The sequence below is a fragment of the Natator depressus genome, chromosome 9, assembly GCF_965152275.1.
Source record: "Natator depressus isolate rNatDep1 chromosome 9, rNatDep2.hap1, whole genome shotgun sequence".
In the NCBI taxonomy this organism is placed as follows: Eukaryota; Metazoa; Chordata; order Testudines; family Cheloniidae; genus Natator; species Natator depressus.
Genome location: NC_134242.1, coordinates 93,266,039 through 93,410,217, shown reverse-complemented (window position 1 = coordinate 93,410,217; position 144,179 = coordinate 93,266,039).

The window sequence follows — 144,179 nt, the reverse complement described above, 5'->3', positions numbered from 1 at the left end:
AACAATTATTTAATTGGACGTTATGCACTGCACCAAGGTAAAACAGTCCAGCTTAGCAACACGGCCTACATTTCCACAGAAGCCAATAACTGTAGGCACATTTCTTTCTAATCAGTTAAGGTCACTTATCTCCCAAGTTGCACCCCACGCCAGGGATTTAGGACCCAGTGCTGCAAAGACTTATGCACATTCTTAACTGTACATGGTGACTAGTCCCATTGACTTCAAGTAGACTGTTCGGAGTGGGTTTGCAGTGTTATTGTAGCCATGTTGATCCCAGGGTATTGGAGACAAGGTGGGTGAGGTAACGTCTTTTATTGGACGAACTTCTGTTGGCCAAGGAGACAAGCTTACATACAAACTCTTCTTCAGCTCTGTGTATGCTCAAAAGCTTGTCTCTTTCACCGACAGACATGGGGTCCAATAAAACATACTATCTCACCCACCTTGTCTATTCAGAGTGTGTAGAGTTAATCACATGCATAAATCTTTGCAGCATTGGGGCTTTACGTATTGTGATCTATTGTGAGCACAAATCCTACAGGTACAAAGTTGTCCAGCTGTCTGTGAAAAGAAGGCTTTTTTCCTACTCCAAGACCTCAGTCAACTCTTTCTTAAGAGTCATTTCTCCACCTGGATATCAGTTCCCTAATGCCCATAGCTTGGTACGCAAGAGGGTCCAACTCAGTGCCTTCTACCTCTCTTTTTCATATTACTGGGTTTGGGAACAGTTCTAGCTAAGCTGTCAAGAAACATCTATTCAACTGTCTCAACAAGTTCTAGATTTTTTCCCAGCAGTGGTATAACAGCTCCTTAAAGCAATAGGCCATCAGGGAAACTGTTAAGGGATATTCTTAGGGCCCTACCAAATTCATGGTCCATTTTGGTAAATTTTATGCTCATAGGATTTAAAAAAAAAAACTTAAATTTCACAGTTTCAGATATTTAAATCTGAAATTTCACAGTGTTGTAACCATGGAGGTCTGACCCAAAGGAACTAGCAGCTGGAGCCCAGTGCATGGTAGGAGCTCCTGGCTGGGACGCCCGCAACCCTGCCCATCCCAGGTTAAAGGGGCTTTGGGCTGCCTGGGTGGGTGGGTGGTGGCCACAGCACCCCCCTGACCACGGCACCCTGCGTGGTTGCCCATGTGAGGCTGGCCCTGTCCCTTCCCCCCCCCCCCAAAAAGTGACAAATCCCTCATATCCTTCTACCCTCACTTCTGTGCTGCTGCTGGCAGCAGTGTTGTATTTAGAATTGGGTGCCCAGCCAGCAGTCCCCACTCTCCAGCCACCTAGCTCTGAAGGCAAAACAGAAGTAAGGGTGGCAATACTGTGACCCTCTCCTACAATTTCATGAGGGAGACCAGATTTCATGGTCCATGATGTGTTTTTCATGTCTGTGAATTTGATAGGACCGTACACATTCTCTAGGTCAACTTTTCTTTTGCAACCTAGTGAGGATTAAGCCAACATGCAGGATAATGGCCCTGAAGGCTCCGACAAATCCTCTGCTCAAATCTTCTTATTTGAAGCACGTAAACCTGAAGGTTTTGTTTCTAGTAGCCATCATTTAGGAACACAGAATATCAGAATGGGGAACACTAACTTGTAGGTCTCTGGGTCCTTGTATTATAGGGAAGAATTCAGTCTAAGTGCCTTAAAAATATGAGTTCTCATTATGCACCACAGCCTGCAAAAATTAATTGCATTAACATATTTAGCTTTCTGTCTTTTCCATGGAGTGTATGGGATAGGGGAAGGGATGGGACAATTTTATGGAGTAAATATGAATTCATTTTAATGTGTATTATCTGGAAAACAGGAAGAAAGAATTACCCAAAAAACCCGTATTGCAGGAGGTAGGTTTGTTGTGATGTAATGCAATACAGCTGCTTGAAAGTTCATTTACAAAATGAAGCTCTTGTTTGACGAATATCAAAGTCCTGCCAAGCCACCTGAAGTCTCTGTATCTTTAATCAAAGGAATGGCTAGACTGCTTATGCAGCTTTGATGCAGCTCATTTTCCACTGAAACTCGAAGCATACATGCCAAGGTTCACATGGAGCTCTAAATCCCAAGAAATGTGATTTGTGATTAAAATAGTGACCTCCCAGGTGCACTCATGACAACACAGCCAAACAGGCCTCTGTGAAAGCTTCTACATTACATCTCTCCTGTGTTTGATTGCAATGCGATCTTGACTCTGGACCTTAAATATGGTGGCAACAGAGTGCTCAACAGCAGGTACTATACTGAAGGCAACTGAAACTGTGGCACTCTTGCAGCTGGTACTTGGCAGGCATTAGATGACAGATGGTCACGATCACACTTAACTAAATGAAGCTATTTGCATGAGAGAGACATATGTCAGTTGACTGTGTTTTTGAACTTTGCTAAGTGCAAAAAGCTGTGTGTTTCAAACAGCCACACAGAAACATGTAGTTAAATCAAACTTTCACAGATATATGTAAATAGCAAAATAGCTCCAAAGGCCCAGCAAGTCAAAAATTTAATTCCATATCAAAGCAATGCAATAAGCTAAAAATGCCACCCAAGAATAGAGAAGGGAAGGATGACGTTAGATATTTCAGGCATTGTCTACATTACCAGGGCAATTCAACCTAAGTTAGGCAAATCCAGCTACATGAATACCATAGCTGGAGTTGACGTAGCTTAGATCGACTTACTGCGGTGTCTACCCTGTGCTGCATTGATGAGAGATGCTATCCCATTGATTTACCTTACTTTTCTCATTCTGGTGGAGTACTAGAGTAGACAGGAGAGCAATCTGCAGTCGATTTAGTGGGTCTTCAATTGACCCGCTAAATCAACCCCAGTGCATTGATCCCAGCAGGATCGATCCCTGGTAAGTGTAGACATAACCTTAGAGCAAGAGTCTTTCAAAGGCTAATGAGTAATATATGAAGGTAATATCCATGTGATAAAATTGCAGAGTCATATGATAGATGGTTATCATACACCCTTGGAGACTTCACCCATCCTCTATCTCCCTGGGATATGATTACTCCCAGAAAAGCTCAGACAAACTATGTATTTAAGTTTAACCTGTGAAAAGTTTCCTTCTGTCCCTTGAATATGAGAATTTCTGCTCACTTCAAGAAACAAGTAAGTAGCCCTTGACCACAAATGCAGGAGAGGCAAGTTTCAATGTGGATAGCTTTTCTACACACAGTGTCAACACTTTGATAGATGGTATCCTGTGCTTCTGCCAGGCCAGAAACGGGAGATTTGTCCCATTAAGGTGGAGAAGATTCTCCATTTTTCAGTGGAACCCAACATGTGCTGCCAGTTTTGCATAGGCCACACAAAAAGGAACTTGAAGAGGTGACTTTTTAAATGGACTCATGGCAACTAAGGTGGCTTTACTCGCAATGAATAGCTTTACAATACAAGAAAGTCCCTGTATTGCCAACATAAAGTGTTCAAAAATATGATTTTTGTGGACCTGACTTATGAATGTGTGTGTTGTAACTGTGGAGGTCTGACCCAAAAGGGGATCATGGGGGGCGGGGTGTCGCAAGGCTATTAGACGGGGGTCATGGTATTGCCACCCTTACTTCTGCGGTGCTGCTGGTGGCAGTGCTGCCTTCCTGTTGGTCCCAGGATAGTAGAGAGACAAAGTAGGTGACATCACCTTTTATTGGACCTACTTCTATTGGTGAAAAAAGTTTTCATGCTACACAGAGCTCTTCTTCAAAACCCACCTTTTCTCCTGAATTTTAACAATTTGAGGTCCCCCCCCCACCACCCTTGCCTTCAGAGTCCTTTTCACGCTCTCTTATGACCCTCAGGACCATGAATTTACTTTACTTTAAAAAAAAATGAAAGTTGACGTTTCCATATGTGAACATGACTTCAGAGCTCATGATCACAAGAGCTGGTGACACTGTTCCCAATACCCAGGGGAAAGGGGAGTAGAAATGCCCTATGAATGAAGGGGTGGATGGATAGGATGGGGAGTGAGGGGAGGTACTAAGATGTGGTGGGAGAGTAGCCTGCTCCAGGCTGGAAAAAGAGGGTCTTGGGGGTTCCTCACTGCCCCAGTCCAATGCCTTGTGATGACTGCTTCAGCCCCTCTGGGTCCCACTCTTTCCTCTCAGCTCCCCTAGGCATAGGCAAGTTTATTCAGGGTTGGAACCATCACAATATCTCCAGTGAAGTGTTCTAACCCTCCCTATCCCTTCTCAATTCCACCGCCCCTACCCAATATAAGCTATTTTAGCTGTTACTGTAACATGTGGCACATACAGAATGGAAATAGGTGTGGTAGAGTACTAGGTTTTAATTGACACTCATGTAGGATGACCTCTGCAATTCATTCATGGATTCTGACTAAAGACAAATTATCACTGGGATTAACATATTTACATACAGTAACTCTCTTCAGTATTTAAAACAGCAAATGTGCATGATGTTGCAATATAAAACGTTTGGCATGAACATAAGTCCCCGTTATTCATGCCAACAAGACCTTTATGCCACCACATCAGGCATATTCTTTGCATGTTAAATATACTAGAGAGTTGTTGTATAACTAATTGGGTTAATGCCGATGATAATCTCTGACTTTACATACAGAAAAGGGGTACACTTCCTAATGTTCATCAAAAGAGGTGGTGCCATTCTTCCGGAAAGACAGTAAAAGGGAGAAACAAAATTATTCATTAAAATGTGAAATTAGACCAATAATATATAATGCCTTGATCCAGCAAACAAACCAAAGTGAAGCTGCACTTCTCTGAATAGTCCCATAGAAATCACATGAGTAAAGTTACACACAGGGGTAAGCATTTGCAGGAGAGGGGCCGAAAGTTGTATTTGTTACATTGCTGAAATGGAGTCACATGAAAATACACAATATCTATAAAAGAAAATTTCAGTTGATTGGAGAGAGCGTGATCTGTTTAAATCCAACAAGTACTAAAATATAGCAACCAGGCCAGAGGAAAGGGTGAGGGACAGGAGGAGTAATTCCTATAGTGATTTGTTGGTAATTTACAAGCTTCCCCACCCCCAGGCAAACAAGACTAGACACAAATTGATGTCCCGTTTGTATATATCATGGCTATCTACAATCACTCTGCTTCAATATTTTTGTTTCACTTGATGGGCCTTAACTTTCTTAGCAAACCAACCACTTTGTATATTCAATATTGTCCATGCAATCTCTAGCCCGGCTTCTGGAGCTGAAAAGAAATGGCCATTACCATTTTGTCCGCATAAATGCTGTCTTACGCTGTTGCCTGCATGTGCTTTCTAGATTCTATAGCAGTTATGCTGAGCCTTAGAGATGCTGTTATGCAACATAGAGAGAGCGCAATTTCAAACACAAATCTCATAACAAAGAACTCTTGAGCGAATTGCCTGCACCTCCCTCTCTTGGCATCTCATCTCATTTTCTTCCACTGTCTTTTGCATTTGTCAATGCTATCTGATCCACAAACTGTTGTCTACCTCTTTCAGGTCTCTATCATGCTACCACCATTTGCAAGAAAATGCCTTCAGTTAGTCTTAGCCAGTCTGCTGTCTCATTGGACTAGATTGCAAAGTTATAAACTGTCCTATTTAGGGCAGCACTGTCCTGGAGCAGGCCAAATCATGACACTGTTACAGTTCTTCCCTGGCTCAAATAAAGAAAAGTTACTTTGCCCTATGCTGTGGGACCTGCTAACTCATCACAGTGCACCCACTCAGCAAGTGCTGCCTGGCAAATAAAGGAGAGAGGCTCAGTGCTCTTCTTACTCCTCTCCACTTCCTTTTTCGTAAAGGTGAGGAGGGAGGAGTATTGGCCAAGCATTCCCTGCTCCTCCCCTCCCCTCCTGACTGGTGTCACAATCAGAGCAGAAGTGTGACAGCAGTACCTTGCTCCCAAGGGTAGCCGTGACAGTCTAGCCAACTTTTAGAGTTCTGCAATCCATGGTCTCCTAGATGCAAGCCCACATCCTCCTGTTTGAACAAAGGAGGCGGCAGCTCATTTTGCAGACTATTAAAGTGCAAAGTTGTGCAGGCAGCTTTGTCCTCTTTAAATGGTTAGAGGACAGAAGGAGGCTTATGGAGTCTGCTACTCCGCAAGGCAAGGGACCTGCTCCTTTAGCTCATGCTTGCAGATCCAGAGGTCCCAAGTTAAGAACATAAGAGCGACCGTACTGGGTCAGACCAAAGGTCCATCTAGCCCAGTATCCTGTCGTCCAACAGTGGTCAATGCCAGGTGCCCCAGAGGGAATGAACAGAACAGGTAATCATCAAGTGATCCATCCCCTGTCGCCCACTCCCAGCTTCTGGCAAACAGAGGCTAGGGACACCATCTCTGCCCATCTTGGCTACTAGCCATTGGTGAACCAATCCTCCATGAACCTATCTAGTACTTTTTTTAACCCTGTTATAGTCATGGCCTTCACATCTACAAGGAGGCTCTGTGCCATCACACTAACCCACACTTACTGATCACACTAACATGGAGCAAGGTACATTTCAGCAGCCTCCCCTAGCTCCCACCTCCAGTGGAGCTTCCTTGACCAATCCCACCAGCATCAGACCCTGGAGCCCCTTTTAGGTGTTTTCTGCAGAATATCTGAGAGTATACAGAAGACTCACAGTCCTATGCTGAAACTCCCTTCTGATCCATACCAAGTGCTATGGTTTACAATGAGCGTCCGTGTCCAGCCTACCCTAAACCCAGTGCAGTCTGTGGGCCCAACGTCAGGAAGAAGGTGGTGTGGAGGTAGCTGACCCACCTTCCATGCAGCCAGGTGCATATCCACATGTAGAGGGAGACCTCTGCAAGCTACAGCTCTGGGAGGCACCATCTAGCCCACTGGTAGTATCTGAAGTGCAGAATCATTATTTCTGGACAGGACTGAACAGTACAGAAACTACATTTTGATCTAAAGTATTTTGTGTGTGGTGACTGGCAATCATTGTTCCTTTTGGTTACTTGGTGGGGCAACTTCACGGCAGCCGTTGCTGGAAATTGACACAATCAAGATCAAACTGAGGAAATCCAACATCAAATTTGGAAGGATTGTGGTTAGTTTTTCCATCAGCTTTGTGCTGAATTTGCTTTTACTTTGGGAGTTAATAGGTGAACAGAACAAAAGCTTTACAAACAAACTTCATCAGAATTGTAGTAGTAGAGAACTGTACAACCCAGATGGAACTACTATAAGCTGGCTGCATAACTGGTTGGAAAACTATTCTCAGAGTAATTATGAGTGGTTCACAGTCAAGCTGGAAGGGCATGTTAAGTGGGGTCCTGCAGGGATCAGTTCTGGGTCCATTTCTGTTCAATATCTTCATCAATGATTTAGAATAGATAATGGCCTAAGAGAATACACTTAAAGTTTGTGGTTGATACCAAGCTGGGAGGCGTTGCAAGTACTTTGGAGGATAGGATTAAAATTCAAAATGATCTGGACAAACTGGAGAAATGGTCTGAAGTAAATAGGATGAAATTCAATAAGGACAAATGCAAAGTACTCCACTTAGGAAGGAACAATCAGTTGCACACCTACAAAATGGAAAATGACTGCCTAGAAAGGAGTATTAGCAGGAGTGTTGTGAGCAAGACATGAGAAGTAATTCTTCCACTCTATTCTGTGCTCAGACAGCCTCTGCTGCTGTATTGTGTCCAGTTCTGGGCACCGTGTTTCAGGAAAGATGTGAACAAATTGGAGAAAGGCTGGAGAAAAGCAACAAAAATGATTAAAGTCTACAAAAAGTCCTTCAAAAAGTGGAAACTAGGTCAAATTACAAAGGATGAATATAAACAAACAACAAAAGTATGTAGGGACAAAATTAGAAAGGCCAAGGCACAAAATGAAATCAAACTAGCTAGGGACATAAAGGGTAACAAGAAAACATTCTACAAATTCATTAGAAGCAAGAGGAAGACCAAGGACAGGGTAGGCCCATTACTCAATGGGGAGGGGGGGAATAAATAACAGAAAATGTGGAAATGGCAGACTACTTTGTTTTGGTTTTCACCAAGAAGGTTGGTAGTGATTGGACATCTAACATAGTGAATGCCAGTGAAAATGAGGTAGGATCAGAAGAGGCTAAAATAGGGAACGAACAAGTTAAACTACTTGGACAAAGTAGATGTCTTCAAGTCACCAGGGCCTGATGAAATGCATCCTAGAATATATTCAAGGAGCTGACTGAGGAGATATCTGAGCCATTAGCAATCATCTTTGAGAAGTCATAGAAGACAAGAGAGATTCCAGAAGACTGAAAAGGGCAAATATAGTACCCATCTATAAAAAGGGAAATAAGGACAACCCATGGAATTACAGATCAGTCAGATTAACTTCTGTACCTGGAAAGATAATGGAGCAAATAATTAAGCAATCAATTTGTGAATATCTAGAAGATAAGGTGATATGTAACAGTCAGCATGGATTTGTCCAAAACAAAATTATATCAAACCAACCTGATAGCTTTCTTTGACAGGGTAACGAGCCTTATGGATGGGGGGGGAAAGCAGAAGACATGGTATATCCTGATTTTAGTAAAGCTTTTGATACTGTGCCTCATGACCTTCTCATAAATAAACTAGGGAAATGCAACCTAGATGGAGCTACTATAAGGTGGGTTCAAAACTGATTGGAAAACCGTTCCCAGAGGTTAGTTATCAGTGGTTCAGAGTCCCGCAGGGATCAGTTCTGGGTCTGGTTCTGTTCAATATCTTCATCAATGATTTAGATAATGGCATACAGAGTGCACTTATAAAGTTTGCAGATGATACCAAGCTGGTAGGGGCTCCAAGTGGTTTGGAGAATAAGATTAAAATTCAAAATGATCTGGACAAACTGGAGAAATGGTCTGAAGTAAATAGGATGAAATTCAATAAGGACAAATGCAAAGTACTCCATTTGGGAAGGAACAAATCAATCAGTTGCACACATACAAAATGGGAAATGACTGCCTAGGAAGGAGTATTGCGAAAAAGGGATCTGGGGGTCATAGTGGACTATAAGCTAAATGAGAGTCAAAAGTATAAGACTGTTGCAAAACAAACGAACATCATTCTGGGATGTATTAGCTGGAGTGTTGTAAGCAAGACACGAGAAATAATTCTTCCGTTCTACTCCGTGCCGATTAGGCCTCAACTGGAGTATTGTGTCCAGTTCTCGGTGCCAGTTCAGGAAAGATGTGGACAAATTGGAGAGAGTCCAGAGAAGAGCAACAAAAATAATTAAAGGTCTAGAAAACATGACTTGTGAGGGAAGACTGAAAAAAATTGGGTTTGTTTAGTCTGGAAAAGAGAAGACAGAGAGGACATAAGTTTTCAAGTATGTAAAAGGTTGTTACAAGGAGGAGGAAGAAAAATGTTTTTTCTTAAACTCCGAGGATAGGATAAGAAGCAGTGGTTTAAAACTGCAGCCTGGGAGATATAGGGTGGACTTTAGGAAAAACTTCCTAAGTGTCAGGGTGGTTAAGCACTGGAATAAATTGCCTAGGGAGGTTGTGGAATCTCCATCATTGGAGATTTTAAAAGAGCAGGTAGACAAACACCTGTCAGGAATGGTCTAGATAATACTTAGTCCTGCCACGAGTGCAGAGGACTGGATAAGATGACTTCCTGAGGTCCCTTCTAGTCCTAGAATTCTATATGAACAAGATTCAGTTAGAAAGGAAAATAAAAAAACAAGAAGCTGCTTCATGCAGTGAAAAGTTGCCCCAGCAACAGAACCAAGTGGCTGAAGGAAATTAAACACGTGGTGGAAAAAGTGAAATTGGCAAGCTGTTTGTTCAGTTTAGTGTTTTAATTGATACAGGCTGTTCGTCAACATGCTTTCATATGAATGTATCATTTACTGTATGTTCATTTATTAGTTTATCTCTTCGATATTAAAAGTTAATGAGTGTTCAGCTTATTCTAATTTGTTTTTTATTTAAATGCAAGGTCTTGTCTCATATCCCTTTGAAAAGTATGCAATGAAACAATGCCAGCAACTGAAAACTCAAAATGTCAGCATGAATAGCAATCGCAAAGGTGCTTAAAACAGAGACTCCACAGGTAGGATAGTGCATGTCAGTTAAACCTGCAAAACAATGATGGGATTTCAGAGTTTATGAATGCCAGGATGCTTTCTGAAGACTGGCATGAAGGCTATTTTTAGAATATAAAGGGGAAGTCATTCAACTGAGGAAAAGGGTAAACAGCTGAGAAATGAAGAGCCATATTGGATATTTTGAAGAAAATCTTACTGCTGGTCAGGCTTCCCAGAATTCTGCAGTTATTCTGCTATGAAAGAAGGTTCCTAAGTGATCAAGATGTTCAAAAATTATCCGTGCCTTCTGGCATTCTGCAATAAGCCACTGAAGGCCTTTGAAATTTAAATGAAAAGGTCGGGACTGCTCCTGTGAAAGGAATTTGGGAGAGAACCTGAGCTCCCTGATGAGTGTAGGCAACCAATCACCAGACAAAGTGAGCAGTTTAGAGAGAGGTTTAACGTCCAATATAGACGCATCACAGGCTCAACCTTCACGAGATTACAGCAAACTATTCATGTATTAATGTCAGCTCCAAATGGTTCATTATACCTGCTGCCCTTGGTCATTTCTCATTTGGTAGGATAAATATTCTCTTTTCCATAATCTCCCCTGCCCACCCAGGATAGTTTCCCTTTTAAAAAAAAGGGGGCTGGGGGGAGAAATCTTAATGCACACTGTCACTAATAAAACAACTAAGCAAGCACAGCTTGCTTACAGATGGAAATGGTGCTACTGAAATACCATGAGAGGGGCTATGCAAGTGGGTGCATAACCAAACCTTTTACTAACACACCCGCCAGTTCCACAGCAGACGAAAAAGCAAATTCGGTTGGTGTTGCTTACCATGTGGGATTTCTGGGACACTGAGGAACAAGACCTTCCCTCACTGGAGAAGTTTTAATGTTGACTGGTATTGGAAGCAACAATCTGCAACCTGACTTGTTTCTCTGCACCTTTCTGTTAACATCTATAGACATAAGCCACAGATCACCTACACAAAGGAGAGGCTCTGGGTACCAAATATCACAGTTAAAAGAAGATTTAGAAGAGGGATAAAGAGAATACAATGATCACTCTGGTTCTCTCTATTATTCTCTCCATTCTGCAGGAGAAGGTGTTCCAAACAGATAGATATGCCTGCAACTGAAGTAATTCTGAATTCATATTTCATTCTCTGCTCTAGACATCTGTGTCTCTTACTAAGAGAAATTAAGATAAATGAGACATTTGTGATTTGCTGGATGTGAGGAGGAGTGCCTGAGGACAGTCAACTGTGGAGGAAAGGCCTTGAAAGTTGGTAAAAAGGCACCTGATTTATAATCTTTTTCTTTTTGCTTGAAGACAGCTCTTGTTTTATCAGCATGGACCAGATGCAGAAAAAACCCTAAAACTTACAATATTGTAAGTTTAAATCCTATTTGAACAGGATTTTTGAAGGGTGAGATTATATAGTATTGCAGAGTCACTGAAGATTGTAAAGAGATCACAATTGATTGACCATCCTAAGGGACAATGGGCAAGTTCCTTTTCTTGGGTATTGCAGGAGGTCTTCCGAGTCCATCTGCCAATGGTGAAACTCCAATATTTTTATTTGTACATACTTTTGCTGAAAGGCTCCTCATCAGGATGATCTTTCCTCTGGTAAAGGGAAAATAGAAGAATCTCCTACCTTGTGTTAAACAGAAATAGTACTAAAGAACAATTCAACCAGTGGGGCAGAGCAAACTGCCACCCGTAGTACTCAACTGGTTTAGGACTGATTCTTCTTCTTCAGTCTTGGGACGAGAATTGAAATCTTTGCATGGCAGGAGGTCACGCCACCACTTTGATGCTGCCTTTGGTAGAGGGAGGGGGAAAGGAGCCATGAGCAAGTGGGCTCTCCCAGCTCTCAATAACTCTGGTAGTGAGAGAGACATCAGCAAGGAGCTTGCCCCAATTGCGATGTGGCTCGCTCACCTAAAAGGGCTCTCTCTCAGAGCTCATGTAGCTCTGTAAGGCAGATTGAGCCATCAGACAGAGGGGTCCTCTTTGGTCTCAGGACCCTCTGGCCAAAAAGAGGATTTTATTTAAAAAAAAGTCATACTGAATTATCCAAAAGTTTAGTGTTGGTATTTCTGCCATAGAAAAGTCAGTGTCCAGACGTCCTCCCAACCTGCCCTTCCTATCTGCATGGGATGGCTGGCCTAATATTAGCACAAAATGAGTTTAGTGCAGAAATCCTTGGTAGTACCACAAAACAAGTTACAAAACAAAGTCATTAGCAATTATTGTCTGTATAGGATCACTGCCAAGATGCCAATGTCCAGATCAAATGTCTTGTAAACTGCAGATACGCTCACAGAGGTAAGTTAAAATGGCAAACGTTTCAGGTTTTAACATGTAGCTGTTCCTGGGGATCATCTTTCCATTGTATATTTTACAAGGCAATGTAATATATCCCTGGAATTCCACAGAGTAGCTTGACATATACCCAAGATGACAGAGTGCAAAAGATCAATATTCCCTGTGTCCCACTGAGATTAGGGAAGTGATCGTGTATATACAGGTTGAATTTTATCTGAAGAATCAAGGTATGAATTAGTCTCCTGTCATTATCTTTATATTCTTACCTGTCTGACATGCATGTCAGATCCAGTTCCAACAGGGTTTACAAGGATATATAATCAACTAAATCCAAAAGCTTGTCTCTTTCAACCAACAGAAATTAGTCCAAAAAAGATACTACCTCGCCTACCTACCCTATCCAACTAAATCCAGTCACTCTCAGTTACATCCAAGACAGAGCTCTTGCCCTGGGCAAAGCTCACACAGATAGATCTTTGACAAGGACGGGACTCCACACAGGGGATTAAAATTTCAAGTGGGGCATAGGTATTAGGAACAGTGTGAACAGTTTCACTCATAGCAAGTGACAACATTCCAATACATTTATAAATCAGCCTGTTGGATAACTGTTGAAATGTAAGAGTTGTTTTAAAATATAAACCCAGATTTAACCCTGATATACACAAGTACAAGCCCACTGTAATCAGTGTGCCAAAGTTGTTATGAGAGTAACTCCACTAGCATCAGTAAAAGTTTACACCAGGTCTGAATTTGGCCTTTAGACTAACATTCCACCCCGTGCAGCTATCTCCTATCAGCAGTGGTAATCAGAGTAATATTTGTCAATTGGTCGGTGTTTAGAATAGCTTGTGAAAATAGTTCAGAGTTTCCCTTTTTCCATTTCTCACTGTACCAATTTCTTCCAAGACAAAGTTGCCAAGAACTCTCCACTCCAGCTCCCTCCTTCTCCCATTTTACAGATGCAGAAATGGCTCATTGGTTCTCCTCTAATCCAACGTATCCCCTGATCTACCTTGCACTAACTCATCCCCTTTTTTCTTCTCCACAGGCTCCCCCCCTTCCCCATCTGCCTTTCATTTCTAAGCTCATTGAGCATGTTTTCTACAACCTGGTCTGGACTTCAGTCCTCCAATTCAATCCTAGACCTCTCCAATCCAACTGCTGCCCCTTGCACTTCACAGAAACTGTTCTTACCACATCGCCTTTCCAGAGAAAGCTCAGAAGTGGCACTCCACCTGCCCACTTGCTACGTTTCCAAAGAAGCACCTTTGGGCCATCTCCCAGGCTGCCCCTCATATGGGTGAGGAGTTCCCAATAAACATCCACAAAACTGCGTCAATTGTCCTGCAAACCCCTCCTTAAACTGTCCTTTGCCACAATTCCTACAACAAAAATTAAAATTAAAATGTGCAGTGACCACTGAATAGCATGCTGACCAGTATAGTATTATTGCTTCATTGTTTTCCTTCCTCTGTCTGTATCCATCTGTCGTCTCTCGTCTTACTTAGATTGTAAGCTTCTCGGGCCATGGACTCTCTGTTCATTCTGTGTTTGCACAGGGCCTAACACAATGGGGTCCAGGCCCAGGGCTATGGCTCCTAGATGCTATGGCAATACAAACAAGTAGTGTACCAAGAACTTTATAGCCTAATTCATAACTGTCTAGTTTATTGCGGGGGTGTCCACTTACAGAAATGTAAACAAGGCAAGTTGTAGACATCTGCCACTATTAGAGCGCATCTATCTGCACCTTTCTGTCAGTGGTGTGTAGGATACATACACACAGTTCCCCTAGCATAGGTATATAGGGCATGTAGACGGTGAGGCATGACTTAGGTGCGTAGAAAAAAGACATACCTAAAAGGGGGTCAGGTCTACTCCCCCAAGCTGGGCCACCCAGTCTGCACTGCTATTTTTACCATTGTAGTGTCCAGCTGCTTGAGACTTTCCCCAACACAGGAAGAGACTCCAGCATTGGGGAAAGGCTGGGCCTTTGCTTTCTGCAGTGAAAGGCTCCAGCAGTGAGGAGCTGCTACATCCTTTCCCTGCAGCCTCCCCTCTGCCAGAGCCGTTCACTGTCATGGGCAGCTACACATCAGTGTGCACGTGGTGTGCTTTTCACTGTGGTGTGCAGCTACACGCACATGATATGCGGCAGTGCTCTGTAGTGGAGATGTAGCCACAGGATGAAAGAATGAGGATATAGGTAGCAAAACAGGAATAGGAAAGGTGATCTGTGATGCAAGAAGGCATTCAAAGAAGAACAGGGTCAAGTTGGCAGAAGAGGAAGGTCACAATTTACATACCATGGCTGCAGAGAGGTCAAGAGAAAAATGTTATAACCTCCTATTGTCGTCTTAACTTATAAGTTACAGATGACTAAGTACCAGGCAGGGGTTTTAGCAGGGGGCAGAGACAGAAAAGGTTTATTTTGATAGGTATTATACAAGAGCCTGGATGTATCCACTAATTTGCCACATATTAATATGCGCCTTTGAACAGTTTGTCTCTTAGGGAAAGATTGGAATTGATATAGCAGTCATTTAATAGGTAGGCATCTGTAGCCCAGAGACTAAATTGCTAGTCTAAGTGGAGGTAAGATGATAAAGTGAAAGAAAACTGTGACCAGCCAAACTGGGTCAGTAGACACCTTACTGTATCTAGCTGCCTTCCATTTTTAGCCAACAGTTATAGCTATTTTACAGGGGAAAGATAGCCCTAATGATTAAATGCATGGGAAGTGACAGGCTGATTTAAATTGGTCAATATAAAAGTTATGTCGCTGGTGGGGAAGCCTATTAAACACAGTAACTCTAAACTTTTGTCTGACTATATGCTACTCAAGCAGCTAATACTTGTAGTAGTGTTTTCCAGCTAAGGCATTACTATCACCTGGAAGGAAAAAAAAGTGCATGTTTTTGACAGCTGAATGTACATTGGGCCAACATGTGTCAGGCAGGAGGAAGTTGTGGAAGGAGCCTTCCATTCATCCTGTATGCACATAGCCCCCAGCAGAGGGACAAGTAATGCAGAGTGGAAGTATTGCTCCCAGCACTGCCGGGAGTGGGGGTGGAATTAGCTTCACAGAAAGGGATGAAAAGGGACTGGGTGAAGTTAGGGATATGGTAAGGCAGCTCTGGTCCTAACTCAAGCATAGACCCAGGAGGCATGCTACTTCACTGCACAGATACATTAAGATGGGCAGCCCATCTGTCCTCCAGGAACACTAAATTTATCAACAAAGATTACTGGGCACGATCACAAGCCCATTTTGTAACATTCAAAAAGTCAAGTCAAGTCACTACAAGGTAAGGCAAGGTGCTGTTCCTCAGCAAGGACTCTTTCCACATTATATTTCACCTTTCAGATCTCAGGAGTTTCAGCATTATGGCTATCCAAACAAAAAGACACACAACCCTCCCCTTCCCCTTCCCGTCAGCTCACATAACCACCTTAAAGCAAAGACACCATCTGGAAAGTTTCGGCCCGAAGATTCAGGGAGTTAAAATGAAAGCTTTAACTGGAGCAGGTTTAAACTAGCCTCCACTGCATTATACAGCTAGATGACATGCATTTTGTTTGTATCTTTTGTTATAATTGGATGTGACTGAGCTGTGTTTTATTCAATCCAACAGACAAATACCTGATAACATTATGTAGCATAGTTCTCATGTAATGCAACAGCTTAAGCTTGATGTTTGTGAACAGTAAATATTTCGTTGGCTTTTGCCTTTGCGGATTATTATTGCTCTGATCCCTGCATGCCAGAAAGTGCACAAAAAAGTGTTCTTGCTGATGCATGTGTTTGTAACTTTGTATTATTTGGGACATGCTGGTATTAGATGGCTCCTTTCTTTAGGGGGGAAGGGTCGGCTTTTGTTTAGTTGTGTATGTCACTACAATACACACAACAACTGAATCTTTTTGCTCTGTATGCTGGTAGAACAGCGATATTCAAACATACAAAAGGTGGATTCAGCAATGCCTAAGTGTTTGGTGATTTTGGGCTGGTTTTGCCAAATTGTGTTTAAAAAATGGAAAGTGTCAAAATGAAACATTCTTTTTAGTTCAAAATAACGCTCAAAATGTTCTGATTTTTATATTTTTTTTACATTTAAGAAGTGTTAAAATGAGCTGGAAATTCAAATGAAACATTATGTTTCAGTTTAAACAACTTTTTGTTTGACCTGAAATTAATTTGACAGGATACATTTTAAAAAATTTTGGATCAAACCAAAAACACTTCTTGATTTGTCAGTGAACCAAGATATATATTTGCACAGCTCTACTTCTTTTTATGTTTTATTAAGAAGTGACCACATCTTTATTCAACATCAGCTGATAATGTTACACCAATATTTCCAAAAAAGAATTAATGGATCAAGAAGATTTTAGTCATCCAATATGTTTCTCTAGCTGGATAAGTTACATTATGCCCTGAGCTTGCAATTCTCTTTCAGCCTTCTTTGCAACTCAACCACACATGAAATGGGCTGATTGTGTTGCTGGGCCCCAAATAGCTCCCATTCAGTTAAATCTACAACGTAAGTCAGTATCTCGGGATGGAAGGGGGGGGGGGGGGAAACCAGACCATAAAAACAGTTGTGAGATCTATGGATGAAATGTCCTATAGGAGCTAGTTATTATTGACTTAATAATAATAATAGTGAATGGACATGAGACAATTTAAATCATCCCATGGCTCAAACATTTATATGATTTTTGAACTTTTTCCAGTTATGGAGGTCAGGGAGGGGTGAACCCCACAAGCCACGCTGGGTAGCCTAGCTGAGGAATATACAATCATTTTATGTCCAGTTTATTTAAAATATACACATTTCATTGAATTACTCTGATGGCATTACATTTCCAGTGCCTGGGGATTAAACACATTGGAAGTGAAAGTGGGGAGAGTTTAACATATTGTGGTATATAATACACTGAAAGATTAATAATCATAGCCTAGATACTATACTTTGCATGTTCCAATCATTTTCAACTAAAAACAATTTTCCAAAGTTATTAGGCTTTATAAATTAGAGGCCTCTACTCCACAAGCCCTTACTCACCAGACTATGCATTTGTAGGGTCATTCTTTCAGAGATCTTTGGTGAAAAGGACCTTATATAGTTCCACATTAGATCCCAGCGCTTGGAACGGCTCTGTGCAAAGGAATCCCTGCACCCAAGTCACTTAAACCAGTGCTTCAGCAGCTTGCTCGATTGGACTCCTGAGTATTCAGTGGGTACCAAAGCATGGTATGGCCTTAATTACACATCCACAGCTGCATGGAGGAAGAGGGTCATATTTAATAGCTTTGCTTTATCAATTTTAGTAGTGTACTTTGGAGAGTAGTTGGGGAGGGGAAGAAAAAAAAATCAGTACTGTTTTTGGGACCACTGCTCCAAAGCATTAATAAAAAACAGTCTCTGTGCTGCTCCTGGTAGGGGTGCAGTAACGGGCCATTTTGTTCCATAGATTTTTCACACTCTCTCTTGTCTATCTTTATGTAGTTTCTTTGCTGGAAGTACAGTCCAAAAATTCCTCTTCAGTAGGATCAGGAGCAGCAGATTGGAGTGAAATAAGACTTTTTTTCCCCTTGAAGAAGTTTCCAGGCTGCTGAAGTTGCTCTGTTGCCTTTTATCTGGCACAAGGCTGACATAAACCAACATTGGTATGGATTTATTTGGAGAGTTTAATATCAGTGTTTAATTCTAATTACACCAGTGTGAATTTACTTTCCTAAGTTACAGCAAAGGTTCTTCAGGGCAGGCCAGGTAGGAATCGCCTGTGTTTACCTTAATTTGAGTCAGATATATGATGCTTATCACCTGCTGCTATAAACCTGGTATGTCAATTTCATCTCATTTTCAATTGCGAGCTACCATTAGGAAATCAACTCTGAGGATACTCTTCCTTTCCCCTCCTCCCCTTAAATTTGTTATACTTTCAAAGTTGCCCCTAGAAAATTTATTCTACCTTCTGTGGAAATAAGTATCCCCAACACAATTGAGGGTTTAAACATGTATCCAACTATTTAGCAAGAGCCGCAAGTAGAGATTATTTTCCCCACCCCATATTATGGAATTGAAGCAAGCCTAAAAACAGGAAACAATTTCCTGTATGTGTACACACATGCACAGATGCCCATGCTATGGAAAGATTAATTCAGACAGGTGGCCGTGCAGTTATTTCTTTAGCCAGGTGCATTAGCAGAGACAAGGATAACATGCTATCCTGTTTTCCTTCAGACAAACTCCCAGATTTTTCTGGGAAATATAAATGTACTGTAAGTTTACTGCAAAAGCATCCACTGTTTAAAAATGAGAAATAGGATTAGCAACCAAGGAATCAATCTGCGTTTCATGACCACCATTTACAGCTGTAAATAGCATAATATTTGCAGCACTTGGCAAAAGAGAGAGCTCGGCAATTCCATCCACATACCGTTTCCTTATACGACAACTATTCTCTCTCTGTAGCAATGAGTCTCCTATTGCCTGTCATAGATGTTCAGGACGAAAAGGCGTGCTCAGAGAGGTACTGGGCTGTGGGTGAAACTTTAATCAATGGTCTCTGAAAGGAAATAATTTAATTTTCTAATTCTGGGCAGCTAGTCATTGGGTAGGGCATGACTCTGCTGCACTCCAAGGTCCCAGTTCAGCATAGCACTTACGCGCACGCTTATTTTCTTTCAATGGGACAACTCACATGCTTAGAGTTAAGTATGTGCTTACGCACCGTGCTGATCAGGGCCTATATGAGTAAGTGCCACTGAAGTTAATAGGAGCTTGGGGTCCAATAAGACTGCAGAATCAATCTTCACATTTGTAAAGTAAAAGATGATCAAATTAGTTTGTGTTCAAAAAATGCAACATTTAAAAAAAGTGTCATTGACCTGGTGTGGAAAGACAAGTCTTGGTTGTGTAGTATTTGTTGTTTTCTTTTTCTCTCCTAAAATGTATCCTGAAAACACATTTTAAGTTCTGTTATTTCTACCTAAGCTGGAGTTGAAGTATCACCACATAAAAATGTCTCAGAACAGAGAGGGATTCTAGCATAACAGAGTTTTGGAGCAAATGAATAGCTATCCTGCATGCAAGAGGCCTCTTCATGAACTGCTTAAGCAGACTGCGTGAATTTTGGATTTAGCACAGGAATGCACATTGAGGGATTTAAAGACAAAGTTGAACACATCCCTGATAGTGACATTTTGTAATGTTTCCAAATTTACAGCCATTTCAGCAGATCCTAGAAGCTATAGGTCACAGTGGGGTGCCATTCCACATACCTGGAGCGGATTGAAAAAAATCAGCTAGATTGTTCATACCACTTTCAGACACCAAAGGCCAGATACATGGAGAAACAGAGAAACATATGTTGAAAGAATGGATGGATGTCACAAGATGCTTACAAGGTCTTGATATTTTCAAGCTAGTTACAGACCAGGAGCTACTTGTATCATCGACAAACTGTTGAGGCCTATACACGGTGAGTCTTGGATACCAGGGTTACTCACCCATTCAATGAGATTCAAGCCTGTTCCAAAGCAGAGCTGTACTCCACAGGACAGCAGTGTTGTAAGGGTGACAGTGTCCTGCTGCCCTGATTACTGCCAAGTCCCATCCAGAGCTGGCCAAAAAAACCCACCAAAGTGTCTGGCTCCTGGAAAATTTCAACGTTTCAGAGCTTGGGTTTGGTCCAATTTGAAACAAAACCAAAATGTCCGGTTACCCATGAACCTGAAGTTTCAAAATAAGGTTTAGAACCACAGTTGCCAACTTTCACATGGTAAATAAGCACCTGACTTTCACAATAAGCCAAAAATCAAGCTAATCCCTTTTCAAAACAAGGCCAGAACAAGCCATTCCCTAAGAACCCCAACACTCTATGGGACTAGATCCCCCCGGCGTGCAGTCTGGGACTGTGGTGGGCCTGCTGTGCACCCCTGACTCTGTCCCCTCCTTGCCCCTGCTTGCCAGGAGCCAATCCAAAAAAAGCAGCAACAAGCTATAAGCCAAAAAAGCAACAAGCCAAAAACTAGTCAGCAAGCAACTCACAAGCCAATTAAGCCAAAAACAAGCCCAGTTTCTGTGTTTTTTCCATGGCTTTGGCTTGTCTGTTTAGAACATCTACCGGAGTTTACCAAATGAAATATGCTTCTAGACCTCAGCAGCTGATGACTGCAGGCAAAATTGACATGATTCTTGTTATTCAGTAGCAGCAGTGAAACAGACCAGAATCATGCCAATTTCATTTGAGGTCATCAGCTGCCAGGATTCCAGGGTCCACTGCTTCAGGTCAGCCCCATCATGAGATTGCCCTGAGGCTGAGGAACCAAGAAGCTCTGCTATTCCCAGCAGCCTGCCAGCTAAGCTGACAGGTAGCTGGCTGGTTTCTGTCACAACCCTGCCTGTGATTCAATGAAAGTTTACACCCAGACCCTTTCTGCTAAACATTTTGGATCTGACGAACTGGCATTTTCCAACTAAATTATTTTGTTGGAAAATTTCCAATACTCTCCTTTGATAAGTGATGGGATTGCCATTAGAGAAGGGACTGTTCAGGCGACATGGACACAGCCGGCAAAAAGTCTGAGCTCAGACCTAAGGGACAGTCCCAGCTGGACTGCAGGTCCCTATGAGCCTGCACAATACGTAAGAACTGGCTACAACCTCTGAGGGAGGGACCTTAATCCAGGACTAAAAAAAACTGACACTAGAGGGGTTGTCAAGGCTGACTGATGGAGGCAGTTTCTTTTAGGCATCTGATTTATATTATACACCCACAGACTGTTATTTTCAGTGCCATTGGGTTTCTGCAAATACTAATGAAGGCAGTGAGATAAATCAGTGCATTGGAGCAATTCCTGGGCAAATTCCTGAATCCCTAAAGGTTACAGAGTTCGAAACAGCCTAGCACAGAGGGGTGTCCCTCCAAAGAGAACTGGCACAAGGAAGCCTCTAGTTGTGGCCGGTTACTTATTGTTGATCACTTGAAACGCCCAGCTGCTTGTGCTGATGCAGAAGTGGACGTAGGTGCCAGTTTTAGAGGCCCACCAGCCTCTCAGAAATCAGAACTGATTAAGAACAGTCACTCGTGCCGGTACAACCTTGGATGTCTGCAATTACAGAAGATGTGATTGGTCCTTGACTTTCCCTCTTTTGCTCCCCACACATCAAGCACTTTGATAAATCCAGTCATTCTTCCTCACCCTTTCCATCGCGAAACCTGACCTGCACCCCAGTAAACTTTTGCCTCGCCTCCTGTAGCCTTCCCCTCTCCAGCCTCAGGCCACTCAGCACTTCCTCCCAGCCCATTCCAAAACTGCACTGTGGTAACGCACACTCCCATCATCTCAACCACAATACCTCTCCTCTGGCTTATCTCATACCTCACCAAATTCAAGTCTAGCATCCTCTCCTTACAAAGGCCTACACAACCTCATGTCCATCTACTTCCCCTCCATTTCCCCCTATTCACCCGCTCCATCTCAATCCGTACACCTTATTCCTCCCATGGGCTCCTAAAACTCTGAACGTCAAAACATTGTTATACTGCCCCTATGCCAGATAATCTCCCCACTCATCTTCCAAATGCCACCCTTTTCAAAACCCTCTTAACTCCCCACCTAACTGTAGTCCTGGGTGTTGTCTTCTTATGACTGCAAGTTCTAGACCAGGTCTCTTATTTATGAGCCCAGTTCTACATGTTCCTTTGTAAAAAAAAAAAAAAAAAAAAAAAAGACCTCAGAAGCTGGGTGGGGACCCACTGAAGGTGTAAGGACTGGGGCTGACCCACAGCCATGAGAATTCTCATTATCTAAAAATGGGCTCTGAGTGAGGTCTGAAGTATTACAGAAACAGATTGTGTTATGTATATATTTTTAAAAAAGATACTTCACATTGAAAACTGCGGACATCTGCGGCATGACAAACTTTAAAGTATTCCATCCAGATAAACACTGGCATGTTGCTATGGGGTTTTCAGTTTCTAGGGACCATTTCCCCCTTGACAGCCTTTCCAGCATTAAAACACTTCTCCCAGAATGATGTTTGATGTTGTTCACATGGGCAACTTTCCACAGGCAACATGTTGATTTGGGGCAGAGGTGTTTTTGTTCTGTTCACTCTGTCCCTGTCCCTCTGCTGAAAAATGAAGGAAAAAACCCACCTATTTGCTATTCCCTCCATTCATCCCTGAATAGGAAGTTCATTTTCCAATGTGCAACATGTTTTGATTTGCTGCAACAATCGAGCATTTAGCTCTTTGGAAGGGCAGCCATTAAACAACAGTCTTTCAATTAACAAGAGACTGCCTGAGTATTAGCTAAATTAATTGTTTATTAATTACCCAGTATCTTCAGGGTTGCACATAGAAAGACATGTCAACTCACATTAGAATATGAGTTGTATAATTTAGTTCTTTTCCATGTGCTCATATAATTTGCTTAGTGCCTGTTTAAGCTCAGTTACGTACATCTTTCTTATGACATCTCCAGTTAGCAAAGGAGAAAGACAACATCAAATAGAGATCTAATGTTGATGTTGAGAGAAGGGGCAACTGTCAAGCAGGTTAGCTTCCCAGTGGAGAAGAAGTCAGGGACAATAAGTCTGGGTATATTCTAACTTGCTTTATTTACAGAAACCCCAGCCCTGGGAGAGAGGTGGTCAAACATGTAGGACAATCCCCTCTTTCAAGAAACTCAGTCCAATGCCAGTGTCTGGTTCCATGAAGCAATTCTACCTTAATCAAGAGACAACTCCAATCAGAGAGAAACTTGTCCTGTTGCTGAGGAAGGTCCCTCTGCAAGGACCACATTTTGTTTGTTTGCTTTTTTTAAGCATAGAACCTAGCATAAAAAGTTAACAGAATATCATCCCAAGACTGACCACTTGCTCACACCCAGGATCTTGTAAGAGTGGAATTGCAACCTGGTGCCTGCCGCAATACAAGTAAAAAAAAACAAAAACAAAATGAAAAAGCTTTGTACAAAACTTAACTCATTCATAAAACAGAGTAAGTGAGCTCTTGGAAAGGTGCTCCCAAGTCTATTCAATTCAGTATTTGACCTCATCTCCCAAGGATTCTTGGCTTGTGTGAAACTTTCCAGAAGAATCTACTCTGGCTTGAAATCATACATGTTGGATTTCAGGTGGTTCATTTTAGGGTTGAGGAGAAGTATGAAGATCTGGCTTACAATGGAAAACTATAAAGTGTTCCCTTAATATTTTCCCCACTTGCTTTAAACACCTAATATGCCCCTGCATAACTAATGGAAGTTTTAATTACTTGTTTCAATTTAATTTTAAGAGGATATTTTGAGGGTGGGGCTGCAATTTCAAGGCACATCCTGCTCCATTTACACAAATGTAATCTCATTGAAAATAATGAGCCAAATTCGGCTCTCATTTATACTAGTGTAACTCCAGAATAAGCTGATTTCCTCTGTCTGTGTGGCAGAAAAGTCAGCCCACTAGGACTATGCAAGCAGGATTTGGCTCAGTGCTTTCTTAAAGCAACTATTTTAGAATTTCCTTTAACAATAAAGTAGTTACTGTTATGCCAACAAAGTTTAGAAGATGCTAGACTATAACATGTAGATTGGGCACTCAGGAAAGAGAGTGTTTAAGATACAGTACAAGATTCCCATCCTTAGTGCATTTTTTTCTTCCTAGTTTCTTCCACTCCTCCTGAAGACTGAGGCATAGCATATAGAAGCTGCAAAAAGGCTACAAGAGTTTTTGGAGAATCAGTCCAAAAGATACTCCAAACGCATCTTGGTTCTAATTAACATGAAGTCTCTAACAAGAGTTTCAGACTCTTGAGGGATAGACTGAATGACATTGCTTTGGTCACTGGAGGCTGAATCTCAAAGCTCTAATTTAGTTTTGCCTAAGTATGGCCTGAGAAAGTTGTCAAGATTTAGCCCTATATTGTAGGAAACAGATCAAAACAGAGTCGGTGAGCGTGTTTATTAAGGTTTTTTGAGTATAGATTAATGAATATTTCTGAACATAGCCTGAAAGCCATCTGAAATTATTGATATGAGCACTACAAAAAGTAACTTTCCCTCTGTTGATATTCACTCCTTCCTGTCAACTGTTGAGAATAGGCCACTTGCACCTTGATTGAATTGGCCTCCTTAGCATTGACCCCCCCAATTGGTAAAGCAACTCCCATCTTTTAATGTGCTATAATACATGTACAGCTTACTGTATTTTCCATTCCATGCATCTGATGAAGTGGGTTTTAGCCCACAAAAGCTTATGCCCAAATAAATTTGTTAGTCTAAGGTGCCACAAGGACTCCTTGTTGTTTTTGTTGATATGACAGGGTTTACTAAAGGTTAGATTATCCTCTCCACAAACTGGTGTGGAAACGATAAAAAGAGAAGGAATCCCTAAAGATATTAAGGAGAGGCTACATTTTCACCCCACTTCCTCTATATCCACAGGTACCTGTAAGAGGATTATTCCCACTCTGACACTTTACTCTCCAACTACTGGATGGGCCAGTTCCAGTGCTTATTAAGGATTTAGTCCAGCAGCCAAATCCTGAATTCCACCTCCCCCCCAACACTGCCCCTTTCTGAGGGTAAGCCAGGAGTCCAGCTCAACACTGCCAGCTCACATCTTTTTTGTCTCTCCTTCAGGGCTCCCCAGTCACCCCTAAACCATAACTTTAGGTGCCAGCTCTCTTGACTCCCCAATTCCCTCTGAGGAGGGGCGCTGTCAGTCCCAGAGTGTCAGCCTGGTTTCCTTGGAACCCTTAGCTCTTCCAGCCTCTAGTGCGGGAGAACCTGGCTACAGCTGTAACCCACGAATTTGACATTTCTGCATGTAACCCCAGAATTTAACAGTACTGCAGTCAGCAATTCTGTATGTTCAGCCACGGCCAGCTGAAAACCAATCACCACACAGCTAGGAAAATCTTAGGCCCCGAGAGGCAAGGCCAAATACCCGTATGTTTGCAGTTTCGCTATCAGAATGGGAGGATGGGATAAGAAGTGAATGTACTGCAAGAACAGAAGGAATTTTTGGACGGTCGACCTTGGTCTTGAGCACCTCTGACACTTTCGACATGTAGGTTTTATTGTTATGACTAGAAATGTTTTGAGAAGAGATAATGAGTAGTTTTGGTGAAAGTAGAATTGGTGACCCATTAGGGGTTAGTATGGTGACCCACTAAGAGTCACTATAGGTTATGTGCTTTGTTTGAAATTAGCTATAAAAGATTAGGCAAAAGCATTTGCTTCGGAGCACTCTGAGGAAGCTTACTTTGGGAAAGAATCTGACAGCTAAGTTCCCCAGCAGCCAGATGGAAAGCAGGGCCCCCCCGATGCCTGACAGCTGAGCCCTCGAAACCATTTCTTAACTTTAGGTAAACAGAAATGTTTCGAAATGCTCTAAACCTACATCGACAGCGTATGTGTGTGCGCTTAAGAGCTAAGAAAGAAGTAGTTTTAGGTGAATGCACTCTGGTTTGTATCAATTGTATACCAGATGGATGAGCTGTACCCCCAATGACATATTCCTGCCACTGCCTGGAGAGAAACAATTAAGTTCCCACTGCTTTGGGTTCTGCCAGCCCTGGGTAACACAGCTCTCAACCCCTCCGACTGAGCAGGGCTCTGTGGTGGGAGGAACTGCCTCTGGGCTGTGTCATGTGCTGCTGGTCTCCTGACCCAGGCACCAGTCCAAGCCCACACATGTGATCTGGGCGGCTGATAAAACTCAGGTGGGGCTAAATCCACTTAATTGCCTTAAAAGGCCAGCCCACCCTTGGCCAATACTCTTGTCCAGACTAAAGGGAATGGGGGAGGAGACACTGTACAGCACCATCCCTCAGACATACCCACAGGGAAGTGTCCATGAGCGGTTACACAGACCCTGGTGGCATTAATTTCCACTGAATCTTGCTAACCCCTCAGGAGGGGTGGGAAGCAGTGGCAACATAGAACAGTGCTGCTATGGGGGAGTAAAAAAGAAGGGCTAGCCCTTTATGAATTCGTCAAGGGCAGGGCTTTTCTCTGCCTCTGTAGATCTTAGGACAACAATGTGCTGGGGCCAATATCCATGGGTCTTACAAGAGCACAGCCCACCCGATAGAATGACTACATGGAAATTGCAAAATTCCCAGGAAAGGGGATGATGTTGTAGTCCAATGCAAAGATCTGCAAGCAGCTCCTTCCCTCTTGGTCAGAGTCATGTTTTAAAATATACTTCACCCCTCCCTCAGCCACTCTCTCCCTTTGTTTTCATGAAAGGGAAGATATTGGTACAAACATGGCCGGATAAATGCAGTAAACTAAACCCACAAGAGCAAGTGACTTCTGAGTTAAAGCTGAGACAAATGTTAATCCACTCCATTGACAGTAGCTAATAGTGCCTAGCATGCCACTATATTTAAAGAAGGGGAGAGAATGGGAAAAATGACCTTTCTGATCTGTCAATCTCTGTTTACCTATTGGGGTTAAGGGCCAGATCCTCAGTTGGTGTACCTCACTATAGAATCATAGAATATCAGGGTTGGAAGGGACCTCAGGAGGTCATCTAGTCCAACTCCCTGCTCAAAGCAGGACCAATCCCCACCTAGATCATCCCAGCCAGGGCTTTGTCAAGCCTGACCTTAAAAACCTCTAAGGAAGGAGATTCCACCACCTCCCTAGGTAACACATTCCAGTGCTTCACAACCGTCCTAATGAAAAAGTTTTTTCCTAATATCCAACCTAAACCTCCCCCACTGAAACCTGAGACCATTACTCCTTGTTCTGTCATCTGGTACCACTGAGAACAGTCTACAGTTCCTCTGAAATCATGAACTGGCCCCTAGTATTTGCATTTGCCATTTGCCTTGCACTGACTATTCTGAATCAGTATGAACAGGAGTAGATCGTTCACATTATGAATTCACAGTCCAAGATGTGAATAAGGAGATTGAGAATGCTCACAGTGTACATTGTGACTGCTACTTCAGGAGTCCTCAGATTACATTAATTTCCCTGCCAAAGTGAGAAAGTGGGGGCAACCTATGGGTCGCACGGCTACAGTGCTGTACTCTTTCAAGTTGAATCCATAATACCCAGTGTTTAATAGAGATCCCTAGGAGAATAAATTACTGGCATGTGAGGCAGATGCTTTAAAATACTCTGTTTCAACCTTTGCAAAAAAGAGACCTCTACAGTTTGGCCTTCAGCAATGGCTTTTAACTGAAACATTTATCTAGGAAAACAAAGAACTATAAACAGGCAAATATCTGATTTAGGCATTTGGGCGGGGGATGAAAAAAGGGGAGAAATTTGGAGTTTTCAATTATTTGGTTTTTAAAAGAGGAATGTATTTCCTCGTGAGTGTAGAACCGGATTGCCACCATTTAACTCAGAACAGTTGTGGCTACATTACTGTATAAGTTAAGCATTTAGACTACATATTGTAAATATCGCCTATGGTGCAATGCAAAATTCTGATTTAGGCAACCTCATTTTTTTTTCAAACTCGGATTGAAAAAAAACCCAAAAACAAACCCTGACATTTTCTTGGCATGGGGACGTCCTATTTTGCAAGTGTTCTTGTTCATAACCCAGAATTTTAAACAGTTGTAGAGCTGCATTGCTAAGTAGAATCTCTTTGTAACCACTGTGAAAACTGAGACTTTACAATTGGAAGCACACTTCTGAAGAATGGAAAATTATTTCATTTATTACAAGAGAGATTTTTTGCTACAGATTCTACTCTGTTCCACTAAAAATGGCAAGTCCTGTCTATTTCCAGTGGGTGCCTAAAAAATCCACATTTCTGAGCTTTCAAACATTGGCACCTTCTCTGATCATGCAATTATTTTTCTTCTATGTATATATGCAATGTACATATTTCCATTTATACTGCTGGTTAGTATTTTATCTTGTAAGCATTCAAAGGGGCCAGTGCCCCTAATTTTCAGTGACAAAACTTGGACTTCAATGGGAGACGGATTGGGATATAAAGGGGAAGTTCAGTCTAATATTGACTCAGATAGTCTAATCATGACTCAATTGCAGGGTCTAATGATTGAATTACCCTCTCAATTCACCTCCCTCTCCGGGGAAGATCTTTGGGATCTAGTTGAATATTTGTTTATATTTGGACCTTGGCCAGAATTTTCAAAACTAAATTCATATTTAGTCACATAAAGAGTGGCTTTAATTTCAAAGACTGAGTACCCAGAACTTTCATCCAGCAGATTTAAAATGAGCTTTTAAAATAAGTTCAGTTCATACAGGGCTACGAATCATAAAACACAACGTGTTCAACACAGTGCCTCCCATGAGTACTGGAGGGCGGGGCCAGTGCCAGCTGATTCACAACTGTGTGGATCAGCGGTCCAAAACAGCTCTTTGGAAGTGCACAGGAGTTCTCAGCCCAGAGAGCAATTATGCTTCCTATTCTACAACTGATGGGAATTATGGAATCCCCTGACTCACAGGGACCTCAGAACTCCACTGTACGTCAGCCATTAGTAACCCCAACCATGCAAACTGTCGAGTGCCACTTGGGACAGATATGCTCAATGCACTCAGTGCCCACAGGACTCAGTTGGAGATCAGCATCTTCCAGGAGATGCTCAGCACCTTGAAGACACTCTGATAGCACTGTGATGAGCAAGGTATAAAAGCAAGAGACAGGGATTGCAGTAAGAGCTGGTTGAAGTTTTAGTTTAATTTGGGGGGGCAGAGGTTGACCCTCTGTAGAATGGGTCAGCATTTTTCAATGATGAAAAAATTCAAAATGCAGACTTTTGTGCGTGTGATTTTGCAAAACGAGTAACAAAGGGGCACATTTGGATAGATTTATTGGACTAGCTCTAACTGCAGAGAAGTTCTCCCCCATTTTGAGAAATACCAGTGGTCTCCCAAATACGGAAAATCTCTCTCAAACTGCTAACATTCTCAAGAGGAAAGAAACACTGAAGTGAGACTACTGTAGATAGATTAAATTGATACAATACAAATCACTTTAATATTAATAAGATTACACTTACCAGATCAGGAAAAGCCTCAGGCTGACCACAAGACTTGAGATTTGGTCCTGAGTAATGGCTGACTTCAAGTTCTAACAAATAATTCCTCCAGTCGCAAGGTTAACAGCAGCTATTACATATAAATGGAACTTCGCTACAGCTTCAACTCCATATTACTTTTACAAATTGCTGTCCACATTTAGTGCACACAGGTTCAATGCTACCAGATGGATTTTTGGAGACACTTATCCATAAAACTAATGTTCTTCATGAGTCAGTGGGGAGGAAAAAAATCTGTTTCAGTGGTAAACACTAAAGTTATTTCTTTCCAGCTCTCCTTGCTTTCTATATCAAGGGTCTGTAACAACATGGCAGAGTCTTCTGCTGATCCATCACGTTATTTGGTGGAACCGGACATGGGAATGCTGATTATTCATGTTGCATCTCTGTGACATGCAGGACTCATTAATTCAAATATGATTACAATAGAGATGTGAGTGGTTCTGAGGGTCAAAGGAAATAAGGTCTGGGACAGAGGTACTTCAGGGAAACCGTAAGAGCAGCCAGGCTTGTGCAGAGAGCTTTTAGGCTCATTTTATTGCTATTTAAACTGCCAATTACAGAAAAAGGAGAAGTTGGGGCCCTATCCTAGCGTACCTGCAACCTATGACAGATCAGACTAATGCTTCAGTCCATTCATAGAGTCGAAAATTTTAAGCTTCTGAATCATAACATGGAGAGCAACAAGACATAGACAAGGAACAATTAATTCCTCAGCATCATTAACTTATGGGGCATTCAAATATTTTTCAGCCACCATAAACAAGTTCTGCTTTGCTAATTAAGCTCATCTATTACTCCTCCAAATCTCTTATTTATGAACACTCACCTCTTTAGAGCCAGACAGATAAAAGATTAATACTTAGGATATTAGGATGATCCAAAGAATGGAAAACTTGTCTTATGAAAGGAGACTCAAGGAGCTTGGCTTGGTTAGCCTAACCAAAAGAAGCCTGAGGGGAGTTATGATTGCTCTCTATAAATATATCAGAGGGATAAATACTGGAGAGGGAGAGGAATTATTTAAGCTCAGTACCAATGTGGACACAAGAACAAATGGATATAAACTGGTCATCGGGAAGTTTAGACTTGAAATTAGACGAGGGTTTCTAACCACCGGAGGAGTGAAGTTTTGGAATAGCTTTCCAAGGAAAGCAGTGGGGGCAAAAGACCTATCTGGCTTTAAGATTAAACTTGATAAGTTTATGGAAGAGATGGTATGATGGGATAATATGATTTTGGCAATTAATTGATCTTTAACTATTCATGGTAAATAGGCCCAATGGCCTGTGAAGGGATGTTAGATGGGGTGGGTTCTTTCCCGGGTATCTGGCTGGTGAGTCTTGCCCATATGCTCAGGGTTCAGCTAATTGCCATATTTGGGGTTGGGAAGGAATTTTCCTCCAGGGCAGATTGGAAGAGGCCCTGAAGGTTTTTTGCCTTCCTCTGTAGCGTGGGGCATGGGTCACTTGCTGGAGGATTCTCTGCTCCTTGAACTCTTTAAACCACGATTTGAGGACTTCAATAGCTCAGACATAGGTGAGAGGTTTATTGCAGGAGTGGGTGGGTGAGATTCTGTGGCCTCCATTGTGCAGGAAGTCAAACTAGATGATCATAATGGTCCCTTCTGACCTTAATATCTATGAATCTATTTTAAGGAGCATAAACCAGAGACATATATTGAAATGGTGAATCTGCTACAGTTCAGTATTTGCCCCTTATTTCTTGCAGAGCATGTCATTAATAAAAACTCAAGAAGCTGCAGAACTGAGTGACTACAGTTGTGTGCTATTGAGAAACACCCAACCATCAGTTCCTGACTGGAATCATTTTAAAGTGGACGAGGAACATACTAGATTTCACAGCACCGAATGAGGAAGATTTGTTTGTAAATAAGTCACACATTATTGAAAGTGGCACAGAGCAGATATTCATTTAGTGGCATCCTTAAAAATAGAGGCCACTTACAAAATAAGATTGTTCTGTAGGCTTGACTAATGTCATGCTTATAATGGCGATAAAAATAATTTAAGGTACTTAATTGACCCCCATTCCCATAATATTCAAGTGCCTCATAATCTTTACGTATCTTCACAACACCCCTGTGAGGTAAAGTAGTACTATCACCCGCATTTTACATATGGGGAACAGAGGCAAAGACACTAAGTGAGACTTCCCTAAGGTTACATATTAAGTCTGGGGTAGAGCAGGGACTTAAACCCACTCTCTGAAGTCTTAAGCTCATATGCTAACCATGGGACCTTCCTTCTCCATTATGATATAGCTTTTTCATATGGACAATCATCCTTCAAGTCATCATAATGTCTTGAAAAATGGAAATTAGCATATTGATTGTGTGTACCTTATAAAAGAAAGGTGTCTTCCAAAATCAAGTGTACTATCCAGTAAGCCCAGACTTAATAGGGTTAATAATGGAAGAGACTGATAAAGGTCATGGTGTGGTTTTGCTAGGCTTTATTTTTTTACTTTCATAATTCAAAAGGGCTTCATCTGTTGATCTTTAAGCAAAGACTGAATATAGCTTTATCATTACAGTGAATGAGACAGATCAAAAGACCCTTTGCTGCTTTTGCATGAGTTGTCTAGCTGTCAGTTCACAAGTCATAAGAAGTTTCAAACTACCTGGTACCACCACTGTGGTGTCTCACGATGCCCTATTTCTGACTTAAATTAGAACCCCTTATGATTTACTCTCTTATTTCATCTAACAAAGTTCCAAATCATTAGTTTAGATCAATCGCACTCTAAGGGCCTAATCCATAATGTTCCATGAGTCAGGAGCTTTCCTGAGTAAGAACGTCAGCATCTTACCCTTGTAGTATTTGGGTGAAATCCTGATTGCACTGAAATCAGAGGCAAAACTCTCATTGGGTTTCAGTGGGGCCAAGTGGTCACCTCTTATTCCTTAGGTAAAAGCTTGAACTAGCTAATGGCTCTGCACTATCCACATACCATAGTGAATTTTGGAAGCAAACCACAAATATTTTCACAATGTGATCCCTGCTCAGAGATTTTTTTTCCTTACAGTACCCTTAATCCCATTAAGTAGTGCCTTACTCCAGTTGGACTATTATACAAGGAGTCAAATGAGGTGAGGTTACAGTTACTATTGGACAGTTCACGTACATATCACTGACAATGCATCAGAATCTGCTGTCCCCACTTCCAGTTGGTTTCCAGAGTGCATATCTTGGTTTTGTATTTGAAGTCATGTTTTCTAATTAGCTGCTCAAATACGTCAGTAAAAACCTAAGTTTTACTTTAAAAGGGAGAATGCTTCTCTCTAAATATTGAAAGCTTCCAGACTAAAGAATCAAGACAACTGGTCATTCTAATATAAAAAAAGACAAAAGGGACATACAGAGAACTGTGGGCCCAATCCTACAAGATGCTTCTTATCTTGCAGGAGGTATGCTGTGCACCATGATTAAGCCCTAAATTTGCAGAGACCAGGGAACATTTAGGTATATGTAAGTCTCTCTGAATGAGGATAGCTGTTCATTCAAATAAAAAACAGCATTTATAACAGATATTGGAACTGTAGATTGGAAATTTAAAGGCTGGGGAAATAGGAAAATGGAAATCATTCCATTACTGTCTACTTTTCAATCCATTATGTTCCTAAACTTTCAAAGGCGTCAGTAGGAAACCTTTTATATGTATTCTAGGCATGACAAAAGTTATCTAGCTACTGGAAACTAATTTTAATACATATTACAAAAGTTATAAGCCAAGACTTCCCTCTGTATCATTAGATAAGTAGACACAATGATGCCACTGTTAAAGAGGAAAGATTTTGACTCTACAAGACAATGTGTGGTGTAGCATTCAGATAGCTTTCTTAGGATTGTGGATTTAACTCAGTAAATGTACAGTAAGCATAAATTTAACTTATAATGATACTTGGACCAGTATTCTGAGGGGTCTCTACAAGACAGGAGGATGAGAAGTCTGGTGATCACTTAAGATGAGCTATAAGATCACTCTCCTTACACTCTGTATAACACTCATTTTTTCATGTTCTGTGCCTATATAAATCTCCTCACTGTATCTTCCACCGAATGCATCCGATGAAGTGAGCTGTAGCTCACAAAAGTTTATGCTCAAATAAATCGGTTAGTCTCTAAGGTGCCACAAGTACTCCTTTTCTTTTTGCGAATACAGACTAACACGGCTGCTACTCTGAAACCTGTCATTATGCATATACAGAAATCCGTTATGACTGCAAAGTAAAAGTTATGTTAGGGGAGATAGTTGTTTCCAGTTACCAATTCTGTCTGAAATGCTTGTCCTAGGAAAGCTGTATACAGATCAATTAAATCTCACCTTGATAAACATGTTTTATCCCCTATAGTCATGTCCGGCCTTTCCACTTGCAAATTTTAATCGGGTCTTATTCTTACTGTGACAGAACCTTTGAAGCTACAAGGTTTTTCTGTGTGATGATCTGACAAATTCCTCAGTGAGACATGTAAGGAAATAATTAAAAAAACAAAAAGAAAAGAAAGACATTGTGTTCAGTGTAATGCTGGAAAATTAAAGGGATCAGACCTGGGTCTTTTGCAAACAGTATTACTGGCAGTTTGCGTTCCCTTAAGTCTTTAAATTGGGAGGATAACACACTCTGTATCTTTCTAATTTCATCCTATATATGACCAAAGAGAGGCAGGAATCTGCACAGACTAAGTTTTAAAATATGAAATCTGGCCCATCTGAAGTTAACATGTGCCTTTCAGTTTGTACCACTTTCTGCTGCTCTGAGAAATGGAAGAGTTCCAGGGCCCTGCAGATTGATTTCTTCCCAACTAGGAAGCCAGTGCTGCAGGTATAGTCTAAGGGCTTGTCTACAGAGGTATTCTAGAATAGCTATTCTGCTTTACAGTCCCAACCAATCTTAATCCAGAATTTTCATGCATAGACAAGCCTTAAGTGTAAGTTTATTGACACATATACACCAGTTGTGTAACTTCTTGGTCAAACAGCATGCAAGCAAAACTTTCTTTCAGGAGGAATCTCAGTCCAACACCAATGCCCAAATCCCAGGGAACAACTCTACCTCCAGAATGGACTCTAATCAGAGACCAGCATCGAGCAAACTATCATGCTGCTCACCACTGTTTCTCTCCCAGAAACTGCTTCTATACAGACCCTGGCATACCCCAAACTAACACCACAACATGTCCTCCGAAGACTGAACATTTGTTCACACACGAAGAAAAATAAACTTGGTAGACTAAGCGTAGCGGTGCCACACGATGACATCTGCCATAACAGTATAATCATGCCTTGCAGTTACAGAAGGTTAGATTAGCAACAGTGGACTGCAAGGTGCCAAAGAACAGTTTATAGTTCTTCTGCTCTACAAGCAGAGCACGGAACAGACTGTGACTCAGGGGAAAATTAGGACCTTGTTTCCTTTTGCACTAGGGGAGGGAGTAGTCTGCACTAGTTTGCTTTCTGATTTGTGTCAGCTAGTGATGAGCTGAGAGGGGTAAAGCAGAACCCAGGCTCCCCCACTTCCCATTCCTGCACACATCCAGATGCATGGGATGAGGAGTGGTGGCCCTCATGGAGAATGCTCCTTCCCCATCACCCTGATGTGGGAAAGTCCAAGCAAATGAGTCAACTATATGCCTCGAAATCTCTTCTTCTCTTTTGTGTGAACATAAGATGGCTGACAATTGATCCCATAATTCCTTAGCTTTGGAAAGCACTTTGAGCAGGACCTAATCCTACTTCTATACTTTAAGAAGGGACATAGGTAACAAGAAAAAGTTCAGCATAGAGATAAGTCACAGAAACAAGAGTCACGTTAAAGCCTTCCAAGGGCTTGGCACCATATCCTAACAACTGGAGAACAATCCTCTTTCACTAATTGGCAAGAGTTCAGAGTATTTCTTATTTACACACACACAAACATCTGGATGAACCCAGCTACTGAAGTGTGAACATAAATTGCTCCAGGTACTGGGATTACTGCAGTAACCACAGGCAAGTAGGTACCTTGAGGTTCAAAAGTACAGAGTCCTGGAGGCTTCACCAATTAGAATTCCACTCTATTGGCCTATTTACGTCTGATTGAGAAGACTTAGGGATAGTGCATTTATTTCATGGAAATAACTTCAGTAAATCATTTCTTTTCAACTCTATATAGGTCACACAGAGAATCAACTTCAAAATAAACTCGCTAAACTATATAGTTGTTATTTAGGATATTTGTATCTACTGATATAGACCATGAAGGGTGCAATGCATCTAAATTGTTTCTTTTAAGTAATACAATCTTATATGATTATCACAATCTATTTCTGAGCTCTGAGCACAGGTTTATCTAATCTCTATAACTGTCATGAGTTTAATGACTAATGGTTAATAGGGATTTCTAAGCAGATTAAATTAATGGTATAAGGCAGAAAGACAGCTTTCTAATGAGAGTCACTGATTTTTAATGATTCTTTGGTAGTGCATCTCTTGCACATTCTGGAGAGTTACTGCATATCTTAACAGTGCTTTATTGCCCTTCTCTAAAATGTGCTGTATGTTGTTCCCTGTACAGAATAACATGTCCCCAAATAAACATAATGGGCTAAAAGCATCTTCAGTTTTAACTCCACTGAGCGATAACTAGGGATACATTTAGCCCAATGAGGCTGAAATACTTCTGACCAATTCTAGTCAAATATGAGAGAATAAGCGGGAAAAAGAACAGATATTCTTGTGGTTAAGGCACTGACTGGGACGCAGAAGATCTGAGTTTGCTTTCCAGCACTTCCATAGATTGCCACATGACCTTGGGCAATCAACTTCACCTCTCTGTGCCCCAATTCTCCAAATTAAAACAGCAATAATACTTTCCTTCTCTGACCCTTTGTCTAGGTTAGGCTTGTGTTAGGTAAGTCACTGCCCCAGATGGCTTCTCTCATCACTTCTCCCCCCACTAGGCTCTGAATGCACTCAGCAATCCCATGTTTTGGTTAGGGCTTCTAGGAGCTACAGTAATATAAAGAATCTTCTCCCTCTTTCACCCACTTGTAACATCTCCACTTCTTTGCTCCCTCCTATTTCAGTGTAGCCAAAGGAGCCATGCATCCAAACAATGTTTTTTTTTCAAAGTAGGAGACTTGCCTCCCTGGGGAGATTTAGGCACAGACTAGGAAAGTGAAAAGAAAAAGGAGTATTTAAAATATTCCTATGAAGGTTGAAAAATGACCAGAGCGCTGTATAATAACCAGTGCAATATCAAAATGAGACACAAGTCCAAGAGAGAAACTGCATGAACAAAGGCCAAATCCACACCTGCAATCAAGTTGATACAGGTAACCGTTGATAGAATATTATACCTGGGCTTCTGTAAAGCATTTGACTTCATTCCATGCAACACGAAGATTGAACGCCAACTAGCATTATACAAAAATCCATATGGCATATATTAAATGGACTAAAATCTTAAGAGCTGGTCAGTCAAACAGTTGTTACTGGGGAACTATCAACTAGCAGGGGTGCTTCGAACTGAGTCCAACCAAGGTCTGTTCTAAAACAAACACTAAATAATTTTATCAGTGATAAGAAAGAAAACATGAAGTAAAGGCTAGTAAAGTTTGCAGATGACAAAGATAATAGTGATAAGGGTAGGGCAATCTGGACACTTCGTAAAGTAGGTGCAATCAAATGTGTGATTTGTATATAGCCAAATTCAAGGGCATGCATGTAGGAAGTCCCATGGAGGCTATGTTTACAGGATGTGGGCCTGTATCCTGGAAATTTGCAACTCTGAAAAGTAATTAAGGGTCATTTTAGATAGTCAGCTCAACACACTGATAAAAGTGCTACCATGATTCTAGATGTATTAACACAGTGATATTGAGCATGAATAGGGAAACCATATTAACAAAAGTGTTCAGAACTTGTAGAGGGTTCAGAGAAGAGCTACAAGAAGTGATTTGAGATCTGAATGACACATTTTACCATAATGGTCTAAAGGATCTTAACCTACTTAGAAAAAATTAATGTAAGCCAAGGTCTGAATGAAGTGTGGGGCGGAGGGCAGGGGGTGGGGGAGACTGCAGAAGCAGAATGCTTTTGCACAGACACACCTGCTTACCCTAGATGACCAGCAAACAGATCTGCTTTGCCAAAGTGATCAATTTTGGGTTAAAGTTCACTTTAGTCTTGAATGCAGGGGTAATGTTATTGTCCTTATTATATGACTCAAGGGCAGCAGAACTGTGCAGATCTGTCAGCTAATCACCTAGGCAAAGAAGGTGTGTCTGAGCAAATATAGTCTGCTCCTGAAGTCTTTCCCCCCACCCCACTTCATCAATAGATGGCAGGGGAGAGTTCCTTCAGACATTAGCTTACATTAACATGTTATTTTAATCATTTTATAAGTTCTACATGGTGAGAAACTATCTAATACTAGGTGGTGTGATGGGTTCACCCCTTTTACAGGATGACGATAATTTTGTACAAAGTATGCCTTATGGGGTATTATTTGAAAACTCATAAATTGCTGGCCATTATTGTTCTGGTAAAATGTGTGTAGTAACATTGTATCTAAAGTTATAAGATTCTACTGTATGGTACTACTAAGACATGTTCCAAGTCTGGTGAGCAGCCAAAAACCAGTTCCCCAGAGACAAAAGGAAAGCAGACACCTCAGCCAGGTGTCAACAAAATTAAATGGGCCATCACCTGGTTAAATGGCCATTCTTTGGCAGGAAAGAGGGTGTAGGCGAAAATTTACATCTTGACAAAGAAACAGCTTGGGGTTCCTGTCCATAGACTTTCTGTCTCCTGAACCTCAGCTGGAGATGCTTCTCAAAGAAGAGAAAGAACTATAAAAAGGAGAGGAGACACCCCAAATTATTCCTCCCATTCTCTCTGCCTGCAGCATCCACAACACCTGAAGGGGAAAAAAAGTGGTATTTGGACTATGGGAGGGATCCTGACTGGAGGAAATTCAGCTAATATGACTACTGAAACATGATAAGAAAGACCTTTGCTCACTCTAGGCTGTTAAGTTGGTGTTAATTGTGTTTTACTTTTTTCTTCCTATAACCAGTTCTGACTTTTATGCATCATTACTTATATTCACTTAAAATCTATCCTTTTGTAGTTAATCAACTTGTTTTATCTAAACCAACATATTAGGGAAACGCTATTTGGAATAACGGAATTTGTGCATATCATTTTCTATTAATAAAATGAACTTCATATGGAGTTTGTATTGTCCAGGAGAGAGCTGGGCAGTACAAAGCATACATTTCTGGGGAAAGTCTGGGTTTGGGAATTTGCTGGCATTACTCTGCAGTGCAACTCAAGAGTGGCTGGATGTAGCACTCATACACTATAACTGGGAGTAACTTACATGCTGGATGCTGCATGTGAGCAGACCAGGAGTGGCTGTTCTTACCATGAAGCAGTATAAAAGGTACCTCAGGTTAGAGAGCTGAGGTAATACAGCTATTTGCCGTGTACCCTGGCTATGTTGCAGAGGGCTCTTTAATCTAGCAGATAAAGGCATAACATGATTCCATGGCCATATAGGGATTTGGCTTACCTCTCCTGTAGCAGGGTTCACCTTCTACTGGCATGGAGTTTCAGTGGAGCTTAGTCCTCCTGCCAAACCAAGAAGTCCACTTTTGGAGTAATGTAACAATCCAAATGACACAAAGCAGTTCCCTGGCATCCCCAGCCACAAGCTTCTTCCCAGTGTCCATAGAGTCTTTTCCCTTGATGCAGAAGAGTGCAGGGTGGGGCTTCCTTCTAGTCTTTGGCACTGGTGTAAATAAGAAGGGGGTACACATAAGAAGCACACACCCCTTCTTCCATCCCAGGAGAAATTCCTCCTCCTTCTGACACCACAGAGCTAATTGTCACTTTTCAGTGTAGTTCCCATAAGCAGACTTCTACTCAACTCACCTTCCACAGAACTCCTTTTTTCCCCACTCCTTTCAAGGCCCTCACTCTTTACAAGATTTCCTCATAGACCTTTCAGCCAAGAGAGTGTTACTAAGCCTTGAACTTTCCCTGGTCTAATTTATTTTTCTATAGACAATCCCATAACACATGCTCTCACTCTCTGCATTCTAAGCATAGGCTGCTATTTATATTTCCGGCACTCTTTCCCAGCATGCCTTGCTTCAGCCTACAGTTCCCATGGTTCCCAAGGGAACTACACCTCCCAGAATTCCCTTGTTCTGTGCTCACCCATGCTTCACCACAGTCTCCTTTAAAGGGCCAGTACAAACTGGAAGTTGAAGTCAGTAAAATTCAAACAAAAAGAAATATGAACACAGTCTCATCCACATCTTTAACACAGACTTCCAGATGCGCGATCTATTATTCATTTTTTCCCCAGTAAAGGTTTCCCAGCAATTCATTTTTTTTTTCATTAAGGGAGGCACAAGTCATTTCTCTGTCCTTAGGATAGAAATGCTACGACAATATTTTGAAACCTTATCATTTGAACCAATGATATACAGCCACAAGTACCCTTGCTGCTAATTCAGATTGATCTCACTTGGATCTGATTTACTATGTGACTGTGGAAGTAGATCTGGTCAAAAAATGGTGAAAAGAATACTTGCCCTCAGAGTTTAATCTGCCAAGCAGACAGACCCCACGTTTCATGCGAATTGCACTTATATTTTGGACGAAACATAAAATGTCAGTATCACTTGTAGTGACTAAATATGCTGTAAAAAAATCAAGGTTAAACCTGTCAAGTATCAGGGGGTAGCCGTGTTAGTCTGTATCCACAAAAACATCAAGGAGTCCAGTAGCACCTTAAAGACTAACAGATTTATTTGAGCATAAGCTTTTGTGGGTAAAAACCCAGTTCTTCAGCTGCAACTGAAGAAGTGGGGGTTTTACCCACGAAAGCTTATGCTCAAATAAATCTGTTAGTCTTTAAGATGCCACCGGACTCCATGTTGTTTTTAAGGTTAAACCTGGTGTCAGATTCCAGCTCAGGAGATTGCTTTCTGCCTGTTTAAATTCCACCTGCTGATTTAAGTAGACAACATCCTTCAATCCATGTGCTAAACCACTAGTGGTGTTGCAGTACACTACTAAATAGTTCCCACAAAGATAGTTGTATACTACTGAAGAGTGAAATGATCCCTCGACTAGAGCTGGTCAACTTTTTTTCAGACAAATAGTTTATTTGCTGAAAAATGAAGTTTTTGGTCAACCTGAAATTATTTGCAAATTTGACTTGATAGGGTCAGCTGGAAAGAAGTTTTTCACAGTCTACTTCAGCAAAAAGAAAAAGCATACACGTCCCCTTCCCCATAGCCTAGTGGTTAGCTCACTTCCACATGCTGTGGAAGATCTAGGTTTGAATCTCCACTCTTTAGCAGAGACTTGAAATCAGATCCACACCTCCCAGGGGAATTACTAAACCCCCAGGCTGTAGGATAGTGTGGGTTGGGTTACTCTCAATCTGTCCTTTTGCAACTGTTTTATTTTGTATAACTACTTAAATATTAATTGGAGGAAGAACTTGAAGTCAATTCTTCCTCCTCCCAGGGCAGCCTACAGGCTATTCTGCTCACAGTGGTTCACATTGAAGCTGTTCCACTTTGTTTAAATATGTAACTTTTCATTGGGCCAAAGAGAGAGAGACAGCAAATGACTCTAGAGCCTGAAGTCTCCCACTGACTTCATCGAGAGCTGGATCAGACCCAGGAATACTTTGCCAAGAGTATTGATCCATATCAGAAAGCAGGGCTGAGCTTCTGCTTCCAGCTATACATAGAGGCCTGCATTTCACTAATCTTCCTTTTCCCTCTTTTAAGGATTGCATACAATGCACATCTATCCATAGCAAAACCTGGAAAGATTTATTTTTTAATTAGCTGGGCCCTAATGCTAACTAGTGAGGTGAAACAGGCATTAAGATAATGTTCTACCCTAGTTTTAATTCTCTCATTTCTCTCCTTTTGTACCCTTTTATACTAAACAACAATTACCATACTTTACATGCATTTGATTACATGATAAATGTTGATGGATGGCACCATTTCTCAAAGCAAGATAAGACTTTACTTTGGGATGTTCACTTTTACTCATATTAATTCCCACAATTAATCTAAGAGAATAATGTGTTTAATGAGGTGCCTATTAAATTTTTATGTCTAAAATGAATGATAGTGCTAATTCTGAGATAAGCAGATTGGTATCTAATTAAAATATATGGTCCTTAAAGTCAATATTGTGCATAAATATATGTAATTGACCAGATCCATATTAAAATATGAACATTAATATTGCTGGAAATTAAGCAATAGAAAATGTCAACTTGAAAATATTTAACACATTAGGAACCTACAAATTTCAACAAATTCAAAATTGAGATGGTGAGGGTGGGTATTGGACTGTTTTTCTTTGTCCCCTCAATATCAATAGGGTTTAGATAGTGTTCTTCAATTGCGTAAGAGATGAGTTATCAGACAGAGATCACATCTGGATAGGGTCATATGTAAAAATCATCATATGAGAAGTATGATGACCAAGGTTTTCAGAAGAGACTAGTGACTTTGAGTGCCTGGACTTTTTGGTGCTAAATTTGGACCACATGGAAAAGGCTGATTTCTAGCTGGGGGTTGCTCAGCACTTTCTGAAAATCAGACTGGTGTCTGAAGCTGGGCACCCAAAATCACTAGTCACTTTAGAAAATGTTGGCCAATAGCTATTAGTCCACTAACATTTAATGTTTCCTTCTACAGGTAGATTATGTAACTTTAACTCTGAAAGATGCTCAGACACTATGACAACAAACATTATGTAATGTGCCCCCCCCCCGCACACACACTGCACTTGAACTTTGCTGAATTGTTTTGATGCTTCCCATCTCCCTCCCTCAAGTCTTCACTGCATTGTTTGTTTTTAGAAAGGCCTGTGTATTAATTTTCGGCTGTTAGCAGAACCTGCATAGAAGGGTAGTCAGTTTGTTTTCTGTAGTATACTTTTCTGAAATTATTTTCTTACGTGCGCTCAGTGGTAGTGTTATGAAGTGGTACTAGTCCTTGCAATGCTACAATCTGTGGAAGAGAGCATAAGATTTTTATTAATGATGTTTGGGTTTTTGTTTTGTTGTTAGTGCTAGGTTTTTTTTCCCCCCTCATGGGGGCTCAGAGATATACAGAGCTGGTATGTCCCTGGCTGTCTGCTCTATACAGTGGTCTCAGTACAGGACTGAACTGCTGCTGTTCTGTGTAGCTTCAAAGGAGTGGCCTAGACAAAGCCCTTTGGGCAACATAGCTTCAGAACAAAACTGGAGCATTCCTCTTCTGAAGGCTCCTCTTTTCCATTAATAAAGATGAGCTTTCTTAAAAGAAGAATAGATATTGAGATGCTTCAAAACTTTTAATAAATGTATGGAAGTTTTCAGACTCATGGATAGTAAATAGAGTTTGAAGGGCTCGTTAGGAGTAACTAGGTTCCAGCAGCTGCAAGTTAGATATAGTTTAGTTTGAGTTCAGTTATTTTCTTTACTCTATATTTTACTTCTTTACTTGGCTATGAATGGGAGAACACTGGAAAGTCTTCCTTAGACAAGTGTGGGGGGAAGTGCCAGTGACTGAGTAGCCAGTCACTTGAATGATTTTAGACTCTAACACATATTGCAAATGGTTGGTTTGCAATGGGGAAAACATTTAATTGTAAGACAAATCAAAGCATACATGTTAACTCAGGGTGGTAAAAAACAATCCATCAAAACTGGTTTTTGAAGGAAAATTGGGTCTTCAACTCAACTCCATTCTTCACAAAAACTGTCTGCTTTCTGTGGAAAATGTTGCACTTCTCCTAGCTAATGGGGAAAGAACTATGTTTAGTTTTAATAAGCATGTTTTATTTACATGAAAACATTGCTGCACCCTACTCTGAACTTTTCAGATTCTTTTTGTTTCCCATTATACAACTGCATTCCCTGGGAACACAAAAAAAACAAAAAACAAAAAAACAAAAACCCAACCCTGAACTGAAGGCGCTGATTTTGCTTTTGTGGTTTAGTAAATAAGCCAGGTGGTTGGAAACAAGATCAGGGCAAAAAGATGTAATTAATAGCAAACCAGCAACTTCATGTGGTAAGGAGGCTTGATCCAACTCCCATTGATTTCAGTGGCCAATAGATCCAGCCATTTGTTTTCTCTTAACCAAGAAATAAACGATCCAGTAGAAATGGCCCAGATATAGTTTTTAAACAAGCGTTCTTCTTTTCTTAATTATCCATAACCTTATCCGACAGTATCTCTCTAACAGATTGTTTGATTGTAAAGAAGGGTAGATATCTATTATTTCTCTTCTTTTGCTGTGTTGGGACCTTACGTAAGTGCCGTGTTTTCTTATTTATAAATTATCAGAACTCTCTGACTTTCATGCATTTCATATGTGGTAAAAATATGATCTGATAGCCTCCTCTGATAAGATGCAATTAAACTAGATTTACATTGAAAATTTCTCCTTCTCTGTGCTTCCTGGGCATAGGCGAATAGCTCATAATAAATTTATAAAGGGATGTTTAAAGCTCTTATTGTCTGTTGTAGTAACTGAGGCTTCAAAGTTATGAGTTATTACTATTTAAGAACTGCCCAGGCATCAAGGCCTTTTAGAAAGACAGAACAGAGGGCTAAGAAAATAAAAACCCAAGGTCTAACAGCTAGATTTCTTCAATAGTCTGAGAAAACTTAGAATTGCAACAGCCTTTCACAAGAGTGTACCACTGGTGAAGCTGTGGACTTCCCCTTTGTTTCTCTCTCTGTGAATAAGTAAATACATTAAAAATAATTAAATTATGATGAAACAGTGATATTATGTGATGTGCGAAATACATCAGTCAAATAGGCAACCTGATGGAATCTAATATTATAATAGAAATGTATACAAAAGGGAAGTCAACGATAAGTGATGCAGCTTTGGGCAAAATATTGTAAATATTAATGACAGGGTTTACCTCATGGGCAATCCTGTTAGGAGAGACCAGGATTGATTTCTATTAATTCTAAGAAGTCAGGCTAATGTTTGCAATCAAGCATGCTTATGCTGTCAAGTTAGTGAAATACGCTTGTGCTGAAAGAGACAGTTAATAAAAGAAAATGATACCAAATAGTATGTTTATAAGGACACAAAGTGATCACAAAGTGGAATAATGACAAATATAACTGTTTGCTTAATAATGCACTGACTCAGATCAGCCATACATACCAAGGTCCCACCAGAGTTGCTTAAACAAGATAATAGAAATGGAAATTTATACAGCTGTTCTAGCCTGCTGGAGAACAACAGATCTTGAAGTGACTTTGCAATGTATAATGGACTGTTAGAACAAGTTTAAAGAGCATCAAAGAATATGGAGGAACTTTGTACAAATTATGTGAACCTTAAACTGGATATTTCAGCAACTAGTAGAGTGTTTGCAAATAAACTGCAACTTCAGCAACCAGAACTGCAGAGGAGACCAAGGGATGCAATTCAACGGGGCCCACAGAAAGCAACTTGCAGAGATAAGTTGCTGATTGGAGCAAACCAGCTGGTGTTCAAGGTATGTACCAAGATGGTTGTACCAACAGCTATGGCCTAGCTTGTCTTACACATACTGGGGTGACAAGATCTAGAAAATGCCAGTCCCTGTTGCAATCTCTCATTTTGGGTGGACATTTTGAATCTTCAGAAGATCCTCTGATTGGTCCATGCCAGCACTCCAAAAAACAAAAAAAAGGGGGAACCAAGCTGAACCAAGCTGACCACCCAGCAGAAATAGAATAAAGGAGCCTATCTCCTTCAGCACATTGCTTCTCAAAAGCCAAAGACACCTGGAAGGGAGAAGAGTGAGGTCCTAGGCTGGCCACCTGGGAGTCCTCCTGGTAACATCAAGCACCTATCTCAGATAAGCACCATTAACAGTCTCTTTCTATTTTTCAGAGATTTGGGTTTCCTGCTGTCCACCAGAAAAAAGCAATAGTCCTCTCTGTTCTTTGTTCCACTTGTGTTTTCAGTGTCAGCTCCTGCTGTGAACAATAACTGATCTGAAAGCTGATGGCTGAGCAAAGATCTGGTGATACACAGAGACTTTCTCAAGGGTAATGACCCATATCAGTCAGTTGCCCACTTCCTGAAACTGAGTACCTAATTAGTAAGAAAGTGTACATGCTTGTGTATGTATCTTAAAGACTGTCACACAGTTACAGTGTATGACTTTGTTTTGTAATAGCTTCCAGTCAATATTGATGTAAAGTTGCTTTGAAACTAAACAAATTACTTTTTTTAAACTAAGATTGTAGAACTCTGTATCTGTATCTACCCTAGCAAATGCTTTCAGACTGGCCTTCGAGTTCTAGGTGTATAAAATATGACCAATTTTACAAACTTTTTGAACTGACACTCAGTCTCTACAGTCTGTCACAAATGTAGGAGTTTCTATGAGATAGGTAGGAGTGTTAGTTAGGTCTTGGAACTAATATCATTCATTGGGAAACAGATAACAAGAGTTGACTACTATAGATGCATTGGGAAGGAGACCTGAGTGAACTGGCCTGGAAGTAATTTACCAATTGTCTTGTGATCTAGCTTTGGATTGTTTTCCCTCTGTTGCATTAGCAACACTGGAGTTAATAGCCAATTGACCTAAGTAAGGGACTCTTAGTCAAAAATCTAAACAAACTAATCTTCCCAAGATAGTTATTAAGTATTAGTATTATTCTTCTATTGCAGTTATGCGATTCAATTCTAAAAGCCTAAATGTTTGTCAACAAATTTTCTAGTTGGTTAGCTAAATCATAGTCTAATTCTACTTTTATTTTCTCATATCCTATGTTATTAGTTGCTGCTGTTAAAGATAGGTAATAAAACTTCATAGAACTAAATTCAACTCTCGAGTTCCTGTCTTTAGTTAAGCAATCAAAATTAAAAGAAGCTTTAAAAAGGGGATACATGTAATCAGTTAAGCAGTTAACTTTATCAGTTATTGTCTGCTGCTGAAATTGAAGCCAAAACAGATAAAGTAAACCAAATATCAGGCTTTTAAAGGAAAAAACCCAACAACCTAAGAGGGGATGGAGCCTTCTTTTACATCATGATTAAAACAAGGTATGTGGATCCTTCTCAGAGTCCCATCCTATAAAAGTGATAGTCACAGCATTACATTTTCTTTTGGTCTGATAACTAAACGATCTTTGATTAGTGTGGCTGCCCAGCTGTCCTTGCGAATCTCCATCATACAAATTATTTGTTTTGGAGATTTTTTTTATATGTGTTAAAATGACAGGAGGGGGTGGAGGGGAGAGAAAACAGTAGGGGGAAAAAGTACTGGGAATAATTTCATGGAAATAAATAAATTAACCTTCTTCAGAGGAAGTTTGACCAGGAAGTAAGCTTTGTTATGTTATTTTTACTGGATCTGTGAAGCAAACTGATTGATCTGCAGAATAATTTTCCCTCCTGGAACTAAACAGTGTGGTATAAGAACCTGTATAAAATATTCACCCCTCATAGCAGTTGTAAAACTGACAAGAATGTTAATTTCAGTCAGCAAATGCCAGACATGGGGAGTATATTTCTTTTTGAAAATATCATGTGCCAGTGTTTCCAAATTATTATTATTATTATTATTATTATTATTATTATTTAGGATTTCAGGCTCATAAGAAATTATTGATATTTTGACATTTGTTTTTGTTCTGGATTGGAAATAGACCTTTAAAAAAAATGTGGCAGCTGCCAGGGCTATAGGATATGCAGCACTGGGGCAGCCCTACATGAGGCTGGCCTTGGCCAGGGACCCCCGGGGCTTATAGACTTCTAAGGCAGCTGGTTTCAAGGACTGAAGCCATGGAACCTGGAAGCCTGTCTGACAACTTCCAGGCTCCTAACTCTGTTGCAAAGAGCTTGGAAGGCCTGAGAGCCCTGACCTGAGCTGGGATTCTTCGGGCTTCCATTTTCATTTGTGTGGATCCCAGGGCCTAAACCCTGAGAGCCCCAGCTAGAACTAACTCTCCAGCTCTGCAGCAAGGAGCTTGGAAACCCCAGTTTAATCTGGGATTCTCAAGACATTCATTCACTGCTTCACAACTGGGAGCCAAGCCCTCGACTACAGCTCTTGCCTCCAGGGCTTTCAGTCTCCCATGGGCCCAGGGCAGCCTACATGGTAGGGCTGCCTCAGAGCCACTGACCCTGAAAACCTGGGGTCCCCAGCAGCCAGCCAGGGAAACAGGCAGGTTTCTGATGGGGGAAACCAGCCTGGGAGACACTTGTAAGGTTGACAGCTCTGAGGTACCTAAAAATTAAAAATAAAAACAACAAGCTGAGATAATCCTGAGCCCATAAAAATGAACAGCTGGTGATGTGTATTGAACAGCCTTACACATTTCCCAGGACAGCTATCTCAGAAAACGGATGATCCTGGGAAAACCTGGACAGGTGGCAACCCTATGTGATTCTGTCAGAACTGTGCCTGTGAGTCGACAAACATTTGTTGACCCTCAAACCATTTTTGCAATACATTTTGGGTTTGATGACCTATTTTCTGATGAAACTCTAGTTGGTTGGAAAATTTCCTAACTAGCTCTAATAAAAAAAAAAGCATGCAGAGAGTTTGTGTGCAGTAGGAAAATTTGACAGCCAAATTATTGCCAAGAAGTTCTAATGAAAATTAATTAACAAAAAATAAAATGTCTGCAAAGCCATTCCATATATCACTAATTAGAAAGAAAGCCTACTTGTTTTATAGTTTGCTTTTCCACATGTGTTGTTTGAGTTAGGTACATAATGGGCCCAGGTCATCCTCCTGTTGAAGTTAATGAAACTCTAAGTCCTCTATTAGGAAAAATCTAATATTCAGAAGATGGACATTATCTTCTGGAGACAACACAATTGTTCTTTTTGACACGTCAGGCAGTCCAGGTTTAAGTCAGGAATCAGAATCTCAAAGTCCAACAAATGGACTTTTCAGAACCTGGCTCAAACAACCACACAAAAAAGGAGGAGAAATGCCCACAACCACGGTTTAAACTAAGTGTTCAGAATCAGAGCTTCCTTCTGCTTTGGTTCAGAACACTGAGCTGAAGAAACAAACTAAACTACCTGTGATCAGGATCCAGGCAGCCATCATGATAAGAGGGCTAATAATAACCCCTCTCACTTCTAGGCTTTATTCATTCCTAAATACTTCTCTATTCTAACTGTGCTCTCTATATATACACATCAGCGGTGAAATCCTGGCCCCACTGAAGTCAATGGTAGCTTTGCCATTTACTTCAGTAGGGCTACGATTACATCCTGCCGGATGGAAATCAGAAATCCTAGCACAGAGAAAAGGGAATTTTACAACAGTGAGAGTTAAACGCTCAGCCTCTCTTCCTTAGAAGAATTCAGCACCACACCAGTGTGGGTCCTTTGTTCAAGTAATGTATACCATTACTACACTGTAGGACTAAGCCCATGTCCAGCTAGTGTACCACTGGATTTCACCATCTGAAGAGGATTGCAAGCAGCAAGTAAATGAAATTGCCTAAAAATGTTTCAACCCTGCATTAATTTTACCGAATGAAATTTTCACAGAAAAACTCTATTAATGCTGGCATGTTATAATAGCAAGAAAATAACATTTTTCAATATATTAAGTTTCAATAACAAAGGTTAAGCTAAAGACTAGAACCCTTAGCCCAACAGGGACTAAAAGGCAGAGTTAAATGTAAATTGACTGAAAGTGGGGCACTGGGGTCAGCTAGCATTTGATTTAGCTGGAAGGGGAGAGGTATTTTAAGCGCATTTCATAAAATGCAAGAAACATGAGAGAAAGTCAATCTGCTGAGTGCAGAATGCATTACAATGACAGTGATACAGAGAACAGTTTCACTATTAAATTGCATAAGTAATGAGCCTATTCATTTATAAAGTTAAGAAATTATATTTTCTTGACTGAAGGGCGAGTCCTTACTGTGGATATACTACCTTGAATGAAGAATGGAAACTCCTAATTCAGCTGGCACAACTCCACTGATTTATTGCAGTTTGCTTTCATGAGAAATGATAACTCAGTCCCTCCATATAAAATCTGTGTTCAAAAGGAGCTGCAGCTACTTAGAACCTCTGAGGGTCTGATGGCCTGTGTTATCCAGAGTAGGTCATCATAATGGTCCCAACAGGCCTTGAAATCTACGAATTGGAGCAGTAATTCACTACTGTATGTTTGGTTTCAGAGTAGCAGCCGTGTGAGTCTGTATTCGCAAAAAGAAAAGGAGGACCTGTGGCACCTTAGATTTGTTAGTCTCTAAGGTGCCACAAGTACTCCTTTTCTTTTTGAGAAAGTAGATAATTACTGACTCCTTTAAGTTGACTTTCTCTTCTGTGCATGGAGAAAAACAAGAGAGACTTAATGAAAATTCTTAATTAAGTAAAGTTCAGCAAGATAGCTAAAACATCGTATGTTAGTCCTATTATCTAGCAACACTTCATTACTCTAAGCATTGCAAACTGTCCTAATCAAAAGTGTGAAATAAAATTGAGAAGAAATGTTTATAGTTTTAGTACCAAATAGACTAAGACAAAAGGCTGAGGAGCTCCCCAAAGACATTTCATAATTAATAGGCAAACTTATAGGCCTTGACCCTCTTATAGGCCTTTCACTCTTATAGGCCTTTCAAACTTATAGGCCTTTCACCATCTGAGGGTCTGGGCCCTAAATTACACATCACAAAATACATTCACATCTCAAGTTTTAACTAGGGCTGTCAAGCGATTAAAAAAATTAATTGTGATTAATCGTGTGATTAATCATGCTGTTAAAAAATAATAAAATAGCAATTATTTAAATATTTTTGGATGTTTCCTACATTTTCAAATATATTGATTTTAATTACAACACAGAATACGAAATGTACAGTGCTCACTTTATATTTATTTTTTCTTACAAATATTTGTACTGTAAAAAAAACAAAAGAAACTGTATTTTTCAATCCCCCCATTAAAAGTACTGTAGTGCAATCCCTTTATCATGAAAGTTGAACTTACAAATGTAGAATTATGTACAAAGAAACCTGCATTCAAAAATAAAACAATGTAAAATTTTAGAGCCCACAAGTCCACTCAGTCCTACTTCTTGTTCAGCCAATCGCTCAGACAAACAAGTTTGTTTACATTTGCAGGAGATAATGCTGCCTGCTTCTTATTAACAATGTCACCTGAAAGTGAGAACAGGTGTTCGCATGGCACTGTCATAGCCGGTGTCACAAGATATTAACATGCCAGATGTGCTTAAGATTCACATATCCCTTCACACTTCAATCAGAATTCCAGAGGACATGTGTCCACGCTGATGACAGGTTCTGCTCTATAATGATTGAAAACAGTACAGACTGATGCATGTTCATTTTCATCATCTGAGTCAGATGCCACCAGCAGAAGATTGATTTTCTTTTTTGGTGGTTCAGGTTCTGCAGGTTCCACGTTGGAGTGTTGCTTTTTTAAGACTTCTGAAAGCATGCTCCACACCTTGTCCCTCTCAGATTTTGGAAGGCACTTCAGATTCTTAAACCTTGGGTCGAATGCTGTATCTATCCTTAAAAATCTCACATTGGTAGAATCATAGAATCATAGAATATCAGGGTTGGAAGGGACCCCAGAAGGTCATCTAGTCCAACCCCCTGCTCGAAGCAGGACCAATTCCCAGTTAAATCATCCCAGCCAGGGCTTTGTCAAGCCTGACCTTAAAAACCTCTAAGGAAGGAGATTCTACCACCTCCCTAGGTACCTTCTTTGTGTTTGTCAAATCTGCAATGAAAGTGTTCTTAAAATGAACATGTGCTGGGTCATCATCCGAGACTGCTATAACAGTGGTTCCCAAACTTGGTCCGCCACTTGTGCAGGTCAAGCCCCTCGCAGGCCGGGCTGGTTTGTTTACCTGCCGCAGTCCGCAGGTTCGGCCAATCGCAGCTCCCAGTGGCCCAGTGGCCGCAGTTCCCTCGACTTTCACCAGGGGCTTTCCCTGCACAAGCGGCGGAACAAGTTTGGGAACCGCTGTGCTATAACATGAAATATGTGGCAGAATGCGGGTAAAACAGAGCAGGAGACGTACAATTCTCCCCCAAGGAGTTCAGTCACAAATTTAAGTAACGCATTATTTTTTTTTAATGAGCATCATCAGTATGGAAGCATGTCCTCTGGAATGGTGGCTGAAGCATGAAGGGGCATATGAATGTCTAGCATATCTGGCATGTAAATAACTTGCAATGCCAGATACAAAAGTGCCATGCAAATGCCTGTTCTCACTTTCAGGTGACATTGTAAATAAGAAGAGGGCAACATTATCTCCTGCAAATGTAGACAAACTTGTTTTTCTTAGCAGTTGGCTGAACAAGAAGTAGGACTGAGTAGACTTGTAGGCTCTAAAATTTTACAATGTTTTGTTTTTGAGTGCAGTTATGTAACAAAAAAATCTACATTTGACATTGCACTACGGTACTTGTATGAGGTGAATTGAAAAATACCTTTTCTTTTATCTTTTTTATAGTGCAAATATTTGTAATAAAAATAATAAAATAAAGTGAGCACTGTACACTTTGTATTCTGTGTTGTAATATAAATCAGTATATTTGAAAATGTAGAAAAACATCCAAAAATATTTAATACACATCAATTGGGATTCTACTGTTTAACAGTGCGATTAAAACTGCATTAATCACAATTAATTTTTTTGAGTTAATCACGTGAGTTAACTGTGATTAATAGACAGCCCTAGTTTTAGCAAATCATTACTTGACAGCATAAACTATTCAGATAGCAAAATACTGTCTCACTTTCAGGGCTAACAGGTTGAGGTGGAGTGGGGAATAAAGCAAATATCTGTATACAAAGTAACAGAGTTCATGACAAAAAAAATTGTTACATTGGAAATTAAAGAGGAAAATGGCCATACCTTCAGAGAGGCATTGTGGGTCTCTGCGTAGAGCAGAGACCTGGGTTCTATTCCTGGCTTGGCCATGACTCGTTGAGTGACTTTAGGCAAGTCACTTCACCTCTCTGTATTTCTCCCACCATTAGTCTATATTTAGATTGTCTCTCACTATAGAGACCTGCACAATTACTCCTTCCCTCTTCCCCATTCCACAATATTGTTTTGAGGTCTCTAGGTGCTCGTGTATTACAAGTAACTACGCAATATATTACTAGAGCAGTGTGAAATTCAGAATTCCCATTCTGTGGGAAAATCTGACAGTTCAACATTTGCTCTCATCCCAAATTAAGATAAAAAATTCAAATTTCAATTTTTTTGTGAAATGGAATTTCTGAAGAAAAAACAATTTCAGTTTGGATACACTGAAAATTTTCCTTTAGATATTTTTAATCAAAATGAAACATTTTCACATTTCTTAATTGAAATGTTTTATTTCAGTTTGCTGAACTGACCTGAAATATTTCTTTTCCTGTCTGTGCAATATTTCACTGCTTTTTCTCTGTACAGTTCATTGTCTCATGCGAGTTGTAGGTCAGGAGCAAGATGCCCTCATTCTCCCCTATAGGCCAGACTCCTTGGACAGACTACAGTCCACACAGTGTACTCAGAGGTCATGTGACTCCCATGATGCAACATGGAACTCGGTCAGAGCATAGTCCACATTGCATTATGGGAGATGCAGTCCTCTAGGGAGCCCCACACATAGGACAGAATGTGGGCCCAAACTACAATTCCTATGAGGTAATGTACTGATAGGGAAATGTAGTTTTATGTTTTGTTGAACTGACCCAAAATTATATTTAATTTTCATTTCCCCCAATGCAAAATTTTCCGCAAAACTGAAATTTCCCCCGAGAAGATTTTGATTTTGTGGAAACTGCATTTCCCATCAACATTCATTCCAATGGAAAATTCCTAATCAGTACTATAAATTACTTATTACTAGGATGAACATTTCTCTATTTTCTTGGTTAGAACAAACTCCACTCTTCAGAAAGTGAACGTTGACATTTATTCCCATCAAATTTCATAGAAGGTGACTCGGTATAATATCTTCACTGTGACTCAGATTCTACAAACACGTATGTGCCTGTGTAACTCTAATCATGAGTAGTCCTATTGAACTCAGCTGGGTTTTATTATGAACATTTCAAGATGTCAGTGCAGTTCATTTGAAAATCTATGTCTTATTGTTACTCAAAGAACTCTTTGAAATTAAAGGTAGATAATTAATGTTACAAATAATCTGAAACCTTTTTGTAACAAGCTTCCTAATAACAAACACATTATAACACAGTTCAAATGAATGACTATTAAAACGGTGAGGAATTCACAGAAGGACAGCATTTAATGACATGGTGCCCATATAACTGCCATAATGATAATGAGAACTAATTAATTGCGCTAAACAATCAACATTTCACCTGTGTGGAGCTCAGGACAGAATCAGTGCCTAAATTAGTTGGCATCAACTACCACTAATATGAAATGCATCACTCTGGGAAGGAATTAGAAGACTTCTTATTACAGTATTTTTTTTTCAAGATCAGGCCCAATCATACCATAACCTTAAAGTACTAGCATAACTGTACATACATAAGAAGCCCTACAGAACTTCTCTGCATCGTTCCCCTATTTCCTCAACTGCCATATATGGCTGTAGAAAGTCAAGGATACCACCCCTGGGGAGGGGTTTCGTGTCTTTATAGCCCATCCAGCCACTATTGAGGGGACTGCCCCTCGAGAGTCATTGGAAGCTCTGCTGACATAGAGGCCAAGTGGTCTGCAGAGATCATAAGGTATTTGTTTACTGAACCATTGGCCAGGATTTGGCCTTATGTAATGACAGTGGAATTGCTTTACTTCCTTGCCCTGCAAAAAGTGTATTCAAACAGCTGGTAAAGGTAATTTAAGCCTTGATCCTGCACTGATCTCCACATAGGCGAATTCTTATAAGGCGCACCATTGACTTTATGGGTGCAGGATTTCTCTAATGTGGAGTAACTTGCAGGCTCAGGGCTGTCTGGTGTATTTTTCAGAGTTTGCTGCTGTGTTCTTCTAATTAGAGGATTCTTTTCCACCTGTGTTTAAAAAAGAAGAAAGAAAAATGCCTATGTTGCAGTGCAATGGAGGTAACCAACACTGCTTCCACTATCTCAGTGACAGCAGTCCATTGTCAACTCAAATATTTATACCCTCTTAGTTCTGACTTTAGAGGACTCATAACTTCCTGTATTCTAGGCAGTAATCTTGATTGTTCATTTAAGTCAAAATAATCCTAAGAGACTGATTTAAAAATTTGATATTTAGAAATAAACATTTTCTCTTACCTTGTTTTAAGCTAAGTACATTGGATATTCGATACTCACATAAAACATGCTACTTTTTCAACTTATGTCATTTATAACTTGGATACATTTCATGCAGCTCCACTCACAAAGCCCCCAGCTTGCTCTAAGCATTAGTCTGAAGGGATGATGGTGCAGACCTCCTTTACCACTGAGAATTTCAGCCAGTCTGCATAAACTGTGATTGAAATTGAAATGTAACACAGACATATACAGAAATTTCATTTCCAAAGATATATGTTCAGTGAGCCAGAAGAATATAACATGCAAAATGAAATAAAAACCAACAGCCCTTTTTTGTGTCTGGGTGGATCCCAGTATCAGTGAAATGCGTGTTGCTGTGCATATTATGGGACTTTTGTACATAGAAATGGAATTTAAAACCAATATTAAAAAGGCAAATGAGATTGAGACTCTGGAGCTAACAAAACTTGTGATGAGCAATTAATTAAAATGAAAAAGCACACATGCTAGTAACCATCTGCCATTGCAGGAACAAATTTACCTGATACTCATTTTGAAGATAAACACAAAGATGAAATACCAGATTGCATACAGCGAATTCTGGGAACAAACTTGTTTGTATGGAAGAGGAAGGAGAGTTGGAAAAGGAGGGAATACTCTAACTGTTTTGAAATAGCACCATTGTGTAACTGTCAAATGGAAGTCAATGACCAGTCACACAAACTCATAATAATCATCTAAATTCTTGCCCTGTGTATTTTAAGCTGTCTGCCTCAGCTCAAAAAGAACAGTGAGAGACAAGGCCTCATTCTCATTGACAATTAGGCTGCTTAGCAGTCTAAAGGAGCATAAAGGTGGGTATAAATGTAATTTACCAGAGTGGTGTAAAAGACATTTTAATTTAATTAAGAATTCAGGCTATAGTGCCTACATTTATTTTTGATTCAACAAAGTTCTCTTATTTTTCCACTATCATCTGTAGGCTTAGATTATTAAAACAAAATAAGCAATGTTTTAAAATATTGATCTCAAGTTATTAATGGTCTCAGTGGCCATTTTATACTAAGTAGTTAATTATATGATACCATTTTGGAAACCTCCAGGTGCACAATCGATTATTTTATTTGGAGCTCTTTGTTCGCTATCTAGCTGTTTGGTCCTAGGTAGATCTGAAATCAGTTTGCAACTTGGATATGAATTTGAAAGCATTTAGAGTATTAAAATGAATAGTAATTTTCTCTTTCCCTAAGTCATTGTCACACAACCAGAAATGAAGGCATCTGCACTCACTTCTGTACACTGTTCTGTTAAAGAAAATGAATTTTTCAACAGCCGTAGGAGTATAAGAAGAAGGCGAGAACTCACAGGCTATGTTTAGCTCCAATCATATTACATTACATTCCCTTTGAAGTGTGCTTTGGACAAACACTTCAGTAGTGCTCAGTTTGATATTTCCATTCCACCCTCCCCCCCCCCAAAATGCATTTTTTCTTTCTTTCATTCTAGTTGCAACAACATGGGAGCAGAATTTGTCTCACTGGGTTTTGCTTCTTCAGCAGAAAAATCCTTGGTTAATGCCCAACACTTTGGGAAGATTTATAGAAAAACAAAAAATCAAATCAAATACTTAAGGCTTTTTCCTGGTGTCTCTCCAGTTTTATCATCAGTGATATGTCATTATAGACAGCAATGGCAGAGCTATTCAGCTAATTTTGTCCCCTATCCTGAAAAAACATATGCACCTAAGTAGTTTCATTTAGCTCAGTGGAGCTAGTTGTGTAAAGCTGAGTTTGCAAATAAATGTTTGTAGGATAAAAACCTGAGTTTCTAGTCACCAACTTGTGCAAATATACACACAAGAATTGGAGTACAAGTTAACTTATACCACAAAAGACCACCATGCAATTATGATTTGTGTCCTGTCCTCCCCCTCACTCCATTATCAACATTAGAACAAGAATTCCTTCCCCCAAGTATCCAGGACTTATCCAGACAGCTTACAGCACTGTTGGGTCGAAAGTCAAGAGTAGTGGAACATGTGGTACTTTCACTTTCATTGAGTGCACATCAAAATTCAATTCATTTTCATGAGAATATTGTGATAAAGACAAAAGGTGTCACAACATGGCTTATAACAAGGTTAGGAATAAGATGAAAATGCAGCAAAACCAGCCCATTTCTCCAGAGAGAGAAGGAGATTGCAAATCTGTGCTTCTTCTGATTATTGAACCAACTTCTGTTGGCGAGCGAGACAAGCTTTCGAGCTACACAGACCTCTTCTTCAGCTCTATGTAAGCTTGAAAGCTTGTTTCTATCTCCAATAGAAGTTGGTCCAATAAAAAATATTACCTCATCCACCTTGTCTCTCTCATAGCCGGGGACTGACACAGCTACATCACTGCATACTACTTCTGATTGGCAGATTGAACTAGCTGAAAATGTTGGTCATAATGCTAGTCATAACGGAGGGGAAATGAAGAGGAATATTTGTCTACAAAATGAAAATTATCCAATATGTATTCTGTGTGTGTGTGTGTGTGTGTGTACCAGAGGTGAAAGTAAGCCAGTACGCCCCGGTACAGTGTACCGGCAAGAGCTGGTACACCGTACCAGGTGGATCGGCTTCCCCAGGTGCAATTTAAAGGGCCTGCGGCTCCCAGCAGCAGCTGGAGCCCCCAGCCCTTTAAATTGCTGCCAGAGCCCCGCTGCTGGAGCCCTGGGGTAGCGGCGGCGGGGCTGGGGCGGCGATTTAAAGGGCCCGGGGCGGTAGCAACGGCCGAGCCCTGGGCCCTTTAAATCGTCCCCGGAGCCCCGCCGCCACTTCCCCAGGGCTCCGGCAGGCTCCGGGGATGATTTAAAGGGCTCGGTGCGGTAGTGGTGGCCAGAGCCCCGTCCCCGGAGCCCTGCTGCCAGAGCCCTGGGGAAGCGGCGGCGGCGGGGCTCTGGGGACGATTTAAAGGGCCTGGGGCTCCGGCCGCTGCTACCGCCCAGGGCCCTTTAAACCGCTGCCAGAGTCCCTGGCTGTGGCTGTTACCCGGGGAGGGGGAAGGAGGCACTTGCCAGTACAGGGTGGGCCGGGACTGGCTCTGACCTCCCCAGCTCCACCCCTTCCAGGGGCTAGAGCTGGCCACAGCCCAGCCTCATACCGGTAAGTCCCTAGACTTACTTTCACTCCTGGTGTATACATACGTGTGTGTGCGTGTGTGTGTATATACACAGAGAGAGAGAGAAAGAGAACAGAAAAAATGAAGATGCTTTCAGGAAATTTTAGAGGGGTTCTCTTTGCCAGACCTTAAGGAATTATTGACTTGCCTTGCTCAGAAAATAGTTATGATTAATATTATGTGTATATAACTTTGCATTGAGATAGCAAACTTCTTATAGTGGTCCTGCTTCAGCAAAAAAAAAAAAAATGCAGATTTTGAGAGGATCTGAGGTGCAGAGTCAATATGTAAAATTCTGCTTTCATTTATAGCAATATTAATCCAGAATAACTCCATTGTGTGCAGTGGGTTGTTTTCCTGAATTAGGCCCTGTTTAAAGTGGCTGTTTACAAATAACTTAAAAAAAAAACCCAGTGGATAAATTACCTGATTCCATTTAATCTAACTTAACTCCAGAAGAACAAGTAAAGATTTTCTAACTGGGACAATGGGTATCATCTGTAGGAATCATATGACTAAACCAAATTATAATTCACACAACTGAAGGGATAATCTTTACTGCAAGCACTTTGGTCAGCTTTAAGCTTTTTTTTCGTTAACAACACTTCAGTAAATCTGGGACTACTTTATTCCCTTATCTCATTTTCAACTACAGGGTAGTACTCTTCTGTTTCATATGTGGGGAATAAAAAATCTAAACTTAGATTCCTCAAACAGACAAATTTTTGTTCCTTAATTTTAACAGGTGGGCTCAAAAATGTGGTTTGTTTTATAGGCGTTTTTCATCGGACAACACAAAATACATTAGTTTTACTTTAATGGACAAATTCTTCACTCAGTTTCAACAGCATAAAACCCAAATAATCCTATTGCTGTGCATGGAGTTAGTTTCCTTGCATTTACACCAGTTAGCAGAATTTGACTCCTCTTCAAAGAATCTAGCACTGTCATGAAATTTTCTAATAGGTTCTAGTTACAGTAAAACACTCAAATTTTGTTTCTGACACATCAATTTCACTTGGCTTCCTTCACCTTTTACTATGAACTACTGGTAATGGAGTTATGCCAATTTATACCTGCTCAAGTTCTGGCCCAATACGGTTTGGTCAATTGTATTTAAGGAAATTACCAGGTTATCTTTTTACATTTTCTTGCACATTTGGTCAAATTCAGAAAGTAGGTGGCTGTCACTCTATCAAATTCAATGGAGTTGAACCCTATTATGACGAATTTGTCCCACATGCTTTTGCTACCTTTTCACTCAAGGTTGATTTGGAACACCTTTCTGAACGTGTCCTGTTATACCTCAGTCTTTCATATCAATGCAATCCGCTTTTCAATACTTCAGTGGCACAATACCTTAGAGCATTATAATTGATTAACTTCAAACTTCTAATTGATCTGCCTCTCGCACATGCCAACGCCCACACACTGTCTGTCTCTATTTTTTTTCTTGAAAATTAAAGGTTAATAAGATTATTCTTCGTTATTAGTGTTTGTGCTAATGGCACAGTGCTGCTCAACAGATGATTTCAACATTTCATACAAGATGTACATGGCCCGAGTAAACATGAAACATCTGCTAAGGGCCACATTTTGACACTCGTATTCAGTTACGGCTGCACAAGAGGTGCCATTGATTTTAATGGGACTACTCTCTGAGGAACGTACTACTTCAGAGTAAGGGTATCAGAATCTATATAAACATGTAGGGTTTGATTTGGTGTAAAAGTCAGGATACGGTTTGTTCGAATCATGCAATCCGTGCACATGCAAAATTCCTTTTGACATCAGCGGAAGTTATGCACAAAGTACTGTAGGAATTGGCCCTAGACGTTGTTTGGCTCATTTGGGATGAGCTACAAACAGGCATTCAAACTTCCAGATGCTTACATAAACTGATCTTCTAAACTTCTGTAAGGTCATTCATTACCTCACACAGTCCAGACCTCATTAGTCAAACTAGCTTGTAAATACTCTAAGAAGAAGAGAAGGTCTTTGAAAAGTTCTCTTGCTGGGAGTTCATACTTCTAAGCAAGCAAGGGTCTGTTTTTCAACTAAAACCTGCTGATATTCCATAAAAAGTCCATGCTTTGAAATATGTAATTCTTTTATAATGTCATCGGTCTTCTTGGCCTAAGTGAGCCCCAGAGGCAGTATCACCGCTAGAAGCAGTCAAAAAGGCCAACTGTCTTTGAATATGCTGGAGGCATGATCAGATGTATCTGGAATTAAGTTGCTTTTTCAGATGTACATCTTATCATAACTAATTGTGCTGCCTTATTCTCAGTGGCCACCTGTCCGTGACTCTCAGCAATGGTTTTGAATCTATTGTGGCTGCAGTTTATACTTCCAGGGCTTGATACTGAGAGGTCCTGATCGTCCTTGACTTCCAAGGTTACAGTATTGCCAGCCCCAAGGATTCAAAAATCATGATTTTAAGAGGGGAAAAAAAATCACTGGATTTTCTTAAAAATCATGAGATTTTAAACAATAATAAATGTGTGTGTGGTGGGGGGGGGTTCATTTGGTTTTTGAGCCTCTGGAGCTCAATGTTTCCTCTACAATTATGAGGGCAGAAAACTTACTTTAAAATAAATAAATGAATGAATAAATGCTAAAATTCTCAGGTAATGACCATAACTCCAGGAGCTAGGCCTTTAAGAAATAAAACCACACTAAAAATCATGATTAAATCATGAGAGTTGGCAACACTGCCGGTAACTATGACAGCATTTATAGACTCCAAGAAAGATGAGGGCCTATTATGCTAGGCATGTACAAACACATAGTGAGAAACTGAGTCACTGCTCCTAAGAGTTTACAGTCTGAATACACAGCCCAATTAACTGTTAATGTCCTCATTTCACAATGGGGAATTTGCACAGTAGATTAGATGACTTGCTCAAAGTGACACACAAGAAGATACCAGCAGAGTCAGGACTCAAACTCCATTTTCATGAATTCCAGTCCAACGCTTTAATCTCAGGACCATGTTTCCCCCTCTTCCTTATTGCTTTGCGCCCCTATTCAAGATATTTGAATACACTGGTGATGGTAGCTGCAAAAACTCCAACATCTACATACTTGGACCCCATTTGTATTTACACTAAATCCATTTTTCACTGCACTGGCATATTAGCATAACTTACACCCACCTTTGGCAGAGTAAAGAGGCCTTAACATAGACATAAAGGTGTATTTTCATGAATTATAATAATTTCCTCTGAAGTACAAAATCTGAGTGTATTTTGGTATATTAAAGTGACATTTCAGCACTTTAAGGAATATTATTTTGGTTTTATTTTTTTCTTATATGTTTTCATGGCTATACCATAGCATGATCTTTGATCCTTAACTGTAGGTGATCACTGGATTTACTGCGCTCTCCTTGCATTTTAAATTACATTTCAGATGGCCAAATTCACCCTTTGGAGCGAGAGCCAGGACTATTATATCAGAGCTACAGAAAACTGTTCTGGTCCTATATGTGGGAAAGAAAGGGGCAGGAAACAGAGAAGGAAGCAACCTTAGAAAGGAGCCAGTCAGGAATTTTTTGACTAAATATTTTTTCAGCAGAGAATGCCAGTTGGTCACAGCCAGAAACTTTTCACTGCAAAGGGTCACTTTTGAATTTCTCAGCTTAAAATTTTTTGGAAAAAAAAAATTTCAAAATCATTAAAATGTTTCACTTCAATTTTTGCAAATGAAAAATTCAATGTCTTTAGTTCAAAATGTAACTATAATAGTGGCAGAGCCAGGACTTAAACTTCAATTTTTTGGATTCCAGTCCAAGGCTTTAACCACCATGTTTCCTCTTTTGTGGGCCCTGTGAGAGATGTCTGAAAATGGCGGTGCAAGTAGCTATAGAAACTCCAACAATTATATGTTTGGACCCAATTTTCTTAGCCCAACTGTATTAAAAAAAAGTTTATTATACATTCAAAAAATTCAAAACAAAGTGTTTCAAATGACTTTCTCCCCTTCCCTTCCTTCAGATTTTCAGTTTGAGATTTTGACTTTTTCTCCTAATTTGGAATGGAAGAAAATTTTCATGGGGAAAAATTGTTTCCCACCCAGCTCTTTCTAGGACTGCTCCTCACTCCTTTCATGCAAGATCCCAGTCCATGCAGTTATACATGTGCTTAATTTTACACACTATCTTTGTGATCCTTACACCACTGAAGTCAAAAGAGCTTTGCCTTTGACTTTTATGGATAGTCCCCTTGAGTTCATTCAGGCTACCCACAGCAAGTAAAGTTAAACCCATGCATTTGTCTTTGCAAGATCAAGGTGTAGGCCTGGCCTGCTGCAAAAATCAGTCAGGCAGTGAGATAGTGAGTTACAAGCCCTTTAGTTCTGCATAACCCTGAGCCAGGATTTGCCCATCACCCAAATGGAACCTAATGCAAGTCGGTGCCACTCCAACAAGCCTTATTTTCTGATAAGTTTATATCGCACATCTAATTTACACCCATCATCACACTAAACTTGGCATCCTGAATGTAAGCTACCCCAGGAAATATTGCACTCAGCAGACAAAAGTGAGTTATTCTACAATATTTCTGTTTGAAAAGCATGACAGTTGAACAAAGTTGCTCAGGGTGACTAATTACATTCTCTTTCTTCTTTCCTGATATTTTCCAGACTACACCTAACTGAAAAAAGTGATCTAACCATTTCTGAGCCAAGCTGTTCAAACCATTATCGATCACCAATACTATAAAAGGTTCATCTATTACAATATTATTTCTACTAAAGGTGTCAAAACAGTAAAGCATCATTAATCTTCTGTGGATACCTTGCCTGCTTGAAACTAGATGAGTATGTTACTTACATAGTTGAAAAATGCCACCCACCCACATGAATGGGTAGTGGAATTTGATGGGGCCAGTGGTGAAAGGGGGACAATCCCAGTAGCAAGGGAGGGAGACACTCACCGAGGGACAATAGCTCCTCCCCCGAGGAGTCTCTGATACCCACTGGCCAGCTGGGGGACAGGGGTGCTGATTGGCCAGTATTCCCTACAAAGGCGTGCAAATGGCATTTTATTCCATCATGACTAAGTTCTCTACATGCAGAAGTGAGGAACAATAAAGATATGTTAATATTCCAAGTTAAGTAATACAGCTCTTCATGAATGTGCACAATTACTTTTCTTTTTAAAGGAGAAATACTATAAACATGTTTGAACATATCAAGTAGAGGTAGCAGGGAAATCTAAATCCACTGAAATGGGCCCTGCATAGTGCAATTCATCAAATTGAAAAGCGGGGGCCTTGGTCTCTTTTCTCTCACATCCCCCAAACTCTGCAAAATAGAGGGTCACTAATTTTTACAGTCCCACCTGTCTGAAACTCTCTTTTTCAGCCACTTGTGCCCTCGGTCGTTGAACATTTATGCATGTACTTAACTTTATTCTTGTATGTACAGTCACGGAACCAGGGCCGGCTCCAGGCACCAGCGTTCCAAGCAGGTGCTTGGGGCGGCAGTTAGAAAGGGGCGGCAGTCCCTTCGGCCACGGTGGCAATTCGGCGGCAGCTTCTCCCCTTTGCCATCCATGGAGGCAGTTTTTTTGCACTGCTTGGGGTGGCAAAAACTGTAGAGCCGGCCTCGCATGGAACTTGAGTGACTACTCATGTGTGTGAAGCCAAGGTGCATATGTTTTTGAAGGAGGATGGTCTTAATCAATCATGACTTTAATTTGATGGATCCAACACTGAACTAGGACTCAAGAGTCTTGGGTTCTATTACGGGTTCTACCGCTGGGTGACTTGGGCAAGTAACTTCACCTTCGTGTGCCTCAGTTTTCCATCTCTTTAAATCAGAATAATGATACTTTGAGATCTTTGGAGGGTAAGCTATGCATGAGCTAGCTGTTATTAAATTTTCTTTGTTCTGATTTGACTATGATGGTTTCTCTGTAAAACACTGCATAAAGCATTGTTCAAAACTATCACCAAGTAAAGTGTATTTTGTAACCACATCATTTGATGTTTATGAAGTGTCCATTTCTTAGGAACACCACATTTCAGTAATAAGTATTAGAATTATTTGATATTTATCTAACAGTCGGCTAATAAATAAGAATCTTTATTTGTTAAGGTTAGAAAAATGCAATTGTAATTCCTCTATGTTAATTTGGTCTCACAGAGTTTCCCAGTCATTAACTTTTGTATTCTTGCTTACTGATAGTATTTATTATATGAAATAACTTAATTATACAACACTTAACAGACAATTATTAAATAAAAAATCCCAATTGTTTTCAAACATTACTTGTTTAGCCTATGAACTGGTAGTAGCACATAGGGATGTTAGTTAAACAAGCGTATTGGAATTACGTGTGTATTTGCCTTGTGCCAACTGAGGTCACAATTCAGGAAAATGCTTTTTCAGTGCATGATTAACTTTAAATTTTACCGTTGATTGTAATGACACTCTTTCTGAACAGGGAAGATTTCTTGAATAGGGGCCTAAGTGAATAAGAATGTATATTAATGGCAATGGATATCAAAAATCATCAAGGGGGAATATTACAGCAATGCAGGATGATTGTCAAATATGGTAATGGCTTGATAGAAAGGTTCATTTCCTCAAAGGTGAAACTTATGTATTTCTCTGTTCCCTTATTAAGTCCTGCCCCCTATGCACTACCATAATACAAATTATAAACAACAAAATGACTATAATTTTGCTCCTGTGAATAGTTCTATTGAAGACAATGGGAATGCTACCAGGTGGAAAGATATGTATGTGCTTTTAGTAGTTGGAGGATCAGGTTTTAGGCTGTCACCATCTCAGGAGGTTATGAGGAACTCCTCATTGACTTCAAGAAAGGAGAAGAGGGCCCTTAGAATTTATTCAGTCATTACTCAAACAAATTCTTAGAGAAGTCAAAGGGAATTAGTGCATATGGATTTGACCCACCGCTTATGTGGCCACTATCATGTGATGGCCACTATCTTGGCTGACATCCAGACCTGAACTGGGGACATCCAGGGCTATAGAGATAAGTCCCTACTTCCTAAGATGGTCACTACATCTCAGAAAGGATATTGAAGAACTAGAGGGAATTTAGAGAAGGGCAACAAGAAAGCTTGCGGACATGGTAAAACTCTCATATTAAGAGAGGTTGGGTTTGTTTGCCTAAGAAAGGAGATGAATAAGAGGGGGCGTGATAAAAGTATATGATGAGTGGCCTAGAGAAGATAGATGAGAACACGAGAAAAAGGGGACTTTTAATTACATTAACAGATGAGAAATTCAAAACCAATCAAAACATTCTTTTCACACAAATGGTAATTAAACTATGGAACTCATTGCCAAAAGAAGTTGGAGAGGACAAAAATTAACTACTTTAAAAAGAAGATATCAAGGATCTCATAACTTATGGTAATAAAGTTTGTGGAAGAGATATTTAACTTCTTGTTTCAGGGTATAAACCAATCTCTATCTGTCAGAGAACACCATGAGACTTAATATTGGTGGCAGATTATCCCATAAGGTACTGTCACAATCAGGTGTTTATTAGTCACAGACAAGGATACATTGACCAATGGGTTACAAATTTCCTCTGGACAAAGAAAACTTCCCAGCCATTTGAGGCCTACAATAAATTGAACCCCAGATGACCACCATCTTGGTTAAAACTCGGGATTGAACTAGAAATGCCTAGAGCTGAAAGCATGAGCCACTATACCTGAAGCTAAAGAGCCAAGCTCTCAAGATGAGAGATGAAACAGACCTGTAACCTATCCTCTGTGAATCATGCAGAGGTAGATATATACCACACTTACTAATGGGTTCCATTTACATAGGGATGAAAATGAGTCGTCTTGTTAAAGAACAGGTTACAAGTCAGGAGGTGACTAAATAGGTTAGGAACTTTGTGTGTGACCTTCATAAGTCATTGACTTGCTGTGAGATTTAGTTTCTACACCAGTGAAATGGATTAATATTCACCTATCTCAGAAGGATGGATTTTATTATTACTTATTTGTTTTACAGTAGTGCCTAGAGTCCCCAGCCAAACTGGGTGTCCAATTGTAGTACGCGCTGTATAAACACACAGTGAGAGCCAGTCCTTACCCAAAAGAGATTACAGTCTTTAATACACCCGTGAGGTTTTTAATGTATGTAAAATGCTTTGCAATCCAGTGATGGAAGATATTTTACAAGCACAAAACATAATTTATGTTATTTTTAACAAAATAAACAATTGTTTTTAATATTCAACACTATTCTTTCCTTTGCTGGAACTTAAAGAATTTTTCTTCTGTGCAGTTTTCATACTGTCTATTGCAACATGCACATACTTAAATAGTATTTCAGATCCTGGTTATCATGCAAGGAGATTATTTCACCAAAGCATATTCCTCTGGAATAATTAGCTTTTATTTTTATGTTTATTATTCTTTTCTCAGGAGGCTTATCATAGTTTATAATTAACTTTTGCAATATGCAAATAAATTATAGCATGCAACTTTCCACTTCATTGCCTCTGCTCTGGAAAACAAAATACTAAAGTTTCTAGAGACAATAAGGCTTACATGCATTTTTTTAAAATAAACAATAAAACATGTCTGGGTTTTCTTTTGAACATTTACCTGTGTGATGTTAGTAAAAGATGCTGAATTAGCAGCACCTGAACGAAAACACTGTGTTACCGTTGCTTTCATAGCAGTGCCAAATCTGAGGTGGTTTTCTTTTAAAATATAACACATCACCATGCATGAGGAAAACACACTTTATAAATCATAGCAAACTATGGCCCAGTCCTGCAAGTGCATCCATGTAGGGCAGACTCCTGCATGTGCACTGAGTCATCTGCCTGATCCGGGCTGAAGCAGGCCATTTACAGAGGCATCCTAAATAAAATAAAAAAATCCTTTTGGACTTCAGAGGCGAATTATAGTTATTAACAGAATTTGAGACATTGAAAGTTCTGTATGACCCTAGCTCTTTCTCATTGAATCAATGTTATGAAACAGGAATAAATCATTGTTGCACCCAGTGTTCTAGATATCATCAGTGCTTATTTAGTTAAATTTGGGTGCGTGTAGACAGAGAGGATGTTCAGTTGAGAGCTGACAACGCTTGCTAGCTTCTTAACTAGTCAGCTGGTTTCTTGGAGACAGATTCACTTCTGGGATAGTACAGACTTCAGCAAAGTGACAACCGGGGTGGGGGTGGGAGAAATGGCTTTTAATCAGTAAACTAAGGAAAACCAGATGAGTGCTTCTGATTCTTCACCACATGACAGGGAGAAAATTAAAATATATTATGGTTATGATATGCCAACCTTGTGCTAATTTACTTTCACATAAATTCAATCTGAGGATTAGATAGGTAATATTTTTACCATAATATGCTTCTCATGGGTAAAATGCAAAAGTTCATCTTTAAAATATCTGTATCCAGGGAGCTGCTATTATTAATCATTCTGCAGTAAGTTTCCAGCCATCGTAACAATGTTACCAAGACAATCACGCTAGGCAACATTTTGTTCAAACTATACAGTGTCTTGTGGCAGATTGTGTATATGCTATAAAAACAGAACACAACAGTAGCCTTATAAATCCTGTTGCCTGTTCTTATTCCTTACTGATGTGATGAAGTAACAGCTTTATGAATATTACACACAAAAAAATGACATAATGAGAACTTAAGGTTGCAAATTCAAGCACTCGGAGATTACGAAATGTCAAAATTAAAATCACCTGAATAACCTTAATTTGGATACGGAATTGGTTAATGGGGAGACTACAGCGGGTCCTACTGAAAGGTGAACTTTCAGGCTGGAGCGAGGTTACCAGTGGAGTTCCTCAGGGATCAGTTTTGGGACCAATCTTATGTAATCTTTTTATTACTGACCTTGGCACAATAAGTGGGAGTGTGCTAATAAAGTTTGCAGATGATACAAAGCTGGGAGGTATTGCCAATTTAGAGAAGGACCAGGATATCATACAGGAGGATCTGGATGACCTTGTAAACTGGAGTAATAGTAATAGGATGAAATTTAATAGTGAGAAGTGTAAGGTCATGCATTTAGGGACTAATAAGAATTTTACTTATAAGCTGGGGACACATCAATTAGAAGTAACGGAGGAGGAGAAGGACCTTGGAGTATTGGTTGACCACAGGATGACTATGAGCCGCTAATGTGATATGGCCATGAAAAATGCTAATGCGGTCTTGGGATGCATCAGGCAAGGTATTTCCAGTAGAGATAAGGAGGTTTTAGTACTGTTATACAAGGCACTAGTGAGACCTCACCTGGAATACTGTGTACAGTTCTGGTCTCCCATGTTTAAGAAGGATGAATTCAAACTGGAACAGGTACAGAGAAGGGCTACTAGGATGATCCAAGGAATGGAAAACCTGTCTTATGAAAGGAGACTCAAGGAGCTTGGCTTGTTTAGCCTAACCAAAAGAAGGCTCAGGGGAGATATGATTGCTCTCTATAAATATATCAGAGAGATAAATACCAGAGAGGGACAGGAATTATTTAAGCTCAGTACCAATGTGGACACAAGAACAAATGGATATAAACTGGCCATCAGAAAGCTTAGCCTTGAAATTAGACGAAGGTTTCTAACCATCAGAGGAGTGAAGTTCTGGAACAGCCTTCCAAGGGAAGCAGTGGGGGCAAAAGACCTATCTGGCTTCAAGATTAAACTCGATAAGTTTATGAAGGAGATGGTAGGATGGGATAACATGATTTTGGTAATTATTTGATCTTTAACTATTCATGGTAAATTGGCCCAATGGCCTGTGATGGGATGTTAGGTGGGGTGGGATCTGAGTTACTACAGAGAATTCTTTTCTGGTTATCTGGCTGGTGAATCTTGCCCACGTGCTCAGGGTTCAGCTGATTGCCATATTTGGGGTCGGGAAGGAATTTTCCTCCAGGGCAGATTGGAAGAGGCCCTGGGGGGTTTTCATCATCCTCTGCAGCACAGGGCATGGGTCACTTGCTGGAGAATTATCTGCACCTTGAATTCTTTAAACCATGATTTGAGGACTTCGATAGCTCAGACATAGGAGAGAGGTTTATTGCAGGAGTAGGTGGGTGAGATTCGGTGGCCAGCATTGTGCAGGAGATCAGACTAGATGATCATAAGGGTCCCTTCTGACTTTTATATCTATGAGTCTACGATAGTCTTTAATTGCACGACACACACAATTTTTACCATAGGATCCTGCCTCCTTCACTACACAGAATGAAACGTGCTATTCAATATTTAATTTTTGCTTCATTGTTCAATGTGTGGTCTCAGGTCTTATTTACTGTACACTGTTCGAGTCCTGCTTTGAAGAAAATAACATTAACTTGCTCATGAACTTTTCTATGGTGCTCATCATTATAGTATCCGAGTGCTTCGCAAACATTCATTACTTTATTTTCACAGCACACATTGGAGGTGTCAGGCTATTATTATCCCCATTTTGCAATGGGGAAATGAGGCACAAGTAGATTACGGTAAAAACATTTTCACCAATTTTGGGTGCCCGTTCTGAGGTGCCTAGAATCTGATTTTCCCGGAGTACGTAGTATTATAGCACTTTACATGTCCAAAACACAGCTCCCATTGACTTCAGTTGCAGGTCTGAGCCCTCAGCACTTCTGCAAATCAGACCCCAAGGTCTCAAGTCAGACACACAGAAAATGAGGTCCACACAATTCATGACCACCTTTGAAAAATCTGGTTTAGGTGACTTGCCCAGCAACACACAGGAACCATGTGGTTGAGGCAGGGATAGAATCCAAGTCTCCAGAGCAGAACTCAACTGCCTTAACCATGAGGCCATCCTTTCTCTTCTGCATTCCCCTGCCACATTTTACTACACATTTTCCAGCTTCGGGGGGGCAAATGAGGCAGGGATCTCACAGACACATCCTGATTAACAATAATGCACACTTTTGTTCCATCTCAGTGTTCCACTCCCCAGCCTTCTTGCCCCCCAGTCTTCTTGCCCAACTAGTCCTGATCTCCCTAGTCTCAGTTTCTGTCCTTCCCCTTCACACCCAACCTCTTTGGCTCAATCTATTCGCTTCACTGCCCTCCCCATCCCCAGTCGGGATGTGTCCTCCTGTGTGCTACCCTGCAGCAATGGGTTAGAGCCTACCCAGTGTAGACTGAATCTTCAAAGAAATGGCAGCTAAATTCTCTAGTGAGCACATGCACACTGAGATTTTTTTGAAGGGCTTATGACTTGGCCAAATTTGGACAATTTTTTCCCTGAGATCAGCAAAAGGCACAGCCCTGACCCCAGGGTGCCTCATCTGCCAAATTTCAAGCCCCTGCTCCAAAGCATGGTGGCATTAGAACTTCAGCAAAACAGTCATAAGCATTTTTTTTTAAAAAACATGGGCAAAACATATTTTCCCCTAATATTATTCTTGGAAGTGGATGAATTGTTTTGGTTGAAACTTTCCTTTATAAAAAAAACATGCAGCCTGAGGCAGACACCTGGCATGGAAAATTTCAGCACAAGCAGTTAAAGTTTAGCAAAGATATAAGACTCTGTTTTCAGCTGCTTATAATGGAACACGCGGGGTAACCTTAGGATGTACTATCAGCTTCACCCATATTGTGCATTTTAAAATAAAGCAGGTTTTTTTTTCAGGGGAAAAGTAGCATTTCATTCATATGGTACTTGAAAAGCCTGTTTTCTACATAAACCACAGCTGCCATAATCCCCAATTCTACAAGTTGCTCCGCACAGGTGGGCCCCTGGCTGGGCTCTGTGCCTGCCTGCATGGTGCCTTAATTATGAAACCGAACTTCCTCTTTCTCCAAAATATGTCACCTTGTAATATGTTTCTTAAACTTGCAGCAATCATCACCAACAAATCATTTCAAACTGCTACCCCAGAGCAACTGAAACTGGCAAAACAAAGAAGAAACATATGCTGACTTTGATGTTGTTGTCGTCCCTCTGTTTTCTGCTAATATATTGGAGAAAAATATCTTAGATAACTAAGCAGAGGGAGAGAATGAATTTCATAGTCAAGATAAAGCCAGAAGGCATCAGATAAAAGCTGATAAAAAAGTAGGTTACACGTATCAACTAATGATTCACAGCATCCAGTGCTCACAGAACCCAACTAATGACAGTGGGAAAGACGAAAATGCAGAAGCTAATGTCAAATACTATAATATGCAGGCAGGCATATGCTGAAAAAAATATCAGGTTTACACACGACTGTGTCTGGAGATTACAGAGATGGCTGTAACAGAGCTGGGATGGTATCTCATTCTCAGTTAGGGCCAAACTATACTTTTCTGACCCAGTACGGAGACTCCAAATTTTTCCCACTATACTCATGCTGAGAATGATGATGCCCAGACCTGCAGAAGAGCTCTGTGGAGCACGAAAACTTGTCTCGTTCACCAGCAGATGTTGTTCCACTAAAAGATATTACCTCACCCACTATTTTCTCTCATTCACTTGATTTGATAGATGGGCAACATTGGTGATGGGGGAACAGGAGGGGAAGTTGACCAGTCCAAAAGGATCTGTTTTTCAGAAGTGTCAGCAGTCATAATTCCTACTTATGTCAAGTGGTGCCAAGGGTTCTCATCTCCTCTGCAAAAATGAATCCCTAACAGTAGAGAAAAGAGTTGAACATGTTAGTTCCTGATCCTGCCGTGAGCTCTATGAGGATGAATATCTGCACTTGCACAGAGCCCCGCTGAAGTCAATGAGTGCATCATAAAGAGGTCATTGTGGATCACAGCTTTAGAATGTAGATAACACTGGCTTGAAAGAGCAGACCAAGAGGTCCCCAGCTTTTTCCTCATGTGGATCAAAGAGTTTGCCTCATGGACACTGCTCCCTCTTCCATTAGTGAGGACGTAATATCGCCAGGGCAACTGCAGCAACTGCTTACATGCAAAAAGGAAATTAATTGATTTTAGCTGCCTTTTAATGTGATTTGTCAATTGGAAACAAGCTCCATGTGACCTGCCAGTTCTCCCCAGTTCAAAAGCAAGCGCTCCAAGGACCCTAGCCTGAGAACCACAAGGTAGCTACATTGATTGCATTGTTCCTTTTACACTGAAAATGTATCCTGTGACACTTATTACTCTAACAGGGCTTCTGTGCTGACCCCATTCCATTTTATTTGACAGAACATGTATTGATGTGAATTACAGTTGACCATCTTGTGATGAATAGCATCAGCCAACAACCCAGGGTCCCGACAGCTAAACCTAGAGATCACCAAGATAGATCCTCAGCTTGCAAATCCATTAACGTCAATGGAGCTTCATTGACACCAGCTGAGGACCTGCTCCATTATCTCTGGGAGAATCCTGAACAAGGCTCCCAGAAAATCTGTCCTATTTCCAAATGTTGGCATTTATGTCCAGAATCCTATACTGATAGTTAAACAACAACTGCCCTTTTGTGGATATATGTACTAGTCTCTAGGATTACTTAAAGGGATCCTGGAACTTCAGATGAATGTTAATTATTTGTCAGATAAAGGAAGTGAGCTGTAGCTCACGAAAGCTCATGCTCAAATAAATTGGTCAGTCTCTAAGGTGCCACAAGTCCTCCTTTTCTTTTTGCGAATACAGACTAACACGGCTGTCACTCTGATATTTGTCAGATAGTTATCCAAGAGTCCTTCCCACTCTTGGAAATGCTCTCAGTCCATGAGGCAGAACCCATAGCTGACACATCATCTTTACCCTAAAAACAGACAATCACCAGAACTTTAAAATTAGATTAGTGTGTTCTTTGGACACTTTCATTATGATACATTGGGCCAAACTAATTCCTGTTGTAACTCTTCTAATGTCAGTTCACTTCCACCAGAGAGAAAAAGACCTTTTTTTTCTGTTAAGTGGCTGAATGCACCATTAATATCATTCAGCTTTTGTGTTCAATATATTTTCTTAGAAAGAACAACAAATTTGCAAACAAAAAAGAAAAGAAAACTTCCAGCAAAATGTACTAAATATACTCTGTGGGAACACAGTGAAAAGATAAAGTTGTTCAATGCTCTGTTTGCAAACTAGACCTTGGTCTAACCTTTGCTAATTCTGTGATAAAAACATATTGATTAGTACATTTTAATTAGTGAGGATTTGAGACTGAAGAACATGTCTCATTATCACCTATCAATCAGATATTCCTTGCTCAGTATCCTCCTCATCCACCCCAGAAGCAAGGACTACTGTGGGATCAGAAAAAAACGTTTTGTCATGTTTCAGCAGACCAGCTGGGCATCATTTGTACTCAGATAATGATGAATCATATTTCATAGGTTAAGTCAAATCCGGTCATTTTAGTCAGCTTTTCAATGATGGAGCACATTTAACTTTGCACACGCAAGTAGTCCTGCTGAACGCAAGGAGATCACTTGTGTAAAGTTAAGAATGCATGATTATTATGTGCAGGATCAGGGCCTAATTTTGTATCCCAAATCTAGGATATTTTGTCACCTTACCATAATTAAGTCAGTATAATTAAATCTGTTGGTTTCAATTTTTTTTTATAACAGCCAGCTGAATTTTAATTTTTGACCATCATGTCATATTAGAAGGTTACGTAAAGGGTGTGTTTAGACTAAAGTTTGTGATCTTCTTTTCATTTGGGTTAACTGACGGTTAAGTAACTCCAGCTAAAGCCTTTCTACACATGAAAGTTGTACCACTTTAACTACACTAGTATAAAACTCCCCCTTTGTGGATGCAGTTATATTGGTATGCATGTGGTTATACTGGTTTAACTCATTCCCATACAAGAAAGGGAATAGGCTATATTGGTTTAAGGCACATTTATACTGGTATAGTTGTGTTCATATGTTTTGTATCAGTATAACTGGTTTGGTAAAAACATCACAGCTCACCCCTAACCAACATAGTTATAGCAGTACAAACCAGAGTACAGGTCAGTCTAGCACAATTGTAAATCCTATTTTAGACACTGCACCAGTGCTAGAGATTCTCATCCTAGATATCAAGAAGATAAAAAGAAGGCTCTTTTACATGCAGAAATGTTAATTGTTTAATGACAGTGCTGTGAACTAATAGTCATATGAAATTGATTTTAGAAGCTGACTATATACAATTTTCAGGGAGAGCCCGGACAACAAATTTGTAACCAAATCATAAATAAGTATTCCCAATGTTTCAATGTCTGGATTTTTTCAGGGACATCTCCACATGTGATTGATACAACAAGAAGAGATGGGAGACAAAGGGCCTGATTCTCCACTGTCTTGTACTATTTTACACCAGTGTATTAAATGGTAACATTTCACACCTCTTCTGCATTCACTGTGCACCATATGTGTTCATTCACATCCATGAAGGGCAGAGGAGAATTAGTTCCAACATAAACATCAAATAAATTGCTGACTGTCCAAAGGTAGGAGTGTGGTAATAATGTAATCTCAACCTTATTTGTACTTCTGACTTTTCCAAAAATCTGCATTTATGCAGGGTTCCCCCTACCCCTGCTACATTTTGTTTCCACATGGCTCCACTGTCCAAAAGAAAATGACATTAGCATAACTGAGGAACATGACAGATGGTCAAAGTCTCTAGAGTTTAACAATCTCTCTGTGTCTCTCTATAACTAGCAAAACCACTCGATACAATAACTGGATAGAGAAGCAGCAAAGAAACAGGAGAGAAGGGAATCAAGAACAGCAGTGAGCCCCATAATCAAAGTGTAAGTATAAGCTGGAGGCAGAATACCTACCAATCTTGATGCATCTCAAAAGGCAAATAGGACAATTACGACATAGGAGTTCAAAAAAGACTTAAAACCACTCAGATTAGTGCCTGTTAGCAACTTCTCCTCTGAAACAAATACATTCGTATTTATTCTTCTGCTAGGCTTATTTCCCCATCTGGTAAAGTGCTTCGTGATCCTTGAATGAAGAGCCCAATAGTAGGACTAAGTATTATTATTTATACTGGTGTAACATCATGAATATCTTGAAATGCTTTCGAGCTATATCATTTTCCTCTATAGCTTCACCATGTCACACTCTGCGACCAGGAAAAACCATTGGAAATGTACTCACTGAATATCTTAAGAGCTTTGTAAAACACATCTGCACAACTTCTGCTGCGTGTATGTACAGCCGCTAACATAATGGGGTCCTGGTCTCTGAGAGGGGCTCCTAAGCGCTATTGCAAAAACAAATAATAAATATTAACAATTATGGGTCTCAGGCCTACAAAGAGCTGACCACTTCCTAAAATCTGACAAGCACACCCTCTATTCACATCAATTTCAATAGAAGTTGAGGTGGTGAGCATATTGCAGGATAGGACCTGTGGCTATTCAGAATTGTGTACAGAAGTCTGGACAAAGAGACCAGCCGACTGGCTAAATTATGTTACCCGTTGTATGTAATGTAAGATCTGAAAACCAAACAACACAGCAGACCTCCAATATAAAATGTTTATGCTGTATCTATTATCCATTTAAACCAGTATCATGGACTGTAATTTAATATGCTAGAATTTAATACAGGCAACATGAGGTTTTACATGCATGGAGTGTAATGGCTAGAATTTGTTCACTGGATGGTGTTATTTATTTTTTGTCAAATGCCAAAGGAATGCTTTTGCACTATTTAGATCCAATTAAATAAAAGTGGATTTGATTTCTCTCTCTTTCATTAAAGATTAGTAAACTTATTCCGCCCCCCCCAACCCCCAAACAAATCAGAAAGCTGAAAATATAGAAGAAATAGACAGCACATTGCTCCAAGCTTTGATAGGATCCTAGAGGTGTCAAAACTAAACCATAATGTGTCAAAAAGAAATAACATAAGTCCTAGCATTACAACTGTGCCTGGGGAGGTATCCCTATTTTCAGAGATCTGTAGCTATGAACATATGGCTGGAGCTCAAATTTTGCCTTCTTATGGCCTGATCCAATACCCAGTGAAGTTCTTCCATTGTTTTCAAAGCACAGTGCACTGAGCCATCTGTAAGTTCTTTCATGAGCCCTCATGGTGTTCCGACCTTTGCTAAGAATTGGCTTTATTTTTCCTTTGAAAAGCAAAAGACAGACATAAGATATTGTGATTTCTACTGGTTGTATTCAACTTCTCCAATTCTGTATATTCTGACATGTCAGATATTGAGTGAATGCTGATAAATATTGGAGCAGCATTCATTTAGGCTCAGCCCCTGCAAATCTGACACAAAATTCCCATCAATTCCAATTCCCTTGGATAAGCACTTCCCACCCTTACAACTATGATATGTAAATATGTGTCTCCCCTGCATGCCCTTTCACATAACCCACCTGGGTATTATTAAGTCACTATCACTATTAATAGGGAGGTTAATATGTTTTGGTTTGCATGTCTCTTCAGCAGGAACAACTCTGACTTGAAAACGCAGCTGACATTGATCTGGATAGCTCCTCTAGACCAAATCAATGTGCGACAACATCGCTGACAAAACATAAGTGTTGGCTTCTCGAATGTTACTGGGAAAGATACACAATTGTGTGAAACAACACTGACCCTCTTATAGGGCTTGATCCTGCTCCCATTCAAGTCAATGGAAAAATTCCCATTACCTGGAACAATTCAGGATCAAGCCCATGGTGAACAGTATTATCTAAAGCGTAAGGAGGAGTACGACAGACTTGAAACCCATCACCACCACCACCATACAGGGACAACCCTTAATACTGGGGACCTATGAACTGGATGCAGAGCTGCCTCTAGTGTGCGGGGGGCATTCCAGTGTGGCCCACAGTCTGGGACTGGAGGAAGCATGGCCAGACTACCCCTGCTACACTCTGCCCCTGCAGTGTCCCTTAGGGGATATAGTAACAGTAGTGCAAGTTAGTGCAGTTGTCAAGACCGCTCTAGCCAGCACTATGGGTTGAGCTGACCCTTGAATACGACATATGGAAGCCATCTCCACTCCATCCAAGTACTGGTACCTGCGTCATAGCCCAAGGAATTTAGAGGGACGTTTTCCATAATAAGCTAAGATCTCTAAGGTTCCCTTTTTGGGTCCCGTGGTACCATCTGTGAAAGTGTTTGGGCCACTCCAGCTGCCCCAGGCTCTGACATTCTCATACCAATATCTGCAGCCAATTTTCCCATGCCTCAATTTTTGGTGCCTAACTTGAGCCTCTTACATTCTGATTCTCTGATCCCACTGGCTTTCTTTGACTTCAGTTGAAATGGTGAGTGCTCTGAAAACCAGGTCTAAGGTATCTCAAACAGGACACCCTAAACTTTGAAGCCCCCCAAATCAGGGGCTATTTTTCAAAATGTTGGCCTAGATATTGCAGTTATCCCATTACTTTAAATTAATCTAGTCCCCACCAAGTCATCCACTCTTTGTTCTTCTGCACAAGTTTTCCAACCCGAGTGGGTCATTTAAATATGTACAGACAAACGTTTGTATTCGTATTTCCACATTCGCTCTCTTTTCATCATGATAACCTTGCCAAAAGCAGACTTTGTCAGGTAAAGTAATTTCCATCACATTAGAGTGATTAGCTTAGCTGATGCAAATTGTTCACAAGAGGCTCAAACAAGCACCTAGTAGGTTTATCAGGCTTAAATTCTCCCTTTACCTCAGCTGGGTACAACAGAAAGACTGCCAACTGCTGATATCATTATGAACATTGAGATCTGGCCCTGAAATGAGGCCATCAGTTAAAATAAACACAGTGTGGGGAGGAATAAAAGACACTGGAAGGTTAATATTCTTCTGTGATCTGGAGCATAAATCACACACACAGTAAAAAATGTGAAGCTGTGTTTGGGAGAGCAAATATTAAGGAGATTTTCTTTTCTAAGTGCTCACAAAAACTAATTTCATTCCTGACAGGATTTCAATGACAGTGATGCAGTGACAGCAGCTACTGTTTCAGTAAAATGAAGACTCCCTCCTGATAATACAAACATTCTATTGAATATCACCTTGCTTCACTGAGAAGAAAGACAGACAGGTGTGGTGTACTGAAAATGGAGTTAAAATTACAAGCTCTCACTTTCCTTGATCTGATTGTAGATTAGGGGGCACCATAGGGAAGCGGTGAGAGTCACTTACAGTCAGACACAGTCTCCGGAAAGACAGGCTAGAGTACAGGAGGCTGAATTGTGTCTGGTTTAAGGAACAGCCTGCTTCGTCTCTCTCTGTTTTGGGGTTCTTGTGTGTAGGGTTCTGAATTTTAAGAAACAAAGTGGGGTTATGCTGTAACCTTCCAGAAAGAACATTCTATGTTCTTATCCAACTTCTCTGTGGCCCAGGAATATAATAAGATGTGCCTTACAAACAAAAACATAACTATTTCCTTCTGTTCAGTTCCCAGCCTTCGAAAAGATAGAAGTGTGGGAAAAGCACCTAGTATGTAATTTGGTATCACCAGAGCTTTCAACTAGAACTAGGCTACATGAAATAATAAGTTTGTTTCTAAAGCACCACTTCCACCACCTGCCAAGACATTTGAGCCACCGTTCATATCTAAACACACAAAATATCATATTAAAATATAGGGAATAAGAAGCTACCATGTAGACAGTGATACTTGAAACCATCCAAATACATCTCCCCTCCTGCTTTGGGTTTTGTAACATATGTATCTTGTTACAAAGCAGGTGGGCTTGTTTGATAGCAACAAAATCATGTCAAATTTGCTATCTTGTAAGGTTCTGAAAAGAATGCAGGTGGGACGTGGGGGTTAAATCAGGCTACGTATACACTTAGAGCTAGGGACGTGATTCCCAAATCGCATAGACATTGAGAGCTCTCTCATTAAGCTAGCATGTTAAAAATAGTAGTGTAGCCATGGTAGCATGGGCAGCAGAGTGTGGCAGGAGAGCTACCTCAAGTAGACGTCTGCCTGTACCCTGTAAGTATATATTGGATTGACTAATCTGTGCCTCTGCCTGTGGTCCCACAGCTACCCTACTATTTTGAGCATACTAGCTCAAAGAGAGCGAGCTCCCATTGCCGATGGGGGCATGGTGTCACGCGCCTATCTCCAAGTGTAGATGTAGCCTCCGTCCTGCTTTGGGATTGAAGATTAATCCGGTCTCCAGACTCACAGCATTATTCAGGGGCATGCAAGTCTTTGCATTGAAACCAAGGGGGAAAGATGATCATCACCGCAGAGTTGTGTACAGCAATTCAGATATTTTAACAGCTCTCAGGACACTTAAATCATGTGTTGTACACCGACTTTTTGACAGCTGAGGACAACAAAAACACCTTAGATTATTAAAGATGAAATAATTAAGAAAAAATTCCCTTGACATTACATGTGCTTTATTTACCTTGTGAATGCCTCTCCCCTAGACAAGGAATGCAAGAGAAGTCACTTTCATTTTCCTCTGTAGTAGGTTTAATGGTCAGGTTATTAGTGCTGCAACCCTTGGATTTCAGACACTGCGGAAGAATGCTTACTTGTTCAACAAACGAATGTTACCCTTAAAATTAAATCAAGATTAAAAAAAAATAGTGTCCCTTTAAAAACCGGGGGCCTAGAATACCACAATCTTTAGCGTGGACACTTGAGTGGTGTTGTCATCCTCTATTGGTCCCAAAGAGCCCAAGTTTGACAACTTTGTGAGCATGGGTGATGGCCCCCCTCCCTCTCCTCAGCTACGTTCCTGGTCTGTTAGTCAGGTGCAGTGAAAAGGAGAGCAGAGGTTCTTGCTTTTTATTTTACTTCCACTCTGTAGGCCTGGCTTGACATAAGTAATTTGCTCATTTCTTAGTCAGCACAATTGGGAAGGTGAATGGAAGGTTAAGTTGTAAATAGGATTTTGAGAAACAGTATACCGGCATCAGGATGTCTGTACTAAGATAAGCAGCAACACCTTGATGCTATGGACTATGGACAAGATAAACCTGGAATGTAAAGATTAGATTCCACTGAACAGCACACACACAGAGCCTACTATACAGGGACTGGCTCCTGCAGAGTAACCAAGCAAATCTAAAAATGTGTGATTAAATATATGGCAAATGCAATGTAATGTGTAAATGTCTATAAAGGAAGAGGCTGTCTGTAACTTTGGATGTGTGGTATGCCCTATACGCACCGCCTACGCTTGAGTCTGATCAACTCAGTGTAGTTTTGCTGTATGTCAAATAAAGGAACCCCAGTGACAAAATCCAAAGTTGGAGTGAGTGTTTTGGATCCCAGAGAACTGGAAGAAGTGTTCTCCTACAACTGGATGAGGTGTTCTGGATAAGCCGAGTGGAAAAGGCCTTGGAAGGAATCCCAATACATTCTCACATCACGTGTGCTAAATAGAGGGTGTGTCCCTTGAGACTTTTGTAACTGGCACATCTGCAAAGTAAAGTTAAATTTAAATCATATCTAAATACAAATTGTACATCAAACAACTTTTATAGATTCTGAAATATATACTTAGAAAATTCTTTGCATACAAGTGCCCATGAAAATGCTCCTTTAAAAATTACATTTTATCCCTTCTCCCTGTGCCAAACAGATCAGGAATCTAGTTATTCTACATCCCTGTAAGAAATAAAGAAACAAATAACCAACTTTCCTCCCTGACCAAAAGGTCTTGCTCACGTTGGATTTCATTGGCTTGTTTAACTCTACTGGAGGGTGATACTATGGTCCAAAACACACATCAAGAAAGCACTTACACACTGGCTTAACTTTAATCATGTGCGTAGGTTCACTGACTTCAGTTCAACGTAAGTAGGTGCTTAAGAGCTTTGCTGAAGAAGGGCTAAGGTCTCTTTGGAATTACAAGTTTAGCTGAAATCACAATATAACCTAAAGTTGTTGATATTTCAGTGTCAAATAACCAAGGTAATAGAATGTGAACAAACAGTTTTGCATTTTCCCAGGACTTCAGTCTCATTCTTTATTGCATGTAAGTGGTTATTCCCATCCCACCCCTGAAATCTTCCCAGTTTGGAGCAGCTGTTGCAGCTACCTATTCTATACCAACAGGGAGTGGTGGGATGGATAAGCAATTTGCCATTCTCCTCATGAGTGGTTATTTCTTATTTGGAAGTGTTTCCTACCCACAATTTATTCCAAATGATTTGTCATACAGTTCTGCTCATGATTATGAAATTGCAGTATGGTAATTATTATTTTTTATAGAACAATGCTTCCCAATTGCTTCTAAATTATGTTTTTACCTATCCCTATTAATAAAAGATTGTTTTAAAGGGAACAGACACTATTATTAAAGGATGTCTTTAATTGATACAATTATGATAATTATACTAAACATATATAAATGTTAAAAAGTGTGGGAGGTAAAAATGCTGGAATATTCATCTCTCTTATAAATTAGGAATGGGCTAATTCAGATTTGAGATGTGCTGGAATTTGACTCTTTTGCCAGACTTTCACTTGTACAAAACTTATCCAGAACACAAACTGGATAATGGTTACTTTAAATTTACAGAGTTGCCATTTTAAGCATGTCTCAGTTCTCGCCTTCCATGGCCAGGTCGCCTTTCGACCTTCCTCTAAGAACAGATCACTGCTCTCCCTCCTGGTATGAGGTCTCACCTCTTGGAAACCAGCACCCTGTTCCTGCAAAGGATTATTCATGTGCTTGGCTCACTAACCCTGCAGTCAGTGGAACTATTTAGAGTGGGTAAAGAGAAGCACATGTGTAAATCTTTGCAGGATTGGAGCTTCAGACCGGAAGCCAACTACCTGAATCTGAAAAAGTGGTTTCAGTACATCCCTGTTACCAATGTGTTGCATTTCAAAGTTCATTACAGTGAAATCTCCCTAGTGCAGAGCGCTCTGACAAGCTCTGTTCACTGTGTCAGCATTGTGTCAAGATGCCTCCTGTGTCTCCAACCCACCTCAGAAAGTGGAGAGGTGCTTTTGCCCAGGAATCTAGTGAAGGCTGATGTGGAAGGGGGTGAGCAGATTCTGTGACAGAATCCCCACTTCTGACAATCACGGGGCAGGAACTGGTGGGTCTTAAAAACTGTGAGCACTCTCCTGGTGAAGCAAGTTACAGCTAAGTTTGTAAAAAACGTACATTGCTTCTCACCTTCATATCATGGCCATCTGAGGTATCATGGTATCAGTGGAGGTCTCCGGCCTCTCCTTTCACAATCCCTGGGATCTCCTTATATCAACATAATTGCGGTTGGGACAGAACCACTGGCCACTCCCCTGAATCACATGATAAACCTTGGGCTCTGCTTTAATTTGCAAACTGGATACAATTAATTTAGGCTTCAATAAAGACTGGGAGTGGATGTGTCATTACACAAAGTAAAACTATTTCCCCATGTTTATTCCCCCCCCCCGCCCCCCTTCCACACACTTTCTTGTCAACTGCTGGAAATAGCCCACCTTGATTATCATTACAAAAGGTCCCCCCCCACCCCCTCGCTCTCCTGCTGGTAATAGCTCACCTTACCTGATCACTCTTGTTACAGTGTGTACATTAACACCCTTTGTTTCATGTTCTCTGTGTATATAAAATATCCCCACTGTATTTTCCACTGCATGCATCCGATGAAGTGAGCTGTAGCTCACGAAAGCTTATGCTCAAATAAACTTGTTAGTCTCTAAGGTGCCACAAGTGCTCCTTTTCTCATGAAGTATAGCTCAGTATTCCCACTGCCCTGTGCAGGAATAGCCCATGTAGTGAAAGACAGAACCTTCTGCACTGGTGTACGGGGAGGTGGGAAACCACCATTGGTCTCAAGAACAGAAATTGTATTTTCAGAGACTACACTCACTTCACTTTGGTCAGACAAATCAGGTATATCCCTCTCTCTTTGTGTGTGTGTGTAAGATTAAACCCTGCCAAGCAGCTTTATGGCTTGTTATTCGTCTTTGTGCCAACACTCACTTGTGAGGTAAGTGTCTCGTCAGGCGTCATGGACCTCAGAGAAATAAGTACATGTCTTAAAACCAGTGCTTAACACCGTATTAGCTTTTTAATGTGCCCTCAGATAATAAAGCACCAAGGTCTCTCTTTGAAGTCAGTGACTGCCAGCCTTGACATTAGTAATACTAGTTTCACACAGACCGTATGGTACATTTGAGCTGCACAATCTGAGCACTACCATATGCAGTGCCTAGATTACAGTACCAAAACAGCACCCAAGCACAGAAATTAACTGTGGGCTGCTTTAAAAGGATGCTCACTGCAGGTATTTTTGGTGATTCACAATCTATACTGCACTGTTGATTTTATGCTCCTTGTCCTTTCCTCTACTTAATCTTCCTAGCCAAGGTGTTGTGATTACAATATATCCTCCATTCCATTTCAAAGAATCCTCTCCATTTTTAATCTCAAGTGGAACTATTCTGATCCCCACTATTTTTAATTTCCTTTCCACACTTGGATGATCTCCCTATATATTTGTGCATTACCAAGAACCTTTCAACAATTTCCATTCCATTTTTTTATTATAATTATTTTGTAGCTTGTTTCATTTTTATCTTTGCAGAATTGGAAAGGTTCTATAAAGTTTCTAACTTTGAATTACTTTGGATAAAGGCATTTAAATCCCTCAGGCTTATGTTATATGCAGTGTAGTTGTAACTGCATCAGTCCCAGGATATTAACAGAGAGACAAGATGGATAAAGTAATGTCTTTTAGTGGACCAGCTTTTGTTGGTGAGAGAGACATGCTTTTGAAACACACAGAGCTCTTCTTCAGGTCAACTAATGAAGAGCTCTGTGTGGCTCATAAGCGTGTCTCTTTTATCAACACAAGCTGGTCCAATAGAAGATATTGCCTCACCCATCTTGTCACTCAGGCTTATGCTGACAGGAGCAGCAGGTCTCCAGTGTGTTCCAAGTCTACTGGCTGCCTTTCCCCTTTAATCTTTAGATGCCCTCTCCCTAACCTGAGCCCTTCCCACATAAAGTAGCTCAATGATGATATTTCACATGATACACTCTGGACAGTATAACACATTTGAGTCATGGTTGAGATTCACCTACCACTTTTTCTTCCTAAACTTGCTCATCCTGCATTTTAAGTAAATGTCACTATTAATTTGAGATTAGATTGTTCTCTGTTCCTCACCCTGAACCCACTGTCTCTCTGGCCTTGTAGGACCTATCTGGATTTTCTGATTGGCCCAGGAGGAACAGGGAGTGGGAACAGGGGTTGTGCATCCAATACTCTCCCTCGGAGCAAGCGGGCAGGGGGAATGGCAGGGAGTAGGCGGAGTCATTGCTCCACCCTCCTCTCCTCTGGACTAGCCAAAGAAGTTGGTGCACTGCATCTGAGTCAAAATTAGAGCTGGGATAAAATTTTTCTGCTGTCATTTTTTTCAGAGAAAAATGCGGATGTGGTGACACCAAAAGGTTTTGTGAATTCATCTCAGTTTTGCTGAATTCTTTTGGCTGGAAAAAAAAGCCTAAAAACAAATTTAAAACAACAACAAGTTTCACTTTTTTCAGGTCAAAAAGGATTTTCATTTAAAATTTCCATAAACATAATCAAAACATTTGAATGTGGTCAGAATCAAAATGAAACATGGCCACTGGATGTGAATTTTTTTTTAAACTTTTCAATTCACTGAGTTTTTAAAATGGTTTTCAATTCAATCTGAAATGCATGCTTTCTCCCCATTTTGCAGAATTTCCAGAGAATAAAAAAATTCTGTTCTTTGCACAGCTCCAACCACAAACCCTTCTTGGTGCTCCTCCTTAAAAAAATTGCAAACAGTCAGACTGCAGTATTATTTAAGGCTCATTTCATTGGCCATTGTTCAATTGTTTCTACCTGTTATTCCAGATTTCATCTCTCATTCATAAAGGCATTAGACACATTCAGAGCCTGATAGAAAGCCCTCTGAAATGAATGGGAGTCTTTCCATGAGCTTTGGATCAGACTCCTAATAAGCAATTTCATTTACATCACTTTGGTCCCTTTTCCCAAATACATGAAGAAACCGTTGCCTTTTACTAATGATTTTATAACTTGACCAAACCTAAAAACACGTCAAGTCTTCTGATGGCCATCAAACCCCTTAATTTTAGTCTGGGGTTGATATGATTTTTTCCCCTTGTTTGCACAAATTTTATAAAAGCTAAAAATCCATTTTATCAGGTGCCCTTCAGACTTATACTAAACCTTGGTTTTGTAGTAGATTAAAGAGCAGTTATTGACCTTTAGTTAGATGTACCAAGTAACAGGAAAGATGAAAAAATTAACAAAAATCTTGAGACCATGTGAGTGAAGTAATATCCTTTCACCAACATCTGTTGGTGAAAGAGGCAAGCTTTCGAGCGCCACAGGTCTGAAGGAGAGCTCTGTGGAGCTTAAAAGCTTGTCTCATTCCCCAAGAGAAGTTGGTCCAATAAAGATATTACCTCACCCACATTGTCTCTTATAGCCTAGGACCAATATGGCTACAACAACACTGCAAACAATACTGAAAATCTTTGTTTTAAGTTTTAAAAAAAGAGAGATTATAAACAGTGGCTCCTTCTATGGATAGATTTTTTTCAAATCAAAATATTTACAGAAGAATAAGTTTATCTGTTTTAGGTTTTTATACTGCTGCTCATCACTGTTGTATCTCAACACCCTCCATGTAAATTTACTAGCAATAGCAAAGTCTCCAGTGGGGGACTTCATTAAATAAGTACCATTATTATCTGGTACTTCTTTCTGTTAAGGGCCAAAGGGGGTGTCAGAAGAGGTTGTCAACTCACTCCTGAAAATTAACTATGGAATTTTAGAAATTCAGTGCTAAAGACACAGACGTATCTATTTTAAGTTGGAACACATGTGGTCATGCTGGTCCTAGGACAGAGCATTATTATTCTTTAGGAAAGCACTTAAGCATGTGTTTAAGCACATGCTTGAGTCCCAATAACATCAGTGACTTTGTCATAGATTCCAAGGCCAGAAGGAACTACTGTGATCTCCTTGTCTGACCTCCTATATAACACAGGCCATAGACGTTCCCCAAAATAATTCCTACTGCATATTTTAGAAAAAAAAAATCCAATCTTGATTTTAAAATGGTCAGTGATAGAGAATGCACCATGACTCTTGGTTTATTGCTCCAATGGTTATTTACCCTCACTATCAAGACTTTACACCTTCTTTTAGTCTGAATTTGTCTAATTTCAACTTCCAGCCATTGGATCATGCCATGCCTTTCTCTGCTAGAATGAAGAGCCCATTATTAATTTTTTTGGCATGTAGTTACTTATAGACTTCAATCAAGTCACCCATTAACTCTCTCTTTGTTAAGCTAAATAGCTTGAGCTCTAGGACACAATCATTATAAAGGCAGTTTGTCTAATCCTTTAATCTTTCTTGTGGCTGTTCTCTGAACCTTCTCCAATTCATCTTCATCCTTCTTGAATTGTGGGCAGCAGAACTGGACATTGTATTCCAGCAATGATTGCATGAGTGCCATATACAGAGTCAAAATAATCTTTCTACTCCTACCGGAGATTCCCCTGTTTATGAATCTTAGACTCACACTAGCTCTTTTGGCCACAGCTTTGTCTTGGGAGCTTCTGTCCAGCTGATTAACCACCATGACCATCTCTTTTTCAGAGTCTCTACCTTCCAGGATAGAGTCCCACATCTTATAAGTAGGACCTACATTCTTTGTTACAAGATGCACACATTTACATTTAGCCATATTGAAATGCACTTTTGCTTGCACTCAGTTTACTAAGCTATCTAGATCACTTTGAATCTAGGACCTCTTCTCTTCATTATTTAAAACTCTCCCATTTTGGGGGTCGTGTGCAAAGTGTATCAGTGATTATTTTTCCCCCAGGTCATTGATAAACAATGTTAAATAACATAGGGCTAAGAACCAAGGCCTGTGGGACACCACTTGATGATCCCCAATTTACAATAACATTTTGAAACCTATCACTTAACCAGTTTTTAATCCATTTAATGTATGTCATCTTAATTTTATAATCAGCATAGCTCTGATTATGCTGATTATAAAATTAAGCTATAATTTGCTATAACAGCATAGCTCTGTTGACTTCAATACAGTCCCATTCTATCTATGATACTTACATGATCTCCATCACAAAAGGATCTGAAAAGCTCAAAATGCTTAAGGTAAGTGCTATTAAACCCATTATACAGTAGGCCAATTGAGGCAGAGAGAGAGACTAGGTGACTTGTCCACAGTCACTTTGGAGCGGAGCAGGGAACTGACCGAGGGTCTCCCATTGCCTACATTCAAGCCATAACCACTGGACCATCCTTCCCCTTACTGTTGAAGCTACACTGATTTACACCACCTGGGGATCTAGATCTTGACTAATACATTCAGATTCACAGGAGGAGGTACTTTCTCATCATGAATGGACTCTTTTTGAATTGCTGGGACTGATCCACATTGAGCCCACTCTGGCAAGTTCTGATTACTGGCTCATTTAATCTGGAATCTTATCTCTAGAAGTTGATGAACTTGATACTACAGGGGAAGGCTGATAGAAAACCATAATACACTTAATTATGCAATGTTGGGGAAATATTCCTTCCTGACTACTACAGGAATTAGCTTGTGCTCTGAAGCATGAGATTTTATTACACTTATCTTCCAGTCTCAGCCTTCACCACTGACGAGCTTCCTGTACTTCTTTTGTGCCAACACACCAGGACCTGATTCTCCATTGCCCTCCAGCAGAGGCAGTCATTGACACCCATAAAAAGTGGTTGTAAAAATGCTACCAAATCATACAGGTAATGGTTTGAAATGCACTTTGTGCTGATATAAAGAATGACACATAGTGCAGGGCAATGGAGAATCAGGCCCACAAAACTCAGGCTGCCATCAGTGAATACTGTTCAATGTCATTTTAAACTTTTGCTTTATGCTCTTTGATACAACATTCTGAAAAGGATTAAAAACAAACCTCATTCCCTACTGATTCTATTGGTGTTGTTTTTTTTCGCTTTTGCCACATTGCTGTGTCTTAATGGACAAAAGCCAACATGGCAATGGATGATGTACTTAGACCTACGAAAAACTATATCATACCACCTACGCTCAATTGATGTGGGGTTTATTAGAAACTCCAATTTAATTCTGGGCTTGCTGATTGTTCTTAGCAAACAGGCTGAATTTTGAGCAAGACTGGGTGAAGTTTTGATGGACTTCGGTACCAAGTTTGTGCTTTTAGCTAGAAACTAAGTGAAACTCTGATTTTTCATGTTTTTTCACCTGATCCTTGGGACCTAGGAGTTTTGTCTGAGTTTCACTGCACGCTATGAAGTAACACTCAAAGGAAAATTCAGTAACAGTGAAACACACACCTCAGCCCTGATCCATATGCAGATGTTGCAGCAGCTTGAGTCCATCCCTGTATCATATTATAAGTAAGGGGTGATGGTTGTGATGAACCCAAGAAGGCTATTCAGAACTGTGAAGGGTGCCCTCTTCCCCATCAAATGTATGAGGCTTGAAAGGGACCTGGTATGCAGGGACACCAATGAACCTCTGAATGCTAGCAGGAGTGGGGGGAAAGCCTCTTAAAGTCCAAAGAAGGTGCAGTCTGTCACTTTCTGCTACTCCGCTCCCTACTCCCCACTTGATGGCACCCTCCATGCCTATTTTTTCCAATACCCCTCATCTGCTATCTACTCTTCCCCCCACCCACCCACCCACCCACCCACAAGCGCTCCAACTCCCGCCACCTGCATATCTCTGTTTGCAGAGAATACACAAAACCTTTTGTTAAGGTCTTCTGTTCCTCAGGCTGCTTATTCAACCAAGGTTCACAATGCAAAATACGAACATAACTATCTGGAGCTGAGATTCTAGTCTCAGCCTGAAACAACAGTTCTTAGAGAGACGTGTTACTTCACATTGTCATCATTAGGATTACGAGTCAACACCATCTATCTAGCAGCAATGTTAATCTACTTAGCAGTGATAGCCAGCATGATTTTTGGACACAGATGGATAGACGGGTGCATGATCGCCATCAGTTTAAAGGAAGTGCATTGCTAGAAGCAGGGCAGTCATGCAATGCTGGCCTTTCGTGCCTTGATTCATTGCCAGAGCCAGTCCTCTGATTGACTCCATTCCCAAAAGAAGTGGGGGAGGAGACACAAGGTACTAGTGGGTTCCTTCACTCTTTGCCTAAAAAGAACTGGAGACAGTGGGAAGGATCAAGAAGAACAGCAAGTGGCTGTTGGACTTTCCCATTCTCTCTTTAGGGGTCATATTTTACCCTTCACTTTGGGTTATTATCTTGGTGCAAAGCTCCCACTGCACAAGTGAAAATTCTGCTATGGATGAAGGACAGAGGGAGTGAAAATTTCAAAAATGCTCCATAACTTAGCAGTTTAAGTATCCTTGACTTTTATTGAAACCGATATCTAAAATCTAGATCCTCAAAGATATTTAGGCTCCCAATATCTGCTGAAATCATTATAAGTTGGAAGCCTAGACACCTTTGAGGATCTGGGCCTAATTCCCTAAGGTCACTTTTGCAAATGGGACTGAAGTATAGCCTCAGCTCCCAGACACTACTTCATGTAAGGTGGCCATCTTCACACACATGGTTCAGGTCACATATGTTACAACAGAATCACTTTCAGAACAATAAAGCATGGTGCAGGGTCTTGCAGCCTTCAATGGACTTTCAAGGAAATGTTTCATTCTATACCACCTTTAAAGGAGGACTCTCTGGGCCAGAAACTCAGCTATTTCAACTGGCAGCCCTGAAGTCAACAGAGCTATGCTGATTGAAACCAACTGAGCATCTAACCTTGTGTGTTTATAATTAGGACAGACAGATAGAAAGGAGACAGGACAAATAAGGCATGGGGAAGGAAGAGAGAGGTAGGTTCAAAATACAAATCAAAAGCATTGGGAATGAGACAATTTTTGTCCTGTTTGTGTCAGTGCAGCAAATAGCAGTTACACTTACACATCAGGTCAAATGTTTTCATTACCATGACCATGAAAAGAAACCTAAAATTGCCTTTGGGAATTTTTTTTAAGAACTATAATTAGATTTTGAAGAATTGACCTTTTGTTTTCCTGCACTCTCTCTCAGTAGAGCCATTTATAAATGTCATCAAGGTAACAGACCACATTATCTTACCCTTTTGACAACTAATCTATAACACACTGGGAAATACCCATTGTACCACCACAGACTAGCTATTAAGGCTGGTGATTATATTGATAAAAAACCTCTGTGCATATTAATTAAGCAAGACTTTGAATTAGTCTCTGCTCATTGGAATGCACCAATTAACACAACTCCCTGCACTTTGTTTGCAAACCTCTGAACACGCCCATTCAGACAAGAGTACATTACTTTTGTGTCATCACTGGAGAAAAATATTTAAAGACCCGCTGATGCTACCCAGAAAGATTTTATTTACAAACAGTTCTGCTCCCATTTACATTCAATTCAACAGCTCTGGCTTATTCCTCACCTAAACTCACAACCCAGCTAAAAGAAAGTGCTAGCGTAGTACTTTGAAAAGTGTCCTGCGTCAGCCTAACTATGCTTTTTAGTATTGGCTTTTAGGGGAGCAGTTAGGCTAACACTGAGTGCTTGATCCTACCCCTCTTCTTAAGTTGAAAGAACACAATTACTAATCATTCCCAATCTAAACAAAGATGGCCATATAATTGGGAAGACAATGTGGATGGGCCCTCCTCAGCCCCATGCTTTACTCATCTTCCCTTCCATAACTTAAGTCTTTCAATTTCTCTCATCCCTTCTATTCTTGTCTGCTTTCTGTTCTAGATAGCTGATCCATAACACTATCAGCCTGTAATTATCCAGGTCACCCCATATGATATTTTGTCTTAAGAAGTCTCCCTAAGTTCCATCACAGACACAGGCAATGCCAGTATTATTCAGATTCTCCTTTACCATCCATCTAACTCAGTGGTTCTCAAACTAGGGCAACCGCTTGTTCAGGGAAAGCCCCCTGGTGAGCCAGGCTGGTTTGATTACCTGCCACGTCTGCAGGTTTGGCTAATTGCGGCTCCAACTGGCCGCGGCCTGCCGCTCCAGGCCAATGGGGGCTGTGGGAAGCGGCAGCCAGCACATCCCTCTGCCTGCACTGCTTCCCGCAGCCCCCATTGGCCTGGAGCGGCGAACCGTGGCCAGTGGGAGCAGCGATCGGCTGAACCTGCGCACCTGGCAGGTAAACAAACCGGCCCGGCCCGCCAGGGACTTTCCCTGAACAAGCGGTGGCCCTAGTTTGAGAACCACTGATCTAACTTGTATGTGCTCCTGCATTATACCAATTTACCTTTAATATTTAGTATTATTGTTCTACAGTAGCACCCGAAGGCTCCAACAGAGATGAGGACCTAGATGCTAGATGCTGTTGTAACCCACCCACATCCTGGGTGTGGTGCTCTGTCTCATCTAGTGGCACCGAGACCACTTAGATATTAATGAGTCTGCTACAGCCTTAGCTACGGGCTATGTGGCTCATGAAGTAGAGGCTCATGCATTTAGCTTTAGAGATCCCAGGTTTGATCCTACCAACAACAACCAGGGTCTGTCAGTGTTACACTGTAGAAACACATCATGAGACATAGTCCTGAAGAGCTTATAATTAGACAAAACTGGCAAGTGGGGGAAAAGGAGAAGAGAGTGGGGAAGCGACTGGCCTAAGGTCAGACAGTGGCTCAGTGACAGAGCTGGGAGCAGAAACCAGCTCTTTTGACTTCCAATCTGGTACAGTTTCAACTAGACGATGCTGCCCCATCAAGCCTCCTTTTTTATTCCACTACCTAACGTCTGTTTGTACATTTAATCAGATACATTTTTGTGTGTCTCTTTAAAAAAATAAATCAACACAATACACAGCAGAACAAAAAGATGGTGCGGCCACAGTGAGAAAAAGTAACTAAAATGGTTTCAACAACCAAATAGAGGTGACGAAGGACTGGCAGTCATGGTTCCTGAGGAGTCCATCCACTCTTCCAAGTCCCAGCTGGATGATCCTGGCCAGTCTAGTTGAGCTTTGCAGTCATCAGTTTTCTTGTTAAAGGAATTTGTTCCTTTATTATGCCCCATGCTTGATTAGCTTCAGAGGCCCTTTTCTTTAACTTGGATGGGTCCATGTCTTATGAAACCTTCCTACTTTTTGTGAAAGATCGTATTGAGGCTAGTGAAGGTTTGTAGTTCTAGAAGTTCCGAGAGATTATGCGGTGCTCAGTTGGAAGAGTGGCAGAAACTAGTGGCGGTAGACAACCAGCATCACAGGACTGGGGCTGGTGGGAGGGAAAGAGACTTCACCCACTAGTGCAGTGACACAGGAAAAAGGCACCAGATTTATCAAGATTTATCAAGAACCTAACCAAGCCCCATCCCTTTAAAGCCCATACGCAGTTCCCTAGAACTTTCTTCAGCCCAGGACTTCCTTTGGCCAATGGCCATCTACCTTCAGTCACTGGCTGCACACTTATATCTCTGCAGAGCATGGATATCAAGTCCACTGTGTTTCTTAGGCTTCTAGTCTGTCTTCCAGAAGTCTCCTACCTAGGCAGGTAGGGGAGAGAGAGGTTACATCTCTTTGTAAGAAACCCCCTGCCCCCACCCACCCACCAAACACCACGTGCTTCTTATTTTCTTCTTAATGAGTCCCAGGAGTGGGAGTAGCATGGGAAGAACTCCCCTCTCTTCTTAAATGACAGGATTGGCACTTTTCCTAGAGCTGCGTAGGCCTTCTCTTTTGCACCCCATCAGCCTGTTAACCCTTTTTATGTCCAATCCATAGAGAGATACATGAACCTCATCACAGCATGGCAAAGCCAAATAACATTGGTTCAGAATCCTAAGACTGCAGGTAGATTTCTTCCTGTGTATAAGCTCAGAAGGCTAAGAGGACAGCTTCTTAGATGGTGTTTAATGCAAAAATTGCACCAGCTAAAAGTCCTGTGTTTTCTAATGATTGAGCAATTTGAAATTGATTATACATCAGGCAGCAATGTCTGCAAAATCATCAACTCCAGACAAATCTAGCTAAAGCAGTTTGCAATGAATCCATTTGGGAAATAAGTGATCAACTACTTTTAAGTCCATAAACTCAGCATACTGCGGACCTCAATATGTATTCCGGTAAACTAAAGTTAGATACTAAAGGGTCCATCCTCAGGCCCATGTATTTATATTTGATAATGATTTTCAGTAATATATTTTCTTTGGTTCAAAGCTCCAGTGGCTTGCAGACTTTCCATAATGTATTTCTGCCCCAGAAACAGTACTTGGGTTTTATTTGCATGTATTAATAATTTATTTCTCCTGGCTGCAGTTGCAAATCTTTATCAAACTCAGGCAGAAGAAAAGAATGGCTAACAGAGGGGAAATCCTGCCTTCTACTGGGTGGGGGAGGGGCGGCATAAGACAACTCATCCCTTCTCTTTGCTCCCACAGGAACAGGGCAAGACTGCAAGTGCAACATAGTGCTAAGTGTCCTAGCTGGTGCACAGTAGTCCACATGGAGTGTGGCTTGCCAGGTCCCTTGCTCCCCAGGTACTTCCTTAAAGGTGCATCCTACCTCCACATTCTTCCTTCTCCCACCCCAGAGCCTCCGTGAATCATCCTGCCCAGCATCAGCCCGTCTCAGAGACCCGCCATATCACCAATCCCTCTCTGAACCTCCCCCCACCTGTCTGCTTTTGTTCCCCAGAAGAGGTTGAGATCAAAGTAGAAATGATCAGATCCAAAGGGTCACTGGTGCAAAGAAAACAATGAGCAAGTAATTCAAGCACACAAAGACACGATAGCTATAAAAACAGCTGTCCATAGGACAGCAAAAATGGGGAGCATCCCGAGCAAGGACTCTGCCACTTGTCTGACGTTCATTATATAGGCAGGAAAAGAAGGGACCCCAGAACTGGCAACCCTCCCCAATTCTGTACCCTGCTAGCTCAAACTCATCAGTGTCAGATAGATACCATATATTTTGGTATCTTTGGTATGTTTTACCATATCAAATGTGCTCCTATTTCTGGAAGGTGTTTACATCTTCCTTATGTTTGAACCACACTGTTTAAAAAGCTGTATCACTCTCAGCTTTCAAGCCTGGAATATTAATTAAAGGCAGGCATTTTAGGAAAGGGTTAGACATTTAAATTTGTCAAGTACAAGACACAGTAAGAGCTAATGCAGAGAAGTCCCCCATTTAGGGATCATATCCACATGGACAGGGGAGGATACAGGGTATAGCAACAGAGGTCAGGCACTCATGAACATGCAAGGACCCACCATAACTACAGGTCATTGGACAGATGTATTAAGTATATTTCTCATTGTACCTCTCTTTGGCCCCTGCATAAGCCATGGTAGTAGCCACACAGCCGGTCTCTTGTCGTGGTCCCTCTGAGCCCCTCAGGTCTATTAACGAATGTATCTTCTGACACTGCTATGGGGTAGGGAAGTATTATCCCTATTTTACAGGAAGGACACTGTGGCACACGGAGATTAAGGGGCAGGTTTTCAAAACAGTCTTCAAGGCCAGAAGGGACAACTGTGATCCTGTAGTCAGACCTCCTGTGTAACACAGGCCAGAAAACTTTAGCACACGGGAGGGGGTGGGGGGGGGCACATGCAGATAGTCAAACAAGCGCAGTTCCCATTTAGGCACTAAATAAGGGCCAGGTTTTCCAGAAGTATTCAGCAGGTTGAGGGCTGGGAACTTTCTGAAAATCTGCCCAGAAGTCACCATAGCTGTCCTTTTGAAAGTCTGGTCCTAAGTGATTTGGCCAGTGCCACCCAGGAAGCCTATGACAGAACTGAAAAAATCAAATTCATATATCCTGGTTCCTAGGCCACTGTCTACTAAATTATCCTTCATCTCCACTTCAGCTTTTCAGAGCACATCCCTCAAAATCCCTTTTCAGAGCCCACCTCAAAGTCCGTGCTGTATTGAAAGAGTAATGATTATACTCTTCTTGTAATTTGTCTTTAAGCCCCATCCTTGCATCTCTCCCTAGTGTGATCTGACTGTTCTCTTAAAAGAGATAGTTTTGCACACCTCTGGTTTGATGGCTTATCACCATCTCTTAGTGGTCTCCATTTCTGCGGACTGACCCTCCTTAGCTGGCTCTCAATCAGGTCAGTGCCTGGACCCTCACCTCCAATGAAGCTAGTCAGCCCTTCACTTTTTGGGCTTGCAGGCTCCTTCAGGTGGTTTTCTTGGAGGCAGCCTGGTGCAGGGCTATCACTCCTGTGCTATACCCAACCTTTCTGCCCTTTTTTCTTCCTTGTACTCTCCCATTTATAGCAGGTCTTGTTTCCTCTATTGGCTGCAGCTGTTGGTGTCTGCCTCCATGACTGGCTGTGATCAAGCTGTTTGCTTGTAAACAGCAGAGACTCTCCGCCCCCCTCCCCCCATCTATTCTCAGTATGAAGTTTGTTGACCCCATTACATGTCAATAAAGATTTTTTTTAAGTAAGTACAAAGATACAATTGTTCATTATAATATGGAACCCTGCAGGCCCATTGTTACATACTCTGTAGTGCAGAAATATTTTCACTAGCAAACAATAAGCTATTGTCTATTTTTATGCAGCCTTCTTCGCAAAGAAGTATCCTACGAGCACTTATCTAAAAGGATATTATGATCTAGTGTATCATAAGCTCATTAGCACATTTTTCATCCATGGCAAAAAAAAAAAAGTCATTACACAAATGGTTGTTATTTTAGGGTCACTGCTGTGTACTAAGCAGAAGCCTGTTTGGGACGGATCTGAATGCAGAATCAGGGTGCTTTAGAGATGGCAAATTATTGTATCTCTCGGTATTTGTCAAAAATCTGAAAATGAGGCAAGATGCCTATGGTAACAGTGACGACGTGGAAACCACCTGTTTAAAGCAGGGAACAATATATTTCAGTTATTTTCCAGTCCATAGGCAGCTCAGCTGAAGACAAAGATCTGTCAAACTGCGCAGCTGCTACCTGATACAATACTTCATTATCTATTCCTAGCAAACATACTTGAAAAACTACCATCTTGACTAAGAGCTTCACTGTTTCAGCTAGAATAATTGTGAATTTATCACCTGAATACCAAATATGCAATCAAACACACAGCACATGCCCTCTCCATTCAAATCATTATCCAATATCAGAAGACTCTGGATAGAACTCCCCCAATCAGATCTCATTTCCTAGCTTTTCTTTTAAAGCCATTTTGTTCTGCCACACCAGATATTGATATTAACACACACTGCGAATAATGTAGTCATTTACAATACTAGGAAAGGCACCAATTTATTTTATTTATATATTCCTGTAGTAATAAACCCCACATTGTCAGTTAGTTGAGAAATAGTAGGCCTTAAATGCCCCTTTGAGCTTGTCTTAAGACAGGATTCAACTCATTATCTCCCAGTGGAGCTGGCAATGTCAAGTAACGAAGCTTAAATGCAGATTAACTGCTATTTGTAAGTCCTGGCCTTAGACCTTCTCTTGTCAGATAAAGAGGAATCAATCACAGAATGAAAAATTAGGGGTAGTTTAGGTACAAATGTACTTGACTTAATCACATTTGCAAACTGAATGAAGCTCAAACCAATAATATACATATATACATACACCTACGCATATATATACACACACACACACAACCACACAGGTTTCAGAGTGGTAGCCGTGTTAGTCTGTATCAGCAAAAAGAATGAGGAGTGCTTGTGGCACCTTAGAGACTAACAAATTTATTTGAGCATACACTTTCGTGGGCTAAAACCCACTTCATCGGATGCATGCAGTGGAAAATAAGTACACACACACACACACACACACACAGAGAACATGACAAAATGGATGTTGCCATACCCACTATAATGAGAGTGATCAGTTAAGGTGAGCTATTATTAGCAGGAGAAAACAAAACAAAACAACCTTTTGTAGTGATAATCAGGATGGCCCACTTCCAACAGTTGACAAGAAGGTGTAAGTAACAGTAGGGGGAAAAATAAGCATGGGGAAATAGCTGTACTTTGTGTAATGACCCATCCACTCCCCGTCTTTATTCAAGTTTAATTTAATGGTGTCCAGTTTTCAAATTAATTCCAAATCAGCATTTTCTCGTTGGAGTCTGTTTTTGAAGTTTTTTATTGAAGAATTTCCACTTTTAGGTCTGTAATCAAGTGACCAAAGAGACTGAAGTGTTCTCCGATTGGTTTTTGAATGTTATAATTCTTGACGTCTGATTTGTGTTCATTTATTCTTTTACATAGAGACTGTCCGGTTTGGCCAACGTACATGGCAGAGGGGCATTGCTGGCACATGGTGGCATATATCACATTGGTAGATGTGCAGGTGAACGAGCCTCTGATAATGTGGCTGATGTGATTAGGTCCTATGATGGTGTCCCCTGAATAGATATGTGGACACAGTTGGCAACAGGCTTTGTTGCAAGGATAGGTTCCTGGGTTAGTGGTTCTGTTGTGTGGTGTCTGGTTGCTGGGGAGTATTTGCTTCAGGTTGGGGGGCTGTGTGTAAGCAAGGACTGGCCTGTCTCCCAAGATCTGTGAGAGTGATGGGTCTTCCTTCAGGATAGGTTGTAGATCCTTGATGATGCTCTTGAGAGGTTTTAGTTGGGGGCTGAAGGTGACGGCTAGTGGCATTCTGTTACTTTCTTTGTTGGGCCTGTCCTGTAGTAGGTGACTTCTGGGTACTCTCCTGGCTCTGTCAATCTGTTTCTTCACTTCAGCAGGTGGGTATTGTAGTCATAAGAATGCTTGATAGAGATCTTGTAGGTGTTTGTCTCTGTCTGAGGGGTTGGAGAAAATGTGGTTTATCATAGAGCTTGGCTGTAGACAATGGATCGTATGGTGTGGTGTGAATGAAAGCTGGAGGCATGTAGGTAAGTATAACGGTCAGTAGGTTTCCAGTATAGGAAACCATTATGTGAAACCATTATGTGACCATTGCTTATTAGCACTGTAGTGTCCAGGAAGTGGATCTCTTGTGTGGACTGGTCCAGGCTGAGGTTGATGGTGGGATGGAAATTTTTGAAATCATGGTGGAATTCCTCAAGGGCTTCTATTTCATGGATCCAGATGATGAAGATGTCATCAATGTAGCACAAGTAGAGTAGGGGCATTAGGGGACGAGAGCTGAGGAAGCATTGTTATAAGTCAGCCATAAAAATGTTGGCATACTGTGGGGCCATCCGGGTACCCATAGCAGTGCCGGTGACTTGAAGGTATACATTGTCCCCAAATGTGAAATAGTTATGGGTGAGGACAAAGTCACAGAGGTCTGCCACCAGGTTTGCCGTGACATTATCAGGGATACTGTTCCTGATGGCTTGTAGTTCATCTTTGTGTGGAATGTTGGTGTAGAGGGCTTCTACATCCATAGTGGCCAGGATGGTATTTTCAGGAAGATCACCAATGGATTGTAGTTTCCTCAGGAAGTCAGTGGTGTCTCGAAGATAGCTGGTAGTGCTGGTAGTGTAGGGCCTGAGGAGGGATTCTACACAGCCAGACAATCCTGCTGTCAGGGTGCCAATGCCTGAGATGATGGGGCATCCAGGATTTCCAGGTTTATGGATCTTGGGTAGCAGATAGAATACCCCTGGTCGGGGTTCTAGGGTCGTGTCTGTGCAGATTTGTTCTTGTGCTTTTTCAGGGAGTTTCTTGAGCAGATAGTGTAGTTTCTTTTGGTAATCCTCAGTGGGATCAAAGGGTAATAGATTGTAGAATGTGGTGTCGGAGAGCTGCCTAGTAGCCTCTTGTTCATATTCCGACCTATTCATGGTGACAACAGCACCTCCTTTGTCAGCCTTTTTGATTATGATGTGAGAGTTGTTTCTGAGGCTGTGGATGGCATTGTGTTCTGCACGGCTGAGGTTATGGGGCAAGTGATACTGCTTTTCCACAATTTCAGCCTGTGCACATCGGCGGAAGCACTCTATGTGGAAGTCCAGTCTGCTGTTTCAACCTTCAGGAGGAGTCCACCCAGAATCCTTCTTTTTGTAGTGTTGGTAGGAAGGTCTCTGTGGGTTAGTATGCTGTTCAGAGGTGTGTTGGAAATATTCCTTGAGTCGGAGACATCGAAAATAGGATTCTAGGTCACCACAGAACTGTATCATGTTCGTGGGGGTGGAGGGGCAGAAGGAGAGGCCCCGAGATAAGACAGATTCTTCTGCTGGGCTAAGAGTATAGCTGGATAGATTAACAATATTGCTGGGTGGGTTAAGGGAACCACTGTTGTGGCCCCTTTTGGCATGTAGTATTTTAGATAATTTAGTGTCCTTTATCCTTTGTAGAGAAGCAAAGTGTGTGTTGTAAATGGCTTGTCTAGCTTTTGTAAAGTCCAGCCACGAGGAATTGTGTGTGGAAGGTTGTTTTTTTTTATAAGAGTATCCAGTTTTGAGAGCTCATTCTTCTTAATCTTTCCCTGTTTGCTGCATAGGGTGTTCATCAGGTGGCTCCGCAGTTTCTTTGAGAGTGTGTGGCAAAATCTGTCAGCATAGTCTGTGTGGTATGTAGATTGTAATTGATTTTTTACCTTCAGTCCTTTGGGTATGATGTCCATCTGTTTGCATTTGAAAGGAAGATGATGTCTGTCTGTATCTGTATGAGTTTTTTCATGAAGTTGATGGATTTCCACTTCATACGGCTAAATGCAGTGCCTTGCAGGTCTCAGAGTGGCAGCCGTGTTAGTCTGTATCAGCAAAAAGAATGAGGAGTACTTGTGGCACCTTAGAGACTAACAAATTTATTTGAGCATAAGCTTTCGTGGGCTAAAACCCACTTCATAGGATGCATGCAGTGGAAAATACAGTAGCAAGATATATATATACACAGAGAATATGAAAAAATGGGTGTTGCCATACCCACTGTGATGAGAGTGATCAGTTAAGATGAGCTATTATCAGCAGGAGGAAAAAAAAGAAAAACACAGAGATTCAAAAAAAGCCAATTTCACAAAGCTGAAAACAATTATGAGCCAAACAATTGGGAGAAAGAATTTAAACAGAAAAATGTGAATAATAATTGAGAATAGTTAAAGGACATTATATTAGATTCTCCAAAAGCCGCAATCGCACTGTCAAGAAATAAAGTTAAAACACCAAGCTATCTTAGAAGAGAAATGGATGTAACTATAATTAAAGCTAATATAAATAATAATTCACAATATATAACAAGGAAGAAAGGGGAATTTGATAATAATGAATATAGCTAAGAAGCTAGGAATTGTAGCAAATTGATAAGGGAAGCAAAAGAACACAAGGCGACATCTATGGGTAGCAGAATTTAGGACAATAAGGGGGAATATTTGTAAGTATATTAGAAAGAAAAAGAATGCTAACAGTGATATTGGTTCATTATAAGATGGAAATTCCAGCATTTGAATTTGAATAATGAAGAAAAGTGTTGAATAAATATTTCTGTATTTGGGAAATCAGTGTTCTGTAATGGGGAAAAAAACAGATGTATGTGTACTACATGATGATGATCAAACACTTTCTAGTCCAGTAGTAACTCAGAAAGATGTTTAAACAGCAGGTACTAAACTTAAACATTTCTAAAATCAGCCTAATCTAGATAACTAGTATCCAAAAGGTTTAGACGAGCTGGCTGAGGAACTCTCTGAAATGTTAATGTTGATTTTTCAATAACCCTTGGAACACTAGGGAAGTTCAATATTGTTGTGCCAATATTTAAAAAAGATAAATTGGACAGACACAGGTAATTATAGACATCTCAGCCTGACACCTCTCCTGAGCAAAAGAATGGAATAGCTGGTACAGGACATGATTAATAAAAGAATAAAATGGGGGTAATAATAATTACTATCGACCAACAAGGGCCTACAGAAAATAGATCCTCTGAAATGAACTTATCACTTCTGAATGGCATTTGACTTGATACCATATGCTGTTTTGATTAAGAAACCAGAGAGAGACAAACTAATATGTCTCAAAATGTAATTCTAAATGGGGACTCATCATCGTGGGGGTCTCTTTCTAGTATGGTCCTGCAGATTTTTTCTTGGCTCTATGATATTTAATGTTTGTCATGACCCAGAAGAAAACGTTTCATCATCACTGATAACGTTTGCAGATTACACAAATCGTGGGAGTGGAAAACAATGAAAAGGACAGGTCACTGATACACAGTGATCTGAATTGCTTGGCAAGCAATGTGTTTCTAGGAACAAAGTACGTAGGCCAACCTTTCATAATTCTATCCTGGGAAGAAGTGACTTTGAAAAAGACTCGTGGGTAATGGTGGATAGTCAGCTGAACATGAGCTCCCAATGTAATGCTCTGGTCAAAAGAGACAATGTGATCCTTGGATGTATAAATGGAGAAACATCAAGTAGGAGTAAGAAGATTATATAACCTCGGTATTTGGCACTGGTGTGACCACTATGGGAATATTGTGCTTCTGCTGTACATAACTCAAGAAGGTTGTTGATAAATTAAAGAGGTTTCAGAGAAGAGCCACAGGAATCATTAAAGGATTGGAAAACTTGCCTTATAATGATAGACTCCGGGAGCTCAATCTGTTAAGCTTAACAAAGAAATGGTTTAGGGGTGACTTGTTCATACTCTAGAAGCCCCTACCTGGGGAACAAAACTTTGGTAATGGGTTTTCAGTCTAGCAGACAAAAGTATAAGAAGATCCAATGGCTGGAAGTTCAAGCTAGACAACTTCAGACTAGAAATAAGGCACAACTTTTAAAATAATGAGGATAATTAACCATTGGGACAATTTAGCAAGCATTGTGGTGGATTCTCCATCACAGGCAACCTTTAAATCAAGATTGGATATTTTCTTCTAAAAGACATATTCTAGTTCAAATAGGAATTAATTCAGGGAAGTCCTATGGCCCATGTTATGCAGGACATCAGATTAGATGATCAGCAGGATCCCTTCTGGCCTTAAAACCTATGCACCTAAGAATCTGTGAAACCCAGGAAATATTTTTTGGGGAAAAGTAACAGATTTACACCTCTTTTTCTTTTTAGTACATCAATGCCTTTGTTAAAAGGGCACCAATCCTTCCAATTGTCATCAATGAACGTTTAGCCACTGACTGAAATGATGCCAGAGCAGCCGCTAGGTCACTAACACTAGTCCACTTAAGAGGTTCTCCTTCCCTCCCTAATGTTCAAGGCATAGGCTGCAAAGCTGGGGAGGGGCACCTGAGCCACAGCCTGACCACATTTTGGCCCACCACAGCCCAGCTCAGGGTCAGGAAGAGGATGTAGGGCAAAGCACTGTGTGAGGAGGATCTCCCCTGCACACTGTGGCAAGAGCAGGGCTGGCTCCAGGCACCAGCTTTCGAAGCAGGCGCGTGGGGCAGCATTTAGAATTGGGTGGCAGTCTGTATTCTGTGGTGGCAATTCGGCAGCAGCTCCACTGCTCTTCCCGCCTCAGTGGCTTTTGGTGGCAGCTCCGCCACTATTGCGGTGGCGGCAATTCGGCGGTGACTGCTAGGGGCGGCAAAATTGGTAGAGCCACCCCTGGGCAAGAGACAGCGGGGGATGGAGCGGGGAGCCAGGTCAGCCCCAAGGGACAGGAGCTGCTGCCGGATGAGTGTAGAGTAGACTCACACTCCAACCCTCCTCCCATTGCCTCAGACCCACCCCACCCCAGAAGCAGGACCTGACCCCTCCTTCCCCTCACACACTTTAAATGGTGCTCCATTGTTTCTGATTCAAGGGCTTAATCCACTAAGTTGATGAAAATGCGAACCCCAATCCAGTTAAGCACTTAAGCACAGTCTTAACTTTAAGCATCTGAGTAGTCCCATTGAAGTCAGAGTACTCACACGCTTAAAGTCACACATGTGCATATGTATCTGCATGGCAGGGGGGTCTATATTTATGTGCGCTGTTTCTCACTATAAATGTGTGTCTTTGTGTACCGAATCCACAACAACCCAATACTCACTGCTGTCATTACTTGTTATACCACAGATTAGCAACCTGGCTTTTTAAGAGGGCCATGGACTTATATGAGACTGTCACACTTTGACTTGAATACTAGTTGACTACAATTACAAAGCATTGTTAAACCCTATTCATCTAGCATCATTGTCTCAGAGAGAAGTGCCATCCTTCACATGCAACATTAAATAAAAATCTCATTTTCCCCATCTCAAGAAACCTTTAGCCTCTTAAAATGAGTAATATCCATAGTTGCATGACCAATTTCTCCTGTGTCAAATAAAAGCACTGAAGATTAAATTGATAGAATTCAAAGCTGCACTGAAAACAGTGCAGGATAGATATAGTTGTTTATAAACTATCCTCATTACGCCCTGAATGTATTCTTCTGTTATTGGAGACATTCTTGGAATACAGTTTAATAAGAGTCAATAAATCTCTCATTAAATACAATTGCAATAGTGCCATAGCACCAGTAAGTAATTCCTTTTAATTAGAGGTTTCAGAGTAGCAGCCATGTTAGTCTGTATCCACAAAAAGAAAAGGAGGACTTGTGGCACCTTAGAGACTAACAAATTTATTTGAGCATAAGCTTTCATGAGCTACAGCTCACTTCATCGGATGCATGCAGTGGAAAATACAGTGGGGATATTTTATATACACAGAGAACATGAAACAATGGGTGTTACCATACACACTGTAAGGAGAGTGATCAGGTAAGGTGAGCTATTACCAGCAGGAGAGCGGGGTGGGGGGCTTTTGTAGTGATAATCAAGGTGGGCCATTTCCAGCAGTTGACAAGAATGTGTGAGGAACACTTGGGGGGGGGGGGGAATAACATGTTTATTGTTCCAGAATCTGCTGGAAAGGTTCCCCCCCCCCCCCCCCCCGCTCTCCTGCTAGTAATAGCTTACCTTACCTGATCACTCTCGTTACAGTGTGTATGGTAACACCCATTGTTTCATGTTCTCTGTGTATATAAATCTCCCCACTGTATTTTCCACTGCATGCATCCGATGAAGTGAGCTGTAGGTCACGAAAGCTTATGCTCAAATAAATTTGTTAGTCTCTAAGGTGTCACAAGTGCTCCTTTTAATTAATTAGTGTCTGTGTCTGATGTTTCTTAAACAAGAGGTGGTGACAATAAAACCCAATTTGTTCTTTTAACTATTTTGCTCATCTGGTCCTTAGGTTGTGACAAAAACTCCAGCAATTGATCTGTACTTACCTCTCAAAAAAACATATAATAGCATTGTGGCTTATAAAAAATGACAACAGGATTTCCTAGCCAGTCTGTTTCTATCAGAATAAAATATTGAATAGAGATTCAATACATGAATGAATGAATACAGCTTAATTTGTTTCTTATCACAAAATGCTTTAGTGACTACAATGGCACAATTCAAATTAAGGAAAAAGCCCAAGGAAGTAGAGGAAGATTAAAATGTTTTAAAGGTATTGGCTGGCTGGCAAGGATACATTTTCAGATGGGATTTGAAATCTGATGGCAAGTCAAACAGAGAGAACAGGAAGTCTGTTCCAGAGAGCAGAAGGGAAGGTTCGTGCACAGTTCGAAATTAACACCACCCACAGAGGGTATGGTTATTAGGGTTCCATGCGGTAGAGTGTGGAGCTAAAATCCTGCTGAGGGCAGGATAAAGGACTCAAAGTCTATGGACTGAAATAGCAACTGCTATCCACAATGTCAATTGCAATGTGTTTCCAGGCCACTGGCCCTACCCCTGGACCACCCACTTCGTATCCTCTGCACGGTTCTATGCAGGGCTACCACCGAGACCTAACAGATATTCTAGCATTCTACCGTAAATCTAGGCCAGTTTGAAAAGTTATAGGTAGTGGGCAAGTATTTTAATACCTGTTCCACTATCTTTATATTCTAAGTAGTTTTGCATAGAATGAATAGTCCTGTTTCACATAGAATCATAGAATATTAGGGTTGGAAGAGACCTCAGGAGGTCATCTAGTCCAACCCCCTGCTCAAAGCAGAACCAATCCCCAACTAAAACATCCCAGCCAGGGCTCTGTCAAGACAGGCCTTAAAAACCTCTAAGGATGGAGATTCCACCACCTCCCTAGGTAACCTATTCCAGTGCTTCACCAGCCTCTTAGTGAAATAATTTTTCCTAATATCCAACCTAGACCTCCACCACTGCAACTTGAGACTTCTGCACACTAAATAAGCCCAGTTCCCTCAGCCTCTCCTCATAAATCATGTGCCCTAGCCCCCTAATCATTTTCATTGCCCTCTGCTGGACTCTCTCCAATTTGTCCACATCCTTTCTGTAGTGGGGGCCAAAACTGGACACAATACTCCAGATGTGGCCTCACAAGTGCTGAATAGAGGGGAATAACCACTTCCCTCGATTTCCTGGCAATGCTACGACTAATGCAGCCCAATATGCCGTTAGCCTTGGCAACAACGGCACACGGTTGACTCATATCCAGCTTCTCATTCACTGTAATCCCCAGGTCCTTTTCTGCAGAAGTGCCTCTTAGCCAGTCAGTCCCCAGAGTCTAGCTTTAAAGTTTAGGGATGTTTGCAGACATAAGCCAAGAATTTAAGCAGTAGTTTAAAGGCTTTATTTTTTTAACTTTGTTTGAAAACCTCAACTGGAAGGTCAAACATTCATGTGTCTGTGACGGGGGACACTCACCTCTCATGAGTACCTCCTTCTGGCTGGGTGAGGTGATGCCATCTTTTCTTGGTTTCTGGTAGCCCCTTGAGGTTGTTGACCTCCCTAGTTGGGTCTTCAGTGGCTCAGTCCTCCAGCAAAGTCACATAGTTAATAGGTGAATGGATGAACTTTTCCAAGGGTAACAGTGTTCAGCAAATGGATGCCCCTCACCAGGGTCTTCATCCCCATCTCTGGTCCTGTTTAAATTCTAGCCCCTTTCTCAGGCTTTTAATAAAGAGTCTTGTCCCATTTTTGGACATAGGCCGCTTCCCCATGGGCCAGTGGGGGGACCCACGCCCACCCACTAGTTCAAGACCGAATCCAGGGACCCTGTGAGCAGCCAATAACACTTCCATTAATAGATAATGCTAAATGTCCTGGCTGCTTTCTAATTGGTGCCATCACCTTCACCTTTTACCTTAGGGTTACAGTCCTTGGGTTCTCTGTGTCCATTCCCTGTTTGAGCAGGGTCTCTATCAAGTCTCCTTATCTGAAGAGTTTCACAGTCTTCTAGCCTTTCTGGTACCAGCCAGCAACTAACCTGATCAAGCCCTACAGCTCCTTTTATCTGAGCCTGCTGGGCTCTGATTGGCTGCTTCCCTGCAGCCACTCTAGGCAGGCCTGGAGGATCCACCTTCAGTATTCCATTTCTGGACCTGGATGTCATAGGACCTGGAAGCTTCTAGCAGGGAGCCTCAAAGGGCCTGGAACACTCTGTCAGAGTGTCTAAGAAAACCACACAAGTTGTAATTTACTAGCAAATAATATCATTCATTTTAATAAAAAAGACCCCAAGAATAAATTCACTCACCCCCAAATGTACTTAACACTGATAAATGCTAAATGTAGCTTTTATACTGTCTCTGACTAGGAAAAATCCCATATCAGTGATATAGAAATATTGCAATTCAAAAAATAAAGCCAACAGGAATACTAATGGCATATATTTACTGATGTTAATAATAGAGCAGAAACATAAAAATAAAAGAAATATGCACAGAAAAGGGCAAGACATAACATACCTGTATTCAGAAAGATAAATTACAATATCTGATATTAGAGGCACGTCACAGTAAGACTAGCAGTAAAGTTGATGGAGTGATACTACCCTGAGACTAGGATTAACAAAAGGGTAAAGAAAATGAGGAAAGAATGGGGAATAAGTCACCACATCCATCTTGTGAATCCTTGATCCCATCAATCAGCTGTGCTAGGATTATTACATACAGTAGGCAAGAAATTGGGCTAAAATGTTAATGATCTCATGATTTACATCCTGCCAAAATCTCTTCCTTTTCACATATAGCCTCAGAAATAGTATATAAAGAAGCCCAGGCTTTGGATTTGAGAGGAAACAGGAGGAAGAGAATATTTTTAAATGTATCAACATTTTACAATGCAGCACATGATTCTTTATGTATGCAACACAGTAGAGCAGCGCTCTTTTGCTGACCATCCCTTCAGCAAGTATTAAAACGGTGCATGAAATAGCTGAAGATCTGCTCACTCATCATGGCACACACTTTAATTTCTCCCTGGATGTAAGAGAGGTGGGAGGGGAAGAGGCACCAGGATGAATCTTAGAATCATAGAATATCAGGGTTGGAAGGGACCTCAGGAGGTCATCTAGTCCAACCCCCTGCTCAAAGCAGGACCGATCCCCAATTAAATCAGGAGGAATGCAGGAGATCCAGGAGGGAAATCCTAGGGACAGGCAAGTTCACAGAGGAATTTTAGGCTGAAGTTTTATATTGTGTTGTTTCTTAGTTCCTAATAAAATCAAACCCAAGAAAAGAGATGAGTTTGCCCAGCGCTGATCAGAAGAGTCAAAGTACTCTATGCAGATGACTCATGCAGATTTACCTCTGTACTCAAGACTTGTCTTGCATCCAGACAAAAGCCTCATTCTGTCTTGCTGACATCTCCTCGTGGATGTCTAGCCATCGGCGCAAACTTGGCTAAAACAGAGCATCCCTCTCAATCCCTCCCCCCACCCAACTCCTTTCTTGATCACAGTGTGTTGACAATACCACCTTCTTGACTGTCAGTCAGGCCCATAACCTGGGCACCATCTTCGACTTGGAACTCTCCTGTAGGTCCTCATATCTAGACTATTTCTAAATCTTTCCTATCCATCCACACAGATAAAACTCTTATCCAGACTTTCATGATCTCATGTGCAGCATCCTATTCTCTGGTCTTCATAAAAATCCCTCCCTGCATCATTTCAGAATGCAGCTGCAAAGTTCATTTTCCTAGCTTGCCGCTTAGACCCGGTCACCGCTCTCCCTGCATCCCTCCACTGACTCCATTTTTCATTCATCAAACATAAGCTACTTGTCTTCACTTTCAAGACCCTTCATGTCCTATCCCCACCCTTTCTAATTTCTCATCATTTCTCATTCAGTATCAAAAGCTCAATTTCCTCTTCCAATGGACTCACAATGCCAGCATCTATTGACCACTTGTTAAATTTTCAAACAAGCACCCTGCTGCTTTCTCCTATGCTGCCACTCATGCTTGGTAGAAGCTGCCAACAAACATCTGCAAAACTAACTCATTATCCTGCTCAAATCTCTCCTTAAAATGTTCTGCTAAGAAGCCTACAAAAAACATAACCACGATGAGGCGGAGACCATTGCCTATTATTCTAACCAATTTGTATTATTTTTCCTTGTATTCCCTCATCAATCAGTCTGTATCCCTCTGTAGTTTCTTGTTACAGATACTTAAATTAATTTTTTTGGAACAGTGACTTTTTCTTCTGCGTTAGGACAACTGCTACTGATTGAAATATATTCTGTTCTAGATCAGAGTGTCTCCTGTTGGTGTTGTAGTGAAACAGTTTGACAACTTGTAGAAGTAACAGATTGTAAGTACTCAGTGTTCTAATTTGAGGAGCAGCTGTTTTCACTCTCCTTGTGTGAGCCTGGAATCATTTTTGTAGAAGTTTAAAAACAGCTGCACTTCTAATTGGTATATAGTTTATAGAAAGTATCGAAATGGGAGTATCAAAATAGCACAGAGGAAAACAGAGAAAAGGAACCACTGAGATGGAGGGAGAAATTACAAGGAGAATAAAGGGATTGAAAGAACATGGAGAAGGTGACGGGAGACAGAACAGAGGGAAAGAAAGGTGGAAGAGGTAAATGCAGAGAGAAGAAGCATTGGGAAAGAGGAAAAGGTTTAACACAATGGATGTGATGGAGGAAAAGATGGAATGAAAGAGCAGGACACATTCCAAAAAGGGAAAGGATGGATCAAAATACAATGTAAAAGGAATGAAAGAAAAGGTGAGGGTGAATGTACAAAGAATGGAAAAGACAAAAATGAAAATCAAAAGGATATACAAAAATGGAGAAATCTACTAGCAGAGGAAAATAGCAAGGGGTTTGGGGGCATTTTACAAAATTATTTTTCATTGGCAGATGGGTGCATAATTCCTCTAACCCCCTTTGAAAATTCAACATAAATTGCTATTAGTTTACTGTGATGGGATCTACAAACCCCACATAAAATACAGGCAGGAAAGCGTTAATACCCTTCCCGGCTTTCAGATCCCCAAGCTAGCTGGGCTTTGAGAAGTGACGATTATGGAGAGACACATCCACAGCTACAGGGATTAATGCAAGCCCAGCTATAAAGTGGGAGGAAGAGGGCAACACAGGGTAGAAACCAGAGTAAAGGATAGTGTGATACTCACAGGATCAGTGGGGTACTCATATTTAGACTGTGTAAACAGTAATAAACAGTAATTTATATTTACTGAAGAGATACAAAGATGGATTCTGTAACAAAGGTAAAATTACAGAAACAGTGGCTCATCTGTAGGGAACACCAGGAGTGCTCCTAAAGAAAGGCTCTTTATAACGAACTTAAACACTTTGAGGTGACAGACTATCCTATGAGGGATTTAGTGAGTATTGGGAAAGTGGGGTAACATTAAAAAAGCTATACTACATTTTTGAGAATAGAGACTAGGGTAAGAGAGTGTAGTGATGTGAAAGCACAGGGGATATAGAATGTGGTGTTTATAGACTCAGTAGCTGAGTCTGCTTCACCATAAAACATCAGAAGAAGAAGAAGAAGAAGAAGAAGAAGGGGCAGAAGAGCTTCCGACTGCTTAGAAACACTAACTCTCTGCCAGCCAGAAGAGTTAGCACCAAACTGCTTCACAGATTATTAACCCCCTTTGGCGGGACAAGAGAGATAAACAGACATGAAAGCCCAGAGGATCTTGGGCCTTGGACTTTTTGTTATCTTACATTTATGTTACTCTATCTTTTTCTTCATGATTTGATTTTAACCATTGTTGTCTGGCTCAGGGAGTGACCCTGAATACCTGAAGTAGAACTTTTCCATAAGGTTGTGTTCATCACAGCCGACACATCAGTTACTATGAAAGAATACTTAACAAAAATGGGGGGTTGAAATGTCTTCATATCTTCTAAAATACAGAACACTGTATCTAGCACTTCATAACATTCTTCAGAGGGAAGCGGGACCATGCCCTTTGCCTCTTGTGCTGAAAATAATTTGCTAGCCTTCCCTCCTTTTCTTGACCCTGCAGTCCATCACTCAGATTAATTGAAGTCAAGAAAGCCCAAAAATAATTTTCCACATTTGGAAAGCAAGCCCCCAAAGACCTTTCTTTTCATCAGTAGGGAAAGCTTAATGAGGACTGTTTTCATGTGCATCACAAAAAAAGAAGCCAAACCCAAAGTATATGTCACTGCCTGAACCAGATGGGACAGCAGGAAATGAGAGTGATGCTTATTATCTGGCACTAATGCAATATCAAAAGAATAAAACCTTATTTGGCAATCTTGATGAGAGCCACTGGTTCTTGATCAAGTCCATGTTAATGAGGAAAGTCAATAATATGCCAGAATCCAGCTGATATATTATAACAAGTAGCTAAAGATAGAAAAAAAAAAGGTTTGGGAATTGAGATTTCGGAGTCAGCAAGTGGAGACAATTCTGAGACATATTATAAAATAAACTACTTTGTATTGAACTAAACCAGCCTATTTCATTAAAAATACTGATCCTCTACTTTTTGTTTTAACTAATTAATCCAAGCTTTCAAAACAGAACATCTCATTAGAGAAAAACTGCAGACAATGGTACAGTATTTAATTTCATTTCCAGTGATTCACACAGCACAAAGGTGCCATATGTCCTTTTACTCTCCCTTAGAGTTTTTTTCTTATATTCACTATGAGCATTAAATGTGCATAACTATGTGTACACAAGTGTCACCTCATAATTTTCTGTAATTGTACAAACAATTGCAATAATTGCACATGCAAATTACCAATTACACATGCAATTGTATGCATGGAATTATGAAAATCTGGCCTAATGGGTCTGCTGAAAGTCAGAGTTTGCCTGTTTTTAATGTAAATATAGTCATTTTCTATAAAAACAATAATAAATTAAACCAAAATAACTGGTAGGAAGATCATACTTTAGAAACGTTATTGGCTCAATGTGATAGCTTGTGTCATCATTTACAACTTGTGCAAAGTTGGTGTAATTGCTAACTGATCAGAACTGGTAGCATTTCACCCTCCTACTGCGCAGGTGAAAACAATGACATATGTTACAAAGCAGAATCAGGCCCTGCCTCTTAAATTCAGATTATCCTTTTATACTCATCAGAATAAGTGCGCTCATTAAATCTGTCTGCCTTGAAATTAAATAAGTCAATATTTGGGGGGAAAAGTGCCAAGTGAATGCACAAGCCTCTATCATATAGTGAAATGCAAACCTGCAACTCCATAGAGAGCAAAGTCTTGATGGAAAGAATTAAAAATACCTTAGGTGAAGACCTCAGGAACATTAGCCAATGACATTTTAACACCTGAGCAAGCCGTCCTCTGGGGCACATCTTTTCAGGCTTCATAGCCAGCCTTTTAGTGATATTTTCAATGTGATGGAAGACTTTTTCTGTCCTCCAGTGTGGAAATCCTTGCAGCAGAGTGGTGGATTCTGTACAACTAAATTGTTCTTTTGGAGTAGTAGCAGAAAAGCATCCTACTGCTTTTCATGTCGTTTGTTTTCATCAGTACCTAAAGCAAGTCTAGGAGTCCTTGTGGCACCTTAGAGACTAACCAATTTATTTGAGCATAAGCTTTCGTGAACTACAGCTCACTTCATCGGATGAAGTGCATCCGATGAAGTGAGCTGTAGCTCATGAAAGCTTATGCTCAAATAAATTGGTTAGTCTCTAAGGTGCCACAAGTACTCCTTTTCTTTTTGCGAATACAGACTAACACGGCTGTTACTCTGAAATAAAGCAAGTCTGTGAGCACTTGTTAATTCATAAGGCCAGTCAATGACCAATGGGTAGAAGAAATTGTCTCTCAGAATTCTAAAGCATGAGCAGAATGGAGCTGAAAGCCAAATTACAGTTCTTGGTGCCATCTGCAGAGGTGGGCAATAGTATTGGCATAGTGTATGAAAGAAAGAGCCATCGAAAAGGAACGTCTAAAATGGGTAATTAATGGAATGTTCTTGAAGAATTTACTGCTTCTTGGCTGCAGTCTGTCCTTTTTTAGTTTGCAGTTTCTCATCTGGAAGAAAGACACAGTGGTGGAAGAGTAGAATATTTGATTAGTAGGAATGTCAAACAATATCTTCCACAACAAATGCACAGCCAATTAACCTCTGTATTTTAATTGCAATATCAGGCTGGATGATCTATTTCCTGAGACAGGCAAAAGGTTTCGTATGACATTCTTCAGAGAAGAGTCCTTCAGGAATCTTTACAACCAGGATTCTAGTATATGAACATGTATTACACCTGTTCCTAAATCCAGTGAAGTTAACAGAAAGACTCCTCTTGATTTCAGTGGAGGAGGCCCAGGCAACAAAATATTGGTTGAATATTATTTCTTTTGCTTTATTAAAGACATGTTTTAATATCTGTGGCATGAATTAGGATTGTTACATAGGCCTAGCTAAAAGAAAACAGACACGTTTCATTGTAACATGGGGTTCTGTCCACCAAATATAGACCTTTGGCATAGGAACATAATACTGGAAGTGACCTCCTGGGCCATCAAGTCCAATCCCCTGCTAGCACAGGCAACCCCACCATATAATCCCATTCATACATTTTATTAAAAATTTAACCATTTGCAGCCTAAATTTATACACAGCCTCAAAGATCTTATGCAGGGTTGTTTGTCCTGTCATATTTCAAGTGAGAAAGAGGAGACCAACAGTAATTGAAATGAACAATAAAACAGCAAGGACTCACCTGATTGGAATATGCTCAACCTACTGTAACATGTTTTAATGTTTACCTAGACTGGAGATGACAAAAATCTGACCAGCGGTGGCATTGTTATTTTAAGGTGCTCAGACACTTTAGAGCTGATCATATATAATATTCATTTACTATACACTTGTTACTATTTCAATCTATTTTGAATTCTCACACAGAAATCTATCCACATATATAAATATTTGTGGTGAATACAAATATGGAATTTTGCATTCACGTCAACACAAACTGCTTATGAGTTTTTAGCCTGTAATTCATCTGCAAACTAAAGCAAAAAAGGGGAATTTTGCAGAATCTTTTGCAAACGGAAGTTGGTGGGGTTCATTCAGCTCCACATCTGGGCCTTTCCTGTAGTCTTCTGTCTGGCACATTAAAACAAATCCATTTCTCCTGAGAGATTTGGCAAGAAAGTGAAACTGATAGAAGACCCTTATCCCACTGACCATTGTAACCATGGTAGATGTTTGAAGAAAGTGTCCCAGTAATAAAATAACATTTTACTTACATAGCCGTTTCCCTGTGGATCTTAAATCACTTTATGACAATAAATCTCACAATTCCCCAGGAAGTTAGATAAGAACTATTAAACCCTTTTCACATACGCATGGAGGTTAAGTGAGTTGCCCAATGTCACACAGCAATTCAATTGCACAGCTGGAACTCCTAATCCCCAGCTCCAACTCAGAGTTTTGGGACTTTTTGTTGTTGTTACATTTACTAGTAGTAACTATGATATGTTCTTGATTTCTCAGTACTTATATCTGAATTACACAAATTGTGGTAAATGGAGCTGGTTTTCAAATGTGTAACAAATCATTACAAAGCATCCATATTTAGTGATTCAAAGGCCACTGAAATAAATTGACTGCAGTTGCTCTCAATAATCTTCAGTATCTTTATCATTATTTATATTACAGTAATGCTTAGATGCCCTAAGAAAGAATGAGGACCCCATTGTGCTGGCATTATACATACACATAGAAAGAGGCAGTCCCTGCCTCTAAGAGCTTACTGTCTAAATATACAGGATAGAAAAAATATTATCAATCCTATTTTACAGATGGGCAACAGAGGCACCGAGAAATTAAAATAACTAGTCCAAGGTCACACAGGAAGCTAGAAGTAGACTCAGCTCTCCTGAGTCCCATTTCTGGCCTCACAAGACCATCCTTCCACTCAACCTTACATTTCCGTAGACTGTGAAATTTCACTTTACAGAAGAAGTCCTCAGATAAAACTTCCTTAACCACCTCAGAACGAGAGACTTTAAAATTAGCTATACGTCCTCATAAGTATTTTGGAAAGAGATTTTTTTTAAATGGTGGTAAAACACATATAGAACTTTGCTTATAAAACTTTGAGTGAAAGTGTTGAGAGATATTGAAGGAAGGTGCAGTAAACAAGTTCAGAGACCAAAGTAAAGTGATTTGGTTCTTGCGTAAATTTTGTAGATGGGATTAGATGATGGTTAACCAGAACTATTACCTCCTGTCTTCTATTTGGTGAAAACTCTTCTAAAACAGCTAGCCTCACCATTATCTGTCGTGCAATTTTCTTGTCCTAGATTGTGTTGATCTACTCCTTGAATCACCTTCATTTACATATTTTAATTTATACATAAATTGTAAGTACTTCCTTATCTGTAAGGCTCTAACTCAAAAATGGCAAAGATCTTTTTATGGTGATTTATTTACACCAGATCTCCAGATACTTATGCTCAGTTTTGACATCTCAGCTTTCATTGATGCTAAAAGCACACTTGTAACAAGTGAGTGTCTGACACTAATGTTTCACAAGTGAGAGCAGACTGCCCACGGGAAAGTGTTTTACGGCATTTTCTCGACTCACAGATTAAGACTACCTTAGCTTTAATTCAAGGGCCTACTTAGCTATAAGCATGACAGCCAAGGAACTGTTGTGCCGTGCCAGATGTTAAATAGAGACATACCATCTTATCTGCTATGTGGCAAAAGAGTATAAAGGAAATTTTTAAAAGAGAAACTTGGTAGCTGATGATCCTACCACAAATAGTACAGGAATCTTGTCTTCAGAGAGACAGCCCCGATTTCTGTTACTCAACACAATTACAGAGAAAAAAACTCATACCAACAATTCTGTTATAAGACCTTACAGGATGCTGCAGAAAGCTACCTGATTTGTCAGCCTTTAGATGTATATTCTGAACCATGTTATTAGATTCAATATGCTGAAGTAGTTGGCTCTAAATCTGTTGGTCTCTACAAAAATGAGAATGTGCTACTTTTCTACCGGTACGTCTAGCCACATTCTGTTCAATAGCTCTTACCTCCTGATCATTCCTGAGGTTTTTTGTAGCCAGAGTGTAAGTGATGGTTTACTAGAGATATTTAGTCCAGCGAGCAGGTCACAGATCATAAAAACAACATTCTAAAGAGCTCATGATAAGACAGTCACCAGAACTTTCCAGAAGACAGGAAAACTAGTCAGTCTCCCTGATTGTATAGTGCAAATATCTTTAGATATCGTTAATCCTACCTTCAATCTTCCTGGTCACCTTCTTTCTGCGATTCTCTTTCCCATCTTCATAAGGTTCTTAAAGGGAAACTTCGAAGCTAACAGTGAGAAGTTTTACATACAGTAAGCCAAATAATTGCTCCATGCTTTGACCATCTCCTGGAGTGTAACTGTAAGAATGCCAAACCTTCAGATATAAATAAATTCATTAATTTTAAAAAAATAAATAAAGGAAGGAAGGAAAGAAGGAAGGACAAACTACAGCAGAGGAGGAGAAAAACCATTTCTGACAGGAACTTTATAGCTACAAATTTCCTTCACGATCAACTCATACATTAATGTAATAGCGCGTCCTGTATAATTTAGCATTTAAGTAACAGAACTAAAAGACCATAGTAAGGACCCAGAAATAATTATGTAAGCTGAAAAAGGGTCACTATTTTTTCCCCTCCACTCTTGTAAAATGTGCTGCAACTGGCTGTGGAATTTAAAATAAATAAATAAATAGTAAATAATAATAATGCTGTTGGGCATTCTTCAGGTTAATTGCTAGATCATCTCTGTGTTCATGCAGAGCACGGTGAAAAGTCTCTGTACATGCAGAGGGAATACCCTGCCATCTAACAAGGGGTTAAACAGAGTAGGTTAAAACCAGTCCTATCTAGGAATTCCAGAGTACCATGTCAAATAGAGCACCAGGGCTCAGCAGGTTAGGCAATGACAAAATGTAGAAACAACATGAATGAGCCTCACTGACATCAGATTACCGCACTCTGTGTGGGTCCGTTTGCTGGTTTAACTGCTGGCTGTATAATTTCAATAATTAGAATCCGACTGGCTGAGCAACATTGCAATGCAGCTGCAACACCCTAAAGAAATTTTAGACAGGCTATTAAAGAATGATTTATGAAGCAGGCTTTTGTTCAACCAAGTGTTTAGAATTTAATAACGTAGCCTCCTTAATTTTGAACTGGACACAGCCAAGCTAAGCAACAGCAGAGAACAACAAAAATAATGGAAGCATCACAATATTGGTATAGACATGACAAGTAGGGTGATGTGAAAATGATTAAAAGTTTGAGCATCATTTCACCCTTTCATTTTGGGCAATTTTTCACATCTAAAATGGGGCTAAAGTCTTGAGACAAAGGTTATTTTTCCATTTTGAAACAAGAGAGAACCCGGAGGGAACAAACAATCAAACAAACCACCTTTTGGTTGAAAGTCCATGGGTTCTGGGAGTAACGGGTCTTTATATTTGCCTTTTATACTCTGCAGGCACAAACAGAAGCTGAGAGAGACCGAGGAAATACATATTTATGAAGAGTCTAGAAGCTGATACTGACCTTCCTCCTATACAAATTTCCTTACCCAATGGCATCCCACATAGGCCCAATCCAATTCCCATTAAAATCAGTGAACAGACTCTTACTAACTTTCAGGACCCAAAATGAACATGAAGCTATTATTTGACCATTAGTGTTCCTGAGGAACCTGAAGAAGAGCTCTGTAAGCTTAAAAGCTTCTCTCTCTCACCAACAGAAGTTGGTCCAATGAAAGATATTACCTGGTCTCTTTAATATCCTGGGATCGACATGGCTATAACACTACTGCGTACATTACTGCATAGGTCTATTGGGAAGCAAATTATCTCATTCATACAGTTCCTCATGTCAATGCATGAAAATGACAGTAAGTCAATGTCAGGCATTTTTGCCAACTTTGCACGAAGCAAGTGGAACATGAGATGTGTGTGACAGAATTTAGGCTAAGTAGGCAAGACTCAGTGATCAGCATCTCTCATTAGCAAATGATTTTGATGAATACAATTTAGATAAGAAAGAATATAAACAATTGCACACAGAGAAGTGTCATCTGCTGTCACCTAACTAGGTGCTGGTTCCCCCGACAATGCTGTGTACAGTGAATAGGTCATAGAAGCAGTAATTCTTTGGGTGACTTGGGGACTTGGTAGGTTTTGCTGCTGCTGAGTTTTAGGCATAAACGATGAGGCCAGTTGCTCTGAATTCCACAAAAGGTGTTGTTTTGTATTATTAATATGTATTTATTTTGTTCCAGCCCTTTACCATACAGAAAAATAAAGACAGTTCTGGTCCCAAATGGCTTACTGTGTAAGTATAGACACATGGAAGACAGGTGACACTGGGAAATCCAGGGGATAATTTATGGGTAGGTCATCTTTTAAATAATTTATTACACAACATAATTAACACTACATTCTGTCTTCCTGCCCTCCTTTCTCATACAATTCTCTAACCCATTGGGGAAGAATTACTTTTTTTTTAAAGAGATTTGAATGTGGCTTGGTAAACTAGGCTAAGAAAATTATTCCATACATAGAGGGCAGCATCATAAAAATGGATCCGATTGAGGGATGCAAAGAGGTGGGGTTGATATGGGTAGGTTAACAGGTAAAGAGGATATTTTTTGTGGCTGCCACTTTGGAAGAATGGAGAGAGGGGATGTGGGTATCAGAAATGCTGAAGATGAGGATGAGGGTGCAGGAACCAAGTATTTTGAGCATCTGGACAGAAAGGAAGAGTAAAATTATTAGTACGTCATGGAAGCAACATCAGCAGGATTTGTTCACAACATGGATGTATGGAGCAGAGGAGAAGAAAGAGTCTAAGAGGAACCACAGATGCCTTTGCAACCAGGAGGATAGTGGTACTGAGAAAAAGAAATAATATTGGGATGTGGTGGAATTTCAGATGGTTTGTGGGGAGAAGAAATAGATGGGTAGTGAGGAGGTCAGATAGCCAGAAACACATATTGGGGAAAAAACATAGGGGTATTGATGAGTTGTTTGACTATATCTTTTACAATACGCCAATAAGCAAATATAAAAACCACACTTTTACCTGCCTCTGGCAGCACAAATATTTCAATGTCAAAAGTATGGGTTCAGAATGCTGGTTCTTCCAGGAATCACATTAGATAGTAGCAGAACAGTTATTTGCCATCATTTTATTCTCAGAAGTAGTTGATAGCAGGAGTAGTTCTAGGAATAACCTTACAAAGTAGCAGATGCAATATGCCAAGGAGGTAGGGATTCTGTATTCAGTTAACTAAACATGTCAGTATTTTAGAGGGAAAGTAATAAAGCCTTTTATTTACTGACTATAATGAAATCCACCTGCCTTTGCTGTTCAGAAATGTGTGGAAAAAAGTGTATGGAAGAAAGACTTATTTCAGGGAACTTAAAGGGTGAATAAAGTCAACACAGAAACTTTTGATAAACTGCCTTTTCAAATTGTACGTCTATTTATCAAAATACCTTCGAGACACTCACTATTTCATCTCTTGCTCTGTAGATAGCTCGGCAATTTTTTCCCCAGCGCTACTACACTTTCAGCACAACCTTATAATATATATATTTTTGCTGCCTTTCGGACTTCCTCATCTTACCACCAAATGAAAGACAAGTTCTGAAAAGTTTTGAATAACCCTTTTAATATATACTAACCCTTTCAATTATACAAGAATCATGAGAACCCAAGATGATAAGTATCTTTACTTTCTGATTGACCAAATACAAAACATGCTGATATTGACATAATTAAGTGTCTGGGCATAAGTCCATACATCACAGAATGAAGGACTACATTTGGTAACATTGTTTACTAGATTGACAGTCATATCACTAGTCAGAATATGCTAACCTGAAATTTACAGAGAGAAAGGTCTGGCACATATTTCATTTTTGTTCCATGTTTTGGAATAATGAGAAAGTTAGAAGGAGGAATTTTTAAAAAATCCTGCAAAAAGAACAGATTATTAACCGGGGAAACCTTGTTTAATCTCTTTGATCTTAGCTTTTGAGATAAGCAATGTCTTAGATGACAGCAATTTGTAGCTAAGACTATACATCAGATTAACACAAAGCGTGATACACACTCACATTTAAGTGTCACGGTACAATGGAATCAAAAGAACTTGCATTAGCATCCTCAGCGTGCCTTTATTAGGCCAGTGGTGGAATTCCAAGATGTAGACCACCAACTGATAAAGCGTGATACTGTAGCTCTTAGCTGCAATTCTTTGGGTGGCTCGGAACAATGCAGTTAGAGATGACAGCCTCAAAGAGGGTTTTTATTTCATCCAGTCCAGCGACGTGCTGTGAATATTTTATCAAGCATCTCTTGTAAACATCTTCTCCTTTAGCCTGCGATAAACCCTGGAGATTCAGCTCTACTCAGCGATGAGGAGTGAGAGACTAAACCATCTATTCATTTGTTTACTCATTCAGATTAAAATGTTTTCTTCTGATCAGAACCAAGAAGGAAAGCAGTACCACTGAGGTTACTTTTCTGTGAAATAATATTAGTGATAGCTCATTCCTGAAGAGAGGTAGGATATACCATTAATACAGTCAAACAAGGCTGGTGGGTGCTTAAAATATGGTAAGTGGTTGGACACAGGGTATTCTCTTTGGGGAACAGTTTGAAAATATCTACCATTTAATTAAGTCTGGTCATTACTCTTCAGAAACATGTTGATAAGCCCCATGATAAACTATCGCAGGCAGAAATTCAGAGAGCTAGGGTTATTTTCCTGTCAAACGAGCAGAATATTATATTATGATAGCAGCCAGAGCTTCCGCTGAGATCAAGGCCCCAATGTGCTAAGCACTCTCTAAAAACAGGGTGAGAGGAAGACCCTGCTGTGAAAAGCTTACAATCCAAAAAGATCAGACAAGGAAAATGTGATAGAGGAAATGGGCACTGAGAGGCAAAGGGACAGATTTTTAAACGTATTTAGTTCTTCAAGATGCAGATACGTGCTGACTGGGATTTTCAAATCAGTGGAAGATCGGTACCAGGGCTCTGTTGAAAATCCCACTTGGTGCCTATCTGTATCATTAGGCACCTAAATACCTTTAAAAATCTGGCCCAAGGTGACTAGCATAAGGTCACACACTAGATCAGTGATGGAGCTAATAATACGACCTAAGTCTCCTAATGCTCATCCATTTTCCTATCCACTGGATCATACTGCCTCTTAATTAGAATAAGGATCTCCTGTGAGCTCCTAAGCCTATCCTTTGATCCAGTCTAACACTTTGATTTAAGCATGAAGGGGGCTATCTATGTCTTAAACACGTTTAATAGCAACCTCAATGAGGAAGTTGTTCTACAAACATAAGTGATATCACAGTTTAAACAACTTGACATGGCTAGGGCTCATTTTGCTAGCATGAGAGCAAAATGTCTGGGGGTCTGCCTAAATAAGGCATAAAATAAAGCAACATGTTGCCCTGTCTGACACTGTGGGTGTTACACCTTTAAGTTCTTTATTTATTTCCCGAGTGCTACATTAAGTCTCGTTTTTTTGGTTGGTTGTTGTGTGTGGATGTTTTTGTTTGTTTTTTAAGCTTTTTGCGACTGGAAAGAATAGACTACTGTGATAGTCTGGTTGATACTGTGGCTAGTTACCAGCAGGGAAATAAGCATGGATTTAGCTGCTGGAGCAAGAAAGCTTGATTCAGCATTCAAATGGACAAGGTTTCCTTCAGCCAAATCGAGACATAAAAGAAAAGAGCCTCTGAGATGTCAGTGTTTCAATATAAAGACTGTAAAGCCTGATTCTGCACCGCCCTGGACTAAGTGTAACTATTTACACCCATGTCTAGTGGGTGTAAAATGCTACCCTTCTGATATGGTTCCATTTTACAGCCACTTTGCACTGGTGTAAATGACTATGCAAGGAGCAGGGCAGAAGCAAATCAGGCCCATAAAGTCCAACAGTGCATGTCATGTAGGAAAAGCTCTCATTGTCAGGATGCTAACAAACTCAGAGATATACTCAAGAGCTTCCAGCACAAGGCAGCTGTCCTGGGGCTAAAAGTTTCTTGGCAAGAACAAAAATCCAGAGTATTGGCACAAAAGTTGTGATACACATGTCTGTGCTTCTGGACAAACCATGGAAATAAGTGGATAACTTCATCTATCTAGGCAGTAAACTGTGATCAAACAGGTGCAGCCAGACAGACTAAGGAAAAGCAGTATAGCAGCCTCAGCCGTGAAGGGCCTGCACAGGGACTAGAGCAGTGATATTCAGACCTTGGTGGTTCAGGAGCCAATTTAGCAATCAATATTATCCAACAAAGCCACAGTAGTGTGAATTCATTGTTTCATTTACTATAATACTATATATATTATTCTTACTGCAAATAAGTTAATAATTTAGTGCACATTGACAACTTAATTGGTTAATAGCATAGTAAAAATATCCGGATTGGTTAATAACTTAAATTGGATAATAATTAAATCACACAGCGTTTTAATATCATGTGCTGCAAAGAGCCATTAAAGAGCCACTTGTGGCTTGCGAGCCTCAGTCTGAGTATCGCTGATCTAGAGCCAAAAGAAGGTGAAACTATGTACAAAAGTGCAGATTTATCAAACCTTCCTACTTACAATCTTATTATATACACCTGAAACATGTACCCTGCTTAAACAAGGCATCCGGAGGCTGTAGGCATTTCATATGCGTTGTCAGCGGCAACTACTGAGAATAAGATATTTTGACTTTATCAGGAATAGGGATGTATCATTGAGAACTGGAACCAAGAGGATTGAAGTAATCATTGGCCGGTTTTGGCCACGATGCCTAGGTTGGAGACAAAGTCCCTGCACACTGAATCCTAGGTCAGGAGGGAACGCTGCCCGGTCAGGGGCTGGTGGCGGTCACACGGTTGCCTACAGTTAACCATCTGCACCCGATCAGTAATATCCTGTGGAGTTCTGAGATGCCTGTAATAAAGCCATGCAGCGTGGTCATGGACAGTTGGTGCTATGGACCTCCCTCCACTCTCTAAATGTGGAGTTGGTGTTATTAAGCACGGTTTCTGTACCAGCAGCAGCTGCGTGCCTTCTACTTGCCTGGAGCCAGGTTTTAAGTCTTTACTTGCCAGGCGTTATGTGGGGCTCCATCTAGCCTGCTTGAAATAGGCATCTTGCTTTCCTATAGATGGTCCTTAAATTGGCATCTCATAATTCTTACAGTGAGTTGTTGCTGTTTTGGATTTTGAATACTTTACATTAACCGCAGACAAGCTAGGGAAAACCATATGCTTGTTCCAGAGGTTGATGACATAATGAGGCAACATAGGGCTAGCTGGAAGATAATATAGTATGCCAAGTTCTTCCCTCGGGATGATATACTCGAAGGAGATGAAGAGATATGGGCAACCTCTGATTCTGTTAGGTTCCCAGCCAAAGCTACCCTACTGATTTCAGTAGGCTTGCGTGCATGTAACTGAAGACAGGATGTGTGTCCCAGTCTGATTGTTATCTATTACTTTGTTCTCTAGAGCTCTTGTTATTAAATTAATTGGAGACAAACTTTGCACAAGTTTAAGTAAAAAAACAAAAGTGCCCATTTTCCTCACCCAAGAAAACACCAACACTCTTCAGACCCATGTTGGAGTTTATTCGTGCTGACAAGTGCTTTCTATCGTTTGGTGTTTCAGCATGCTTTTCCAACAAAAACGGCTACAACTTCCCTTTAAACAGCCAGATTACATTAAGCTCTAATTTCTTCAATTAAATCCCTTATTTGAGATATGCACCACAGATCAAATAATAGAATTTGGCCATGAGAGATGGTTTTTGAGACTCTGACAAGGAAGTGTAGAACAAATCAACTCAAATACATTCTTCTTTTTCTTTTTGCTTTTTTTTTTTATATATAAAAAAGGAGTAATTTTGGATAGAGTTAGACAAGAATTAGATCAGCACTATTCGATAAATGCCATAACAGATAGTGCACCATACGACACTATGATTATGATGTTATACTGGGAAAGTCAGCCCCCTGAGGTAAATCATTTTGAAAGTGATGTCACTGCATCAGGCAGTGTATGTTCCCAATAGTGCCATGGCAGGGCCAGAAAGATCATTTTCAATGGCCATACAACCAGGAATGCTCTGAATTTACAGATTAATTTCACCTGTTACCAAGGTAAATGAATAGTACACTGGGTTTTACAACGCACAGCAGGGCATTATAAAGATTCTCCTTTATCAAACCTGTAATGTAAATAAAGAACAACAAGAACAGTGACTTGTTCACGTTACTGACTTTTACAGTAATGTCTCAGATTTGGTGACATTAATATTTTCTTTTATTTCTGTCTGTCTTCATCTCTTCAGAGAATCCAGACACGCAGTGCTGGGCACATCATGGAACATATGGGGGGCTAAACTTACTAAAATAAAAGTATCCTTACAAAAACAACAATAGCAGTGGATTAAAACACAATAAAAATTCCTCATCATTCATAACAACATTACTGAATGTCTAAAGTGAATAACAAAAATGGAAGCTTACTTGTTTTTGTCTCCTTTGGTTTTATTCTTTTCACTCAGCTTTCTCTCCTTCCCTGTCAGTGTGTTTCTCACTCATCAGTTTCTTCTAAGGAGAACTTTACCTCTCCTTTAAATGTCTCTCTCCCCAATTTTCTGTCCCTCTACCTGTTCCCCTTCCATCTCATTCATTCCTACTCTCACCTTCCCACAGCCTACACTCCCAGATATCACTACCACTCCCAGGTGAGTTTTATCTTGCTTCCCTTCTGCTCTCTGTTCCCTGTTTATTCTGCCCCATGTCCTGACTTCCTGCCACCACCTCAATCTTATATTAGTTTCCTTCCCTCATCTTTTTTACTACTTTCCCCTACTCTTGCCAGGGTTCCCATCTCCTTCTTGACGTCACCTTCCATTGACTTTCCCTTGCATTTTTACATATTCTAAACACTGTACAATTATTAAATAATCCTCACAGTTCTCCTGTGACTTGGACTAGTATGAGTATTCCTATTTGACAAATTAAGGAACTAGATTTGAGTGGTTAAGTGACTTGTCAAAGGTCAGCATGCAAGTCTGTGTCAGTCAGAATTCTTGAAATTTCCCACCCAAAGCACAATTTTCTAGGCTATGATGCATCTCCAAATTAACTTCAAATTAACATAATAAAGAAGGTAGGTAAATAGGGTGACTGACAACCCTTCTCTTATTTCAAAGGCTATCACATATTTTGGCCTAGTGTTTTAAAAGCCAAAGAACATCAAAGACAATAACAATTAAATAGAAAACATTTAGCTGATCCTAGGACCTATGTGAAGCCTCGTTCTTCATAAGGAGAGTAACTGTGGTTTTTATAGATTTGGGTAAAAATACTTTGAAATCCAAGAGTTCATTTGTGTTCTTATCTGTCCTTTTGCTGACAGGTTGTCGCTCAAGCTAGCAGAGCAAGGTATGTGAGCCCCGTCTTTAACATACATGCAGAAACCATTCTCCCAATAATTATACTGTGTTTCCATCTTTGTTCTTGCAGTGTTAAGAGGCTTCATTAAATAGTACAGTTACACCAATCAAGAAAGAAGATGTCAAGTCTTTGCAAGAGAGAAATAAGGGAATATGAGTTCTCAAGGAAGAGGTGGCAACATCCTTCAGTATTTCTAACTGAGGTATAGAATTTTTATCAGATGTGGGAGACCAGATTATATATTGCTCATAGCAAAGAGTTGGATTTGTTCACAATTGGTATTTTCCCTTTTGAATTCCTGCCTTTGGAGACTAGCCACCCATGCTGTGGAACCCAAACATCTCTTATCCAGCCATCCAAGCATTTTACACTGCCTCCAGAGTATCTGAGCACCTTCCATGCAAAAAGAATAGCAACGGCAAAGTTCACTGAGTCTGCATGGGGTCCATTAACATTTACACAGGTTTTCCTAGCCCAGCTTGAAACATTAGTTTTTTTTAGGTTAGTTTGTTATATTTTTTAGACAGACACACTAAAATAAACTACTACTTTTTTATATCCAGTATAGTTTATCTTGGATGGCATTAACTGCATCACAGGGCCAAATCCTTCTTGGTTCACTCCTGATTTCAGAGAGGCTCCCATGACAGTGATGGGAAAATGCCTTAATTAGGGTATCAATCCTTCTCTTTCTGGATCACTAACATTTGCCTGAAAAGCAAACTCCAGTTTTTGAAGACTTCTCTTTCCTTTTTAATTTGGTAGATGGATTAGCTGAGTTATTCTTTGACTGCTGCATGCTTATGGCTAACCCTTCTTTAAAATCACCTTCATCATTATTTTTGTAATTTGTTTCAAACTGAACTTTACTTGACCCCTAGGTGCACTGTGATTGAGGCCTTGAGAAATGGAATATGTCTAATTTAGTTTTACTTTAACAGATACTTCAATTCCTTCAAAAGATACTTAAATGAGAGATACCGACCTGACACGTGTTATCTTCCCTGCAGTGGCTTTTTGTGTATAATTTTACATGCTGGATTGTGTTAGCATGTAAGAACCAGAAGCAACGGGAATACATTTGTCTCTTAATTTCAATTGTTTCTACAGAACATAGTGATGACTGGAATAAATCAATCTTATGGCAAGATAAAAAATGTGTGTGCAGTAGATTTTATAATGCATAAGGTCAATTTATGCATGTGCATCATTTTGCACATGGATATTCTCATTTTGCTTAATGAAGCTATTCACACAAGTGTTGGCAGGATCAGGGCCCAAGTTAATGACAATCACTGCTGCATTCACGCACTGCGCAGACCATAATATAAAACTGGCTTGGATTCATTGAAAAAAATAAGTTCCTCATAGGATTCGAAAGATTTGTTAAAGTATAAACATTTAACCTTTTAATAGTAGGTTTAGCAAAGCATGTGGTGCTGTGTCCATTAATTCTTACTTGAAAACAATTATTCAAATCATCTCAGAATTAAGAGTGAAATGAAAATAGTCTTGAAGCTCATAAATAAATTCATTTACATTAGGATTAAAAAAGGCAACAAAAATCCTATTGACTTGCACTCAGCCTTTTGAAGAATGAGGCACTAAATCTGAATTGTATCAAGTCTGAAAAACAAAAATTATGTACATAACACACATGGATAGCTACAGGTGCAAAGTTATCAACAATCCACATAAAAAAGTGAAATATCTATAAGGAAAAAAAACCTGAGTCTTAAGGCCAGGTGGTCATTGTCTTTTTGGCCTTGATTCATCAACACATTTAAGAATGTGCTTAAGTGCTTTTTTGAACTGGGGTCATAGAGATGGGACATTTGAATCCTGGGAATCTTTTCATTGACTTCAATGTGTGTTGTATGGCACTCCTTCTCCAAACATATGTTTGCTACAGTAAATTAAGTCCAGCACATCTCTGCGGCCCGCCGCTTTCCGCAGCTCCCATTGGTTCGGAACGGTGAACTGTGGACATTTGGAGCAGCAGGGGGCTATGCCTGCGGATGGTCAACGTCAGCAAATTGTCTCGCGGCCCGTAATCAGATTACCCTGATGGTTGCTCACCACTTCTCTAGGGAGAAAGCCCTGGGGGCACTGTTCTATACCAGGGTAGGCAGGGACTTAAAGCCAGCCCAGAAGGAGCTGAGATTCGAGCCCAAAGACAGGGCTTAAGACATTGACAAGGGCACAGGGACAAGCCCTGTTGGGCCTTTTAACTTAGAAGGGGTTAATTCATTTTAGACTATAAGTGATTTAGCTAGAGGGCTGAACTACTGAAGACCCACCTGACGAGGGCAACAGCCAACAGGGGGCTCCGCAAGCAAAGAGAGTGTGCAGGTTTGCACCCAGCCAATAGGAGGCACTCATGAGAGGCGAGTGCACCCCATCGCAATGTTCAACTGATGAAACCAGGCATTAGAGAAACATTTTCTTTTCACATTAGCTGGCATGTTGTAATTTTTAAGGCTCCATTAACCCTTGTTTATTGAAAGTTACTGTCAGTCAGAATTGGAAGATTTTTCTTTCAAGGGGGATGGAACCAATGAAGTCAGTGGACATGGAAATGGAATCCACTAATACCACCAGAATCTCACTACTTTCTTAATCCCTATCAAGAAAGGCCAGCTCTGAATAACAGCAGGTGATGTTGAAGGTAGAATCCAAGTCCTCCAGGACACACAATAGCTCTAATCCTGCATTTGATACCACATGATCAGATTGTGGGATCTATGCAGCTTAATTGACTTTAATGCATCTCTGCTCAGGTGCATGGTATCAGATGAAGGATTGAAGCCAATAGTATTAGTATATGTTGTAAATATATATCTAGACTAGATATAGCAGAAGTTATTTCAGAGGAACTCACTGGGCCAAGATTCATTATTACTTATTATTATGCATTTAATTATGATATTGGGGATCTATACAACCTATGAATGCTAGATAATATTATGGAGTTGCTCTTATGGACACTGCTGTATTATAAATTCCTCCTCTGAAGTGCATCTGGCATATCCTACCAACCTAAAAACACACATTCCCCAGACCAGTGACAGTGGTGAATATTTAATGTTAACATCAATACTTTGAATGGACTATAGAGCTGCTAAGCGTGTTTGCACAGCAGGGAAAAGATGGTTCCTTCTGTGAAAGGAGAGGGGAAGAGGAGAGAGTGGAAAGTTACTGAAACAGAGAACAAAAAAAAGCCAGGTGACCAGCCAGAAATTTAAATGAGGATTCTCAAGGGAAAGATAGGGACAATGACACCCGTGGAGTTATGGACAGATGGAGGCTAGAAGGTCACAGGAGCTAGGAGAGGTGACTCCATGTTTCAGCACACAAAAGCCTGCATTAGAACAGAAAGTACCTGGGTGGCTCCAGACAACCCATACCTCATCCCAAAGAAGGCTGTGGAGTGGTTAGGAAAATAAGGTAGGGCTTGTTATTTTAGATGATCTTGTGCTTTATTTGTTAAGTGTAAAAGAGCAATTGTGTTAGACTCTGGCCAAAGTGTCTTTATGTGTTATATGCTTCACAATTACCTTGTGTCTCTTGAGAAAGTTAATCTGTAACCCAGAAGGCTCACCTCTTCACTGGAATTCTGGGAGAGCGTGTGTTTAGACTATTCAGGTATCTTCGGGGTCAGCGCTGGACGCAGGGGTCTAAGGCAGGTGAGTTGAGGAGTTCCATTTATCAAACTGAGAGCCAGTGTTCAGAAAATGTTCCAGAGAGGCCAAGGGAGGAAACCATGCTGCAGCCTGGGGAGAACCAGGGAAGCTTAAAACATCCAGGGATCCAGAGGCTTGCAGTCCCTGCATTAGAGTTTGGTGCATGGATGCCCAACCACAGCTGTGAAAATAGTTCCAATTTTGCAACTTTTTATGGTTAATCTGTTGCTTTCTGCTTCTTTCATAAAGTTAAAAGATTGTGCAAGGAAATAGCAAGATTGTACTGTGGGAAAGGAAATTAACTTTTCCCCCCTATAGAACATCACTCGATTTACTTTAGTGCATCAGCTAGTTAAACGTATGCATTTAAAAACTTACAAATTTGACATTCAATTTTTATGCCATACTAGTTATGTATGCTAGGATACAGAAAAGTAGTGACAACCTCTATGCAATAAAGGTGGTTAAAATTACCAACGAAAAACACTTCTATTTACAAGAACTGAAATAAGAATATTGCTATATTTGGAGATTGTCAATACCTACTGTGCCCGTGTGTATTTAGGAAAGTGCTCTATCAAAAAAAATCAAATATTTTCAAAAATTCTTTTACAGTGTCCACTAATGACACAATAGTTAAATCCTAATAACTGACTCTGGGGTTATTACATTTGTAATTATATTATTTATTGTAAACTCTAGGACAGATTCTCCAATTTCTAAGTCCATTTTGCCCCACATAAAATGACTAGAGGTGGGCCGAAGATAATCCCTATGTGTAATGGAATTTTCTGCCATCATAGTGGCCTTCTATTCTGGCTGCCCTATCCTTCCTAGATTCAGAAGGGTGAACTGGGTGGGAGTTCCTCTACACCCAGTCCTATAATGAGTACAGGTCTCTTGCAGCTGTGACCGGCACTGTGACTGGCAGCTGGAATCAGTGAGATACAGCCAGTTTCCTGACAGCCCCCACCAAGAATCCCGCCCCAAATCTTTATTATAAAAAAAAGCAGCACAAAATACAAATCAAAGTGTAAAATGTGGTTTGGGAGTTACAGAGTTTAAGGGCAGAAGGCACCAGTAATTTGACCAGTGTGTCACAGGTACTAAATACGACCCAGACACCCCACACCAAGCCAACAACCAGATTAGGACAAATTTTAGGAGCCTAAATTCTTGTGTGCCATAAGTAGGGCCCTACCAAGTTCACGGCCCATTATCATCTCAATTTCATGGCCATAGGATTTGAAAATTGGTAAATTTCATGTTTTCAGATGTTTAAATCTGAAATTTCACAGTGTTGTAACCGCGGGAGCCCCCGACCCAAAAGGAGATGGGAGGCGGTCACAAACTGGCTGTAGGGGGGTAATGGGATTGCCACCCTCACTTCTGTGCAGTCTTCAGAGCCGGACGCTGAAGGCCGCAATTGCAGAGCTTTATGCAGCTGCAGGAGGTTCCTGGAAGTGGGTCTGATCTCCCTCCCACCCCTCCACCCCACCTCAGAGCAGCTGTGCAGGGGATGGACAAGCCTGTCCCTCCCCAGCTCAACCGAAGCTAGGAGCCCCCTTTGCTGGGGCACTCCCAGCAGCACAGGGAAGATCTGACCCAACTCCACAAGTCTCCTCCAGCTGCAGGAATCTCTGGGGCTGCTGCTCAGTCCCAGAGTGTCCTGCAGCAAGGGGAGGCACCCAGAAGTGGGTCTGGTCTCTCCCCCTCCCACCAGAGCAGCTGTGCAGGGGATGGACAAGTCCTGTCCCTCCCCAGCCCAGTAGGAGCTAGGAACCCCCTTGGCTGGGGTGCTCCTAGGAACAAGGGGACATCGGATTTCATGGGGAAGGGCTCATTTCATGTCTGTGACAAGTTTTTCATGTCCGTGAAATTGGTAGAGCCATAGGCAGAGCACAGGAAGAACGGATATGCCTGAAGTTCATGCAATGGAGAGGAACTGATGGAGATCTACCCCAATGCTCCTAGAAAGTGATTCATGGCCCATGCAGTAAAGGAAGGCATGGATAACCATGAATCAGTGCAGAAGGGGCCTGATCCAAAGTCCTTTGAAGTCAGTAGGAGTCTTTTCAAGGACTTCTGTCAGCTTTGTATAAGGCTCAAATGGAAAACCAATGACAGAAATTCTTTACTACTAGCAGCATGCATATTCAAGGTCTACAAAATATATGTGACATGTACCTTGGGCTTGCATATATGTTATTTCTAAGGTTTGCCCCGGTTCTATGTCTTATTTTTAATATTTCAGGTTTATTTCATACAAAAATAATGTTAAATGAGAAAAGTAATTTTACTTGTATAAATAAATTAATTTGGCAAAATTACTCTGTTGCAAATTCCACTGACTTCACTGGAGAGACATCAGAGATAAATTTAACACAGTGTCAACTTCATTGCTAGATACAAATTAGCTTCACTGATTCTGTTGAGTGTTCTCTCCCTCCTCACAATGTGAGTTGTTTACCTGTGGCATTCGCGCAGTTACTGAACGAGAGCTTGTCACTGAGAATCCATCTGGTTTTGAAATAAAATGGAATTTTAAAAAAAAGAGCAAGTACTGTCCTAGCTGCAAACGAGTCATAGACAATTACCTTTTTGTTTTCAGAGTAACACAAACTTAGATTCTGTGCTTGCCTATTTTTAAAATGCCAGATTGTGTAAGTACTAATGATCAACACGAGCAAAGGATTCACAGACAGGCCCATGGACATCAATGGTGTTGGGATGCTATAGTAAACCATGGTAAATACAGGTTTCAGAGTAACAGCCGTGCTAGTCTGTATTCGCAAAAAGAAAAGATGCATCCGATGAAGTGAGCTGTAGCTCACGAAAGCTTATGCTCAAATAAATTGGTTAGTCTCTAAGGTGCCACAAGTACTCCTTTTCTTCATGGTAAATACGCAATTCACAATCTAACTGTAACAGCGTTTGCAGTTACAAAATAGGCATGCTGCACTGGGCAATGTGATTTGGGAAGGTGCATCGTAATCCCAATACAGAATTCTATACAGTGGTTTAAAGTTCTGTGGAAAGGTTCTCTCTACCTATTACACTCTAGAGCCCCTTTCAATAAGGGATTCCTTACTCTATCCTAAGTCTCACTTATCCTAGCTGTTTCCTGCAGGAACATTGGACTGAATTAATTTCTGGTGTAACTCCTTTACAGAGATATGACCTGGCCCCTTAGAGGTGGTACTGCTTGCACTGACAAAACACAGTTTGCAAGATTCTGGTTGTACCAGGCACAGCTGAAGAACGATGAGGGAAGATGCCTATGCTGTCTCACCACTTAAAGAGTTGAGTTAGAGTTGGTATGGCATCCCCCATGTTTTCATGTTCTCTGTCTATATAATCTTCCTACTGTATTTTCCACTGCATGCACCTGATGAAGTGGGCTTCACCCCACAAAAGCTTATGCTCAAAGAAATTTGTTAGTCTCTAAGGTGCCACAAGTCCTCCTTGTTCTTTTCATTTAAAGACAGATTCACAATCGGTCTCATCACATTGTCAAAAGGGTGGAAGGAAGCTCTGTAAAAATCCTTGTGCCTTCAGGTAACAGGCTTGCAGATGGCAAGTAGTGATTACTCTGATGGTGAGGGCACCATCTTAGTGAACATGCCAGGGGATTGCTTTACGGACCTCCAGAGCAGAAAACAAGTGTTTCTACAGCCTGCGCTGAAGACCCAGCCTCAGTAGTTGGAGTTGTAACCAGTACACAACCTACATGCATCAGGCACAGAAAGGGACACGCAACACTCCCACTGATTAATGGCTTATTTTACTGTTTGGCCAGGAACTGTGTGCACAGCTAGTCTGTGCTGAAACATCCTATTAATTTTCTTATGCTATACTCCCTACATATACGATATTCCCTCTCTGCTTCTGCCTGCTTATTTGTTTCACCCACCTTTTCTGTCGTGTCTTTTTCACGATAAGCTCTTGGGGAGACATTGTTGCCTAGTAGTTAGAGTATTGGACTGGGACTTGGGAGACCTCAGTTCTATTCCCGGCTCTGTCAGTTTGTGAGATTGGGCAAATGACTTCTCCTCTCTGTGCCTCAGGTTTCCCATCCGTAATGATACTTACATCCTTCGGAAGGCAGTTTGAAGTTTGCTGATGCACTACATAGGAAGTAGGTATTACTATATATTATGTGTTTGTACTGTGCCTAGCACAATGCATCCATGACTGCTAGAGGTCTCAAGATGCTATTGCAATGTAAAGGGACACAGCTACTAATATGTATTATGATGAATAATTACTGGTATGACAATAGTGTTTTATAATTTAAATACCTCCATCATTCTTTTTTCAAACTAATTAGTTTATATTGGAGACTGACTACTGTATCTTCAACATTTCACTTCTGAGAGGTGATTAAAATACAGGAATCACAAAAGTCTTGTGTTTCTGTAATTTAAAAACAGCACGTCCAATTTACTTCCTAAAGTTCAAAAAGTTATTCATTCACCCAGACCTGTGCCAGATTTCAGGATGAAGTTAATTTTTCTGACCATAAACCTCTAAAATAGACATTTATAAAGGAAACATTGACAGACCCTTGATCACATGATCATAAGTAGCAATTAAATGCAGCTAATGACTAGACAGATCAATGTTAAAGAGAGATAAGAGGATGGAAATATAAATAAATGTGTCTCATTTGTAAAAGTGGAATATGTCAAAAGAATAATGATGAAAATTTTACCTCCCCCCCGAAAACATTCTATATGCACAGACCAATTTCATACGTAGACTGAAGAGTGTCTTACAAGGCAAAGCAGATCAAACAGAACATGCCTGAAAAGAAATAAAACATTTTTCAAAGAAAATACAAAACAAAGAATGCTTAATAAAATAAAGATTGTGATTTTGCATGCTAATAGAGATGCAAAGGAAAGGCCATCTGATCTGATATTTAAAACACAGCAATTTATAAACAAGTGGAACCAAAAATCCAGGAGTCAACCAAAGTATCCTGCACATCTGAGCCAATGACACATTAAGGAGAGAGTTCCAGACTAAGGAGAATCGCAAGCAATTCACAAGATTTTATCAGTTGTCCCATTGAAATCAATAGGGACTATTAATATACTTAAAGTTAGGCAAGCGCTTAAGTACCTTGCTGAACCAGGTCCTTGGTCTGTAACCTTGAACCATGCCAGTCACCTGAGGTATGCTCCAAGAACCTTTAAATGAACACCCAATTGTGGTTCATTTTGACATTGGTTAAGGAATTGATCTAATGCCCACAGTCGTAAATGGATAAACTCTCATTCCTTTGAAAAGGTGATGGATCAGTGTCTAAATATTTTGCATGAAGACAGAGTAATAGCTGTTCAGAGTTAGGCCACAGAATTGTCTCCACGTGTGGTTCTTTAATGGCCCTTTTCCTTGCTAATTCCACTTCTTATTTTTATTTTTGTCTGTTGCATTCTACTTTGTGGAGCACTGGGTTTTCCTGGAATGTTTCACGTGTTTAATAGGTCTTTTGGTTCACTTTGTATTTGGATGGGTCCATCTTTTGTCCTTTAATATTTAATCCTCATCTCAGCATACATATCTTACGTTGTTCCTTAGGAACCAATTATACACTTTCCAACATCTTTTTTTCTCCCTTTCTCTGCTATTTTTCATCATTATGAGCTGGAACTCACTGAAATATAGATAGCAGAGATTCACAGACTCAGTCCTGTGCTTTTGAATACTCCAATGTCAGAGACATTGGGGTTGAAACATTACTTGGGACCACATTCTCCTTCTTCCTGCCTTTAACCAGCTTTAAAATCCTTCAAATTTGCCATTCCCTGCTCTGCACTCCCTGCCATTTCTATCAAATTATCTTTCCCCTCCCTATGCAAACCTGATTCCTCCAGCCATTGAGAATGATAACAGACAACGTATCATGTTTGTCAGTCTTGCTGTTTGGCCCCAGGCTGGCATTCGGTTCATATTTCCCCAACATGTGGCTACGCAGTTCTGAATTTGATATATGCTAGAGTATATATTTGGACTGATTGGCAATCTGGTCCCAGCCCTGCAAAAGTATCCTTAAAAATTAGGAGGAATCCAGGGGGTTATTTTTGGGTTAAGGAGTTAAGGACATTTTTCCTTAGCTGTAAATGTCACATCTCTGAAGGCCATGGTGATGGATTTTCACTTATATCACATTTGAACAGGAGCAAGCAACCAATGAAACTGCACAATGTTTAGAATGTCAATCCCAGATTTTATGAGGCTTTTTTTAAGCTTCCCCAGCTGTGAGTAGCAAAGCTCTTACAACAAAATATCTATCAAGGAAGGGGGAGACAAAAACCTGCATGGAGTAAAATGTTCCAAGGGAAGAAAAGGAGCACCATGCAAGTTGAGTCCAAGTGAACAATTTTATCCATAAAGTGCAAGCATAATACAGAAAAAGTGACTGTTTGAATGAGTTACATTTTAGAAAGGAGACAAAAACCACAAAATACAGTAACCATGCAACAGTAGAACTGGGAGGAAAATAGTTCTCATCCTATGAACATTCTCAAGATTGAAAAGGTTCTCAGAACAAAACCTTTCCAACAAAAAGGTTTGATTTAGGTGATTTGGCACTTTGAGGGAAAAATGTTTCTTTACAAAATCTCCAGCCAGCTCTAGGACACAGCCCTCCAATAGGATAAAAAACTGGCTCATTGTGTCCTCTCAAACAGAACCCTTTTTGTTAGGGTATGTCTATACTGCGAAGTTGTTGACAAAACTTTTGCCTTTCACGGGTACTTTAAAAAGCCCCCCTTCCCTCCCGCGAAAGAGAAAAGTTTTGCCGATGCAAGTGGCAGTGTGAATGCGACTTTGTCGGCAGCAGTGCTCTCCTGCGGACAAAGCTAACACCGCTCATAGGGCTGGAAGTATTTTGTCAGCAAAAAGTGCTGATAAATCAGCATGTGTAAACGCTCTTTGTTGGTACTTTTTTATCGACAAGGCTGTGTCGACACAGCCTTGTCACTAAAAGCTGTGCGGCGTAGACAAGCCCTAAGTGTTCATAGTATCATAGAATATTAGGGTTGGAAGAGACCTCAGGAGGTCATCTAGTCCAATCCCCTACTCAAAGAAGGATCAACACCAACTAAATCATCCCAGCCAGGGCTTTGTCAAGCCAGGCCTTAAAAACCTCTAAGGATGGAGATTCCACCACCTCCCTAGGTAACCCATTCCAGTGCTTCACCACCCTGCTAGTGAAATAGTGTTTCCTGATATCCAACCTAGACCTCCCCCACTGCAACTTGAGACCATTGCTCCTTGTTGTGTTGACCTTTGAGATATGTCCATAAAAAAGATACCACATGCACTTATACGCCATCATATTATATGGATTTTGGAAAATCAAGAATCAATTGCATTACACAAACCAATAATGACAGGTTTCAGAGTAGCAGCCGTGTTAGTCTGTATCCGCAAAAAGAACAGGAGTACTTGTGGCACCTTAGAGACTAACAAATTTATTAGAGTATAAACTTTCGTGAACGACAGCTCACTTTATTGCATGCATGGAGCTGTAGCTCACAAAAGCTTATGTTCTAATACATTTGTTAGTCTCTAAGGTGCCACAATTACTCCTGTTCTTTTTACAAACCAATAAGTTATACAAAAAGACAATTCACATAACACTTTATCCATTGTATTTTGAGCCACAGAAAGAGATAATAATCTATTGCACACTACTAGAGAAGATTAGAAATGTTTAATGAAGGCAACATGCAGAGTCTAATTTATCTGACTTGTCAAAAAACCCTTGAGCCAGGAAAAATAATACATTCTTGAAATATAAATGATAAATGTCCAAGAGTACAATTTAACTGCTTTAAATTCCATCCAAACTTCTAGAGAAGGAAATAAAGGAATACAGAAATCAAAAAAGTGATCATTCCTGGTGCCTCAGACCTAAGAGCACCAAATTAATATACATACAGCTGGACAAATAAAGGATTTTTCAGTTCACAGGCAATTCAAATATATATTTGAATATATACTTTTTTGTAAAGTTTTTAGTTCAACCAAATTCAGTAAGTCAAAAGAAAATTATAGTCAGGTCAAAATGAAACATTGTTACAGATTTCTGGAACATTTAAATTTTTTTCCAGTTTGGTTGAAACTGTCAAACTTGACACAAATTCGTGAATAAATTTGTGTCAACCGAAACTGCATTTTTCAGTGAATAAACTCTTCACAAAAAAGGGGGCAGGGGGAACCAAATCATCCAGCTCTACATATAAACAGAAAAGTCGACTAAATAGTCAAATTAGGCAACATTCTCAAAAGCATGCAGTAACATGTATGCATGTGTATATGAAAATCCCAGCAACTGCACACACCAAAGTGCATCTGTCCTAATGGAGGAAATAGAGTCTCAAAGACACCTCTCTCAATATTACAATGTACCACAGAGAATACTGTCTGTTGAAAAATGTGGAGGAAGTCACAAGTTTTCTACCACAAGGAGTCATTTCCCAAAATAGGGAACCAGGCTGAATACTATTCCTCTTGTAGTGAAAATGAGTTTTGCAGAGGGAAATAAAATCTTTATTTGTACCACAAATTTTCGAACAGACGAAAGAGAATAACTGTATAAATTCCTTGAAAAGAGACTAATGCAGTTACATAAGCTAATTAAATTTGTCAGTGATAAACTGATAGAATAGTGAAAAGGAGCTCTGAGCAAGTACATTTCACAAGGACTGAGATTTATTATGTATCAGTTGAAACAAATTAATTTACTGGTAAATGTAAAATAAACTTCAGCCTAAAATAATGAACATTTAATAAAACTTTAAATAGTTTAAATGTGGACTTTATTCTGGATTTAACACTATAATAATTCTGTGTCAATAAAATACACAGTAACTCACGTGCGCTATCTTTTTAAATGCCAATTAAAATCAGAGCATGCCTCATAAAATGAAATGTAATAACGTAATGAACTACTACAAATGGTGCAACCAGGAATCAACAGCAGGAAGATAAAATAAATCACCACTTTAAAGAAATCTCTGAAAACGCCTACAAATAGCCTCTTTCTGAAACTTGTGTTTTTCTGTTCAATTTATCTAACCATAAAAGGGGTTAGGCCAAATTTCAGCAAGGACCTTAAGTGCTTAACTTCAGTGGGTCTTTTCATATGGGTAAAGTTAGACAACTGCTTAAGTGTCTTGCTGAATCAGAGCCTAAATGTAGATTCTACATAGCTATGTTCACTTTGTTGCAACCTGCCACCTTATGGGCTTTAAAAAGGATCCTAGACCCTGTGGAATGGTTATCTCAGATTAAAATGGAGTTTACAAAATATGTTCAGAAGGATATTGCTAAAATATCCAGCCCCTAGTTTGTGGCCTAGAATAGTGTTCCCTCCCAGTGTTCACAAATGGATGTGTCATGCTAGAAGATACCAGCTAGATAAAACATAGGTCAAGCATGTAAACCAATGTTTTCTGGAGGGTTTTTTATTTAAAAATCTAGTTTTGCTAAATCCAGGCAGCATGATGAAGTACAGATACAAGGCTGAACAGTGCATCTTACTGCTTTGGCAGTATGAGATGAAAAACAAAAGTTCTGATGAAACACAATGCAAGTTCCATGGAATATACTGTCCAAGAAATTAGTCAGCCACACATATGCACATAGTGCAAATATATATATATGTATATAAAATGTATATTAAAATTGCATATATTTATCTTCCTCTGCCCTCCTCTTGTATGTCACTGTAGATTCTAAGCTGATTTTAGCAGGGACCCACAGTCTATGATCATACAGCATCTCACACGAGGCAAGGACTGTGGTTGAAACCACTAGGTGCTACATATTAGAAACAATAATAATTATTTTGGGACATAACTTACTTTTTCATCTTTTCTTCCTTTGCTTTACTTCTAAGTTTCTTCCTGATTTCCAGAATGGTCTTTATTTTTCTTCTCTTTTCCTCTGCACCAAGGAAACTAGGGGCTCATCTACATGAATGGTTAGTTTGCAGCAAGCTGGGGTATGAATCAACCTCAGATAAGCTGCTATGTACTAACTTTCTGTGTGGACTCTGCTGATGCCAATTAATTGTTTGTTACTGTGCTTTGATCTAGTCCTCTTTGAAATGGGACTAATCAAAATGCATTAACAAATTGTTAATGCATGTCAGCAGGGTCCACATGGACAGTTAGTCCACAGCAGGCCAGTGTGGGGTAGATTCACACTTGCAGCAAACAAAATGTTCATGTAGACAAGTTCCAGGTTTGCAGACCATTGGGCCACAGAATTCTGTTGTGTTTGGGATCTGACACCTCCTATAACCAAACTTCAATTGAAAGGCTATGCTAATAAGCCTGGATATTTTTTTATGAACTAAAGAGACTTTGCAATTGTTTGTAACCAACTGGCATTGCTATTGAAATAAAACTGGCTGTCAGTGACTCGGAAGCTAATACTCCTCCACCAGTCTGTCAACATCTGTGATAGTTGCAGACTAGCTGGATAACCAAGAAGGAAGGAGAAGTCTAAAGAACAATGCAGCTTGGACAACAACCAGAAATAAAGTGCACCTAATTGTCCCTATTTTCTCTTTCCTTATTATATTTTCTGTTTCTCTGCTTTTGTTTGAAAATTAATCATTGCAACTGTGGCAAATAGGTTGAATGAAGGTGCCTTTACTTCACTGAAACAGACAAAGACCAATGTACTTGTGTTTTCAATCTCCCCTTACCCTCAGAAAAGAACAGATGACTTAACACCAAACACCAAGCTGCAGTAAGAGTAAATTAAAATTTAGGGTCATTGAATTCAATGACATTTCAACGGGAAGAATTTGGCCTACTATGCAAATAAAATATGGCCTCTCTTTATGAGAGATCCCCTGATCAAAATAATCTTTCCCTATTTTAGTTATGAATATGCTGAGTGATTGAGGACTTTACCATAGTAAATTAGGTGAGCACGTTCCATTGGCTAGGAAAGCTTGATGGCCAATTAGGCCTACATTTTCAGGAGAATATGAATTCTGGTTGCCTCAATTGTTTTTAGGAAGGTACCCAACTTGAGACAATGCAAATGGACCCGATTTTCAGAAATCACTGAGCAGCCACGCACCCTCCCAAATTGGGCACCCACAAATTGAGGCACACAAAATCACTAGTGACTTTTGAAAATTGAGGTCCATGCACATTACCACTGGCTGATGACAGACATATATGTTTTAATACAACTAAATGTATACATCTAGGAACAAAGTATGTAGGCCATACTTAGGATGGGGGACTCTATCCTGGGAAGCAATGACTCTGAAAAAAGATTTGGGGATCCTGGTGGATAATCTGCTGAACATGAATTCCTAGTACAATGCTGTGGCCAACAGTGCTAATGCAGTCATTGAATGCCTACTTAGGGGAATCTCAAGTAGGAGTAGAGAGGGTATTTTAACTCTGTATTTGGCATTCATGTGACCACTGCTGGAATACTGTGTCCAGCTCTGGTGTCCACAATTCAAGAAGGATGTTGGTAAATTGGAGAGGGTTCAGAGAAGATCCACGAGAATGATTAAAGGATTAGAAAATATGCCGTATAGCGATAGACTCAAGAAGCTCAATCTAATTAGCTTAATAATGAGGGGTGACTTGATTACAGACTATAAATACCTACCTGGGGAACAAATATTTAATAATGGGCTCTTCAGTCTAGCAGAGAACGGTATATCATGATCCAATGGCTGGAAGCTGAAGGTAGCAAAATTCAGATCAGAAATAAAGCACAAATGTTTAACAGTGAAGGTAATTAACCATTGAAACCATTTACCAAGAGTCGTGTTGGATTCTCCATCATGGACAATTTTTAAATCAAGACTGGATGTTTTTCTAGAAGATTATTTTGGGAAAGTTCTATGACTTGTGTTACACAGGAGGTCAGACTAGATCAGAAGTGGGCAAACTATGGCCCACAGGCCACATCTGGCCTGCGGGACCCTCCTGCCCGGCCCCTGAGCTCCTGGCCCCGGAGGCTTGCCCCTGGCGCCTCCCCCACAGCCTCAGCACACCGTGCCACTCTGGGCGGCCGGGCAGCGTAGTTGCAGAGCCGTGGCCTGAGCCGGTGTTCTGGGCGGTGTGACTGTAGCAGCAGCAGCCACTGGTGCTCCAGGCAGCACGATAAGGGGGCAGGGGAGTTGGGTGGTGGTGGTGGTCAGGGGGCGGGGGTGTGGATAGGGGTCAGGGCAGTCAGAGGGCAGGGAACAGCAGGGTTGGATGGGGTAGGGGTCCTGGGAGGGCAGTCAGGAAGGAGGGAGGGGTTGGATGGGGTGGCAGGGGGCAGTTGGGGGCAGGGGTTCCGGGGGCGGTCAGGAGACAGGCAGAAGGGGTGGTTGGATGGGGCAGGGGTCCTGGGGGGCAAGTCAGGAATGAGGGGGGGTTGGATGGGGCAGCAGGGGTCAGTTGGGGTGGGGGGTCCAGGGGGTGGTCAGGGGACAGGGAGCAGGGGGTGGTGGATGGGGTAGGAGTCCTGGGGGAGACATCAGGGGGTGAGAAGCGGGGGGCGGGGGGGTCAGATAGGAGGCAGGGGCTGGGCCATGCCTGGCTGTTTGGGGAGAGACAGACTCCCCTAACCAGCCCTCCTTACAATTTTGGAAACCCGATGTGACCCTCAGGCCAAAAAGTTTGCCCCGCCCCTGGACTAGATGACCACAATGGTCCCTTCTGGCCTTGGAATCTGTGAATCTTTTCTAAGTGTCTGACCTGAGCAGATAACCTCATAATAACCAAGAAAAAATAAAGGTTTCAGTCTTTTTTTATAAAATACATTTGGATAAGCATCCACACTTTGAATGTTCATCCAACTTTTAGATGCTCACCTGAACCAGCTATGGATTGCTGACTATCTGAGATATGCCCTAGTCAGCTGACCTCATAGAGGTTTTAAACACTCCATAACTGGAGCCAAGCAAGGAATGGCTCAACCAGGGTTAATAGTGAGTATGCAGTTACACTCCAGGAAGCTATTCTAAAAATGGCCCATTTGAACTCAGCAGTTTTGCTCTGGATATGTTTCATCTGCCGACTGTGGTGTCAAAATTAAATGTTTACTTCATTTTACTCCTATTAGTCCAGTAGAGCCAATGCAGCTAAGTTAGGATGATTTACAGATTTCATTTCATCATCAAGAAAACCCCTACTAAGTTCAAATCAATTAGTCCTGTGCAGACCTCACTACAACAAATGTAGTTTGCACAGAATATCAATGAGAGCCTACTTAAAGTCAATAGAGAAAGAGATGGAACTATAGGCCTTCCTCCTTTCACTCAGTGGACAAGAGCTTTCCTCTATGGACTGCTAAGATGGCCACAAGAGGCCCTGCACACAGGCCTCCCCAGGGGAATGTCTGTATAGCCTCCAAAGCTCTTTATTCAAGGTGACTTAGCCAAAGGGACTATCACGCCTATTCACTATCACCAATGGAGCAACTCATTGCTGCCAGATGCTTAAGCTTTGCCATCCTCATCTGACCATCCCACCTGTATTTCACCTGCTGATCCCCAGCCATTCTCCTAAACGAACCCTGCCACTCCTCACCATCTCACCTGCTTTCTGCAGGCTTGCATACCCTCCCTCTCCCCACCCCTAAGATTACAATGGTCAAAAACAACAACTTTTAACTTATCAGCGGGAATGCAGCTGATCAAGCCACATACCTTGAGAAGAAAAAAGAAGTAACTTCATGCTCACAGCTGTTCTGCTTATTATCCCAGATCCCCTGTCATTATCCTGATAGGAGGTCAACGTGTAGATCATGAGTTTTATGGCTGCCATCTTGATCACAAGTAGGGACTGAACCAGGGACCTCTACCAGCTTGAGATAAATGTTTGAGCTCTGTAACTAGAGGCTGTAGCAGACTCATCTTCTATGAAGCTAGCAGAACAGAGAGACACAATATATACTGAATAGTCGGTTACTTAAGTTCTGCAAGGGAGGGTCAGCATCTTCCCTTTATTTTTAAAGGGCCATACAAATTTATGGCATTGAATGAGCTGTAGCGAAGTGAAGCCACACCGGTGCTGCACCTCCTGCTGGTCGTCTTAGGAATTAGCTCTTTCCAGCCTTCAGAGCACCCTCTGCAGGCTGGTGTCTTGCCTGCCACTGGCCCTGTGTGCCTCCCAGACCCCTGTGCCCTTTTCCTTGGGGTTCTGCCCCAGCAGTACCCCCACACTCTGGGTCTCCCCTCCCAGGGGAACCCCCGACCCTCTAACACCACCTTGCCTCAGCAGCTAGACCAGTTGTCATCTAGCCCCCTGTCACTGGGGCAAACTGCAGTCCATAATAGCCACTCATCATTGGCAAGGAGTTAGGTCCTGCTGCCTTTGCCTATCCTTGGGCTGCCCCTCTGCAGCCCCAGTACCTTTCTCAAGGCCTGCAGCCTGGGGGGTTACCAGGCTGGAGCTCCCTTGCCCTATTCCCCAGCCCAGCCCAGCCCAGCCCAGCCCAGCCCAGCTCTGCTCTGCTCTGCTCTGCTCTAGGTACTTTGCTCCCAGGCCCTTCCCACTCTAGGGCTAGAATGAGACTCCTCCAGCCCCTGGTCCCCAGCCCACTTATCAGGGCCAGCTGGGCCCTAACTGAGCTGGTCACACCTGTGGCTGCTCCCCCAATCAGCCTAGCTTGGCTGCTTTTAACCCCTGTTCTCCAGGAGTGAGGCAGCTGCCCCACTATAGTAGCAATATAATATATTACAGTAACAAGTAATGACACCTCTTGTTGCAACCCAAGGAAGAGATTTACAATCAACATTCAATGTCAATGAGACAGGGAGAGCTAGGGTATCATGAGAGTAAAGGGAGAACCTAAAGGAACAGGTGGGAGAGGAGACGAGATCAGCTATGTTGGCTTAATTCTAATATTGGTGAAAGAAATTTTAGCTACTCTCTTCTTGATAAATGTATGTCCCATCTCTATTATTGCTTATATATTTTATCTTTTTCTCAAGCCTTCCCTTATTTATTTTCTCTCATTTGCCTGAATTATATTGCTATTAACAGCCATAAATCATTTTATTGTAGAGGGGTTTTTTAATAACTGTAAAGTGACTTAGCCAAAAGCATTTTGTTAAATGAAGTATTGTGCAGCAGGAGTGAAGCATACACACAGCAGGCCCAATACTGCTCCCATCTGAGTCAGTGTACAAACCCCATTGACTTCAATGAGAGCAGCATTGGACCCAAAGGCTTTTTCCTCAATCCAGGGTGAAAGATTAAGTCTACTAATTGCAGAAGAAAGGCCTCATGATGGAAAACATCAGAGAGCACCATAATATTTACTAATTCAGGGTCAATAGACTGCCCATATGCAAGAACCTAGCAGAGTTGGTTCTGAGGAAACAGAGAGAGACACAGAGTGCACAATAGGAGCTGCAGGAGAATCTTGCAAAGCGAGGTACTGTGTTTCACATGCACAAGGAAGGATTCTGTGGTCAGAATATTTGAGGAGAGAGAGGCAATTCTCTCAGATCTCAACACAGATTTAGAAAAGAAGCAGCAGCAGACCGAGATGAAACAGAACGGATAACAACAATCTCCTGGCAACCAGCCAAACCTCAGACACTGCACAGAGAAGAAAATATGCCCACTGAGAAAGCCTTGGCGGCTGGGATGGAGAAGGAGATTCTGAAGTTGGCAAAGATGTCTGATTATAATAGAAAAACAGTTAAGGCACTTGGCATTACCAGGCACTTTAGTACCTGAGAGACTTAACACTGATTCATATCTGCAAAAAGTGAAATCACTCCAGCCAGGGATGCCAGTCACTGTAAAGAGCTAAGTAACATCTTCCCTTAACCATGATTTCTACTTTTCTTTTTGTAAAAGGAATTTCATCTGGTCTCTCAATGAAAGACCACTGACCAGGACAGCAGCAGGAAGAAACATACTGTAGATTTTATTGCCTGTCTACTTTCAGTTGCAGGATAAATTTACCAAACTGAATGTAATAAATATACCATTTAGT